Here is a 138,694-nt window from a genome sequence, read left to right on the forward strand (position 1 = left end):
GTAGATGAAGCACTAACAGGAGGCTTTAAAATTTTCATTCTAGTGTCTTTCGTTTGGGAGAAAAATGCAAAGGTACAATACAGCATTTCCTTGCCGATATCTCTCTTTTGCAAAGAGATAGGCATTGGAAAATTCAGGACTATTACGTGTAGATGAAGCACTAAAAGGAGGCTTTAAAATTTTCATTCTAGTGTCTTTCGTTTGGGAGAAAAATGCAAAAGTACAATGCAGCTTTTCCTTGCCGATATCTCTCTTTTGCAAAGAGATAGGCATTGGAAAATTCAGGGCTATAACGTGTAGATGAAGCACTAACAGGAGGCTTTACAATTTTCATTCTAGTGTCTTTCGTTTGGGAGAAAAATGCAAAGGTACAATGCAGCTTTTCCTTGCCGATATCTCTCTTTTGCAAAGAGATAGGCATTGAAAATTCAGGGCTATAACGTGTAGATGAAGCACTAACAGGAGGCTTTACAATTTTCATTCTAGTGTCTTTCGTTTGGGAGAAAAATGCAAAGGTACAATACAGCTTTTCCTTGCCGATATCTCTCTTTTGCAAAGAGATAGGCATTGGAAAATTCAGGGCTATAACGTGTAGATGAAGCACTAACAGGAGGCTTTAAAATTTTCATTCTAGTGTCCTTCGTTTGGGAGAAAAATGCAAAGGTACAATACAGCTTTTCCTTGCCGATATCTCTCTTTTGCAAAGAGATAGGCATTGGAAAATTCAGGGCTATAACGTGTAGATGAAGCACTAATAGGAGGCTTTAAAATTTTCAATCTAGTGTCCTTCGTTTGGGAGAAAAATGCAAAGGTACAATACAGCTTTTCCTTGCCAATATCTCTCTTTTGCAAAGAGCTAGGCATTGGAAAATTCAGGGCTATAACGTGTAGATGAAGCACTAACAGGAGGCTTTAAAATTTTCATTCTAGTGTCTTTCGTTTGGGAGAAAAATGCAAAGGTACAATACAGCATTTCCTTGCCGATATCTCTCTTTTGCAAAGAGATAGGCATTGGAAAATTCAGGACTATTACGTGTAGATGAAGCACTAAAAGGAGGCTTTAAAATTTTCATTCTAGTGTCTTTCGTTTGGGAGAAAAATGCAAAAGTACAATGCAGCTTTTCCTTGCCGATATCTCTCTTTTGCAAAGAGATAGGCATTGGAAAATTCAGGGCTATAACGTGTAGATGAAGCACTAACAGGAGGCTTTACAATTTTCATTCTAGTGTCTTTCGTTTGGGAGAAAAATGCAAAGGTACAATGCAGCTTTTCCTTGCCAATATCTCTCTTTTGCAAAGAGCTAGGCATTGGAAAATGCAGGGCTATAACGTGTAGATGAAGCACTAACAGGAGGCTTTACAATTTTCATTCTAGTGTCTTTCGTTTGGGAGAAAAATGCAAAGGTACAATGCAGCTTTTCCTTGCCGATATCTCTCTTTTGCAAAGAGATAGGCATTGGAAAATGCAGGGCTATAACGTGTAGATGAAGCACTAACAGGAGGCTTTAAAATTTTCATTCTAGTGTCTTTCGTTTGGGAGAAAAATGCAAAGGTACAATACAGCATTTCCTTGCCGATATCTCTCTTTTGCACAGAGATAGGCATTGGAAAATTCAGGGCTATAACGTGTAGATGAAGCACTAACAGGAGGCTTTAAAATTTTCATTCTAGTGTCTTTCGTTTGGGAGAAAAATGCAAAGGTACAATACAGCTTTTCCTTGCCGATATCTCTCTTTTGCAAAGAGATAGGCATTGGAAAATTCAGGGCTATATCGTGTAGATGAAGCACTAACAGGAGGCTTTAAAATTTTCATTCTAGTGTCCTTCGTTTGGGAGAAAAATGCAAAGGTACAATACAGCTTTTCCTTGCCGATATCTCTCTTTTGCAAAGAGATAGGCATTGGAAAATTCAGGGCTATAACGTGTAGATGAAGCACTAATAGGAGGCTTTAAAATTTTCAATCTAGTGTCCTTCGTTTGGGAGAAAAATGCAAAGGTACAATACAGCTTTTCCTTGCCAATATCTCTCTTTTGCAAAGAGCTAGGCATTGGAAAATTCAGGCCTATAACGTGTAGATGAAGCACTAACAGGAGGCTTTAAAATTTTCATTCTAGTGTCTTTCGTTTGGGAGAAAAATGCAAAGGTACAATACAGTTTTTCCTTGCCGATATCTCTCTTTTGCAAAGAGATAGGCATTGGAAAATTCAGGGCTATAACGTGTAGATGAAGCACTAACAGGAGGCTTTACAATTTTCATTCTAGTGTCTTTCGTTTGGGAGAAAAATGCAAAGGTACAATACAGCTTTTCCTTGCCGATATCTCTCTTTTGCAAAGAGATAGGCATTGGAAAATGCAGGGCTATAACGTGTAGATGAAGCACTAACAGGAGGCTTTAAAATTTTCATTCTAGTGTCTTTCGTTTGGGAGAAAAATGCAAAGGTACAATACAGCTTTTCCTTGCCGATATCTCTCTTTTGCAAAGAGATAGGCATTGGAAAATTCAGGGCTATAACGTGTAGATGAAGCACTAATAGGAGGCTTTAAAATTTTCAATCTAGTGTCCTTCGTTTGGGAGAAAAATGCAAAGGTACAATACAGCTTTTCCTTGCCAATATCTCTCTTTTGCAAAGAGCTAGGCATTGGAAAATTCAGGGCTATAACGTGTAGATGAAGCACTAACAGGAGGCTTTAAAATTTTCATTCTAGTGTCTTTCGTTTGGGAGAAAAATGCAAAGGTACAATACAGTTTTTCCTTGCCGATATCTCTCTTTTGCAAAGAGATAGGCATTGGAAAATTCAGGGCTATAACGTGTAGATGAAGCACTAATAGGAGGCTTTAAAATTTTCAATCTAGTGTCCTTCGTTTGGGAGAAAAATGCAAAGGTACAATACAGCTTTTCCTTGCCAATATCTCTCTTTTGCAAAGAGCTAGGCATTGGAAAATTCAGGGCTATAACGTGTAGATGAAGCACTAACAGGAGGCTTTAAAATTTTCATTCTAGTGTCTTTCGTTTGGGAGAAAAATGCAAAGGTACAATACAGTTTTTCCTTGCCGATATCTCTCTTTTGCAAAGAGATAGGCATTGGAAAATTCAGGGCTATAACGTGTAGATGAAGCACTAACAGGAGGCTTTACAATTTTTATTCTAGTGTCTTTCGTTTGGGAGAAAAATGCAAAGGTACAATACAGCTTTTCCTTGCCGATATCTCTCTTTTGCAAAGAGATAGGCATTGGAAAATTCAGGGCTATAACGTGTAGATGAAGCACTAACAGGAGGCTTTAAAATTTTCATTCTAGTGTCCTTCGTTTGGGAGAAAAATGCAAAGGTACAATACAGCTTTTCCTTGCCGATATCTCTCTTTTGCAAAGAGATAGGCATTGGAAAATTCAGGGCTATAACGTGTAGATGAAGCACTAATAGGAGGCTTTAAAATTTTCATTCTAGTGTCCTTCGTTTGGGAGAAAAATGCAAAGGTACAATACAGCTTTTCCTTGCCGATATCTCTCTTTTGCAAAGAGATAGGCATTGGAAAATTCAGGGCTATAACGTGTAGATGAATCACTAACAGGAGGCTTTAAAATTTTCATTCTAGTGTCTTTCGTTTGGGAGAAAAATGCAAAGGTACAATACAGCTTTTCCTTGCCGATATCTCTCTTTTGCAAAGAGCTAGGCATTGGAAAATTCAGGGCATTAACGTGTAGATGAAGCACTAACAGTAGGCTTTAAAATTTTCATTCTAGTGTCTTTCGTTTGGGAGAAAAATGCAAAGGTACAATACAGCTTTTCCTTGCCAATATCTCTCTTTTGCAAAGAGCTAGGCATTGGAAAATTCAGGGCTATAACGTGTAGATGAAGCACTAACAGGAGGCTTTAAAATTTTCATTCTAGTGTCCTTCGTTTGGGAGAAAAATGCAAAGGTACAATACAGCTTTTCCTTGCCAATATCTCTCTTTTGCAAAGAGCTAGGCATTGGAAAATTCAGGGCTATACCGTGTAGATGAAGCACTAACAGCAGGCTTTTAAATTTTCATTCTAGTGTCCTTCGTTTGGGAGAAAAATGCAAAGGTACAATACAGCTTTTCCTTGCCGATATCTCTCTTTTGCAAAGAGATAGGCATTGGAAAATTCAGGGCTATAACGTGTAGATGAAGCACTAACAGGAGGCTTTAAAATTTTCATTCTAGTGTCTTTCGTTTGGGAGAAAAATGCAAAGGTACAATACAGCTTTTCCTTGCCGATATCTCTCTTTTGCAAAGAGATAGGCATTGGAAAATTCAGGGCTATAACGTGTAGATGAAGCACTAACAGGAGGCTTTAAAATTTTCATTCTAGTGTCCTTCGTTTGGGAGAAAAATGCAAAGGTACAATACAGCTTTTCCTTGCCGATATCTCTCGTTTGCAAAGAGATAGGCATTGGAAAATTCAGGGCTATAACGTGTAGATGAAGCACTAACAGGAGGCTTTACAATTTTCATTCTAGTGTATTTCGTTTGGGAGAAAAATGCAAAGGTACAATACCGCTTTTCCTTGCCGATATCTCTCTTTTGCAAAGAGCTAGGCATTGGAAAATTCAGGGCTATAACGTGTAGATGAAGCACTAATAGGAGGCTTTAAAATTTTCAATCTAGTGTCCTTCGTTTGGGAGAAAAATGCAAAGGTACAATACAGCTTTTCCTTGCCAATATCTCTCTTTTGCAAAGAGCTAGGCATTGGAAAATTCAGGGCTATAACGTGTAGATGAAGCACTAACAGGAGGCTTTAAAATTTTCATTCTAGTGTCTTTCGTTTGGGAGAAAAATGCAAAGGTACAATACAGCATTTCCTTGCCGATATCTCTCTTTTGCAAAGAGATAGGCATTGGAAAATTCAGGACTATTACGTGTAGATGAAGCACTAAAAGGAGGCTTTAAAATTTTCATTCTAGTGTCTTTCGTTTGGGAGAAAAATGCAAAAGTACAATGCAGCTTTTCCTTGCCGATATCTCTCTTTTGCAAAGAGATAGGCATTGGAAAATTCAGGGCTATAACGTGTAGATGAAGCACTAACAGGAGGCTTTACAATTTTCATTCTAGTGTCTTTCGTTTGGGAGAAAAATGCAAAGGTACAATGCAGCTTTTCCTTGCCAATATCTCTCTTTTGCAAAGAGCTAGGCATTGGAAAATGCAGGGCTATAACGTGTAGATGAAGCACTAACAGGAGGCTTTACAATTTTCATTCTAGTGTCTTTCGTTTGGGAGAAAAATGCAAAGGTACAATGCAGCTTTTCCTTGCCGATATCTCTCTTTTGCAAAGAGATAGGCATTGGAAAATGCAGGGCTATAACGTGTAGATGAAGCACTAACAGGAGGCTTTAAAATTTTCATTCTAGTGTCTTTCGTTTGGGAGAAAAATGCAAAGGTACAATACAGCATTTCCTTGCCGATATCTCTCTTTTGCACAGAGATAGGCATTGGAAAATTCAGGGCTATAACGTGTAGATGAAGCACTAACAGGAGGCTTTAAAATTTTCATTCTAGTGTCTTTCGTTTGGGAGAAAAATGCAAAGGTACAATACAGCTTTTCCTTGCCGATATCTCTCTTTTGCAAAGAGATAGGCATTGGAAAATTCAGGGCTATATCGTGTAGATGAAGCACTAACAGGAGGCTTTAAAATTTTCATTCTAGTGTCCTTCGTTTGGGAGAAAAATGCAAAGGTACAATACAGCTTTTCCTTGCCGATATCTCTCTTTTGCAAAGAGATAGGCATTGGAAAATTCAGGGCTATAACGTGTAGATGAAGCACTAATAGGAGGCTTTAAAATTTTCAATCTAGTGTCCTTCGTTTGGGAGAAAAATGCAAAGGTACAATACAGCTTTTCCTTGCCAATATCTCTCTTTTGCAAAGAGCTAGGCATTGGAAAATTCAGGCCTATAACGTGTAGATGAAGCACTAACAGGAGGCTTTAAAATTTTCATTCTAGTGTCTTTCGTTTGGGAGAAAAATGCAAAGGTACAATACAGTTTTTCCTTGCCGATATCTCTCTTTTGCAAAGAGATAGGCATTGGAAAATTCAGGGCTATAACGTGTAGATGAAGCACTAACAGGAGGCTTTACAATTTTCATTCTAGTGTCTTTCGTTTGGGAGAAAAATGCAAAGGTACAATACAGCTTTTCCTTGCCGATATCTCTCTTTTGCAAAGAGATAGGCATTGGAAAATGCAGGGCTATAACGTGTAGATGAAGCACTAACAGGAGGCTTTAAAATTTTCATTCTAGTGTCTTTCGTTTGGGAGAAAAATGCAAAGGTACAATACAGCATTTCCTTGCCGATATCTCTCTTTTGCACAGAGATAGGCATTGGAAAATTCAGGGCTATAACGTGTAGATGAAGCACTAACAGGAGGCTTTACAATTTTCATTCTAGTGTCTTTCGTTTGGGAGAAAAATGCAAAGGTACAATACAGCTTTTCCTTGCCGATATCTCTCTTTTGCAAAGAGATAGGCATTGGAAAATTCAGGGCTATAACTTGTAGATGAAGCACTAACAGGAGGCTTTAAAATTTTCATTCTAGTGTCCTTCGTTTGGGAGAAAAATGCAAAGGTACAATACAGCTTTTCCTTGCCGATATCTCTCTTTTGCAAAGAGATAGGCATTGGAAAATTCAGGGCTATAACGTGTAGATGAAGCACTAATAGAAGGCTTTAAAATTTTCAATCTAGTGTCCTTCGTTTGGGAGAAAAATGCAAAGGTACAATACAGCTTTTCCTTGCCGATATCTCTCTTTTGCAAAGAGATAGGCATTGGAAAATTCAGGGCTATAACGTGTAGATGAAGCACTAATAGGAGGCTTTAAAATTTTCAATCTAGTGTCCTTCGTTTGGGAGAAAAATGCAAAGGTACAATACAGCTTTTCCTTGCCAATATCTCTCTTTTGCAAAGAGCTAGGCATTGGAAAATTCAGGGCTATAACGTGTAGATGAAGCACTAACAGGAGGCTTTAAAATTTTCATTCTAGTGTCTTTCGTTTGGGAGAAAAATGCAAAGGTACAATACAGTTTTTCCTTGCCGATATCTCTCTTTTGCAAAGAGATAGGCATTGGAAAATTCAGGGCTATAACGTGTAGATGAAGCACTAATAGGAGGCTTTAAAATTTTCAATCTAGTGTCCTTCGTTTGGGAGAAAAATGCAAAGGTACAATACAGCTTTTCCTTGCCAATATCTCTCTTTTGCAAAGAGCTAGGCATTGGAAAATTCAGGGCTATAACGTGTAGATGAAGCACTAACAGGAGGCTTTACAATTTTCATTCTAGTGTATTTCGTTTGGGAGAAAAATGCAAAGGTACAATACCGCTTTTCCTTGCCGATATCTCTCTTTTGCAAAGAGCTAGGCATTGGAAAATTCAGGGCTATAACGTGTAGATGAAGCACTAATAGGAGGCTTTAAAATTTTCAATCTAGTGTCCTTCGTTTGGGAGAAAAATGCAAAGGTACAATACAGCTTTTCCTTGCCAATATCTCTCTTTTGCAAAGAGCTAGGCATTGGAAAATTCAGGGCTATAACGTGTAGATGAAGCACTAACAGGAGGCTTTAAAATTTTCATTCTAGTGTCTTTCGTTTGGGAGAAAAATGCAAAGGTACAATACAGCATTTCCTTGCCGATATCTCTCTTTTGCAAAGAGATAGGCATTGGAAAATTCAGGACTATTACGTGTAGATGAAGCACTAAAAGGAGGCTTTAAAATTTTCATTCTAGTGTCTTTCGTTTGGGAGAAAAATGCAAAAGTACAATGCAGCTTTTCCTTGCCGATATCTCTCTTTTGCAAAGAGATAGGCATTGGAAAATTCAGGGCTATAACGTGTAGATGAAGCACTAACAGGAGGCTTTACAATTTTCATTCTAGTGTCTTTCGTTTGGGAGAAAAATGCAAAGGTACAATGCAGCTTTTCCTTGCCAATATCTCTCTTTTGCAAAGAGCTAGGCATTGGAAAATGCAGGGCTATAACGTGTAGATGAAGCACTAACAGGAGGCTTTACAATTTTCATTCTAGTGTCTTTCGTTTGGGAGAAAAATGCAAAGGTACAATGCAGCTTTTCCTTGCCGATATCTCTCTTTTGCAAAGAGATAGGCATTGGAAAATGCAGGGCTATAACGTGTAGATGAAGCACTAACAGGAGGCTTTAAAATTTTCATTCTAGTGTCTTTCGTTTGGGAGAAAAATGCAAAGGTACAATACAGCATTTCCTTGCCGATATCTCTCTTTTGCACAGAGATAGGCATTGGAAAATTCAGGGCTATAACGTGTAGATGAAGCACTAACAGGAGGCTTTAAAATTTTCATTCTAGTGTCTTTCGTTTGGGAGAAAAATGCAAAGGTACAATACAGCTTTTCCTTGCCGATATCTCTCTTTTGCAAAGAGATAGGCATTGGAAAATTCAGGGCTATATCGTGTAGATGAAGCACTAACAGGAGGCTTTAAAATTTTCATTCTAGTGTCCTTCGTTTGGGAGAAAAATGCAAAGGTACAATACAGCTTTTCCTTGCCGATATCTCTCTTTTGCAAAGAGATAGGCATTGGAAAATTCAGGGCTATAACGTGTAGATGAAGCACTAATAGGAGGCTTTAAAATTTTCAATCTAGTGTCCTTCGTTTGGGAGAAAAATGCAAAGGTACAATACAGCTTTTCCTTGCCAATATCTCTCTTTTGCAAAGAGCTAGGCATTGGAAAATTCAGGCCTATAACGTGTAGATGAAGCACTAACAGGAGGCTTTAAAATTTTCATTCTAGTGTCTTTCGTTTGGGAGAAAAATGCAAAGGTACAATACAGTTTTTCCTTGCCGATATCTCTCTTTTGCAAAGAGATAGGCATTGGAAAATTCAGGGCTATAACGTGTAGATGAAGCACTAACAGGAGGCTTTACAATTTTCATTCTAGTGTCTTTCGTTTGGGAGAAAAATGCAAAGGTACAATACAGCTTTTCCTTGCCGATATCTCTCTTTTGCAAAGAGATAGGCATTGGAAAATGCAGGGCTATAACGTGTAGATGAAGCACTAACAGGAGGCTTTAAAATTTTCATTCTAGTGTCTTTCGTTTGGGAGAAAAATGCAAAGGTACAATACAGCATTTCCTTGCCGATATCTCTCTTTTGCACAGAGATAGGCATTGGAAAATTCAGGGCTATAACGTGTAGATGAAGCACTAACAGGAGGCTTTACAATTTTCATTCTAGTGTCTTTCGTTTGGGAGAAAAATGCAAAGGTACAATACAGCTTTTCCTTGCCGATATCTCTCTTTTGCAAAGAGATAGGCATTGGAAAATTCAGGGCTATAACTTGTAGATGAAGCACTAACAGGAGGCTTTAAAATTTTCATTCTAGTGTCCTTCGTTTGGGAGAAAAATGCAAAGGTACAATACAGCTTTTCCTTGCCGATATCTCTCTTTTGCAAAGAGATAGGCATTGGAAAATTCAGGGCTATAACGTGTAGATGAAGCACTAATAGAAGGCTTTAAAATTTTCAATCTAGTGTCCTTCGTTTGGGAGAAAAATGCAAAGGTACAATACAGCTTTTCCTTGCCGATATCTCTCTTTTGCAAAGAGATAGGCATTGGAAAATTCAGGGCTATAACGTGTAGATGAAGCACTAATAGGAGGCTTTAAAATTTTCAATCTAGTGTCCTTCGTTTGGGAGAAAAATGCAAAGGTACAATACAGCTTTTCCTTGCCAATATCTCTCTTTTGCAAAGAGCTAGGCATTGGAAAATTCAGGGCTATAACGTGTAGATGAAGCACTAACAGGAGGCTTTAAAATTTTCATTCTAGTGTCTTTCGTTTGGGAGAAAAATGCAAAGGTACAATACAGTTTTTCCTTGCCGATATCTCTCTTTTGCAAAGAGATAGGCATTGGAAAATTCAGGGCTATAACGTGTAGATGAAGCACTAATAGGAGGCTTTAAAATTTTCAATCTAGTGTCCTTCGTTTGGGAGAAAAATGCAAAGGTACAATACAGCTTTTCCTTGCCAATATCTCTCTTTTGCAAAGAGCTAGGCATTGGAAAATTCAGGGCTATAACGTGTAGATGAAGCACTAACAGGAGGCTTTAAAATTTTCATTCTAGTGTCTTTCGTTTGGGAGAAAAATGCAAAGGTACAATACAGTTTTTCCTTGCCGATATCTCTCTTTTGCAAAGAGATAGGCATTGGAAAATTCAGGGCTATAACGTGTAGATGAAGCACTAACAGGAGGCTTTACAATTTTTATTCTAGTGTCTTTCGTTTGGGAGAAAAATGCAAAGGTACAATACAGCTTTTCCTTGCCGATATCTCTCTTTTGCAAAGAGATAGGCATTGGAAAATTCAGGGCTATAACGTGTAGATGAAGCACTAACAGGAGGCTTTAAAATTTTCATTCTAGTGTCCTTCGTTTGGGAGAAAAATGCAAAGGTACAATACAGCTTTTCCTTGCCGATATCTCTCTTTTGCAAAGAGATAGGCATTGGAAAATTCAGGGCTATAACGTGTAGATGAAGCACTAATAGGAGGCTTTAAAATTTTCATTCTAGTGTCCTTCGTTTGGGAGAAAAATGCAAAGGTACAATACAGCTTTTCCTTGCCGATATCTCTCTTTTGCAAAGAGATAGGCATTGGAAAATTCAGGGCTATAACGTGTAGATGAATCACTAACAGGAGGCTTTAAAATTTTCATTCTAGTGTCTTTCGTTTGGGAGAAAAATGCAAAGGTACAATACAGCTTTTCCTTGCCGATATCTCTCTTTTGCAAAGAGCTAGGCATTGGAAAATTCAGGGCTATAACGTGTAGATGAAGCACTAACAGGAGGCTTTAAAATTTTCATTCTAGTGTCCTTCGTTTGGGAGAAAAATGCAAAGGTACAATACAGCTTTTCCTTGCCAATATCTCTCTTTTGCAAAGAGCTAGGCATTGGAAAATTCAGGGCTATACCGTGTAGATGAAGCACTAACAGCAGGCTTTTAAATTTTCATTCTAGTGTCCTTCGTTTGGGAGAAAAATGCAAAGGTACAATACAGCTTTTCCTTGCCGATATCTCTCTTTTGCAAAGAGATAGGCATTGGAAAATTCAGGGCTATAACGTGTAGATGAAGCACTAACAGGAGGCTTTAAAATTTTCATTCTAGTGTCTTTCGTTTGGGAGAAAAATGCAAAGGTACAATACAGCTTTTCCTTGCCGATATCTCTCTTTTGCAAAGAGATAGGCATTGGAAAATTCAGGGCTATAACGTGTAGATGAAGCACTAATAGGAGGCTTTAAAATTTTCATTCTAGTGTCCTTCGTTTGGGAGAAAAATGCAAAGGTACAATACAGCTTTTCCTTGCCGATATCTCTCGTTTGCAAAGAGATAGGCATTGGAAAATTCAGGGCTATAACGTGTAGATGAAGCACTAACAGGAGGCTTTAAAATTTTCATTCTAGTGTATTTCGTTTGGGAGAAAAATGCAAAGGTACAATACCGCTTTTCCTTGCCGATATCTCTCTTTTGCAAAGAGCTAGGCATTGGAAAATTCAGGGCTATAACGTGTAGATGAAGCACTAATAGGAGGCTTTAAAATTTTCAATCTAGTGTCCTTCGTTTGGGAGAAAAATGCAAAGGTACAATACAGCTTTTCCTTGCCAATATCTCTCTTTTGCAAAGAGCTAGGCATTGGAAAATTCAGGGCTATAACGTGTAGATGAAGCACTAACAGGAGGCTTTAAAATTTTCATTCTAGTGTCTTTCGTTTGGGAGAAAAATGCAAAAGTACAATGTTGCTTTTTACTTGCCGATATCTCTCTTTTACAAAGAGATAAGCATTGGAAAATTCAGGGCTATAACGTGTAGATGAAGCACTAACAGGAGGCTTTAAAATTTTCATTCTAGTGTCTTTCGTTTGGGAGAAAAATGCAAAGGTACAATACAGCTTTTCCTTGCCAATATCTCTCTTTTGCAAAGAGCTAGGCATTGGAAAATGCAGGGCTATAACGTGTAGATGAAGCACTAACAGGAGGCTTTACAATTTTCATTCTAGTGTCTTTCGTTTGGGAGAAAAATGCAAAGGTACAATGCTGCTTTTCCTTGCCGATATCTCTCTTTTGCAAAGAGATAGGCATTGGAAAATGCAGGGCTATAACGTGTAGATGAAGCACTAACAGGAGGCTTTAAAATTTTCATTCTAGTGTCTTTCGTTTGGGAGAAAAATGCAAAGGTACAATACAGCTTTTCCTTGCCGATATCTCTCTTTTGCAAAGAGATAGGCATTGGAAAATTCAGGGCTATAACGTGTAGATGAAGCACTAACAGGAGGCTTAAAAAATTTCATTCTAGTGTCCTTCGTTTGGGAGAAAAATGCAAAGGTACAATACAGCTTTTCCTTGCCAATATCTCTCTTTTGCAAAGAGATAGGCATTGGAAAATTCAGGGCTATAACGTGTAGATGAAGCACTAACAGGAGGCTTTACAATTTTCATTCTAGTGTCTTTCGTTTGGGAGAAAAATGCAAAGGTACAATACAGTTTTTCCTTGCCGATATCTCTCTTTTGCAAAGAGATAGGCATTGGAAAATTCAGGGCTATAACGTGTAGATGAAGCACTAACAGGAGGCTTTAAAAGCACTCTGGTTGTGCTGCTCCTACGATTTCCCCAAATGTGGGACACTTGATTACATAATTTGTGTTTCCTCTGGTCGGCTCTCGTATAATTCAGATCTCTTTGTCTCAGGTCTCTCTCCAGCCTAGTTTGCTGTCTGTTTCCACTTCTCTTTTCTTGAGCCGCTCCCTTCTATGCCCTTGTGCACTATCCTGACTTCCCCGTCTGCTTACTTTGTGCCTTCCAACGCACAATGCAAACTACAGGTAGTGCTGCAGGGCCCACACCCTTTTACTTGCTTTACAGAGCAGCTCTGGAGCTGTTACAGTGCCCAGCTGCTGCAAGAAATCAGCTTGAATGCTTCAGGGGCTGGGGCATAGCCAACATGAGCCCCACACCGAAGGAGGGTGGAGGTGTTTAATGCGAACTAGGGGTCATCCAAGCGCCGCAAAAGGCCGCCATGCCCTGCACACCCCTTTTTTATTTTCATATGCAGACGAGGGTTGAAGCCAACTTTGACCCACTGCTTGGATGACATCACCATATGAAAATCCATCTGTGGCAGGCCTTCCCCCAGGAATGCTTGCACTAGTTGTTGCATTTGGTTTGTTGTTTGGGGGTGCTTCAGTATTAGGCAGCCTTCTGCCCTCCCATGTGCATCTGAAAATATATGTTCTCCCTGCAGTTGTTGTCCCAAGATGAGAGTTCCCTTGTGCTGCCTCAGTTGAATCTCCTTTACTTGACAGAGATGTGCATGAGCAGCGGCCCTCCCCAGCCCTATTCCAAATCATACTTATTTTGCATAGGAGATACCATGGTCATGAAGATTTTTCTCCCAGGGTTACTCTAGGGGTTACATTTGGGGAAATCACAGGGGTCAGCATACCCAGAATGCAATGAATGAACCTCACCCTGGGAGAATAATCTTCATGACCATGGTATCTCCTATGCAAAATAAGTATGATTTGGGATAGAGCTGGGGAGGGCCACTGCTCAGGCACATCTCTGTCAAGTTAAGGAGATTCAACTGAGGCAGCACAAGGGAACTCTCATCTTGGGACAACAACTGCAGGGAGAACATATATTTTCAGATGAACATGGGAGGGCAGAAGGCTGCCTAATACTGAAGCACCCCCCAAACAACAAACCAAATGCAACAACTAGTGCAAGCATTCCTGGGGGAAGGCCTGCCACAGATGGATTTGATGGATTTGATTATGAAAAGAGAAAAGGGGCATGCAGGGCATGGCGGCCTTTTGCGGCGCTTGGCTGACCCCTAGTTTGCATTAAACACCTCCACCCTCCGTCGGTGTGGGGCTCTTGTTGGCTATGCCCCAGCACCTGAAGCATTCAAGCTGATTTCTTGCTGCAGCTGGGCACTGTAACAGCTCCAGAGCTGCTCTGTAAGGCAAGTAAAAGGGTGTGGGCCCTGCAGCACTACCTGTAGTTTGCATTGTGCGTTGGAAGGCACAAAGTAAGCAGACAGGAGAAGTCAGGAGAGTGCACAAGGGCATAGAAGGCAGCGGCTCAAGAAAAGAGAAGTGGAAACAGACAGCAAACTAGGCTGGAGAGAGACCTGAGACAAAGAGATCTGAATTATATGAGAGCCGACCAGGGGAAACACAAATTATGCAGTCAAGTTTCCCACAGGAGTATATAGGATACGACCCAGTGGTACCTGACGACATAGATACTAACAGCTATTTAATAACATTACGCTAGAAAGTGATTATTAGCAACATATATATCTATATAAACAACCCCGCCAGGGTTGTGCCTTCAAAAATAATCACACACGGACACGCTTTTTAAACCTTTTTTTCACATCTCTTTATTCTTCTTATGCACATGTATGTTAGTTCTGTGATTTTAACCTTTATGTTTCACTGCAGTTTGGGATAATAATATTAATATTTATCCAATTTTAATACATACTTAAAAAAGGTTATATTTTATGATTCATTCATTCTGTCCAGTGCGTCAACAGTGCAGATTTCTTCTTGTTTTTTCTCCCAAATTCTATAACAATGACAGTAAATGTTGTTTCTTTTCAAACAGAACTTTCTTGACCATGCTTCTTTTTTGAAAGATCTGGGAGCACATGGAAAACAGTACAAACCATGCAGTATCACAAGAGCCTTTATTTGATCTTTCATGAAGATAGAGCAGAATTGAGGACACGTCAACAATTTCTGCCGAAGGTGGTTCATCTTTCCACATGGTGCCTTTGGCCACTGACACCTTCGTTGAGTCAAAGTCTCTGGCTGTGGTCAGAACTTTGAAAATTTATGTCACCAGAACGGTTCAGATTAGGAAAACAGAGGCTCTGTTTGTCCTGTATGCTCCCAACAGGATTGGGTGTCCTGCTTCCATGTAGACCATTATGCGCTGGATCTGTGGTAAGATTCAGCATGCTCATTCCACGGCAGGATTGCCGTTACTGAATTAGGTGAAGACCCATTCTACTAGAAAGGTGGGTTCATCCTGGGCAGCTGGTCGGGGAGTCTCGGCATTGCAACTTTGCCGAGCAGCTATTTAGTAAACACTTTTGCTAAGTTTTAAAAGTTTTAGAGTAAAGGAGATTCAACTGAGGCAGCACAAGGGAACTCCCATCTGGGGACAACAACTGCAGTGAGAACACATATTTTCAGATGAACATGGGAGGGCAGAAGGCTGCCTAATACTGAAGCACCCCCAAACAACAAACCAAATGCAACAACTAGTACAAGCATTCCTGGGGGAAGGTCTGCAGAAGACGGATTTGCATACAGTGATGTCATCCAAGCAGTGGGCCAAAGTTGGCTGGAATCCTCATCTGCATATGAAAAGAGAAAAGGGGTATGCAGGGCATGGCGGCCTTTTGCGGCGCTTGGATGACCCTTAGTTCGCATTAAACACCCCCACCCTCCTTTGGTGTGGGGCTCATGTTGGCCATGCCCCAGCCCCTGAAGCATTCAAGCTGATTTCTTGCAGCAGCTTGGCACTGTAACAGCTCCAGAGCTGCTCTGTAAGGCAAGTAAAAGGGTGTGGGCCCTGCAGCACTACCTGTAGTTTGCATTGTGCATTGGAAGGCACAAAGTAAGCAGACAGGAGGAGAAGTCAGGATAGTCCACAAGGGTATAGAAGGGAGGGGCTCAAGAAAAAAGAAGTGGAAACAGACAGCAAACTAGGCTGGAGAGAGACCTGAGACAAAGAGATCTGAATTATATGAGAGCCGACCAGGGGAAACACAAATTATGCAGTCAAGTTTCCCACATTTGGGGAAATCGCAGGGGCAGCACACCCAGGTGAGATACTATAATCAGGACGGTGCTTCTCCCAGGGCAAGGCTCACCCATTGCACTCTGGGTGTGCTGCTCCTACGATTTCCCCAAATGTGGGACACTTGACTGCATAATTTGTGTTTCCTCTGGTCGGCTCTCGTATAATTCAGATCTCTTTGTCTCAGGTCTCTCTCCAGCCTAGTTTGCTGTCTGTTTCCACTTCTTTTTTTCTTGAGCCGCTCCCTTCTATGCCCTTGCGCACTATCCTGACTTCTCCCGTCTGCTTACTTTGTGCCTTCCAACGCACAATGCAAACTACAGGTAGTGCTGCAGGGCCCACACCCTTTTACTTGCCTTACAGAGCAGCTCTGGAGCTGTTACAGTGCCCAGCTGCTGCAAGAAATCAGCTTGAATGCTTCATGGGATGGGGCATGGCCAACATGAGCCCCACACCAAAGGAGGGTGGGGGTGTTTAATGCGATCTAGGGGTCATCCAAGCACCGCAAAAGGCTGCCATGCCCTGCATAACCCTTTTCTCTTTTCATATGCAGATGAGGGTTCCAGCCAACTTTGGCCCACTGCTTGGATGACATCACCGTATGCAAATTCGTCTCCTGCAGACCTTCCCCCAGGAATGCTTGTACTAGTTATTGCATATGGTTTGATATTTGATGGTGCTTCAGTATTAGGCAGCCTTCCGCCCTCCCATGTTCATCTGAAAAGATGTGGTCTCCCTGCAGTTGTTGTCCCCAGACGAGAGTTCCCTTGTGCTTCCTCAGTTGAATCTCCTTAACTTGACGGGGGAGGGGCTTGCCCGAGCAGCCACCCTCCCCAGCCCTATCCCAACTCATACTTATTTTGCATATGAGATCTCTATATCATGAAGATTGTTCTCACAGGGTGAGGTTCATCCATTATATTTTAAAATAGGAAGGTTCAAATTACATATTTGAATTGCATCTATGTGCTGGATTCAAATGCCCCCCCCCCTTCCTTTCTCAATTGTGCCCGTCAGCAGCTATTCTAAGGTTGCTGCCAATGGGTGTGACACATTAATTTCTTCTGTGGGGTACACTGGACTCCACAAGGATTCACATTGGGGTGTAGAGTAGGATCTTGATCTGAGGCACCAACCGGCTCAAAGCTTTTGACTGTTCCCAAGATGCTCAGCGCATCCTCCTCTATAACCCCGCTTCCATGAACAGGGAGCTCAGTTTGTAGTTGGTGCCTTCAGTAGCAGGCCACTTAACAGGGGCCTGCCTCAGGCAGCCTATTCTGAGCTATTAATTTTGACAAGAAAAGAAGAACTTGTTTTATGAGAATCTACAAGGGCTGCAGCAGGCTAGGTCTAATAGACATCTTTACTGCAGCTTCATCACTCCCAGCGGCGCTGTATACTCCCGTGCCCTGGTTGCTGGGTCACTGCAGCGGAGGCTCCGGTTTCTTCCTAAGGTCAGTCACACACACACCGCCCTTCCGGATCACGAGGCCGCTGATTAAGGGGAGCGTGGCCGTAGGGGGTGGGCCGTGTGCGCACTGGGGTGGACACTGATTACTGGGCAGCCGCTCCACAAGCCACCAGGTACAGTTAAGGAGCACAGGTCTGGGGGTTTTTCTCCTATATTAACCCAATTTTGTACTGCCCGCAGCGCATTGTGATAGGTAATAGGGCCTGATTCAGGTTGGATTGCAATCACAATAAGCGATCCAACTGCAAAAATTGCTAAGAGCATACGCATGTGCCTGCATGCGATCGCCTCTGCCTGTCAATCGGGGCAGGGGGGGAGAGTGGGGTCAGCAACACTCCATTTCCAAGTCAGGGATGGAGCAGTGCGGGGGCAAGGCTTCAAAATGGGGTCTGCAATGGAGGAGACACAGGGGGCGTGGTCACAGCGGCTGTATGACATCACATTCAGCCGCTGTGATCACAAAAATGGTGGCGGCTTCCTGCGGGCACATACAGTCTGCACCAGCAGGAGGCTACACCATTGTTTATGATCACGCTGAACTGCAGTGCGACTGCAATTACAGCATGGTCAAGAAGGGAGGTGTCATACTGGGTGGCCATGCCCTGTCACTGTGCAGGAGCCAGCACCGCTTACACACTAGTCCCCGGGTGCAGCCCCCAACCCCCGGGACACCCGGAGCAACAAAATGTAGATTCAGGCCACCAGGCCACGCCCCTACCTATGAAATCATGCCTCCTTTTTACCATTGCGCTGCTTATTTGCACGCACTGCATTACAATCTCCCTCGCCACCTCTCTGGGTGTCACCAGTGATAGTGACACCTCTGCCATGCTTGTAGCAGCTGGTCCAAAGATCTATGCCTCAAGCCCTGAGTGTTTGCCCTTGTGACTTGTTGATCATCATAGCGAAGCAGATGCTTACAGAAAACTGCAGGGGCTTAGATTGAAAATAAAAAAAATTGATGGGTATAAGGTAGAGAGGAGCGGGTTCGGTTCTCCGAGAACCGAATTCCCCACGAACTCCACGTTGTTTACACTGGTCTGAGGCAGGCTCGGTTGTTCCCGCCTGACTCGGAAAACCTGAACAAGGGAAAATGTCATCATCCCGCTGTCGGATTCTCGCGAGATTCGGATATTATATATAGAGCTGCGCGTTGCCGCCATTTTTACTCGTGCATTGAAGAGAGAGCGGAGAGGACGTGGCTATGTTCTCTCAGTGGAAATCTCAATATCAGTGCTCAGTATCAGTGGTTACTTATTGCTGCTCAGTAATACTAGTAGTGTGTCTCTCCTGCTCAGTGTCAGTTCTCAGTAGTATCCTCATCAGTGCTCAGTATCACTGCTCATTGTCTTGTGCTGCATTGTGGTGCTCAGCATACTACAGTACATTACTAATAGTCCAGTGCTGCATCTTGCTGCTCAGTGTCAGTTCTAGTATCCTCATCAGTGCTCACTATCACTGCTCATTGCATTGTGGTGTTCTGTATACTACAGTAATATAGTAACATATAGTAACATAGTTTTTGAGGTTGAATAGAGGCAAATTGCCCATCGTGTTCAACCTGTTTTAAGTTGTGATGATTCTACATACTTGCTGAATAATGTTTTATGACTAGTTAGCTACTATAACTCATGTTACCCCCGGATTAACCATGTTGATATTTTAAGTATTATAACCTTGGATAGCTTTTTCATTCAGAAATGTATCCATTCCTTTTTTAAATCCAATTACAGAGTCTGCCATTACCACCTTCCCTGGCAGGGAATTCCACATCCTGATTGCCCTAACAGTGAAGAACCCTTTCCTCCATTGCATTCTGAATTTCCTCCAGTTGCAGCGAGTGACCACGTGTTCTTTTAATAAATAATTCCTCTGATAACTCTTTGTTATGTATCTTTACATATTTGAAGATATTAATAATATCTCCTCTTAGGCACCTCTTTTCTAGTGTATACATATTCAGCCTAGTAAGTCTTGGGTATGGGTGAAGATGTTTCTCACAAAATTGTTGCACCAAAGCATCATTGAAATTCAAGCTGGAAAGATGATTTTAATATATCACTTGTACATTTTGTACTGCTCTTCTGGTGACAATGTAGTTTGTTTTTGTCAATTACCATTTTAATAATAGGGTAAAGAAAATTAAGTGGATTTTTGAAAGAAAACAATACTGTCAATATACTATTAAAACAAATTAAAATGGTAAAAGTTATTGTACTTTAAGTAAAAATAAAAGAGCCAAAATATCAATCCCAGTTTTGGATTACTTTAATTAACAAAAAACAATGCATATAGCAGAGGATAGTTTCAATCTGCCTACCTCTGGGTTATGGGCCCAGCATGCTTCCGTTGCAGTACTCTGCTGCTCATGTAAGTGCAAGAGATCCTGAAGCACTCACTCATCATGGGAAAGTACCAATGTGTTTCTTACAAAAACTCTCCAGATTATTGACTTTTTAAAGTTTTTCTAGGAAACGTTCTAGATGAATGCTTATTAGCCTTTGTCAGTATATACTTTTACGAGGTGTCTCTGTGGTGCAATCGGTTAGCATGTTTGGCTATTAACCAAAAGGTTGGTGGTTCAATCCCACCCATGGATGTAATTGACCTTGTGATTAGATTTTGGTAATCTTTAAGTAGACAAGTCAAAATGTCAAACTCCCTCTTATGGTGTAGGGTACCTGGCCTTCTCTGATGTAATCAGAGTTAGATTTGATTAAGTGATTTTATAAAAAACAGCTAGGAAGCACAATTTAGCAGTGGGTTGCAGAGAAAAAAAACTATGCTGGCAGAAAAGTCCAATTGAGTGATTAAACAGCTCTTCATTTTCTGATTTTATGTTTATGCTAACAAATTTGCTCTCTGAAAAATGTCCACAAAGTAAAGTCTCTGATTAACACCTTTGTAGGAATGGTTTTTCACCTATTACTGAATTAAACTTGCTTCATTGGAAAGGCAGCAAGATGCATCCTCATTTCAATGTCTACTGAAATAATACAGGTTGACACCAGGAAACATAAACGTCACTGCATCCTTGCTGCTTCCTCATGGGGAAGTCTGTTTAATGTGAAAACAAGGTGATATCTAATCAGCACACAGGTAAGGAATTAAGAAAATCTTTCTTTATGGGTGAAGATGTTTCTCACAAAATTGTTGCACCAAAGCATCATTGAAATTCAAGCTGGAATGATGATTTTAATATATCACTTGTACATTTTGTGCTGCTCTTCTGGTGACAATGTAGTTTGTTTTTGTCAATTACCATTTTAATAATAGGGTAAAGAAAATTAAGTGGATTTTTGAAAGAAAACAATACTGTCAATATACTATTAAAACAAATTAAAATGGTAAAAGTTATTGTACTTTAAGTAAAAATAAAAGAGCCAAAATATCAATCCCAGTTTTGGATTACTTTAATTAACAAAAAACAATGCATATAGCAGAAGATAGTTTCAATCTGCCTACCTCTGGGTTATGGGCCCAGCATGCTTCCGTTGCAGTACTCTGCTGCTCATGTAAGTGCAAGAGATCCTGAAGCACTCACTCATCATGGGAAAGTAGCAATGTGTTTCTTACAAAAACTCTCCAGATTATTGACTTTTTAAAGTTTTTCTAGGAAACGTTCTAGATGAATGCTTATTAGCCTTTGTCTGAATGGACTTTTACGAGGTGTCTCTGTGGTGCAATCGGTTAGCATGTTTGGCTATTAACCAAAAGGTTGGTGGTTCAATCCCACCCAGGGATGTAATTGACCTTGTGATCAGATTTTGGTGATCTTTAAGTAGACAAGTCAAATTTTCAAACCCCCTCTTATGGTGTAGGGTACCTGGCCTTCTCTGATGTAATCAAAGTTAGATTTGATTAAGTGATTTTATAAAAAACAGCTAGGAAGCACAATTTAGCAGTGGGTTGCAGAGAAAAAAAAATTATGCTGGCAGAAAAGTCCAATTGAGTGATTAAACAGCTCTTCATTTTCTGACTTTATTTTTATGCTAACAAATTTGCTCTCTGAAAAGTGTCCACAAAGCCAAGTCTCTGATTAACACCTTTGTAGGAATGTTTTTTCACCTATTACTGAATTAAACTTGCTACATTGGAAAGGCAGCAAGATGCATCCTCATTTCAATGTCTACTGAAATAATACAGGTTGACACCAGGAAACATAAACGTTACTGCATCCTTGCTGCTTTCTCATGTGGAAGTCTGTTTAATGTGAAAACAAGGTAATATCTAATCAGCACACAGATAAGGAATTAAGAAAATCTTTCTTTATGGGTGAAGATGTTTCTCACAAAATTGTTGTCCCAATGCATCATTGAAATTCAAGATGGAAGATGATTTTAATATATCACTTGTACATTTTGCATTGCTCTTCTGGTGACCATGTAGTTTGTTTTTGTCAATTACCATTTCAGTAATAGGGTAAAGAAAATTAAGTGGATTTTTTAAAGAAAACAATGCTGTCAATATACTATTAAAACAAATTAAAATGATAAAAGTTATTGTACTTTAAGTAAAAATAAAAGAGCCAAAATATCAATCCCAGTTTTTGATTACTTTAATTATAAAAAAAAAATGCACATAGCAGAGGATAGTTTCGATTAATCGACCTCTGGGTTATGGGCCCAGCATCCTTCCATTGCACTACTCTGCTGCTCATGGAAGTCCGAGAGATCCTGAAGACTAAATTGATTAAAGGCCTAAAAGTACTGGACTATAAGGAAAGACTTACTAGGCTGAATATGTATACACTAGAAAAGAGGTGCCTAAGAGGAGATATTATTAATATCTTCAAATATGTAAAGATACATAACAAAGAGTTATCAGAGGAATTATTTATTAAAAGAACACGTGGTCACTCGCTGCGACTGGAGGAAAGTTCAGAATGCAATGGAGGAAAGGGTTCTTCACTGTTAGGGCAATCAGGATGTGGAATTCCCTGCCAGGGAAGGTGGTAATGGCGGACTCTGTAATTGGATTTAAAAAAGGAATGGATACATTTCTGAATGAAAAAGCTATCCAAGGTTATAATACTTAAAATATCAACATGGTTAATCCGGGGGTAACATGAGTTATAGTAGCTAACTAGTCATAAAACATTATTCAGCAAGTATGTAGAATCATCACAACTTAAAACAGGTTGAACACGATGGGCAATTTGCCTCTATTCAACCTCAAAAACTATGTTACTATATGTTACTATATTACTGTAGTATACAGAACACCACAATGCAATGAGCAGTGATAGTGAGCACTGATGAGGATACTAGAACTGACACTGAGCAGCAAGATGCAGCACTGGACTATTAGTAATGTACTGTAGTATGCTGAGCACCACAATGCAGCACAAGACAATGAGCAGTGATACTGAGCACTGATGAGGATACTACTGAGAACTGACACTGAGCAGGAGAGACACACTACTAGTATTACTGAGCAGCAATAAGTAACCACTGATACTGAGCACTGATATTGAGATTTCCACTGAGAGAACATAGCCACGTCCTCTCCGCTCTCTCTTCAATGCACGAGTAAAAATGGCGGCAACGCGCAGCTCTATATATAATATCCGAATCTCGCGAGAATCCGACAGCGGGATGATGACATTTTCCCTTGTTCAGGTTTTCCGAGTCAGGCGGGAACAACCGAGCCTGCCTCAGACCAGTGTAAACCACGTGGAGTTCGTGGGGAATTCGGTTCTCGGAGAACCGAACCCGCTCCTCTCTACCTTATACCCATCAATTTTTTTTATTTTCAATCTAAGCCCCTGCAGTTTTCTGTAAGCATCTGCTTCGCTATGATGATCAACAAGTCACAAGGGCAAACACTCAGGGCTTGAGGCATAGATCTTTGGACCAGCTGCTACAAGCATGGCAGAGGTGTCACTATCACTGGTGACACCCAGAGAGGTGGCGAGGGAGATTGTAATGCAGTGCATGCAAATAAGCAGCGCAATGGTAAAAAGGAGGCATGATTTCATAGGTAGGGGCGTGTCCTGGTGGCCTGAATCTACATTTTGTTGCTCCGGGTGTCCCGGGGGTTGGGGGCTGCACCCGGGGACTAGTGTGTAAGCGGTGCTGGCTCCTGCACAGTGACAGGGCATGGCCACCCAGTATGACACCTCCCTTCTTGACCATGCTGTAATTGCAGTCGCACTGCAGTTCAGCGTGATCATAAACAATGGTGTAGCCTCCTGCTGGTGCAGACTGTATGTGCGCGCAGGAAGCCGCCACCATTTTTGTGATCACAGCGGCTGAATGTGATGTCATACAGCCGCTGTGACCACGCCCCCTGTGTCTCCTCCATTGCAGACCCCATTTTGAAGCCTTGCCCCCGCACTGCTCCATCCCTGACTTGGAAATGGAGTGTTGCTGACCCCACTCTCCCCCCCTGCCCCGATTGACAGGCAGAGGCGATCGCATGCAGGCACATGCGTATGCTCTTAGCAATTTTTGCAGTTGGATCGCTTATTGTGATTGCAATCCAACCTGAATCAGGCCCTATTACCTATCACAATGCGCTGCGGGCAGTACAAAATTGGGTTAATATAGGAGAAAAACCCCCAGACCTGTGCTCCTTAACTGTACCTGGTGGCTAGTGGAGCGGCTGCCCAGTAATCAGTGTCCACCCCAGTGCGCACACGGCCCACCCCCTACGGCCACGCTCCCCTTAATCAGCGGCCTCGTGATCCGGAAGGGCGGTGTGTGTGTGACTGACCTTAGGAAGAAACCGGAGCCTCCGCTGCAGTGACCCAGCAACCAGGGCACGGGAGTATACAGCGCCGCTGGGAGTGATGAAGCTGCAGTAAAGATGTCTATTAGACCTAGCCTGCTGCAGCCCTTGTATATTCTCATAAAACAAGTTCTTCTTTTCTTGTCAAAATTAATAGCTAAGAATAGGCTGCCTGAGGCAGGCCCCTGTTAAGTGGCCTGCTACTGAAGGCACCAACTACAAACTGAGCTCCCTGTTCATGGAAGCGGGGTTATAGAGGAGGATGCGCTGAGCATCTTGGGAACAGTCAAAAGCTTTGAGCCGGTTGGTGCCTCAGATCAAGATCCTACTCTACACCCCAATGTGAATCCTTGTGGAGTCCAGTGTACCCCACAGAAGAAATTAATGTGTCACACCCATTGGCAGCAACCTTAGAATAGCTGCTGACTGGCACAATTGAGAAAGGAAGGGGGGGGGGGGGCATTTGAATCCAGCACATAGATGCAATTCAAATATGTAATTTGTACCTTCCTATTTTAAAATATAATGGATGAACCTCACCCTTTGAGAACAATCTTCATGATCAAGAGATCTAATATGTAAAATAAGTATGAGTTGGGATAGGGCTGGGGAGGGTGGCAGCTCGGGCAGCCCCTCCCCCGTCAAGTTAAGGAGATTCAACTGAGGAAGCACAAGGGAACTCTCGTCTGGGGACAACAACTGCAGGGAGACCACATCTTTTCAGATGAACATGGGAGGGCGGAAGGCTGCCTAATACTGAAGCACCATCAAATATCAAACCATATCCAACAACTAGTAAAAGCATTCCTGGGGGAAGGTCTGCAGCAGACTGATTTGCATACGGTGATGTCATCCAAGCAGTGGGCCAAAGTTGGCTGGAACCCTCATCTGCATATAAAAAGAGAAAAGGGGCATGCAGTGCATGGCGGCCTTTTGCAGTGCTTGGATGACCCCTAGTTCGCATTAAACACCCCCACCCTCCTTTGGTGTGGGGCTCATGTTGGCCATGCCCCATCCCCTGAAGCATTCATGCTGATTTCTTGCAGCAGCTGGGCACTGTAACAGCTCCAGAGCTGCTCTGTAAGGCAAGTAAAAGGGTGTGGGCCCTGCAGCACCACCTGTAGTTCGCATTGTGCGTTGGAAGGCACAAAGTAAGCAGACGGGAGGAGAAGTCAGGATAGTACACAAGGGCATCCTTTTCTCTTAGTCCGTAAAGGATGCTGGGGTCACATTAAGAACCATGGGGTATAGACGGGATCCGCAAGAGACATGGGCACTTTAAGACTTTCAAAGGGTGTGAACTGGCTCCTCCCTCTATGCCCCTCCTCCAGACTCCAGTTATAGGTACTGTGCCCAGGGAGACGGACATTTCGAGGAAAGGATTTATTGTTAAACTAAGGTGAGCATCTTACCAGCTCACACCTTAAGCATGCCGCAGAACGTGGCAGAACGTGGCATTCAACAGAACACAAGCCAACGGCATGAACAATTGCAGCAAGAAGGCCAGGTACCCTACACCATAACAGGGGTTTTCGAAATTTTGACTTGTCTACTTAAAGATCACCAAAATCTGATAACAAGGTCAACTACATCCCTGGGTGGGATTGAACCACAAACCTTTTGGTTAATAGCCGTACACACTAACTGATTGCGCCACAGCGACACTTTGCAAAAGTACATACTGACAAAGGCTAATAAGCATTCTCATGCTGCTTTCTCATGTGGAAGTCTGTTTAATGTGAAAACAAGGTGATATCTAATTAGCACACAGGTAAGGAATTAAGAAAATCTTTATTTAAGGGTGAAGATGTTTCTCACAAAATTGTTGCCCCAATGCATCATTGAAATTCAAGCTGGAAAGATGATTTTAATATATCACTTGTACATTTTGTATTGCTCTTCTGGTGACAATGTAGTTTGTTTTTGTCAATTACCATTTTAATAATAGGGTAAAGAAAATTAAGTGGATTTTTGAATGAAAATAATACTGTCAATATACTATTAAAACAAATTAAAATGGTAAAAGTTATTGTACTTTAAGTAAAAATAAAAGCTAAAATATCAATCCCAGTTTTGGATTACTTTAAATGGACTGCAGATCTCTCTTGGCCTGGACCTATGGGGGTCAAATGCAGGACATTGCATGTCAGCCATGTTGTCACATCTCGGCTGAAAGAATACAAAATTATATATATACAGTCACTTGAAAACATTATTGGTGATTATTCCTGCAGGTAATCACCACACCTTAGATCACATATAATTTGTGATCCTACTTTCTCTATTCAAACGTGACAGCAAGGCTCACCCATTGCACTCTGGGTGTGCTGCTCCTGCGATTTCCCCAAATGTGGGAAACTTGACTGCATAATTTGTGTTTCCCCTGGTCGGCTCTCGTATAATTCAGATCTCTTTGTCTCAGGTCTCTCTCCAGCCTAGTTTGCTGTCTGTTTCCACTTCTCTTTTCTTGAGCTGCTCCCTTCTATGCCCTTGCGCACTATCCTGACTTCTCCCGTCTGCTTACTTTGTGCCTTCCAATGCACAATGCAAACTACAGGTAGTGCTGCAGGGCCCACACCCTTTTACTTGCCGTACAGAGCAGCTCTGGAGCTGTGACAGAGCCCAGCTACTGCAAGAAATCAGCTTGAATGCTTCAGGGGCTGAGGCATAGCCAACATGAGCCCCACACCGAAGGAGGGTGGAGGTGTTTAATGCGAACTAGGGGTCATCCAAGCGCCGCAAAAGGCCGCCATGCCCTGCACGCCCCTTTTCTCTTTTCACATGCAGACGAGGGTTGAAGCCAACTTTGACCCACTGCTTGGATGACATCACCATATGCAAATCCATCTGCTGCAGGCCTTCCCCCAGGAATGCTTGCACTAGTTGTTGCATTTGGTTTGTTGTTTGGGGTTGCTTCAGTATTAGGCAGCCTTCTGCCCTCCCATATTCATCTGAAAATATGTGTTCTCCCTGCAGTTGTTGTCCCCAGATGAGAGTTCCCTTGTGCTGCCTCAGTTGAATCTCCTTTACTTGACAGAGATGTGCCTGAGCAGCGGCCCTCCCCAGCCCTATCCCAAATCATACTTATTTTGCATAGGCGATACCATGGTCATGAAGATTGTTTTCCCAGGGTGAGGTTCATTCATTGCATTCTGGGTATGCTGACCCCTGTGATTTCCCCAAATGTGGGAAACTCGACTGCATTATTTGTGGTAGTGGGGGACTGTGTTTGTGCTTTCCTCTGGTCAGCTCTGGTAAAAGTCAGATTTCTTTGTCTCAGATCTTCCTCTAGCCTTGTTCTTCTTTCGAGAGTTCCCTTGTGCTGCCTCAGTTGGATCTCCTTCACTTGACAGGGGGGTACCCGAGCAGCGACCCTCCCCAGCTCTAGCCCAAATCCTACTTACCTGCAAGGTGAGATACTATGATCATGAAGGTGCTTCTCCCAGGGCAAGGCTCACCCATTGCACTCTGGGTGTGCTGCTCCTGCGATTTCCCCAAATGTGGGAAACTTGACTGCATAATTTGTGTTTCCCCTGGTCGGCTCTCGTATAATTCAGATCTCTTTGTCTCAGGTCTCTCTCCAGCCTAGTTTGCTGTCTGTTTCCACTTCTCTTTTCTTGAGCTGCTCCCTTCTATGCCCTTGCGCACTCTCCTGACTTCTCCCGTCTGCTTACTTTGTGCCTTCCCATGCACAATGCAAACTACAGGTAGTGCTGCAGGGCCCACACCCTTTTACTTGCCGTACAGAGCAGCTCTAGAGCTGTTACAGTGCCCAGCTGCTGCAAGAAATCAGCTTGTATGCTTCAGGGGCTGGGGCATAGCCAACATGAGCCCCACACCGAAGGAGGGTGGAGGTGTTTAATGCGAACTAGGGGTCATCCAAGCGCCGCAAAAGGCCGCCATGCCCTGCACGCCCCTTTTCTCTTTTCATATGCAGACGAGGGTTGAAGCCAACTTTGACCCACTGCTTGGATGACATCACCATATGGAAATCCATCTGCTGCAGGCCTTCCCCCAGGAATGCTTGCACTAGTTGTTGCATTTGGTTTGTTGTTTGGGGGTGCTTCAGTATTAGGCAGCCTTCTTCCCTCCCATGTTCATCTGAAAATATGTGTTCTCCCTGCAGTTGTTGTCCCCAGATGAGAGTTCCCTTGTGCTGCCTCAGTTGAATCTCCTTTACTTGACAGAGATGTGCCTGAGCAGCGGCCCTCCCCAGCCCTATCCCAAATCATACTTATTTTGCATAGGAGATACCATGGTCATGAAGATTGTTCTCCCAGGGTGAGGTTCATTCATTGCATTCTGGGTATGCTGACCCCTGTGATTTCCCCAAATGTGGGTAACTCGACTGCATTATTTGTGGTAGTGGGGGACTGTGTTTGTGTTTTCCTCTGGTCAGCTCTGGTAAAAGTCAGATTTCTTTGTCTCAGATCTTCCTCTAGCCTTGTTCTTCTTTCGAGAGTTCCCTTGTGCTGCCTCAGTTGGATCTCCTTCACTTGACAGGGGGGTGCCCGAGCAGCGACCCTCCCCAGCTCTAGCCCAACTCCTACTTACCTGCCAGGTGAGATACTATGATCATGAAGGTGCTTCTCCCAGGGCAAGGCTCACCCATTGCACTCTGGGTGTGCTGCCCCTGCGATTTCCCCAAATGTGGGAAACTTGACTGCAGAATTTGTGTTTCCCCTGGTCGGCTCTCGTATAATTCAGATCTCTTTGTCTCAGGTCTCTCTACAGCCTAGTTTGCTGTCTGTTTCCACTTCTTTTTTATTGAGCCCCTCCCTTTTATACCCTTGTGCACTATCCTGACTTCTCCTCCTGTCTGCTTACTTTGTGCCTTCCAATGCACAATGCAAACTACAGGTAGTGCTGCAGGGCCCACACCCTTTTACTTGCCTTACAGAGCAGCTCTGGAGCTGTTACAGTGCCAAGCTGCTGCAAGAAATCAGCTTGAATGCTTCAGGGGCTGGGGCATGGCCAACATGAGACCCACACCGAAGGAGGGTGGGGGTGTTTAATGCAAACTAAGGGTCATCCAAGCACCGCAAAAGGCCGCCATGCCCTGCACGCCCCTTTTCTCTTTTCATATGCAGACGAAGGTTGAAGCCAACTTTGACCCACTGCTTGGATGACATCACCATATGCAAATCCATCTGCGGCAGGCCTTCCCCCAGGAATGCTTGCATTAGTTGTTGCATTTGGTTTGTTGTTTGGGGGTGCTTCAGTATTAGGCAGCCTTCTGCCCTCCCATGTTCATCTGAAAATATGTGTTCTCCCTGCAGTTGTTGTCCCCAGATGAGAGTTCCCTTGTGCTGCCTCAGTTGAATCTCCTTTACTTGACAGAGATGTGCCTGAGCAGCGGCCCTCCCCAGCCCTATCCCAAATCATACTTATTTTGCATAGGAGATACCATGGTCATGAAGATTATTCTCCCAGGGTGAGGTTCATTCATTGCATTCTGGGTATGCTGACCCCTGTGATTTCCCCAAATGTGGGTAACTCGACTGCATTATTTGTGGTAGTGGGGGACTGTGTTTGTGTTTTCCTCTGGTCAGCTCTGGTAAAAGTCAGATTTCTTTGTTTCAGATCTTCCTCTAGCCTTGTTCTTCTTTCGAGAGTTCCCTTGTGCTGCCTCAGTTGGATCTCCTCCACTTGACAGGGGGGTGCCCGAGCAGCGACCCTCCCCAGCTCAAGCCCAACTCCTACTTACCTACCAGGTGAGATACTATGATCATGAAGGTGCTTCTCCCAGGGCAAGGCTCACCCATTGCACTCTGGGTGTGCTGCCCCTGCGATTTCCCCAAATGTGGGAAACTTGACTGCATAATTTGTGTTTCCCCTGGTCGGCTCTTGTATAATTCAGATCTTTTTGTCTCAGGTCTCTCTCCAGCCTAGTTTGCTGTCTGTTTCCACTTCTTTTTTCTTGAGCCCCTCCCTTTTATACCCTTGTGCACTATCCTGACTTCTCCTCCTGTCTGCTTACTTTGTGCCTTCCAATGCACAATGCAAACTACACACCCTTTTACTTGCCTTACAGAGCAGCTCTGGAGCTGTTACAGTGCCAAGCTGCTGTAAGAAATCAGCTTGAATGCTTCAGGGGCTGGGGCATTGTCAACATGAGCCCCACACCGAAGGAGGGTGGGGGTGTTTAATGCGAACTAAGGGTCATCCAAGCGCCGCAAAAGGCCGCCATGCCCTGCATACCCCTTTTCTCTTTTCATATGCAGATGAGGGTTCCAGCCAACTTTGGCCCACTGCTTGGATGACATCACCGTATGCAAATCCGTCTTCTGCAGAACTTCCCCCAGGAATGCTTGTACTAGTTGTTGCATTTGGTTTGTTGTTTGGGGGTGCTTCAGTATTAGGCAGCCTTCTGCCCTCCCATGTTCATCTGAAAATATGTGTTCTCCCTGCAGTTGTTGTCCCCAGATGAGAGTTCCCTTGTGCTGCCTCAGTTGAATCTCCTTTACTTGACAGAGATGTGCCTGAGCAGCGGCCCTCCCCAGCCCTATCCCAAATCATACTTATTTTGCATAGGCGATACCATGGTCATGAAGATTGTTCTCCCAGGGTGAGGTTCATTCATTGCATTCTGGGTATGCTGACCCCTGTGATTTCCCCAAATGTGGGAAACTCGACTGCATTATTTGTGGTAGTGGGGGACTGTGTTTGTGCTTTCCTCTGGTCAGCTCTGGTAAAAGTCAGATTTCTTTGTCTCAGATCTTCCTCTAGCCTTGTTCTTCTTTCGAGAGTTCCCTTGTGCTGCCTCAGTTGGATCTCCTTCACTTGACAGGGGGTGCCCGAGCAGCAATCCTCCACAGCTCTGGCCCAACTCCTACTTACCTGCCAGGTGAGATACTATGATCTTCACTGTTAGGGCAATCAGGATGTGGAATTCCCTGCCAGGGAAGGTGGTAATGGCGGACTCTGTAATTGGATTTAAAAAAGGAATGGATACATTTCTGAATGAAAAAGCTATCCAAGGTTATAATACTTAAAATATCAACATGGTTAATCCGGGGGTAACATGAGTTGTAGTAGCTAACTAGTCATAAAACATTATTCAGCAAGTATGTAGAATCATCACAACTTAAAACAGGTTGAACACGATGGGCAATTTGCCTCTATTCAACCTCAAAAACTATGTTACTATATGTTACTATATTACTATGTTACTGTAGTATACAGAACACCACAATGCAATGAGCAGTGATAGTGAGCACTGATGAGGATACTAGAACTGACACTGAGCAGCAAGATGCAGCACTGGACTATTAGTAATGTACTGTAGTATGCTGAGCACAACAATGCAGCACAAGACAATGAGCAGTGATACTGAGCACTGATGAGGATACTACTGAGAACTGACACTGAGCAGGAGAGACACACTACTAGTATTACTGAGCAGCAATAAGTATCCACTGATACTGAGCACTGATATTGAGATTTCCACTGAGAGAACATAGCCACGTCCTCTCCGCTCTCTCTTCAATGCACGAGTAAAAATGGCGGCAACGCGCAGCTCTTTATATGGAATCCGAATCTCGCGAGAATCCGACAGCGGGATGATGACATTTTCCCTTGTTCAAGTTTTCCGAGTCAGGCGGGAACAACCGAGCCTGCCTCGTACCAGTGTAAACCACGTGGAGTTCGTGGGGAATTCGGTTCTCGGAGAACCGAACCCGCTCCTCTCTACCTTATACCCATCAATTTTTTTTATTTTCAATCTAAGCCCCTGCAGTTTTCTGTAAGCATCTGCTTTGCTATGATGATCAACAAGTCACAAGGGCAAACACTCAGGGCTTGAGGCGTAGATCTTAGGACCAGCTGCTACAAGCATGGCAGAGGTGTCACTATCACTGGTGACACCCAGAGAGGTGGCGAGGGAGATTGTAATGCAGTGCGCGCAGATAAGCAGCGCAATGGTAAAAAGGAGGCATGGTTTCATAGGTAGGGGCGTGGCCTGGTGGCCTGAATCTACATTTTGTTGCTCCGGGTGTCCCGGGGGTTGGGGGCTGCACCGGGGACTAGTGTGTGAGCGGTGCTGGCTCCTGCACAGTGACATGGCATGGCCACTAGAGATGTGCACCGGAAATTTTTCGGGTTTTGTGTTTTGGTTTTGGGTTCGGTTCCGCGGCCGTGTTTTGGGTTCGAACGCGTTTTGGCTAAACCTCACCGAATTTTTTTTGTCGGATTCGGGTGTGTTTTGGATTCGGGTGTTTTTTTCAAAAAACCCTAAAAAACAGCTTAAATCATAGAATTTGGGAGTCATTTTGATCCCAGAGTATTATTAACCTCAATAACCATAATTTCCACTCATTTTCAGTGTATTCTTAACACCTCACACCTCACAATATTATTTTTAGTCCTAAAATTTGCACAGAGGTCGCTGGATGACTAAGCTCAGTGACCCAAGTGGCCGACACAAACACCTGGCCCATCTAGGAGTGGCACTGCAGTGTCACGCATGATGGCCCTTCCAAAAAACACTCCCCAAACAGCACATGACGCAAAGAAAAAAAGAGGCGCAATGAGGTAGCTGTGTGACTAAGCTCAGCGACCCAAGTGGCCGACACAAACACCTGGCCCATCTAGGAGTGGCACTGCAGTGTCACGCAGGATGGCCCTTCCAAAAAACACTCCCCAAACAGCACATGACGCAAAGAAAAAAAGAGGCGCAATGAGGTAGCTGTGTGACTAAGCTCAGCGACCCAAGTGGCCGACACAAACACCTGGCCCATCTAGGAGTGGCACTGCAGTGTCACGCAGGATGGCCCTTCCAAAAACACTCCCCAAACAGCACATGACGCAAAGAAAAAAAGAGGCGCAATGAGGTAGCTGTGTGACTAAGCTCAGCGACCCAAGTGGCCGACACAAACACCTGGCCCATCTAGGAGTGGCACTGCAGTGTCACGCAGGATGGCCCTTCCAAAAAACACTCCCCAAACAGCACATGACGCAAAGAAAAAAAGAGGCGCAATGAGGTAGCTGTGTGACTAAGCTCAGCGACCCAAGTGGACGACACAAACACCTGGCCCATCTAGGAGTGTCACTGCAGTGTCACGCAGGATGGCCCTTCCAAAAAACACTCCCCAAACAGCACATGACGCAAAGAAAAATAAAAGAAAAAAGAGGTGCAAGGTGGAATTGCCTTGGGCCCTCCCACCCACCCTTATGTTGTATAAACAGGACATGCACACTTTAACCAACCCATCATTTCAGTGACAGGGTCTGCCACACGACTGTGACTGAAATGACGGGTTGGTTTGGACCCCCACCAAAAAAGAAGCAATTAATCTCTCCTTGCACAAACTGGCTCTATAGAGGCAAGATGTCCACCTCATCATCATCCTCCGATTCATCACCGTGTACATCCCCCTCCTCACAGATTATCAATTCGTCCCCACTGGAATCCACCATCTCAGCTCCCTGTGTACTTTGTGGAGGCAATTGCTGCTGGTCAATTGATTATAATTCATTTTAATGAACATCATCTTCTCCACATTTTCTGGAAGTAACCTCGTACGCCGATTGCTGACAAGGTGAGCGGCGGCACTAAACACTCTTTCGGAGTACACACTTGTGGGAGGGCAACTTAGGTAGAATAAAGCCAGTTTGTGCAAGGGCCTCCAAATTGCCTCTTTTTCCTGCCAGTATACGTACGGACTGTCTGACGTGCCTACTTGGATGCGGTCACTCATATAATCCTCCACCATTCTTTCAATGGTGAGAGAATCATATGCAGTGACAGTAGACGACATGTCCGTAATCGTTGGCAGGTCCTTCAGTCCGGACCAGATGTCAGCATCAGCAGTCGCTCCAGACTGCCCTGCATCACCGCCAGCGGGTGGGCTCGGAATTCTGAGCCTTTTCCTCGCACCCCCAATTGCGGGAGCATGTGAAGGAGGAGCTGTTGACCGATCAAGTTCCGCTTGACTTGATAATTTTCTCACCAGCAGGTCTTTGAACCCCTGCAGACTTGTGTCTGCCGGAAAGAGAGATACAACGTAGGTTTTAAATCTAGGATCGAGCACGGTGGCCAAAATGTAGTGCTCTGATTTCAACAGATTGACCACCCGTGAATCCTGGTTAAGCGAATGAAGGGCTCCATCCACAAGTCCCACATGCCTAGCGGAATCGCTCTGTCTTAGCTCCTCCTTCAATGTCTCCAGCTTCTTCTGCAAAAGCCTGATGACGGGAATGACCTGACTCAGGCTGGCAGTGTCTGAACTGACTTCACGTGTGGCAAGTTCAAAAGGTTGCAGAACCTTGCACAACGTTGAAATCATTCTCCACTGCGCTTGAGACAGGTGCATTCCACCTCCTATATCGTGGTCAGATGTATAGGCTTGAATGGCCTTTTGCTGCTCCTCCATCCTCTGAAGCATATAGAGGGTTGAATTCCACCTCGTTACCACTTCTTGCTTCAGATGATGGCAGGGCAGGTTCAGGCGTTTTTGGTGTTGCTCCAGTCTTCTGTACGTGGTGCCTGTACGCCGAAAGTGTCCCGCAATTCTTGTGGCCACCGACAGCATCTCTTGCACGCCCCTGTCGTTTTTTAAATAATTCTGCACCACCAAATTCAAGGTATGTGCAAAACATGGGACGTGCTGGAATTTGCCCAGATATAATGCACGCACAATATTGCTGGCGTTGTCCGATGCCACAAATCCACAGGAGAGTCCAATTGGGGTAAGCCATTCTGTGATGATCTTCCTTAGTTGCCGTAAGAGGTTTTCAGCTGTGTGCGTATTCTGGAAAGCGGTGATACAAAGCGTAGCCTGCCTAGGAAAGAGTTGGCGTTTGCGAGATGCTGCTACTGGTGCCGCCGCTGCTGTTCTTGCGGCGGGAGTCAATACATCTACCCAGTGGGCTGTCACAGTCATATAGTCCTGAGTCTGCCCTGCTCCACTTGTCCACATGTCCGTGGTTAAGTGGACATTGGGTACAACTGCATTTTTTAGGACACTGGTGAGTCTTTTTCTGAGGTCTGTGTACATTTTCGGTATCGCCTGCCTAGAGAAATGGAACCTAGATGGTATTTGGTACCGGGGACACAGTACCTCAATCAAGTCTATAGTTGGCTCTGAAGTAATGATGGATACCGGAACCACGTTTCTCACTGCCCAGGATGCCAAGGCCTCAGTTATCCGCTTTGCAGCAGGATGACTGCTGTGATATTTCATCTTCCTTGCAAAGGACTGTTGGACAGTCAATTGCTTGGTGGAAGTAGTAAAAGTGGTCTTACGACTTCCCCTCTGGGATGACCATCGACTCCCAGCAGCAACAACAGCAGCGCCAGCAGCAGTAGGCGTTACACTCAAGGATGCATCGGAGGAATCCCAGGCAGGAGAGAACTCGTCAGAATTGCCAGTGACATGGCCTGCAGGACTATTGGCATTCCTGGGGAAGGAGGAAATTGACACTGAGGGAGTTGGTGGGGTGGTTTGCGTGAGCTTGGTTACAAGAGGAAGGGATTTACTGGTCAGTGGACTGCTTCCGCTGTCGCCCAAAGTTTTTGAACTTGTCACTGACTTATGATGAATGCGCTGCAGGTGACGTATAAGGGAGGATGTTCCGAGGTGGTTAACGTCCTTACCCCTACTTATTACAGCTTGACAAAGGCAACACACGGCTTGACACCTGTTGTCCGCATTTCTGTTGAAATACTTCCACACCGAAGAGCTGATTTTTTTGGTATTTTCGCCAGGCATGTCAATGGCCATATTCCTCCCACGGACAACAGGTGTCTCGCCGGGTGCCTGACTTAAACAAACCACCTCACCATCAGAATCCTCCTTGTCAATTTCCTCCCCAGCGCCAGCAACACCCATATCCTCCTCATCCTGGTGTACTTCAACACTGACATCTTCAATCTGACTATCAGGAACTGGACTGCGGGTGCTCCTTCCAGCACTTGCAGGGGGCGTGCAAATGGTGGAAGGTGCATGCTCTTCACGTCCAGTGTTGGGAAGGTCAGGCATCGCAACCGACACAATTGGACTCTCCTTGTGGATTTGTGATTTTGAAGAACGCACAGTTCTTTGCTGTGCTTTTGCCAGCTTAAGTCTTTTCATTTTTCTAGCGAGAGGCTGAGTGCTTCCATCCTCATGTGAAGCTGAACCACTAGCCATGAACATAGGCCAGGGCCTCAGCCGTTCCTTGCCACTCCGTGTGGTAAATGGCATATTGGCAAGTTTACGCTTCTCCTCCGATGATTTTTATTTAGATTTTTGAGTCCTTTTTTTACTGATCTTTTGTGTTTTGGATTTTACATGCTCTGTACTATGACATTGGGCATCGGCCTTGGCAGACGACGTTGATGGAATTTCATCGTCTCGGCCATGACTAGTGGCAGCAGCTTCAGCACGAGGTGGAAGTGGATCTTGATCTTTCCCTATTTTTGGAACCTCAACATTTTTGTTCTCCATATTTTAATAGGCACAACTAAAAGGCACCTCAGGTAAACAATGGAGATGGATGGATACTAGTATACTTATGGATGACGAGTGACTGACGACACAGAGGTAGCTACAGCCGTGGACTACCGTACTGCGTCTGCTAGTATAGAGATGATAATTAATGATATAAAAAAAATATATATATAACTACTGTAGGTATATATAATATAATGACGGACCTGGTGGACACTGTCAGCAGACTGCTAAACTACTAGTATGAAGAAGATAGAAAAAAACTTCCACCACAGGTAGGTAGGTATACAATTATGGACGAGCACTGACAACACAGAGATAGCCACAGCCGTGGCCTACCGTACTGCGTCTGCTAGTATAGAGATGATAATTAATGATATAAAAAAAAATATATATAACTACTGTAGGTATATATAATATAATGACGGACCTGGTGGACACTGTCAGCAGACTGCTAAACTACTAGTATGAAGAAGATAGAAAAAAAAAACCACCACAGTTAGGTATACAATTATGGACGAGTGACGACACAGAGGTAGGTACAGCCGTGAACTACCGTACTGCGTCTGCTAGTATAGATAATATACTAAATATATTACTACTGTAGGTATATAATATAATGACGGACCTGGTGGACACTGTCAGCAGACTCCTAAACTACTAGTATGAAGAAGATAGAAAAAAAAACCCCACCACAGGTAGGTATACAATTATGGACGAGCACTGACGACACAGAGGTAGGTACAGCCGTGGACTACCGTACTGCGTCTGCTAGTATAGATAATATAATAAATATATTACTACTGTAGGTATATAATATAATGACGGACCTGGTGGACACTGTCAGCAGACTGCTAAACTACTAGTATGAAGAAGATAAAAAAAAAACCCCACCACAGGTAGGTAGGTATACAATTATGGACGAGCACTGACGACACAGAGATAGCCACAGCCGTGGACTACCGTACTGCGTCTGCTAGTATAGATAATATAATAAATATATTACTACTGTAGGTATATAATATAATGATGGACCTGGTGGACACTGTCAGTAGACTCCTAAACTACTAGTATGAAGAAGATAGAAAAAAAAAAACCACCACAGGTAGGTAGGTATACAATTATGGACGAGCACTGACGACACAGAGATAGCCACAGCCGTGGACTACCGTACTGCGTCTGCTAATATAGAGATGATAAAGATGAAAAAAAAAAATATAACACTACTGCAGATAAATATTTATATAATATATGTATGACGGACCTGCTGGACACTGTCAGCAGAATGCGTTTATAGAATAAAAAAAAAAACACCACAGGAGTGTTTAACTTTTTCAGGCAGACAATATACTGGTGGTCACACTGGCAGCAAAAGTGTGCACTGTACTCCTGCTATAACTGCTCCCCAGTCTCCCCCACAATTAAGCTGTGTGAGCAGTGAGCACTCAGCACAGTCAGATATACATAGATGATATATCATGCAGCACACTGAGGCTGAGCACAGATATGGTATGTGTATCGTTTTTTTTCAGGCAGAGAACGGATTATAAATAATAAAACTGGTGGTCACTATCAGCAAAACTCTGCACTACTGAGTACTCCTGACAAGTTCAACTGCTCCCCAAATTAGTAGTAAATCAAATGTCACTCGTCTCTATCTTCTAATCTAAACGGAGAGGACGCCAGCCACGTCCTCTCCCTATCAATCTCAATGCACGTGTGTATACTCCCGTGCCCTGGTTGCTGGGTCACTGCAGCGGAGGCTCCGGTTTCTTCCTAAGGTCAGTCACACACACACCGCCCTTCCGGATCACGAGGCCGCTGATGAAGGGGAGCGTGGCCGTAGGGGGTGGACCGTGTGCGCACTGGCGTGGACACTGATTACTGGGCAGCCGCTCCACTAGCCACCAGGTACAGTTAAGGAGCACAGGTCTGGGGGTTTTTCTCCTATATTAAACCAATTTTGTACTGCCCGCAGCGCATTGTGATAGGTAATAGGGCCTGATTCAGGTTGGATTGCAATCACAATAAGTGATCCAACTGCAAAAATTGCTAAGAGCATACGCATGTGCCTGCATTTTCTGCGGCCTGGGGGAAGGCCTGCAGCAGATGGATTTGCATATGGTGATGTCATCCAAGCAGTGGGTCAAAGTTGGCTTCAACCCTCGTCTGCATATGAAAAGAAAAAAGGGGTGTGCAGGGCATGGCGGCCTTTTGCGGCGCTTGGATGACCCCTAGTTCGCATTAAACACCTCCACCCTCCTTCGGTGTGGGGCTCATGTTGGCTATGCCCCAGCCCCTGAAGCATTCAAGCTGATTTCTTGCAGCAGCTGGGCACTGTAACAGCTCCAGAGCTGCTCTGTAAAGCAAGTAAAAGGGTGTGGGCCCTGCAGCACTACCTGTAGTTTGCATTGTGCGTTGGAAGGCACAAAGTAAGCAGACGGGAGAAGTCAGGATAGTGCACAAGGGTATAGAAGGGAGGGGCTCAAGAAAAAAGAAGTGGAAACAGACAGCAAACTAGGCTGGAGAGAGACCTGAGACAAAGAGATCTGAATTATATGAGAGCCGACCAGGGGAAACACAAATTATGCAGTCAAGTTTCCCACATTTGGGGAAATCGCAGGGGCAGCACACCCAGAGTGCAATGGGTGAGCCTTGCCCTGGGAGAAGCATCTTCATGATCATAGTATCTCACCTGGCAGGTAAGTAGGAGTTGGGCTAGAGCTGGGGAGGGTCGCTGCTCGGGCACCCCCCTGTCAAGTGAAGGAGATCCAACTGAGGCAGCACAAGGGAACTCTCGAAAGAAGAACAAGGCTAGAGGAAGATCTGAGACAAAGAAATCTGACTTTTACCAGAGCTGACCAGAGGAAAGCACAAACACAGTCCCCCACTACCACAAATAATGCAGTTGAGTTTCCCACATTTGGGGAAATCACAGGGGTCAGCATACCCAGAATGCAATGAATGAACCTAACCCTGGGAGAACAATCTTCATGACCATGGTATCTCCTATGCAAAATAAGTATGATTTGGGATAGGGCTGGGGAGGGCTGCTGCTCAGGCACATCTCTGTCAAGTAAAGGAGATTCAACTGAGGCAGCACAAGGGAACTCTCATCTGGGGACAACAACTGCAGGGAGAACACATATTTTCAGATGAACATGGGAGGGCAGAAGGCTGCCTAATACTGAAGCACCCCCAAACAACAAACCAAATGCAACAACTAGTTCAAGCATTCCTGGGGGAAGGCCTGCCGCAGATGGATTTGCATATGGTGATGTCATCCAAGCAGTGGGTCAAAGTTGGTTCAAACACCTTTGCAAAGTTCTATAAGTTTGATACCCTGGCTGAGGAGGACCTCCTGTTTGCTCAATCGGTGCTGCAGAGTCATCCGCACTCTCCTGCCCGTTTGGGAGCTTTGGTATAATCCCCATGGTCCTTACGGAGTCCCCAGCATCCTCTAGGACGTAAGAGAAAATAAGATTTTAAACCTACCGGTAAATCTTTTTCTCGTAGTCCGTAGAGGATGCTGGGTGCCCGTCCCAAGTGCGGTCTACTTCTGCAAGACTTGTATATAGTTATTGCTTACATAAGGGTTATATGTTAGTTTTCATCGGTCTTGGACTGATGCTATGTTGTTTTCATACTGTTAACTGGGTAGTATATCACAAGTTATACGGTGTGATTGGTGTGGCTGGTATGAATCTTGACCTTGGATTAACAAAAATCCTTTCCTCGTACTGTCCGTCTCCTCTGGGCACAGTTTCTCTAACTGAGGTATGGAGGAGGGGCATAGAGGGAGGAGCCAGTGCACACCCGATCAAAAGTCTTTCTTAAAGTGCCCATGTCTGCTGCGGAGCCCGTCTATCCCCCATGGTCCTTACGGAGTCCCCATCATCCTCTACGGACTACGAGAAAAAAAAATTACCGGTAGGTTTAAAATGTTATTTTTTTCTCTGCAACCCACTGCTAAATTGTGCTTCCTAGCTGTTTTTTATAAAATCACTTAATTAAATCTAACTCTGATTACGTCAGAGAAGGCCAGGTACCCTACACCATAAGAGGGGGTATGAAATTTTGACTTGTCTACTTAAAGATCACCAAAATCTGTTGACAAGGTCAATTACATCCCTGGGTGGGATTGAACCACCAACCTTTTGGTTAATAGCCCATGTAAGTGCAAGAAATCCTGAAGCACTCACTCATCATGGGAAAGTACCAATGTGTTTCTTACAAAAATTCTCCAGATTATTGACTTTTTAAAGTTTTTCTAGGAAACGTTCTAGATGAATGCTTATTAGCCTTTGTCAGTATTGACTTTTGCAAGGTGTATCTGTGGCGCAATCGGTTAGCATGTTTGGCTATTAACCAAAAGGTTGGTGGTTCAATCCCACCCAGGGATGTAATTGACCTTGTAATCAGATCTTGGTGATCTTTAAGTAGACAAGTCAAAATTTCAAAAAACCCCCTTATGGTGTAGGGTACCTGGCCTTCTCTGATGTAATCAGAGTTAGATTTGATTACGTGATTTTATAAAAAAACAGCTAGGAAGCACAATTTAGCAGTGGGTTGCAGAGAAAAAAAATTATGCTGGCAGAAAAGTCCAATTGAGTGATTAAACAGCTCTTCATTTTCTGATTTTATGTTTATGCTAACAAATTTGCTCTCTGAAAAGTGTCCACAAAGCCAAGTCTCTGATTAACACCTTTGTAGGAATGGTTTTTCACCTATTACTGAATTAAACTTGCTTCATTGGAAAGGCATCAAAGATGCATCCTCATTTCAATGTCTACTGAAATAATACAGGTTGACACCAGGAAACGTCACTGCATCATTGCTGCTTCCTCATGGGGAAGTCTGTTTAATGTGAAAACAAGGTGATATCTAATCAGCACACAGGTAAGGAATTAAGAAAATCTTTCTTTATGGGTGAAGATGTTTCTCACAAATTGTTGTCCCAATGCATCATTGAAATTCAAGATGGAAGATGATTTTCATATATCACTTGTACATTTTGCATTGCTCTTCTGGTGACAATGTAGTTTGTTTTTGTCAATTACCATTTCAGTAATAGGGTGAAGAAAATTAAGTGGATTTTTTAAAGAAAACAATGCTGTCAATATACTATTAAAACAAATTAAAATGATAAAAGTTATTGTACTTTAAGTAAAAATAAAAGAGCCAAAATATCAATCCCAGTTTTTGATTACTTTAATTATAAAAAATTATATATTTTTGTATTATTTTAATCACACCACTCACATAGCACTTCTGTGCTTCTTATTAACCCTATTAACTCTCACCTGTGTGCTGACCTGGGGTAGCCGACCTGTGCCGACATTATGGGGTCCTGCACCCCGGACCCATACCTAATATTAGGGACCCCCAGTGACGGAGAGGCCTTGTCGATCGGCCTGGGGGCTTAACCCTATATCTGCAGATATACGCAACCAAGATCTCCGTATTATCTGACTATTATGTAGGAATATTATTCACTCAGTGTGCATTAGGGAACCATTGTTTTTTCCTTCACAGAATTACCCCTCCCTTTTAGCACCTGAGTGACATCACTATCTGATTGAGCAGTTCACCATTTTTTTGCATTGTATTGAGAGGCATGAACGGGTCAGCATTAGGAGGGATTGCTGACTCTAGACTGCCATAGGGGGAAGTCAGGGGTATCCCCAGGTAAGCTGGCTCTCAGATGCTGTAGGAGCCATTACCATGTGGCCTTACACTGGGAATTCAACCCAGACATATTTGGAATTATTTATGGGGTGGGTGTGGGGTGTGGTGGCCCCTGTGTCGGTATCGCTGGGCTGCTTCAGGTCGGCACACCCTAACACTTTATTAACACTTATGAGTTTCCCTATCACTTTGTATATATTTTTGTATTATTTTAATCACACCACTCACATAGCACTTCTGTGCTTCTTATTAACCCTATTAACTCTCACCTGTGTGCTGACCTGGGGTAGCCGACCTGTGCCGACATTATGGGGTCCTGCACCCCGGACCCATACCTAATATTAGGGACCCCCAGTGACGGAGAGGCCTTGTCGATCGGCCTGGGGGCTTAACCCTATATCTGCAGATATACGCAACCAAGATCTCCGTATTATCTGACTATTATGTAGGAATATTATTCACTCAGTGTGCATTAGGGAACCATTGTTTTTTCCTTCACAGAATTACCCCTCCCTTTTAGCACCTGAGTGACATCACTATCTGATTGAGCAGTTCACCATTTTTTTGCATTGTATTGAGAGGCATGAACGGGTCAGCATTAGGAGGGATTGCTGACTCTAGACTGCCATAGGGGGAAGTCAGGGGTATCCCCAGGTAAGCTGGCTCTCAGATGCTGTAGGAGCCATTACCATGTGGCCTTACACTGGGAATTCAACCCAGACATATTTGGAATTATTTATGGGGTGGGTGTGGGGTGTGGTGGCCCCTGTGTCGGTATCGCTGGGCTGCTTCAGGTCGGCACACCCTAACACTTTATTAACACTTATGAGTTTCCCTATCACTTTGTATATATTTTTGTATTATTTTAATCACACCACTCACATAGCACTTCTGTGCTTCTTATTAACCCTATTAACTCTCACCTGTGTGCTGACCTGGGGTAGCCGACCTGTGCCGACATTATGGGGTCCTGCACCCCGGACCCATACCTAATATTAGGGACCCCCAGTGACGGAGAGGCCTTGTCGATCGGCCTGGGGGCTTAACCCTATATCTGCAGATATACGCAACCAAGATCTCCGTATTATCTGACTATTATGTAGGAATATTATTCACTCAGTGTGCATTAGGGAACCATTGTTTTTTAATTAAATCTAACTCTGATTACGTCAGAGAAGGCCAGGTACCCTACACCATAAGAGGGGGTATGAAATTTTGACTTGTCTACTTAAAGATCACCAAAATCTGTTGACAAGGTCAATTACATCCCTGGGTGGGATTGAACCACCAACCTTTTGGTTAATAGCCCATGTAAGTGCAAGAAATCCTGAAGCACTCACTCATCATGGGAAAGTACCAATGTGTTTCTTACAAAAATTCTCCAGATTATTGACTTTTTAAAGTTTTTCTAGGAAACGTTCTAGATGAATGCTTATTAGCCTTTGTCAGTATTGACTTTTGCAAGGTGTATCTGTGGCGCAATCGGTTAGCATGTTTGGCTATTAACCAAAAGGTTGGTGGTTCAATCCCACCCAGGGATGTAATTGACCTTGTAATCAGATCTTGGTGATCTTTAAGTAGACAAGTCAAAATTTCAAAAAACCCCCTTATGGTGTAGGGTACCTGGCCTTCTCTGATGTAATCAGAGTTAGATTTGATTACGTGATTTTATAAAAAAACAGCTAGGAAGCACAATTTAGCAGTGGGTTGCAGAGAAAAAAAATTATGCTGGCAGAAAAGTCCAATTGAGTGATTAAACAGCTCTTCATTTTCTGATTTTATGTTTATGCTAACAAATTTGCTCTCTGAAAAGTGTCCACAAAGCCAAGTCTCTGATTAACACCTTTGTAGGAATGGTTTTTCACCTATTACTGAATTAAACTTGCTTCATTGGAAAGGCATCAAAGATGCATCCTCATTTCAATGTCTACTGAAATAATACAGGTTGACACCAGGAAACGTCACTGCATCATTGCTGCTTCCTCATGGGGAAGTCTGTTTAATGTGAAAACAAGGTGATATCTAATCAGCACACAGGTAAGGAATTAAGAAAATCTTTCTTTATGGGTGAAGATGTTTCTCACAAATTGTTGTCCCAATGCATCATTGAAATTCAAGATGGAAGATGATTTTCATATATCACTTGTACATTTTGCATTGCTCTTCTGGTGACAATGTAGTTTGTTTTTGTCAATTACCATTTCAGTAATAGGGTGAAGAAAATTAAGTGGATTTTTTAAAGAAAACAATGCTGTCAATATACTATTAAAACAAATTAAAATGATAAAAGTTATTGTACTTTAAGTAAAAATAAAAGAGCCAAAATATCAATCCCAGTTTTTGATTACTTTAATTATAAAAAAAAAAATGCACATAGCAGAGGATAGTTTCGATCAATCGACCTCTGGGTTATGGGCCCAGCATGCTTCCATTGCACTACTCTGCTGCTCATGGAAGTGTAAGAGATCCTGAAGACTAAATTGATTAAAGGCCTAAAAGTACTGGACTATAAGGAAAGACTTACTAGGCTGAATATTTATACACTAGAAAAGAGGTGCCTAAGAGGAGATATTATTAATATCTTCAAATATGTAAAGATACATAACAAAGAGTTATCAGAGGAATTATTTATTAAAAGAACACGTGATCACTCGCTGCGACTGGAGGAAAGTTCAGAACGCAATGGAGGAAAGGTTTCTTCACTGTTAGGGCAATCAGGATGTGGAATTCCCTGCCAGGGAAGGTGGTAATGGCGGACTCTGTAATTGGATTTAAAAAAGGAATGGATACATTTCTGAATGAAAAAGCTATCCAAGGTTATAATACTTAAAATATCAACATGGTTAATCCGGGGGTAACATGAGTTATAGTAGCTAACTAGTCATAAAACATTATTCAGCAAGTATGTAGAATCATCACAACTTAAAACAGGTTGAACACGATGGGCAATTTGCCTCTATTCAACCTCAAAAACTATGTTACTATATTACTATGTCATTGTAGTATACAGAACACCACAATGCAATGAGCAGTGATAGTGAGCACTGATGAGGATACTAGAACTGACACTGAGCAGCAAGATGCAGCACCGGACTATTAGTAATGTACTGTAGTATGCTGAGCACCACAATGCAGCACAAGACAATGAGCAGTGATACTGAGCACTGATGAGGATACTACTGAGAACTGACACTGAGCAGGAGAGACACACTACTAGTATTACTGAGCAGCAATAAGTAACCACTGATACTGAGCACTGATATTGAGATTTCCACTGAGAGAACATAGCCACGTCCTCTCCGCTCTCTCTTCAATGCACGAGTAATAATGGCAGCAACGCGCAGCTCTTTATATGGAATCCGAATCTCGCGAGAATCCGACAGCGGGATGATGACATTTTCCCTTGTTCAGGTTTTCCGAGTCAGGCGGGAACAACCGAGCCTGCCTTGGACCAGTGTAAACCACGTGGAGTTCGTGGGGAATTCGGTTCTCGGAGAACCGAACCCGCTCCTCTCTACCTTATACCCATCAATTTTTTTATTTTCAATCTAAGCCCCTGCAGTTTTCTGTAAGCATCTGCTTCGCTATGATGATCAACAAGTCACAAGGGCAAACACTCAGGGTTTGAGGCGTAGATCTTAGGACCAGCTGCTACAAGCATGGCAGAGGTGTCACTATCACTGGTGACACCCAGAGAGGTGGCGAGGGAGATTGTAATGCAGTGCGCGCAGATAAGCAGCGCAATGGTAAAAAGGAGGCATGGTTTCATAGGTAGGGGCGTGGCCTGGTGGCCTGAATCTACATTTTGTTGCTCCGGGTGTCCCGGGGGTTGGGGGCTGCACCCGGGGACTAGTGTGTGAGCGGTGCTGGCTCCTGCACAGTGACAGGGCATGGCCACCCAGCATGACGCCTCCCTTCTTGACCATGCTATAATTGCAGTCGCACTGCAGTTCAGCGTGATCATAAAAAATGGTGTAGGCTCCTGCTGGTGCAGACTGTATGTGCGCGCAGGAAGCCGCCACCATTTTTGTGATCACAGCGGCTGAATGTGATGTCATACAGCCGCTGTGACCACGCCCCCTGTGTCTCCTCCATTGCAGACCCCATTTTGAAGCCTTGCCCCCGCACCGCTCCATCCCTGACTTGGAAATGGAGTGTTGCTGACCCACCTCTCCCCCCCTTCCCCGCCCCGATTGACAGGCAGAGGCGATCACATTCTCTGCGGGGTGCCGCAGAAAATGCAGGCACATGCGTATGCTCTTAGCAATTTTTGCAGTTGGATCGCTTATTGTGATTGCAATCCAACCTGAATCAGGCCCTATCACAATGCGCTGCGGGCAGTACAAAATTGGGTTAATATAGGAGAAAAAACCCCAGACCTGTGCTCCTTAACTGTACCTGGTGGCTAGTGGAGCGGCTGCCCAGTAATCAGTGTCCACCGCAGTGCGCACACGGCCCACCCCCTACGGCCTCGCTCCCCTTCATCAGCGGCCTCGTGATCCGGAAGGGTGGTGTGTGTGTGACTGACCTTAGGATGAAACCGGAGCCTCCGCTGCAGTGACCCAGCAACCAGGGCACGGGAGTATACAGCGCCGCTGGGAGTGATGAAGCTGCAGTAAAGATGTCTATTAGACCTAGCCTGCTGCAGCCCTTGTAGATTCTCATAAAACAAGTTCTTCTTTTCTTGTTAAAATTAATAGCTAAGAATAGGCTGCCTGAGGCAGGCCCCTGTTAATTGGCCTGCTACTGAAGGCACCAACTACAAACTGAGCTCCCTGTTCATGGAAGCGGGGTTATAGAGGAGAATGCACTGAGCTTCTTGGGAACAGTCAAAAGCTTTGAGCCGGTTGGTGCCTCAGATCAAGATCCTACTCTACACCCCAATGTGAATCCTTGTGGAGTCCAGTGTACCCCACAGAAGAAATTAATGTGTCACACCCATTGGCAGCAACCTTAGAATAGCTGCTGACGGGCACAATTGAGAAAGGAAGGGGGGGGGGACATTTGAATCCAGCACATAGATGCAATTCAAATATGTAATTTGTACCTTCCTATTTTAAAATATAATGGATGAACCTCACCCTGTGAGAACAATCTTCATGATCAAGAGATCTCATATGCAAAATAAGGATGAGTTGGGATAGGGCTGGGGAGGGTGGCTGCTCGGGCAGCCCCTCCCCCGTCAAGTTAAGGAGATTCAACTGAGGAAGCACAAGGGAACTCTCGTCTGGGGACAACAACTGCAGGGAGACCACATCTTTTCAGATGAACATGGGAGGGCGGAAGGCTGCCTAATACTGAAGCACCATATGCAACAACTAGTACAAGCATTCCTGGGGGAAGGTCTGCAGCAGACGGATTTGCATACGGTGATGTTATCCAAGCAGTGGGCCAAAGTTGACTGGAACCCTCATCTGCATATGAAAAGAGAAAAGGGGCATGCAGGGCATGGCGGCCTTTTGCAGTGCTTGGATGACCCCTAGTTCACATTAAACACCCCCACCCTCCTTTGGTGTGGGGCTCATGTTGGCCATGCCCCATCCCCTGAAGCATTCAAGCTGATTTCTTGCAGCAGCTGGGCACTGTAACAGCTCCAGAGCTGTTCTGTAAGGCAAGTAAAAGGGTGTGGGCCCTGCAGCACCACCTGTAGTTCGCATTGTGCGTTGGAAGGCACAAAGTAAGCAGACGGGAGGAGAAGTCAGGATAGTGCGCAAGGGCATTCTTTTCTCTTAGTCCGTAGAGGATGCTGGGGTCACATTAAGAACCATGGGGTATAGACGGGATCCGCAAGAGACATGGGCACTTTAAGACTTTCAAAGGGTGTGAACTGGCTCCTCCCTCTATGCCCCTCCTCCAGACTCCAGTTATAGGAACTGTGCCCAGGGAGACGGACATTTCGAGGAAAGGATTTATTGTTAAACTAAGGTGAGCATCTTACCAGCTCACACCTTAAGCATGCCGCAGAAAGTGGCATTCAACAGAACACAAGCCAACGGCATGAGCAATTGCAGAAAAAAGCTGACCAGAACCATAACACAACATGTGTATAACCACAAGTAATAACTGCAGACACAGTATGGACTGGGACGGGTGCCCAGCATCCTCTACAGACTAAGAGAAAAGGATTTACCGGTAGGTATTAAAATCCTATTTTCTCATACGACCTAGAGGATGCTGGGGTCACATTAAGAACCATGGGGTTATACCAAAGCTCTTGAACGGGTGGGAGAGTGCGTACGACTCTGCAGCACCGAATGACCCAACTTAAGGTTATCATCAGCCAAGGTATCAAACTTGTAAAACTTAGCAAAAGTGTTTACTAAATAGCTGCTCGGCAAAGTTGCAATGCCGAGACTCCCCGACCAGCTGCCAAGGATGAACCCACCTTTCTAGTAGAATGGGTCTTCACCTACTTCAGTAACGGCAATCCTGCCGTGGAACGAGCATGCTGAATCTTACCACAGATCCAGCGCATAATGGTCTGCATGGAAGCAGGACACCAAATCCTGTTGGGAGCATACAGGACAAACAGAGCCTCTGTTTTCCTAATCTGAACCGTTCTGGTGACATACATTTTCAAAGTTCTGACCACAGCCAGAGACTTTGACTCAACGAAGGTGTCAGTGGCCAAAGGCACCATGTGGAAAGATGAACCACCTTCGGCAGAAATTGTTGACGTGTCCTCAATTCTGCTCTATCTTCATGAAAGATCAAATAAAGGCTCTTGTGATACTGCATGGTTTGTACTGTTTTCCATGTGCTCCCAGATCTTTCAAGCAAGTAGCATGGTCAAGAAAGTTCTGTTTGAAAAGAAACAAACATTTACTGTCATTGTTATGCAAATAAACTTACATTAAAGCTAACAAGAAAGCACACTCGTTCTGTCTTTAAACTGATAAAAGAAACCCCAATAATATGGGGCATGCAAAAATTGAGATAAAACTCAGTTTTGCTCCTCTCCACGGAAATCTTTAATAAAAGGCGAAATATTTGTTAGTTCTGAAGAGAAACCAGAGCATGACCAAGATTCCACCTGTCGCCTGAGTGCCATGCCAGCAGTTCTCATTCAGATCAAAGTGAGCACCCAATTTGAATGAAAGAAAGCAGATTTCTCACCAGGCTTCCCCTTGCTATAAACATGGTTTGTACTCTTTTCCATGTGCTCCCAGATCTTTCAAGCAATTAGTATGGTCAAGAAAGTTCTGCTTGAAAAGAAACAGACATTTATAGTCATTGTTATGCAAATAAACTTACATTAAAGCTAACAAGAAAGCACACTCGTTCTGTCTTTAAACTGATAAAAGAAACCCCAATAATATGGGGCATGCAAAAATTGAGATAAAACTCAGTTTTGCTCCTCTCCACAGAAATCTTTAATAAAAGGCGAAAGATTTGTTCGTTCTGAAGAGAAACCAGAGCATGACCAAGATTCCACCTGTCGCCTAAATGCTGTGCCAGCAGTCCTCATCCAGATCAAAGTGAGCGCCCAACTTGAAAGAAAGCAGATTTCTCACCTGGCTTCTCCTTGCTACAAGCATGGTTTGTACTGTATTCCATGTGCTCCCAGATCTTTCAAGCAAGTAGCATGGTCAAGAAAGTTCTGTTTGAAAAGAAACAAACATTTACTGTCATTTCTATGCAAATGAGCTTACATTAAAGCACACTCATTCTATCTTTAAACCGATAAAAGAAACCCCAAAAAGATGGGGCATGCAAAAATTGAGATAAAACTCGGTTTTGCTCCTCTCCACGGAAATCTTTAGTAAAAGGCGAAAGATTTGTTCGTTCTGAAGAGAAACCAGAGCATGACCAAGATTTTCATCTGAAAATATGTGTTCTCCCTGCAGTTGTTGTCCCCAGATGAGAGTTCCCTTGTGCTGCCTCAGTTGAATCTCCTTTACTTGACAGAGATGTGCCTGAGCAGCGGCCCTCCCCAGCCCTATCCCAAATCATACTTATTTTGCATAGGAGATACCATGGTCATGAAGATTGTTCTCCCAGGGTGAGGTTCATTCATTGCATTCTGGGTATGCTGACCCCTGTGATTTTCCCAAATGTGGGAAACTCGCTTTTATACCCTTGTGCACTATCCTGACTTCTCCTCCTGTCTGCTTACTTTGTGCCTTCCAATGCACAATACAAACTACAGGTAGTGCTGCAGGGCCCACACCCTTTTACTTGCCTTACAGAGCAGCTCTGGAGCTGTTACAGTGCCAAGCTGCTGCAAGAAATCAGCTTGAATGCTTCAGGGGATGGGGCATGGCCAACATGAGCCCCACACCGAAGGAGGGTGGGGGTGTTTAATGCGAACTAAGGGTCATCCAAGCGCCGCAAAAGGCCGCCATGCCCTGCATACCCCTTTTCTCTTTTCATATGCAGATGAGGGTTCCAGCCAACTTTGGCCCACTGCTTGGATGACATCACCGTATGCAAATCCGTCTTCTGCAGAACTTCCCCCAGGAATGCTTGTACTAGTTGTTGCATTTGGTTTGTTGTTTGGGGGTGCTTCAGTATTAGGCAGCCTTCTGCCCTCCCATGTTCATCTGAAAAAATGTGTTCTCCCTGCAGTTGTTGTCCCCAGATGAGAGTTCCCTTGTGCTGCCTCAGTTGAATCTCCTTTACTTGACAGAGATGTGCATGAGCAGCGGCCCTCCCCAGCCCTATCCCAAATCATACTTATTTTGCATAGGAGATACCATGGTCATGAAGATTGTTCTCCCAGGGTGAGGTTCATTTATTGCATTTTGGGTATGCTGACCCCTGTGATTTACCCAAATGTGGGAAACTCGACTGCATTATTTGTGGTAGTGGGGGACTGTGTTTGTGCTTTCCTCTGGTCAGCTCTGGTAAAACTCAGATTTCTTTGTCTCAGATTTTCCTCTAGCCTTGTTCTTCTTTCGAGAGTTCCCTTGTGCTGCCTCAGTTGGATATCCTTCACTTTACAGGGAAGTACCCGAGCAGCGACCCTCCCCAGCTCTCGCCCAACTCCTACTTACCTGCCAGGTGAGATACTATGATCATGAAGGTGCTTCTCCCAGGGCAAGGCTCACCCATTGCACTCTGGGTGTGCTGCTCCTGCGATTTCCCCAAATGTGGGAAACTTGACTGCATAATTTGTGTTTCCCCTGGTCGGCTCTCGTATAATTCAGATCTCTTTGTCTCAGGTCTCTCTCCAGCCTAGTTTGCTGTCTGTTTCCACTTCTCTTTTCTTGAGCCGCTCCCTTCTATGCCCTTGCGCACTATCCTGACTTCTCCTCCTTTCTGCTTACTTTGTGCCTTCCAACGCACAATGCGAACTATAGGTAGTGCTGCAGGGCCCACACCCTTTTACTTGCCTAACAGAGCAGCTCTGGAGCTGTTACAGTGCCCAGCTGCTGCAAGAAATCAGCTTGAATGCTTCAGGGGCTGGGGCATAGCCAACATGAGCCCCACACCGAAGGAGGGTGGGGGTGTTTAATGCAAACTAGGGGTCATCCAAGCGCCGCAAAAGGCCGCCATGCCCTGCATAACCCTTTTCTCTTTTTATATGCAGATGAGGGTTCCAGCCAACTTTGGCCCACTGCTTGGATGACATCACCGTATGCAAATCCGTCTTCTGCAGACCTTCACCCTGGAATGCTTTTACTAGTTGTTGCATTTGGTTTGTTGTTTGGGGATGCTTCAGTATTAGGCAGCCTTCTGCCCTCCCATGTTCATCTGAAAATATGTGTTCTCCCTGCAGTTGTTGTACCCAGATGAGAGTTCCCTTGTGCTGCCTCAGTTGAATCTCCTTTACTTGACAGAGATGTGCCTGAGCAGCGGCCCTCCCCAGCCCTATCCCAAATCATACTTATTTTGCATAGGAGTTACCATGGTCATGAAGATTGTTCTCCCAGGGTGAGGTTCATTCATTGCATTCTGGGTATGCTGACCCCTGTGATTTCCCCAAATGTGGGAAACTCGACTGCATTATTTGTGGTAGTGGGGGGCTGTGTTTGTGCTTTCCTCTGGTCAGCTCTGGTAAAAGTCAGATTTCTTTGTCTCAGATCTTCCTCTAGCCTTGTTCTTCTTTCGAGAGTTTCTTTGTGCTGCCTCAGTTGGATCTCCTTCACTTGACAGGGGGGTGCCCGAGCAGCGACCCTCCCCAGCTCTAGCCCAACTCCTACTTACCTGCCAGGTGAGATACTATGATCAGGAAGTTGCTTCTCCCAGGGCAAGGCTCACCCATTGCACTCTGGGTGTGCTGCTCCTACGATTTCCCCAAATGTGGGACACTTGACTGCATAATTTGTGTTTCCTCTGGTCGGCTCTCGTATAATTCAGATCTCTTTGTCTCAGGTCTTTCTCCAGCCTAGTTTGCTGTCTGTTTCCACTTCTTTTATCTTGAGCCCCTCCCTTCTATACCCTTGTGCACTATCCTGACTTCTCCTCCCGTCTGCTTACTTTGTGCCTTCCAATGCACAATGCAAACTACAGGTAGTGCTGCAGGGCCCACACAATCTTTTACTTGCCTTACAGAGCAGCTCTGGAGCTGTTACAGTGCCCAGCTGCTGCAAGAAATCAGCTTGAATGCTTTAGGGGATGGGGCATGGCCAACATGAGCCCCACACCAAAGGTGGGTGGGGGTGTTTAATGCGAACTAGGGGTCATCCAAGCACCGCAAAAGGCAGCCATGCCCTGCACGCCCCTTTTCTCTTTTCATATGCAGATGAGGGTTGAAGCCAACTTTGACCCACTGCTTGGATGACATCACCATATGCAAATCCATCTGCGGCAGGCCTTCCCCCAGGAATGCTTGCACTAGTTGTTGCATTTGGTTTGTTGTTTGGGGGTGCTTCAGTTTTAGGCAGCCTTCTGCCCTCCCATGTTCATCTGAAAATATGTGTTCTCCCTGCAGTTGTTGTCCCCAGATGAGAGTTCCCTTGTGCTGCCTCAGTTGAATCTCCTTTACTTGACAGAGATGTGCCTGAGCAGCGGCCCTCCCCAGCCCTATCCCAAATCATACTTATTTTGCATAGGAGTTACCATGGTCATGAAGATTGTTCTCCCAGGGTGAGGTTCATTCATTGCATTCTGGGTATGCTGACCCCTGTGATTTCCCCAAATGTGGGAAACTCGACTGCATTATTTGTGGTAGTGGGGGGCTGTGTTTGTGCTTTCCTCTGGTCAGCTCTGGTAAAAGTCAGATTTCTTTGTCTCAGATCTTCCTCTAGCCTTGTTCTTCTTTCGAGAGTTTCTTTGTGCTGCCTCAGTTGGATCTCCTTCACTTGACAGGGGGGTGCCCGAGCAGCGACCCTCCCCAGCTCTAGCCCAACTCCTACTTACCTGCCAGGTGAGATACTATGATCAGGAAGTTGCTTCTCCCAGGGCAAGGCTCACCCATTGCACTCTGGGTGTGCTGCTCCTACGATTTCCCCAAATGTGGGACACTTGACTGCATAATTTGTGTTTCCTCTGGTCGGCTCTCGTATAATTCAGATCTCTTTGTCTCAGGTCTTTCTCCAGCCTAGTTTGCTGTCTGTTTCCACTTCTTTTATCTTGAGCCCCTCCCTTCTATACCCTTGTGCACTATCCTGACTTCTCCTCCCGTCTGCTTACTTTGTGCCTTCCAATGCACAATGCAAACTACAGGTAGTGCTGCAGGGCCCACACAATCTTTTACTTGCCTTACAGAGCAGCTCTGGAGCTGTTACAGTGCCCAGCTGCTGCAAGAAATCAGCTTGAATGCTTTAGGGGATGGGGCATGGCCAACATGAGCCCCACACCAAAGGTGGGTGGGGGTGTTTAATGCGAACTAGGGGTCATCCAAGCACCGCAAAAGGCAGCCATGCCCTGCACGCCCCTTTTCTCTTTTCATATGCAGATGAGGGTTGAAGCCAACTTTGACCCACTGCTTGGATGACATCACCATATGCAAATCCATCTGCGGCAGGCCTTCCCCCAGGAATGCTTGCACTAGTTGTTGCATTTGGTTTGTTGTTTGGGGGTGCTTCAGTTTTAGGCAGCCTTCTGCCCTCCCATGTTCATCTGAAAATATGTGTTCTCCCTGCAGTTGTTGTCCCCAGATGAGAGTTCCCTTGTGCTGCCTCAGTTGAATCTCCTTTACTTGACAGAGATGTGCCTGAGCAGCGGCCCTCCAAGCCCTATCCCAAATCATACTTATTTTGCATAGGAGACACCATGGTCATGAAGATTGTTCACCCAGGGTGAGGTTCATTCATTGCATTCTGGGTATGCTGACCCCTGTGATTTCCCCAAATGTGGGAAACTCGCCTGCATTTTTTGTGGTAGTGGGGGACTGTGTTTGTGTTTTCCTCTGGTCAGCTCTGGTAAAAGTCAGATTTCTTTGTTTCAGATCTTCCTCTAGCCTTGTTCTTCTTTCGAGAGTTCCCTTGTGCTGCCTCAGTTGGATCTCCTTCACTTGACAGGGGGGTGCCCGAGCAGTGACCCTCCCCAGCTCTAGCCCAACTCCTACTTACCTGCCAGGTGAGATACTATGATCATGAAGGTGCTTCTCCCAGGGCAAGGCTCACCCATTGCACTCTGGGTGTGCTGCCCCTGCGATTTCCCCAAATGTGGGAAACTTGACTGCAGAATTTGTGTTTCCCCTGGTCGGCTCTCGTATAATTCAGATCTCTTTGTATCAGGTCTCTCTACAGCCTAGTTTGCTGTCTGTTTCCACTTCTTTTTTCTTGAGCCCCTCCCTTTTATACCCTTGTGCACTATCCTGACTTCTCCTCCTGTCTGCTTACTTTGTGCCTTCCAATGCACAATGCAAACTACAGGTAGTGCTGCAGGGCCCACACCCTTTTAGTTGCCTTACAGAGCAGCTCTGGAGCTGTTACAGTGCCCAGCTGCTGCAAGAAATCAGCTTGAATGCTTCAGGGGCTGGGGCATAGCCAACATGAGCCCCACACCAAAGGAGGGTGGGGGTGTTTAATGCGAACTAGGGGTCATCCAAGCACCGCAAAAGGCCGCCATGCCCTGCATGCCCCTTTTCTCTTTTCATATGCAAATGAGGGTTCCAGCCAACTTTGGCCCACTGCTTGGATGACATCACCGTATGCAAATCCGTCTGCTGCAGACCTTCCCCCAGGAATGCTTGTACTAGTTGTTGCATATGGTTTGATATTTGATGGTGCTTCAGTATTAGGCAGCCTTCCACCCTCCCATGTTCATCTGAAAAGATGTGGTCTCCCTGCAGTTGTTGTCCCCAGACGAGAGTTCCCTTGTGCTTCCTCAGTTGAATCTCCTTAACTTGACGGGGGAGGGGCCGAGCAGCCACCCTCCCCAGCCCTATCCCAACTCATACTTATTTTGCATATGAGATCTCTTGATCATGAAGATTGTTCTCACAGGGTGAAGTTCATCCATTATATTTTAAAATAGGAAGGTACAAATTACATATTTGAATTGCATCTATGTGCTGGATTCAAATGTCCCCCCCCCCTTCCTTTCTCAATTGTGCCCATCAACAGCTATTCTAAGGTTGCTGCCAATGGGTGTGACACATTAATTTCTTCTGTTGGGTACACAGGACTCCACAAGGATTCACATTGGGGTGTAGAGTAGGATCTTGATCTGAGGCACCAACCGGCTCTGCCTGTCAATCGGGGCAGGGGGGGAGAGGGGGGTCAGCAACACTCCATTTCCAAGTCAGGGATGGAGCGGTGCGGGGGCAAGGCTTCAAAATGGGGTCTGCAATGGAGGAGACACAGGGGGTGTGGTCACAGCGGCTGTATGACATCACATTCAGCCGCTGTGATCACAAAAATGGTGGCGGCTTCCTGCGCGCACATAGTCTGCACCAGCAGGAGGCTACACCATTTTTTATGATCACGCTGAACTGCAGTGCGACTGCAATTACAGCATGGTCAAGAAGGGAGGCGTCATGCTGGGTGGCCATAAGAGATGAGCGGGTTCGGTTCCTCGGAATCCGAACCCGCCCGAACTTCACCCTTTTTTGCACGGGTCCGAGCAGACTCGGATCCTCCCGCCTTGCTCGGTTAACCCGAGCGCGCCCGAACGTCATCATCCCGCTGTCGGATTCTCACGAGACTTGGATTCTATATAAGGAGCCGCGCGTCGCCGCCATTTTCACATGTGCATTGAGATTGATAGGGAGAGGACGTGGCTGGCGTCCTCTCCGTTTAGATTAGAAGATAGAGACGAGTGACATTTGATTTACTACTAATTTGGGGAGCAGTTGAACTTGTCAGGAGTACTCAGTAGTGCAGAGTTTTGCTGATAGTGACCACCAGTTTTATTATTTATAATCCGTTCTCTGCCTGAAAAAAAACGATACACATACCATATCTGTGCTCAGCCTCAGTGTGCTGCATGATATATCATCTATGTATATCTGACTGTGCTGAGTGCTCACTGCTCACACAGCTTAATTGTGGGGGAGACTGGGGAGCAGTTATAGCAGGAGTACAGTGCACACTTTTGCTGCCAGTGTGACCACCAGTATATTGTCTGCCTGAAAAAGTTAAACACTCCTGTGGTGTTTTTTTTTTATTCTATAAACGCATTCTGCTGACAGTGTCCAGCAGGTCCGTCATACATATATTATATAAATATTTATCTGCAGTAGTGTTATATATTTTTTTTCATCTTTATCATCTCTATATTAGCAGACGCAGTACGGTAGTCCACGGCTGTGGCTATCTCTGTGTCGTCAGTGCTCGTCCATAATTGTATACCTACCTACCTGTGGTGGGTTTTTTTTTTTTTATCTTCTTCATACTAGTAGTTTAGGAGTCTACTGACAGTGTCCACCAGGTCCATCATTATATTATATACCTACAGTAGTAATATATTTATTATATTATCTATACTAGCAGACGCAGTACGGTAGTCCACGGCTGTGGCTATCTCTGTGTCGTCAGTGCTCGTCCATAATTGTATACCTACCTACCTGTGGTGGGGTTTTTTTTTTATCTTCTTCATACTAGTAGTTTAGCAGTCTGCTGACAGTGTCCACCAGGTCCGTCATTATATTATATACCTACAGTAGTAATATATTTATTATATTATCTATACTAGCAGACGCAGTACGGTAGTCCACGGCTGTACCTACCTCTGTGTCGTCAGTGCTCGTCCATAATTGTATACCTACCTGTGGTTGGGTTTTTTTTTCTATCTTCTTCATACTAGTAGTTTAGGAGTCTGCTGACAGTGTCCACCAGGTCCGTCATTATATTATATACCTACAGTAGTAATATATTTAGTATATTATCTATACTAGCAGACGCAGTACGGTAGTTCACGGCTGTACCTACCTCTGTGTCGTCACTCGTCCATAATTGTATACCTAACTGTGGTGGGTTTTTTTTTCTATCTTCTTCATACTAGTAGTTTAGCAGTCTGCTGACAGTGTCCACCAGGTCCGTCATTATATTATATATACCTACAGTAGTTATATATATTTTTTTTTTATATCATTAATTATCATCTCTATACTAGCAGACGCAGTACGGTAGGCCACGGCTGTGGCTATCTCTGTGTCGTCAGTGCTCGTCCATAATTGTATACCTACCTACCTGTGGTGGAAGTTTTTTCTATCTTCTTCATACTAGTAGTTTAGCAGTCTGCTGACAGTGTCCACCAGGTCCGTCATTATATTATATATACCTACAGTAGTTATATATATATTTTTTTTATATCATTAATTATCATCTCTATACTAGCAGACGCAGTACGGTAGTCCACGGCTGTAGCTACCTCTGTGTCGTCAGTCACTCGTCATCCATAAGTATACTAGTATCCATCCATCTCCATTGTTTACCTGAGGTGCCTTTTAGTTGTGCCTATTAAAATATGGAGAACAAAAATGTTGAGGTTCCAAAAATAGGGAAAGATCAAGATCCACTTCCACCTCGTGCTGAAGCTGCTGCCACTAGTCATGGCCGAGACGATGAAATTCCATCAACGTCGTCTGCCAAGGCCGATGCCCAATGTCATAGTACAGAGCATGTAAAATCCAAAACACAAAAGATCAGTAAAAAAAGGACTCAAAAATCTAAATAAAAATCATCGGAGGAGAAGCGTAAACTTGCCAATATGCCATTTACCACACGGAGTGGCAAGGAACGGCTGAGGCCCTGGCCTATGTTCATGGCTAGTGGTTCAGCTTCACATGAGGATGGAAGCACTCAGCCTCTCGCTAGAAAAATGAAAAGACTTAAGCTGGCAAAAGCACAGCAAAGAACTGTGCGTTCTTCAAAATCACAAATCCACAAGGAGAGTCCAATTGTGTCGGTTGCGATGCCTGACCTTCCCAACACTGGACGTGAAGAGCATGCACCTTCCACCATTTGCACGCCCCCTGCAAGTGCTGGAAGGAGCACCCGCAGTCCAGTTCCTGATAGTCAGATTGAAGATGTCAGTGTTGAAGTACACCAGGATGAGGAGGATATGGGTGTTGCTGGCGCTGGGGAGGAAATTGACAAGGAGGATTCTGATGGTGAGGTGGTTTGTTTAAGTCAGGCACCCGGCGAGACACCTGTTGTCCGTGGGAGGAATATGGCCATTGACATGCCTGGTGAAAATACCAAAAAAATCAGCTCTTCGGTGTGGAAGTATTTCAACAGAAATGCGGACAACAGGTGTCAAGCCGTGTGTTGCCTTTGTCAAGCTGTAATAAGTAGGGGTAAGGACGTTAACCACCTCGGAACATCCTCCCTTATACGTCACCTGCAGCGCATTCATCATAAGTCAGTGACAAGTTCAAAAACTTTGGGCGACAGCGGAAGCAGTCCACTGACCAGTAAATCCCTTCCTCTTGTAACCAAGCTCACGCAAACCACCCCACCAACTCCCTCAGTGTCAATTTCCTCCTTCCCCAGGAATGCCAATAGTCCTGCAGGCCATGTCACTGGCAATTCTGACGAGTTCTCTCCTGCCTGGGATTCCTCCGATGCATCCTTGAGTGTAACGCCTACTGCTGCTGGCGCTGCTGTTGTTGCTGCTGGGAGTCGATGGTCATCCCAGAGGGGAAGTCGTAAGACCACTTTTACTACTTCCACCAAGCAATTGACTGTCCAACAGTCCTTTGCAAGGAAGATGAAATATCACAGCAGTCATCCTGCTGCAAAGCGGATAACTGAGGCCTTGGCATCCTGGGCAGTGAGAAACGTGGTTCCGGTATCCATCATTACTTCAGAGCCAACTATAGACTTGATTGAGGTACTGTGTCCCCGGTACCAAATACCACCTAGGTTCCATTTCTCTAGGCAGGCGATACCAAAAATGTACACAGACCTCAGAAAAAGACTCACCAGTGTCCTAAAAAATGCAGTTGTACCCAATGTCCACTTAACCACGGACATGTGGACAAGTGGAGCAGGGCAGACTCAGGACTATATGACTGTGACAGCCCACTGGGTAGATGTATTGACTCCCGCCGCAAGAACAGCAGCGGCGGCACCAGTAGCAGCATCTCGCAAACGCCAACTCTTTCCTAGGCAGGCTATGCTTTGTATCACCGCTTTCCAGAATACGCACACAGCTGAAAACCTCTTACGGCAACTAAGGAAAATCATCACAGAATGGCTTACCCCAATTGGACTCTCCTGTGGATTTGTGGCATCGGACAACGCCAGCAATATTGTGCGTGCATTATATCTGGGCAAATTCCAGCACGTCCCATGTTTTGCACATACCTTGAATTTGGTGGTGCAGAATTATTTAAAAAACGACAGGGGCGTGCAAGAGATGCTGTCGGTGGCCACAAGAATTGCGGGACACTTTCGGCGTACAGGCACCACGTACAGAAGACTGGAGCAACACCAAAAACGCCTGAACCTGCCCTGCCATCATCTGAAGCAAGAAGTGGTAACGAGGTGGAATTCAACCCTCTATATGCTTCAGAGGATGGAGGAGCAGCAAAAGGCCATTCAAGCCTATACATCTGACCACGATATAGGAGGTGGAATGCACCTGTCTCAAGCGCAGTGGAGAATGATTTCAACGTTGTGCAAGGTTCTGCAACCTTTTGAACTTGCCACACGTGAAGTCAGTTCAGACACTGCCAGCCTGAGTCAGGTCATTCCCGTCATCAGGCTTTTGCAGAAGAAGCTGGAGACATTGAAGGAGGAGCTAAGACAGAGCGATTCCGCTAGGCATGTGGGACTTGTGGATGGAGCCCTTCATTCGCTTAACCAGGATTCACGGGTGGTCAATCTGTTGAAATCAGAGCACTACATTTTGGCCACCGTGCTCGATCCTAGATTTAAAACCTACGTTGTATCTCTCTTTCCGGCAGACACAAGTCTGCAGGGGTTCAAAGACCTGCTGGTGAGAAAATTATCAAGTCAAGCGGAACTTGATCGGTCAACAGCTCCTCCTTCACATTCTCCCGCAATTGGGGGTGCGAGGAAAAGGCTCAGAATTCCGAGCCCACCCGCTGGCGGTGATGCAGGGCAGTCTGGAGCGACTGCTGATGCTGACATCTGGTCCGGACTGAAGGACCTGCCAACGATTACGGACATGTCGTCTACTGTCACTGCATATGATTCTATCACCATTGAAAGAATGGTGGAGGATTATATGAGTGACCGCATCCAAGTAGGCACGTCAGACAGTCCGTACGTATACTGGCAGGAAAAAGAGGCAATTTGGAGGCCCTTGCACAAACTGGCTTTATTCTACCTAAGTTGCCCTCCCACAAGTGTGTACTCCGAAAGAGTGTTTAGTGCCGCCGCTCACCTTGTCAGCAATCGGCGTACGAGGTTACTTCCAGAAAATGTGGAGAAGATGATGTTCATTAAAATGAATTATAATCAATTTCTCCGTGGAGACATTGACCAGCAGCAATTGCCTCCACAAAGTACACAGGGAGCTGAGATGGTGGATTCCAGTGGGGACGAATTGATAATCTGTGAGGAGGGGGATGTACACGGTGATGAATCGGAGGATGATGATGAGGTGGACATCTTGCCTCTATAGAGCCAGTTTGTGCAAGGAGAGATTAATTGCTTCTTTTTTGGTGGGGGTCCAAACCAACCCGTCATTTCAGTCACAGTCGTGTGGCAGACCCTGTCACTGAAATGATGGGTTGGTTAAAGTGCGCATGTCCTGTTTATACAACATAAGGGTGGGTGGGAGGGCCCAAGGCAATTCCACCTTGCACCTCTTTTTTCTTTTATTTTTCTTTGCGTCATGTGCTGTTTGGGGAGTGTTTTTTGGAAGGGCCATCCTGCGTGACACTGCAGTGACACTCCTAGATGGGCCAGGTGTTTGTGTCGTCCACTTGGGTCGCTGAGCTTAGTCACACAGCTACCTCATTGCGCCTCTTTTTTTCTTTGCGTCATGTGCTGTTTGGGGAGTGTTTTTTTGAAGGGCCATCCTGCGTGACACTGCAGTGCCACTCCTAGATGGGCCAGGTGTTTGTGTCGGCCACTTGGGTCGCTGAGCTTAGTCACACAGCTACCTCATTGCGCCTCTTTTTTTCTTTGCGTCATGTGCTGTTTGGGGAGTGTTTTTGGAAGGGCCATCCTGCGTGACACTGCAGTGCCACTCCTAGATGGGCCAGGTGTTTGTGTCGGCCACTTGGGTCGCTGAGCTTAGTCACACAGCTACCTCATTGCGCCTCTTTTTTTCTTTGCGTCATGTGCTGTTTGGGGAGTGTTTTTTGGAAGGGCCATCCTGCGTGACACTGCAGTGCCACTCCTAGATGGGCCAGGTGTTTGTGTCGGCCACTTGGGTCGCTGAGCTTAGTCACACAGCTACCTCATTGCGCCTCTTTTTTTCTTTGCGTCATGTGCTGTTTGGGGAGTGTTTTTTGGAAGGGCCATCATGCGTGACACTGCAGTGCCACTCCTAGATGGGCCAGGTGTTTGTGTCGGCCACTTGGGTCGCTGAGCTTAGTCACACAGCTACCTCATTGCGCCTCTTTTTTTCTTTGCGTCATGTGCTGTTTGGGGAGTGTTTTTGGAAGGGCCATCCTGCGTGACACTGCAGTGCCACTCCTAGATGGGCCAGGTGTTTGTGTCGGCCACTTGGGTCGCTGAGCTTAGTCACACAGCTACCTCATTGCGCCTCTTTTTTTCTTTGCGTCATGTGCTGTTTGGGGAGTGTTTTTTGGAAGGGCCATCCTGCGTGACACTGCAGTGCCACTCCTAGATGGGCCAGGTGTTTGTGTCGGCCACTTGGGTCGCTGAGCTTAGTCACACAGCTACCTCATTGCGCCTCTTTTTTTCTTTGCGTCATGTGCTGTTTGGGGAGTGTTTTTTGGAAGGGCCATCATGCGTGACACTGCAGTGCCACTCCTATATGGGCCAGGTGTTTGTGTCGGCCACTTGGGTCACTGAGCTTAGTCATCCAGCGACCTCGGTGCAAATTTTAGGACTAAAAATAATATTGTGAGGTGTGAGGTGTTAAGAATAGACTGAAAATGAGTGGAAATTATGGTTATTGAGGTTAATAATACTTTGGGATCAAAATGACTCCCAAATTCTATGATTTAAGCTGTTTTTTAGGGTTTTTTGAAAAAAACACCCGAATCCAAAACACACCCGAATCCAACAAAAAAAATTCGGTGAGGTTTAGCCAAAACGCGTTCGAACCCAAAACACGGCCGCGGAACCGAACCCAAAACCAAAACACAAAACCCGAAAAATTTCCGGTGCACATCTCTAGTGGCCATGCCATGTCACTGTGCAGGAGCCAGCACCGCTCACACACTAGTCCCCGGTGCAGCCCCCAACCCCCGGGACACCCGGAGCAACAAAATGTAGATTCAGGCCACCAGGCCACGCCCCTACCTATGAAACCATGCCTCCTTTTTACCATTGCGCTGCTTATCTGCGCGCACTGCATTACAATCTCCCTCGCCACCTCTCTGGGTGTCACCATTGATAGTGACACCTCTGCCATACTTGTAGCAGCTGGTCCTAAGATCTACGCCTCAAGCCCTGAGTGTTTGCCCTTGTGACTTGTTGATCATCATAGCAAAGCAGATGCTTACAGAAAACTGCAGGGGCTTAGATTGAAAATAAAAAAAAATGATGGGTATAAGGTAGAGAGGAGCGGGTTCGGTTCTCCGAGAACCGAATTCCCCACGAACTCCACGTGGTTTACACTGGTACGAGGCAGGCTCGGTTGTTCCCGCCTGACTCGGAAAACCTGAACAAGGGAAAATGTCATCATCCCGCTGTCGGATTCTCGCGAGATTCGGATTCCATATAAAGAGCTGCACGTTGCCGCCATTTTTACTCGTGCATTGAAGAGAGAGCGGAGAGGACGTGGCTATGTTCTCTCAGTGGAAATCTCAATATCAGTGCTCAGTATCAGTGGATACTTATTGCTGCTCAGTAATACTAGTAGTGTGTCTCTCCTGCTCAGTGTCAGTTCTCAGTAGTATCCTCATCAGTGCTCAGTATCACTGCTCATTGTCTTGTGCTGCATTGTTGTGCTCAGCATACTACAGTACATTACTAATAGTCCAGTGCTGCATCTTGCTGCTCAGTGTCAGTTCTAGTATCCTCATCAGTGCTCACTATCACTGCTCATTGCATTGTGGTGTTCTGTATACTACAGTAACATAGTAATATAGTAACATATAGTAACATAGTTTTTGAGGTTGAATAGAGGCAAATTGCCCATCGTGTTCAACCTGTTTTATGTTGTGATGATTCTACATACTTGCTGAATAATGTTTTATGACTAGTTAGCTACTACAACTCATGTTACCCCCGGATTAACCATGTTGATATTTTAAGTATTATAACCTTGGATAGCTTTTTCATTCAGAAATGTATCCATTCCTTTTTTAAATCCAATTACAGAGTCCGCCATTACCACCTTCCCTGGCAGGGAATTCCACATCCTGATTGCTCTAACAGTGAAGATCATAGTATCTCACCTGGCAGGTAAGTAGGAGTTGGGCCAGAGCTGTGGAGGATTGCTGCTCGGGCACCCCCTGTCAAGTGAAGGAGATCCAACTGAGGCAGCACAAGGGAACTCTCGAAAGAAGAACAAGGCTAGAGGAAGATCTGAGACAAAGAAATCTGACTTTTACCAGAGCTGACCAGAGGAAAGCACAAACACAGTCCCCCACTACCACAAATAATGCAGTCGAGTTTCCCACATTTGGGGAAATCACAGGGGTCAGCATACCCAGAATGCAATGAATGAACCTCACCCTGGGAGAACAATCTTCATGACCATGGTATCGCCTATGCAAAATAAGTATGATTTGGGATAGGGCTGGGGAGGGCCGCTGCTCAGGCACATCTCTGTCAAGTAAAGGAGATTCAACTGAGGCAGCACAAGGGAACTCTCATCTGGGGACAACAACTGCAGGGAGAACACATATTTTCAGATGAACATGGGAGGGCAGAAGGCTGCCTAATACTGAAGCACCCCCAAACAACAAACCAAATGCAACAACTAGTACAAGCATTCCTGGGGGAAGTTCTGCATAAGACGGATTTGCATACGGTGATGTCATCCAAGCAGTGGGCCAAAGTTGTCTGGAACCCTCATCTGCATATGAAAAGAGAAAAGGGGTATGCAGGGCATGGCGGCCTTTTGCGGCGCTTGGATGACCCTTAGTTCGCATTAAACACCCCCACCCTCCTTCGGTGTGGGGCTCATGTTGACAATGCCCCAGCCCCTGAAGCATTCAAGCTGATTTCTTACAGCAGCTTGGCACTGTAACAGCTCCAGAGCTGCTCTGTAAGGCAAGTAAAAGGGTGTGTAGTTTGCATTGTGCATTGGAAGGCACAAAGTAAGCAGACAGGAGGAGAAGTCAGGATAGTGCACAAGGGTATAAAAGGGAGGGGCTCAAGAAAAAAGAAGTGGAAACAGACAGCAAACTAGGCTGGAGAGAGACCTGAGACAAAGAGATCTGAATTATACGAGAGCCGACCAGGGGAAACACAAATTATGCAGTCAAGTTTCCCACATTTGGGGAAATCGCAGGGGCAGCACACCGAGAGTGCAATGGGTGAGCCTTGCCCTGGGAGAAGCACCTTCATGATCATAGTATCTCACCTGGCAGGTAAGTAGGAGTTGGGCTTGAGCTGGGGAGGGTCGCTGCTCGGGCACCCCCCTGTCAAGTGAAGGAGATCCAACTGAGGCAGCACAAGGGAACTCTCAAAAGAAGAACAAGGCTAGAGGAAGATCTGAAACAAAGAAATCTGACTTTTACCAGAGCTGACCAGAGGAAAACACAAACACAGTCCCCCGCTACCACAAATAATGCAGTCGAGTTACCCACATTTGGGGAAATCACAGGGGTCAGCATACCCAGAATGCAATGAATGAACCTCACCCTGGGAGAATAATCTTCATGACCATGGTATCTCCTATGCAAAATAAGTATGATTTGGGATAGGGCTGGGGAGGGCCGCTGCTCAGGCACATCTCTGTCAAGTAAAGGAGATTCAACTGAGGCAGCACAAGGGAACTCTCATCTGGGGACAACAACTGCAGGGAGAACACATATTTTCAGATGAACATGGGAGGGCAGAAGGCTGCCTAATACTGAAGCACCCCCAAACAACAAACCAAATGCAACAACTAGTGCAAGCATTCCTGGGGGAAGGCCTGCCGCAGATGGATTTGCATATGGTGATGTCATCCAAGCAGTGGGTCAAAGTTGGCTTCAACCTTCGTCTGCATATGAAAAGAGAAAAGGGGCGTGCAGGGCATGGCGGCCTTTTGCGGTGCTTGGATGACCCTTAGTTTTCATTAAACACCCCCACCCTCCTTCGGTGTGGGTCTCATGTTGGCCATGCCCCAGCCCCTGAAGCATTCAAGCTGATTTCTTGCAGCAGCTTGGCACTGTAACAGCTCCAGAGCTGCTCTGTAAGGCAAGTAAAAGGGTGTGGGCCCTGCAGCACTACCTGTAGTTTGCATTGTGCATTGGAAGGCACAAAGTAAGCAGACAGGAGGAGAAGTCAGGATAGTGCACAAGGGTATAAAAGGGAGGGGCTCAAGAAAAAAGAAGTGGAAACAGACAGCAAACTAGGCTGTAGAGAGACCTGATACAAAGAGATCTGAATTATACGAGAGCCGACCAGGGGAAACACAAATTCTGCAGTCAAGTTTCCCACATTTGGGGAAATCGCAGGGGCAGCACACCCAGAGTGCAATGGGTGAGCCTTGCCCTGGGAGAAGCACCTTCATGATCATAGTATCTCACCTGGCAGGTAAGTAGGAGTTGGGCTAGAGCTGGGGAGGGTCGCTGCTCGGGCACCCCCCTGTCAAGTGAAGGAGATCCAACTGAGGCAGCACAAGGGAACTCTCGAAAGAAGAACAAGGCTAGAGGAAGATCTGAGACAAAGAAATCTGACTTTTACCAGAGCTGACCAGAGGAAAACACAAACACAGTCCCCCACTACAACAAATAATGCAGTCGAGTTACCCACATTTGGGGAAATCACAGGGGTCAGCATACCCAGAATGCAATGAATGAACCTCACCCTGGGAGAACAATCTTCATGACCATGGTATCTCCTATGCAAAATAAGTATGATTTGGGATAGGGCTGGGGAGGGCCGCTGCTCAGGCACATCTCTGTCAAGTAAAGGAGATTCAACTGAGGCAGCACAAGGGAACTCTCATCTGGGGACAACAACTGCAGGGAGAACACATATTTTCAGATGAACATGGGAGGGAAGAAGGCTGCCTAATACTGAAGCACCCCCAAACAACAAACCAAATGCAACAACTAGTGCAAGCATTCCTGGGGGAAGGCCTGCAGCAGATGGATTTGCATATGGTGATGTCATCCAAGCAGTGGGTCAAAGTTGGCTTCAACCCTCGTCTGCATATGAAAAGAGAAAATGGGCGTGCAGGGCATGGCGGCCTTTTGCGGCGCTTGGATGACCCCTAGTTCGCATTAAACACCTCCACCCTCCTTCGGTGTGGGGCTCATGTTGGCTATGCCCCAGCCCCTGAAGCATACAAGCTGATTTCTTGCAGCAGCTGGGCACTGTAACAGCTCTAGAGCTGCTCTGTACGGCAAGTAAAAGGGTGTGGGCCCTGCAGCACTACCTGTAGTTTGCATTGTGCATTGGAAGGCACAAAGTAAGCAGACGGGAGAAGTCAGGATAGTGCGCAAGGGCATAGAAGGGAGCAGCTCAAGAAAAGAGAAGTGGAAACAGACAGCAAACTAGGCTGGAGAGAGACCTGAGACAAAGAGATCTGAATTATACGAGAGCCGACCAGGGGAAACACAAATTATGCAGTCAAGTTTCCCACATTTGGGGAAATCGCAGGAGCAGCACACCCAGAGTGCAATGGGTGAGCCTTGCCCTGGGAGAAGCACCTTCATGATCATAGTATCTCACCTGGCAGGTAAGTAGGATTTGGGCTAGAGCTGGGGAGGGTCGCTGCTCGGGTACCCCCCTGTCAAGTGAAGGAGATCCAACTGAGGCAGCACAAGGGAACTCTCGAAAGAAGAACAAGGCTAGAGGAAGATCTGAGACAAAGAAATCTGACTTTTACCAGAGCTGACCAGAGGAAAGCACAAACACAGTCCCCCACTACCACAAATAATGCAGTCGAGTTTCCCACATTTGGGGAAATCACAGGGGTCAGCATACCCAGAATGCAATGAATGAACCTCACCCTGGGAAAACAATGACCATGGTATCGCCTATGCAAAATAAGTATGATTTGGGATAGGGCTGGGGAGGGCCGCTGCTCAGGCACATCTCTGTCAAGTAAAGGAGATTCAACTGAGGCAGCATTTTTCGTTTGGGAGAAAAATGCAAAGGTACAATACAGGTTTTCCTTGCCGATATCTCTCTTTTGCAAAGAGATAGGCATTGGAAAATTCAGGGCTATAACGTGTAGATGAAGCACTAACAGGAGGCTTTAAAATTTTCATTCTAGTGTATTTCGTTTGGGAAAAAATGCAAAGGTACAATACCGCTTTTCCTTGCCGATATCTCTCTTTTGCAAAGAGCTAGGCATTGGAAAATTCAGGGCTATAACGTGTAGATGAAGCACTAATAGGAGGCTTTAAAATTTTCAATCTAGTGTCCTTCGTTTGGGAGAAAAATGCAAAGGTACAATACAGCTTTTCCTTGCCAATATCTCTCTTTTGCAAAGAGCTAGGCAATGGAAAATTCAGGGCTATAACGTGTAGATGAAGCACTAACAGGAGGCTTTAAAATTTTCATTCTAGTGTCTTTCGTTTGGGAGAAAAATGCAAAGGTACAATACAGCTTTTCCTTGCCAATATCTCTCTTTTGCAAAGAGCTAGGCATTGGAAAATGCAGGGCTATAACGTGTAGATGAAGCACTAACAGGAGGCTTTACAATTTTCATTCTAGTGTCTTTCGTTTGGGAGAAAAATGCAAAGGTACAATACAGTTTTTCCTTGCCGATATCTCTCTTTTGCAAAGAGATAGGCATTGGAAAATTCAGGGCTATACCGTGTAGATGAAGCACTAACAGGAGGCTTTAAAATTTTCATTTTAGTGTCTTTCGTTTGGGAGAAAAATGCAAAGGTACAATACAGCTTTTCCTTGACAATGGCCCTCATTCCGAGTTGTTCGCTCGGTATTTTTCATCGCATCGCAGTGAAAATCCGCTTAGTACGCATGCGCAATGTTCGCACTGCGACTGCGCCAAGTAACTTTACTATGAAGAAAGTATTTTTACTCACGGCTTTTTCTTCGCTCCGGCGAACGTAATGTGATTGACAGGAAATGGGTGTTACTGGGCGGAAACACAGCGTTTCAGGGGCGTGTGGCTGAAAACGCTACCGTTTCCGGAAAAAACGCAGGAGTGGCCGGGGAAACGGTGGGAGTGCCTGGGCGAACGCTGGGTGTGTTTGTGACGTCAACCAGGAACGACAAGCACTGAAATGATCGCACAGGCAGAGTAAGTCTGGAGCTACTCTGAAACTGCTAAGTAGTTAGTAATCGCATTATTGCGAATACATCGGTCGCAATTTTATGAAGCTAAGATTCACTCCCAGTAGGCGGCGGCTTAGCGTGTGTAACTCTGCTAAAATCGCCTTGCGACCGATCAACTCGGAATGAGGGCCAATATCTCTCTTTTGCAAAGAGCTAGGCATTGGAAAATTCAGGGCTATAACGTGTAGATGAAGCACTAACAGGAGGCTTTAAAATTTTCATTCTAGTGTCTTTCGTTTGGGAGAAAAATGCAAAAGTACAATGCAGCTTTTCCTTGCCGATATCTCTCTTTTGCAAAGAGATAGGCATTGGAAAATGCAGGGCTATAACGTGTAGATGAAGCACTAACAGGAGGCTTTAAAATTTTCATTCTAGTGTCTTTCGTTTGGGAGAAAAATGTAAAGGTACAATACAGCATTTCCTTGCCGATATCTCTCTTTTGCAAAGAGATAGGCATTGGAAAATTCAGGGCTATTACGTGTAGATGAAGCACTAAAAGGAGGCTTTAAAATTTTCATTCTAGTGTCTTTCGTTTGGGAGAAAAATGCAAAAGTACAATGCAGCTTTTCCTTGCCGATATCTCTCTTTTGCAAAGAGATAGGCATTGAAAAATGCAGGGCTATAACGTGTAGATGAAGCACTAACAGGAGGCTTTAAAATTTTCATTCTAGTGTCTTTCGTTTGGGAGAAAAATGCAAAGGTACAATACAGCATTTCCTTGCCGATATCTCTCTTTTGCAAAGAGATAGGCATTGGAAAATTCAGGGCTATTACGTGTAGATGAAGCACTAAAAGGAGGCTTTAAAATTTTCATTCTAGTGTCTTTCGTTTGGGAGAAAAATGCAAAAGTACAATGCAGCTTTTCCTTGCCGATATCTCTCTTTTGCAAAGAAATAGGCATTGGAAAATGCAGGGCTATAACGTGTAGATGAAGCACTAACAGGAGGCTTTAAAATTTTCATTCTAGTGTCTTTCGTTTGGGAGAAAAATGCAAAGGTACAATACAGCATTTCCTTGCCGATATCTCTCTTTTGCAAAGAGATAGGCATTGGAAAATTCAGGGCTATAACGTGTAGATGAAGCACTAACAGGAGGCTTTAAAATTTTCATTCTAGTGTCTTTCGTTTGGGAGAAAAATTCAAAGGTACAATACAGCTTTTCCTTGCCGATATCTCTCTTTTGCAAAGAGATAGGCATTGGAAAATGCAGGGCTATAACGTGTAGATGAAGCACTAACAGGAGGCTTTAAAATTTTCATTCTAGTGTCCTTCGTTTGGGAGAAAAATGCAAAGGTACAATACAGCTTTTCCTTGCCGATATCTCTCTTTTGCAAAGAGATAGGCATTGGAAAATTCAGGGCTATAACGTGTAGATGAAGCACTAATAGGAGGCTTTAAAATTTTCATTCTAGTGTCCTTCGTTTGGGAGAAAAATGCAAAGGTACAATACAGCTTTTCCTTGCCGATATCTCTCTTTTGCAAAGAGATAGGCATTGGAAAATTCAGGGCTATAACGTGTAGATGAAGCACTAACAGGAGGCTTTAAAATTTTCATTCTAGTGTCTTTCGTTTGGGAGAAAAATGCAAAGGTACAATACAGCTTTTCCTTGCCAATATCTCTCTTTTGCAAAGAGCTAGGCATTGGAAAATTCAGGGCTATAACGTGTAGATGAAGCACTAACAGGAGGCATTAAAATTTTCATTCTAGTGTCTTTCGTTTGGGAGAAAAATGCAAAGGTACAATACAGTTTTTCCTTGCCGATATCTCTCTTTTGCAAAGAGCTAGGCATTGGAAAATTCAGGGCTATACCGTGTAGATGAAGCACTAACAGGAGGCTTTAAAATTTTCATTCTAGTGTCCTTCGTTTGGGAGAAAAATGCAAAGGTACAATACAGCTTTTCCTTGCCGATATCTCTCTTTTGCAAAGAGCTAGGCATTGGAAAATTCAGGGCTATACCGTGTAGATGAAGCACTAACAGGAGGCTTTTAAATTTTCATTCTAGTGTCCTTCGTTTGGGAGAAAAATGCAAAGGTACAATACAGCTTTTCCTTGCCGATATCTCTCTTTTGCAAAGAGATAGGCATTGGAAAATTCAGGGCTATAACGTGTAGATGAAGCACTAACAGGAGGCTTTAAAATTTTCATTCTAGTGTCTTTCGTTTGGGAGAAAAATGCAAAGGTACAATACAGTTTTTCCTTGCCGATATCTCTCTTTTGCAAAGAGATAGGCATTGGAAAATTCAGGGCTATACCGTGTAGATGAAGCACTAACAGGAGGCTTTAAAATTTTCATTTTAGTTTCTTTCGTTTGGGAGAAAAATGCAAAGGTACAATACAGCGTTTCCTTGACAATATCTCTCTTTTGCAAAGAGCTAGGCATTGGAAAATTCAGGGCTATAACGTGTAGATGAAGCACTAACAGGAGGCTTTAAAATTTTCATTCTAGTGTCTTTCGTTTGGGAGAAAAATGCAAAAGTACAATGCAGCTTTTCCTTGCCGATATCTCTCTTTTGCAAAGAGATAGGCATTGGAAAATGCAGGGCTATAACGTGTAGATGAAGCACTAACAGGAGGCTTTAAAATTTTCATTCTAGTGTCTTTCGTTTGGGAGAAAAATGTAAAGGTACAATACAGCATTTCCTTGCCGATATCTCTCTTTTGCAAAGAGATAGGCATTGGAAAATTCAGGGCTATTACGTGTAGATGAAGCACTAAAAGGAGGCTTTAAAATTTTCATTCTAGTGTCTTTCGTTTGGGAGAAAAATGCAAAAGTACAATGCAGCTTTTCCTTGCCGATATCTCTCTTTTGCAAAGAGATAGGCATTGGAAAATGCAGGGCTATAACGTGTAGATGAAGCACTAACAGGAGGCTTTAAAATTTTCATTCTAGTGTCTTTCGTTTGGGAGAAAAATGCAAAGGTACAATACAGCATTTCCTTGCCGATATCTCTCTTTTGCAAAGAGATAGGCATTGGAAAATTCAGGGCTATAACGTGTAGATGAAGCACTAACAGGAGGCTTTAAAATTTTCATTCTAGTGTCCTTCGTTTGGGAGAAAAATGCAAAGGTACAATACAGCTTTTCCTTGCCGATATCTCTCTTTTGCAAAGAGATAGGCATTGGAAAATTCAGGGCTATAACGTGTAGATGAAGCACTAACAGGAGGCTTTAAAATTTTCATTCTAGTGTCTTTCGTTTGGGAGAAAAATGCAAAGGTACAATACAGCTTTTCCTTGCCAATATCTCTCTTTTGCAAAGAGCTAGGCATTGGAAAATTCAGGGCTATAACGTGTAGATGAAGCACTAACAGGAGGCATTAAAATTTTCATTCTAGTGTCTTTCGTTTGGGAGAAAAATGCAAAGGTACAATACAGTTTTTCCTTGCCGATATCTCTCTTTTGCAAAGAGCTAGGCATTGGAAAATTCAGGGCTATACCGTGTAGATGAAGCACTAACAGGAGGCTTTAAAATTTTCATTCTAGTGTCCTTCGTTTGGGAGAAAAATGCAAAGGTACAATACAGCTTTTCCTTGCCGATATCTCTCTTTTGCAAAGAGCTAGGCATTGGAAAATTCAGGGCTATACCGTGTAGATGAAGCACTAACAGGAGGCTTTTAAATTTTCATTCTAGTGTCCTTCGTTTGGGAGAAAAATGCAAAGGTACAATACAGCTTTTCCTTGCCGATATCTCTCTTTTGCAAAGAGATAGGCATTGGAAAATTCAGGGCTATAACGTGTAGATGAAGCACTAACAGGAGGCTTTAAAATTTTCATTCTAGTGTCTTTCGTTTGGGAGAAAAATGCAAAGGTACAATACAGTTTTTCCTTGCCGATATCTCTCTTTTGCAAAGAGATAGGCATTGGAAAATTCAGGGCTATACCGTGTAGATGAAGCACTAACAGGAGGCTTTAAAATTTTCATTTTAGTTTCTTTCGTTTGGGAGAAAAATGCAAAGGTACAATACAGCGTTTCCTTGACAATATCTCTCTTTTGCAAAGAGCTAGGCATTGGAAAATTCAGGGCTATAACGTGTAGATGAAGCACTAACAGGAGGCTTTAAAATTTTCATTCTAGTGTCTTTCGTTTGGGAGAAAAATGCAAAAGTACAATGCAGCTTTTCCTTGCCGATATCTCTCTTTTGCAAAGAGATAGGCATTGGAAAATGCAGGGCTATAACGTGTAGATGAAGCACTAACAGGAGGCTTTAAAATTTTCATTCTAGTGTCTTTCGTTTGGGAGAAAAATGTAAAGGTACAATACAGCATTTCCTTGCCGATATCTCTCTTTTGCAAAGAGATAGGCATTGGAAAATTCAGGGCTATTACGTGTAGATGAAGCACTAAAAGGAGGCTTTAAAATTTTCATTCTAGTGTCTTTCGTTTGGGAGAAAAATGCAAAAGTACAATGCAGCTTTTCCTTGCCGATATCTCTCTTTTGCAAAGAGATAGGCATTGGAAAATGCAGGGCTATAACGTGTAGATGAAGCACTAACAGGAGGCTTTAAAATTTTCATTCTAGTGTCTTTCGTTTGGGAGAAAAATGCAAAGGTACAATACAGCATTTCCTTGCCGATATCTCTCTTTTGCAAAGAGATAGGCATTGGAAAATTCAGGGCTATAACGTGTAGATGAAGCACTAACAGGAGGCTTTAAAATTTTCATTCTAGTGTCTTTCGTTTGGGAGAAAAATTCAAAGGTACAATACAGCTTTTCCTTGCCGATATCTCTCTTTTGCAAAGAGATAGGCATTGGAAAATGCAGGGCTATAACGTGTAGATGAAGCACTAACAGGAGGCTTTAAAATTTTCATTCTAGTGTCCTTCGTTTGGGAGAAAAATGCAAAGGTACAATACAGCTTTTCCTTGCCGATATCTCTCTTTTGCAAAGAGATAGGCATTGGAAAATTCAGGGCTATAACGTGTAGATGAAGCACTAATAGGAGGCTTTAAAATTTTCATTCTAGTGTCCTTCGTTTGGGAGAAAAATGCAAAGGTACAATACAGCTTTTCCTTGCCGATATCTCTCTTTTGCAAAGAGATAGGCATTGGAAAATTCAGGGCTATAACGTGTAGATGAAGCACTAACAGGAGGCTTTAAAATTTTCATTCTAGTGTCTTTCGTTTGGGAGAAAAATGCAAAGGTACAATACAGCTTTTCCTTGCCAATATCTCTCTTTTGCAAAGAGCTAGGCATTGGAAAATTCAGGGCTATAACGTGTAGATGAAGCACTAACAGGAGGCTTTAAAATTTTCATTCTAGTGTCTTTCGTTTGGGAGAAAAATGCAAAGGTACAATACAGTTTTTCCTTGCCGATATCTCTCTTTTGCAAAGAGCTAGGCATTGGAAAATTCAGGGCTATACCGTGTAGATGAAGCACTAACAGGAGGCTTTAAAATTTTCATTCTAGTGTCCTTCGTTTGGGAGAAAAATGCAAAGGTACAATACAGCTTTTCCTTGCCGATATCTCTCTTTTGCAAAGAGCTAGGCATTGGAAAATTCAGGGCTATACCGTGTAGATGAAGCACTAACAGGAGGCTTTTAAATTTTCATTCTAGTGTCCTTCGTTTGGGAGAAAAATGCAAAGGTACAATACAGCTTTTCCTTGCCGATATCTCTCTTTTGCAAAGAGATAGGCATTGGAAAATTCAGGGCTATAACGTGTAGATGAAGCACTAACAGGAGGCTTTAAAATTTTCATTCTAGTGTCTTTCGTTTGGGAGAAAAATGCAAAGGTACAATAAAGTTTTTCCTTGCCGATATCTCTCTTTTGCAAAGAGATAGGCATTGGAAAATTCAGGGCTATACCGTGTAGATGAAGGACTAACAGGAGGCTTTAAAATTTTCATTTTAGTGTCTTTCGTTTGGGAGAAAAATGCAAAGGTACAATACAGCTTTTCCTTGACAATATCTCTCTTTTGCAAAGAGCTAGGCATTGGAAAATTCAGGGCTATAACGTGTAGATGAAGCACTAACAGGAGGCTTTAAAATTTTCATTCTAGTGTCTTTCGTTTGGGAGAAAAATGTAAAGGTACAATACAGCATTTCCTTGCCGATATCTCTCTTTTGCAAAGAGATAGGCATTGGAAAATTCAGGGCTATTACGTGTAGATGAAGCACTAAAAGGAGGCTTTAAAATTTTCATTCTAGTGTCTTTCGTTTGGGAGAAAAATGCAAAAGTACAATGCAGCTTTTCCTTGCCGATATCTCTCTTTTGCAAAGAGATAGGTATTGGAAAATGCAGGGCTATAACGTGTAGATGAAGCACTAACAGGAGGCTTTAAAATTTTCATTCTAGTGTCTTTCGTTTGGGAGAAAAATGCAAAGGTACAATACAGCATTTCCTTGCCGATATCTCTCTTTTGCAAAGAGATAGGCATTGGAAAATTCAGGGCTATTACGTGTAGATGAAGCACTAAAAGGAGGCTTTAAAATTTTCATTCTAGTGTCTTTCGTTTGGGAGAAAAATGCAAAAGTACAATGCAGCTTTTCCTTGCCGATATCTCTCTTTTGCAAAGAGATAGGCATTGGAAAATGCAGGGCTATAACGTGTAGATGAAGCACTAACAGGAGGCTTTAAAATTTTCATTCTAGTGTCTTTCGTTTGGGAGAAAAATGCAAAGGTACAATACAGCATTTCCTTGCCGATATCTCTCTTTTGCAAAGAGATAGGCATTGGAAAATTCAGGGCTATTACGTGTAGATGAAGCAGTAACAGGAGGCTTTAAAATTTTCATTCTAGTGTCTTTCGTTTGGGAGAAAAATTCAAAGGTACAATACAGCTTTTCCTTGCCGATATCTCTCTTTTGCAAAGAGATAGGCATTGGAAAATGCAGGGCTATAACGTGTAGATGAAGCACTAACAGGAGGCTTTAAAATTTTCATTCTAGTGTCCTTCGTTTGGGAGAAAAATGCAAAGGTACAATACAGCTTTTCCTTGCCGATATCTCTCTTTTGCAAAGAGATAGGCATTGGAAAATTCAGGGCTATAACGTGTAGATGAAGCACTAATAGGAGGCTTTAAAATTTTCATTCTAGTGTCCTTCGTTTGGGAGAAAAATGCAAAGGTACAATACAGCTTTTCCTTGCCGATATCTCTCTTTTGCAAAGAGATAGGCATTGGAAAATTCAGGGCTATAACGTGTAGATGAAGCACTAACAGGAGGCTTTAAAATTTTCATTCTAGTGTCTTTCGTTTGGGAGAAAAATGCAAAGGTACAATACAGCTTTTCCTTGCCAATATCTCTCTTTTGCAAAGAGCTAGGCATTGGAAAATTCAGGGCTATAACGTCTAGATGAAGCACTAACAGGAGGCTTTACAATTTTCATTCTAGTGTCTTTCGTTTGGGAGAAAAATGCAAAGGTACAATACAGTTTTTCCTTGCCGATATCTCTCTTTTGCAAAGAGATAGGCATTGGAAAATTCAGGGCTATACCGTGTAGATGAAGCACTAACAGGAGGCTTTAAAATTTTCATTTTAGTGTCTTTCGTTTGGGAGAAAAATGCAAAGGTACAATACAGCTTTTCCTTGACAATGGCCCTCATTCCGAGTTGTTCGCTCGGTATTTTTCATCGCATCGCAGTGAAAATCCGCTTAGTACGCATGCGCAATGTTCGCACTGCGACTGCGCCAAGTAACTTTACTATGAAGAAAGTATTTTTACTCACGGCTTTTTCTTCGCTCCGGCGAACGTAATGTGATTGACAGGAAATGGGTGTTACTGGGCGGAAACACAGCGTTTCAGGGGCGTGTGGCTGAAAACGCTACCGTTTCCGGAAAAAACGCAGGAGTGGCCGGGGAAACGGTGGGAGTGCCTGGGCGAACGCTGGGTGTGTTTGTGACGTCAACCAGGAACGACAAGCACTGAAATGATCGCACAGGCAGAGTAAGTCTGGAGCTACTCTGAAACTGCTAAGTAGTTAGTAATCGCATTATTGCGAATACATCGGTCGCAATTTTATGAAGCTAAGATTCACTCCCAGTAGGCGGCGGCTTAGCGTGTGTAACTCTGCTAAAATCGCCTTGCGACCGATCAACTCGGAATGAGGGCCAATATCTCTCTTTTGCAAAGAGCTAGGCATTGGAAAATTCAGGGCTATAACGTGTAGATGAAGCACTAACAGGAGGCTTTAAAATTTTCATTCTAGTGTCTTTCGTTTGGGAGAAAAATGCAAAAGTACAATGCAGCTTTTCCTTGCCGATATCTCTCTTTTGCAAAGAGATAGGCATTGGAAAATGCAGGGCTATAACGTGTAGATGAAGCACTAACAGGAGGCTTTAAAATTTTCATTCTAGTGTCTTTCGTTTGGGAGAAAAATGTAAAGGTACAATACAGCATTTCCTTGCCGATATCTCTCTTTTGCAAAGAGATAGGCATTGGAAAATTCAGGGCTATTACGTGTAGATGAAGCACTAAAAGGAGGCTTTAAAATTTTCATTCTAGTGTCTTTCGTTTGGGAGAAAAATGCAAAAGTACAATGCAGCTTTTCCTTGCCGATATCTCTCTTTTGCAAAGAGATAGGCATTGAAAAATGCAGGGCTATAACGTGTAGATGAAGCACTAACAGGAGGCTTTAAAATTTTCATTCTAGTGTCTTTCGTTTGGGAGAAAAATGCAAAGGTACAATACAGCATTTCCTTGCCGATATCTCTCTTTTGCAAAGAGATAGGCATTGGAAAATTCAGGGCTATTACGTGTAGATGAAGCACTAAAAGGAGGCTTTAAAATTTTCATTCTAGTGTCTTTCGTTTGGGAGAAAAATGCAAAAGTACAATGCAGCTTTTCCTTGCCGATATCTCTCTTTTGCAAAGAGATAGGCATTGGAAAATGCAGGGCTATAACGTGTAGATGAAGCACTAACAGGAGGCTTTAAAATTTTCATTCTAGTGTCTTTCGTTTGGGAGAAAAATGCAAAGGTACAATACAGCATTTCCTTGCCGATATCTCTCTTTTGCAAAGAGATAGGCATTGGAAAATTCAGGGCTATAACGTGTAGATGAAGCACTAACAGGAGGCTTTAAAATTTTCATTCTAGTGTCTTTCGTTTGGGAGAAAAATTCAAAGGTACAATACAGCTTTTCCTTGCCGATATCTCTCTTTTGCAAAGAGATAGGCATTGGAAAATGCAGGGCTATAACGTGTAGATGAAGCACTAACAGGAGGCTTTAAAATTTTCATTCTAGTGTCCTTCGTTTGGGAGAAAAATGCAAAGGTACAATACAGCTTTTCCTTGCCGATATCTCTCTTTTGCAAAGAGATAGGCATTGGAAAATTCAGGGCTATAACGTGTAGATGAAGCACTAATAGGAGGCTTTAAAATTTTCATTCTAGTGTCCTTCGTTTGGGAGAAAAATGCAAAGGTACAATACAGCTTTTCCTTGCCGATATCTCTCTTTTGCAAAGAGATAGGCATTGGAAAATTCAGGGCTATAACGTGTAGATGAAGCACTAACAGGAGGCTTTAACATTTTCATTCTAGTGTCTTTCGTTTGGGAGAAAAATGCAAAGGTACAATACAGCTTTTCCTTGCCAATATCTCTCTTTTGCAAAGAGCTAGGCATTGGAAAATTCAGGGCTATAACGTGTAGATGAAGCACTAACAGGAGGCATTAAAATTTTCATTCTAGTGTCTTTCGTTTGGGAGAAAAATGCAAAGGTACAATACAGTTTTTCCTTGCCGATATCTCTCTTTTGCAAAGAGCTAGGCATTGGAAAATTCAGGGCTATACCGTGTAGATGAAGCACTAACAGGAGGCTTTAAAATTTTCATTCTAGTGTCCTTCGTTTGGGAGAAAAATGCAAAGGTACAATACAGCTTTTCCTTGCCGATATCTCTCTTTTGCAAAGAGCTAGGCATTGGAAAATTCAGGGCTATACCGTGTAGATGAAGCACTAACAGGAGGCTTTTAAATTTTCATTCTAGTGTCCTTCGTTTGGGAGAAAAATGCAAAGGTACAATACAGCTTTTCCTTGCCGATATCTCTCTTTTGCAAAGAGATAGGCATTGGAAAATTCAGGGCTATAACGTGTAGATGAAGCACTAACAGGAGGCTTTAAAATTTTCATTCTAGTGTCTTTCGTTTGGGAGAAAAATGCAAAGGTACAATACAGTTTTTCCTTGCCGATATCTCTCTTTTGCAAAGAGATAGGCATTGGAAAATTCAGGGCTATACCGTGTAGATGAAGCACTAACAGGAGGCTTTAAAATTTTCATTTTAGTTTCTTTCGTTTGGGAGAAAAATGCAAAGGTACAATACAGCGTTTCCTTGACAATATCTCTCTTTTGCAAAGAGCTAGGCATTGGAAAATTCAGGGCTATAACGTGTAGATGAAGCACTAACAGGAGGCTTTAAAATTTTCATTCTAGTGTCTTTCGTTTGGGAGAAAAATGCAAAAGTACAATGCAGCTTTTCCTTGCCGATATCTCTCTTTTGCAAAGAGATAGGCATTGGAAAATGCAGGGCTATAACGTGTAGATGAAGCACTAACAGGAGGCTTTAAAATTTTCATTCTAGTGTCTTTCGTTTGGGAGAAAAATGTAAAGGTACAATACAGCATTTCCTTGCCGATATCTCTCTTTTGCAAAGAGATAGGCATTGGAAAATTCAGGGCTATTACGTGTAGATGAAGCACTAAAAGGAGGCTTTAAAATTTTCATTCTAGTGTCTTTCGTTTGGGAGAAAAATGCAAAAGTACAATGCAGCTTTTCCTTGCCGATATCTCTCTTTTGCAAAGAGATAGGCATTGGAAAATGCAGGGCTATAACGTGTAGATGAAGCAATAACAGGAGGCTTTAAAATTTTCATTCTAGTGTCTTTCGTTTGGGAGAAAAATGCAAAGGTACAATACAGCATTTCCTTGCCGATATCTCTCTTTTGCAAAGAGATAGGCATTGGAAAATTCAGGGCTATTACGTGTAGATGAAGCACTAAAAGGAGGCTTTAAAATTTTCATTCTAGTGTCTTTCGTTTGGGAGAAAAATGCAAAAGTACAATGCAGCTTTTCCTTGCCGATATCTCTCTTTTGCAAAGAGATAGGCATTGGAAAATGCAGGGCTATAACGTGTAGATGAAGCACTAACAGGAGGCTTTAAAATTTTCATTCTAGTGTCTTTCGTTTGGGAGAAAAATGCAAAGGTACAATACAGCATTTCCTTGCCGATATCTCTCTTTTGCAAAGAGATAGGCATTGGAAAATTCAGGGCTATAACGTGTAGATGAAGCACTAACAGGAGGCTTTAAAATTTTCATTCTAGTGTCTTTCGTTTGGGAGAAAAATTCAAAGGTACAATACAGCTTTTCCTTGCCGATATCTCTCTTTTGCAAAGAGATAGGCATTGGAAAATGCAGGGCTATAACGTGTAGATGAAGCACTAACAGGAGGCTTTAAAATTTTCATTCTAGTGTCCTTCGTTTGGGAGAAAAATGCAAAGGTACAATACAGCTTTTCCTTGCCGATATCTCTCTTTTGCAAAGAGATAGGCATTGGAAAATTCAGGGCTATAACGTGTAGATGAAGCACTAATAGGAGGCTTTAAAATTTTCATTCTAGTGTCCTTCGTTTGGGAGAAAAATGCAAAGGTACAATACAGCTTTTCCTTGCCGATATCTCTCTTTTGCAAAGAGATAGGCATTGGAAAATTCAGGGCTATAACGTGTAGATGAAGCACTAACAGGAGGCTTTAAAATTTTCATTCTAGTGTCTTTCGTTTGGGAGAAAAATGCAAAGGTACAATACAGCTTTTCCTTGCCAATATCTCTCTTTTGCAAAGAGCTAGGCATTGGAAAATTCAGGGCTATAACGTGTAGATGAAGCACTAACAGGAGGCTTTAAAATTTTCATTCTAGTGTCTTTCGTTTGGGAGAAAAATGCAAAGGTACAATACAGTTTTTCCTTGCCGATATCTCTCTTTTGCAAAGAGCTAGGCATTGGAAAATTCAGGGCTATACCGTGTAGATGAAGCACTAACAGGAGGCTTTAAAATTTTCATTCTAGTGTCCTTCGTTTGGGAGAAAAATGCAAAGGTACAATACAGCTTTTCCTTGCCGATATCTCTCTTTTGCAAAGAGCTAGGCATTGGAAAATTCAGGGCTATACCGTGTAGATGAAGCACTAACAGGAGGCTTTTAAATTTTCATTCTAGTGTCCTTCGTTTGGGAGAAAAATGCAAAGGTACAATACAGCTTTTCCTTGCCGATATCTCTCTTTTGCAAAGAGATAGGCATTGGAAAATTCAGGGCTATAACGTGTAGATGAAGCACTAACAGGAGGCTTTAAAATTTTCATTCTAGTGTCTTTCGTTTGGGAGAAAAATGCAAAGGTACAATAGAGTTTTTCCTTGCCGATATCTCTCTTTTGCAAAGAGATAGGCATTGGAAAATTCAGGGCTATACCGTGTAGATGAAGCACTAACAGGAGGCTTTAAAATTTTCATTTTAGTGTCTTTCGTTTGGGAGAAAAATGCAAAGGTACAATACAGCTTTTCCTTGACAATATCTCTCTTTTGCAAAGAGCTAGGCATTGGAAAATTCAGGGCTATAACGTGTAGATGAAGCACTAACAGGAGGCTTTAAAATTTTCATTCTAGTGTCTTTCGTTTGGGAGAAAAATGTAAAGGTACAATACAGCATTTCCTTGCCGATATCTCTCTTTTGCAAAGAGATAGGCATTGGAAAATTCAGGGCTATTACGTGTAGATGAAGCACTAAAAGGAGGCTTTAAAATTTTCATTCTAGTCTCTTTCGTTTGGGAGAAAAATGCAAAAGTACAATGCAGCTTTTCCTTGCCGATATCTCTCTTTTGCAAAGAGATAGGTATTGGAAAATGCAGGGCTATAACGTGTAGATGAAGCACTAACAGGAGGCTTTAAAATTTTCATTCTAGTGTCTTTCGTTTGGGAGAAAAATGCAAAGGTACAATACAGCATTTCCTTGCCGATATCTCTCTTTTGCAAAGAGATAGGCATTGGAAAATTCAGGGCTATTACGTGTAGATGAAGCACTAAAAGGAGGCTTTAAAATTTTCATTCTAGTGTCTTTCGTTTGGGAGAAAAATGCAAAAGTACAATGCAGCTTTTCCTTGCCGATATCTCTCTTTTGCAAAGAGATAGGCATTGGAAAATGCAGGGCTATAACGTGTAGATGAAGCACTAACAGGAGGCTTTAAAATTTTCATTCTAGTGTCTTTCGTTTGGGAGAAAAATGCAAAGGTACAATACAGCATTTCCTTGCCGATATCTCTCTTTTGCAAAGAGATAGGCATTGGAAAATTCAGGGCTATAACGTGTAGATGAAGCAGTAACAGGAGGCTTTAAAATTTTCATTCTAGTGTCTTTCGTTTGGGAGAAAAATTCAAAGGTACAATACAGCTTTTCCTTGCCGATATCTCTCTTTTGCAAAGAGATAGGCATTGGAAAATGCAGGGCTATAACGTGTAGATGAAGCACTAACAGGAGGCTTTAAAATTTTCATTCTAGTGTCCTTCGTTTGGGAGAAAAATGCAAAGGTACAATACAGCTTTTCCTTGCCGATATCTCTCTTTTGCAAAGAGATAGGCATTGGAAAATTCAGGGCTATAACGTGTAGATGAAGCACTAATAGGAGGCTTTAAAATTTTCATTCTAGTGTCCTTCGTTTGGGAGAAAAATGCAAAGGTACAATACAGCTTTTCCTTGCCGATATCTCTCTTTTGCAAAGAGATAGGCATTGGAAAATTCAGGGCTATAACGTGTAGATGAAGCACTAACAGGAGGCTTTAAAATTTTCATTCTAGTGTCTTTCGTTTGGGAGAAAAATGCAAAGGTACAATACAGCTTTTCCTTGCCAATATCTCTCTTTTGCAAAGAGCTAGGCATTGGAAAATTCAGGGCTATAACGTGTAGATGAAGCACTAACAGGAGGCTTTAAAATTTTCATTCTAGTGTTTTCGTTTGGGAGAAAAATGCAAAGGTACAATACAGTTTTTCCTTGCCGATATCTCTCTTTTGCAAAGAGCTAGGCATTGGAAAATTCAGGGCTATACCGTGTAGATGAAGCACTAACAGGAGGCTTTAAAATTTTCATTCTAGTGTCCTTCGTTTGGGAGAAAAATGCAAAGGTACAATACAGCTTTTCCTTGCCGATATCTCTCTTTTGCAAAGAGCTAGGCATTGGAAAATTCAGGGCTATACCGTGTAGATGAAGCACTAACAGAAGGCTTTTAAATTTTCATTCTAGTGTCCTTCGTTTGGGAGAAAAATGCAAAGGTACAATACAGCTTTTCCTTGCCGATATCTCTCTTTTGCAAAGAGATAGGCATTGGAAAATTCAGGGCTATAACGTGTAGATGAAGCACTAACAGGAGGCTTTAAAATTTTCATTCTAGTGTCTTTCGTTTGGGAGAAAAATGCAAAGGTACAATACAGTTTTTCCTTGCCGATATCTCTCTTTTGCAAAGAGATAGGCATTGGAAAATTCAGGGCTATACCGTGTAGATGAAGCACTAACAGGAGGCTTTAAAATTTTCATTTTAGTGTCTTTCGTTTGGGAGAAAAATGCAAAGGTACAATACAGCTTTTCCTTAACAATATCTCTCTTTTGCAAAGAGCTAGGCATTGGAAAATTCAGGGCTATAACGTGTAGATGAAGCACTAACAGGAGGCTTTAAAATTTTCATTCTAGTGTCTTTCGTTTGGGAGAAAAATGCAAAAGTACAATGCAGCTTTTCCTTGCCGATATCTCTCTTTTGCAAAGAGATAGGCATTGGAAAATGCAGGGCTATAACGTGTAGATGAAGCACTAACAGGAGGCTTTAAAATTTTCATTCTAGTGTCTTTCGTTTGGGAGAAAAATGCAAAGGTACAATACAGCATTTCCTTGCCGATATCTCTCTTTTGCAAAGAGATAGGCATTGGAAAATTCAGGGCTATTACGTGTAGATGAAGCACTAAAAGGAGGCTTTAAAATTTTCATTCTAGTGTCTTTCGTTTGGGAGAAAAATGCAAAAGTACAATGCAGCTTTTCCTTGCCGATATCTCTCTTTTGCAAAGAGATAGGCATTGGAAAATGCAGGGCTATAACGTGTAGATGAAGCACTAACAGGAGGCTTTAAAATTTTCATTCTAGTGTCTTTCGTTTGGGAGAAAAATGCAAAGGTACAATACAGCATTTCCTTGCCGATATCTCTCTTTTGCAAAGAGATAGGCATTGGAAAATTCAGGGCTATAACGTGTAGATGAAGCAGTAACAGGAGGCTTTAAAATTTTCATTCTAGTGTCTTTCGTTTGGGAGAAAAATTCAAAGGTACAATACAGCTTTTCCTTGCCGATATCTCTCTTTTGCAAAGAGATAGGCATTGGAAAATGCAGGGCTATAACGTGTAGATGAAGCACTAACAGGAGGCTTTAAAATTTTCATTCTAGTGTCCTTCGTTTGGGAGAAAAATGCAAAGGTACAATACAGCTTTTCCTTGCCGATATCTCTCTTTTGCAAAGAGATAGGCATTGGAAAATTCAGGGCTATAACGTGTAGATGAAGCACTAATAGGAGGCTTTAAAATTTTCATTCTAGTGTCCTTCGTTTGGGAGAAAAATGCAAAGGTACAATACAGCTTTTCCTTGCCGATATCTCTCTTTTGCAAAGAGATAGGCATTGGAAAATTCAGGGCTATAAACGTGTAGATGAAGCACTAACAGAAGGCTTTAAAATTTTCATTCTAGTGTCTTTCGTTTGGGAGAAAAATGCAAAGGTACAATACAGCTTTTCCTTGCCAATATCTCTCTTTTGCAAAGAGCTAGGCATTGGAAAATTCAGGGCTATAACGTGTAGATGAAGCACTAACAGGAGGCTTTAAAATTTTCATTCTAGTGTTTTCGTTTGGGAGAAAAATGCAAAGGTACAATACAGTTTTTCCTTGCCGATATCTCTCTTTTGCAAAGAGCTAGGCATTGGAAAATTCAGGGCTATACCGTGTAGATGAAGCACTAACAGGAGGCTTTTAAATTTTCATTCTAGTTTCCTTCGTTTGGGAGAAAAATGCAAAGGTACAATACAGCTTTTCCTTGCCGATATCTCTCTTTTGCAAAGAGATAGGCATTGGAAAATTCAGGGCTATAACGTGTAGATGAAGCACTAACAGGAGGCTTTAAAATTTTCATTTTAGTGTCTTTCGTTTGGGAGAAAAATGCAAAGGTACAATACAGCTTTTCCTTGCCGATATCTCTCTTTTGCAAAGAGATAGGCATTGGAAAATTCAGGGCTACAACGTGTAGATGAAGCACTAACAGGAGGCTTTAAAATTTTCATTCTAGTGTCCTTCGTTTGGGAGAAAAATGCAAAGGTACAATACAGCTTTTCCTTGACGATATCTCTCTTTTGCAAAGAGATAGGCATTGGAAAATGCAGGGCTATAACGTGTAGATGAAGCACTAACAGGAGGCTTTAAAATTTTCATTCTAGTGTCTTTCGTTTGGGAGAAAAATGTAAAGGTACAATACAGCATTTCCTTGCCGATATCTCTCTTTTGCAAAGAGATAGGCATTGGAAAATTCAGGGCTATTACGTGTAGATGAAGCACTAAAAGGAGGCTTTAAAATTTTCATTCTAGTGTCTTTCGTTTGGGAGAAAAATGCAAAAGTACAATGCAGCTTTTCCTTGCCGATATCTCTCTTTTGCAAAGAGATAGGTATTGGAAAATGCAGGGCTATAACGTGTAGATGAAGCACTAACAGGAGGCTTTAAAATTTTCATTCTAGTGTCTTTCGTTTGGGAGAAAAATGCAAAGGTACAATACAGCATTTCCTTGCCGATATCTCTTTTTTGCAAAGAGATAGGCATTGGAAAATTCAGGGCTATTACGTGTAGATGAAGCACTAAAAGGAGGCTTTAAAATTTTCATTCTAGTGTCTTTCGTTTGGGAGAAAAATGCAAAAGTACAATGCAGCTTTTCCTTGCCGATATCTCTCTTTTGCAAAGAGATAGGCATTGGAAAATGCAGGGCTATAACGTGTAGATGAAGCACTAACAGGAGGCTTTAAAATTTTCATTCTAGTGTCTTTCGTTTGGGAGAAAAATGCAAAGGTACAATACAGCATTTCCTTGCCGATATCTCTCTTTTGCAAAGAGATAGGCATTGGAAAATTCAGGGCTATAACGTGTAGATGAAGCAGTAACAGGAGGCTTTAAAATTTTCATTCTAGTGTCTTTCGTTTGGGAGAAAAATTCAAAGGTACAATACAGCTTTTCCTTGCCGATATCTCTCTTTTGCAAAGAGATAGGCATTGGAAAATGCAGGGCTATAACGTGTAGATGAAGCACTAACAGGAGGCTTTAAAATTTTCATTCTAGTGTCCTTCGTTTGGGAGAAAAATGCAAAGGTACAATACAGCTTTTCCTTGCCGATATCTCTCTTTTGCAAAGAGATAGGCATTGGAAAATTCAGGGCTATAACGTGTAGATGAAGCACTAATAGGAGGCTTTAAAATTTTCATTCTAGTGTCCTTCGTTTGGGAGAAAAATGCAAAGGTACAATACAGCTTTTCCTTGCCGATATCTCTCTTTTGCAAAGAGATAGGCATTGGAAAATTAAGGGCTATAACGTGTAGATGAAGCACTAACAGAAGGCTTTAAAATTTTCATTCTAGTGTCTTTCGTTTGGGAGAAAAATGCAAAGGTACAATACAGCTTTTCCTTGCCAATATCTCTCTTTTGCAAAGAGCTAGGCATTGGAAAATTCAGGGCTATAACGTGTAGATGAAGCACTAACAGGAGGCTTTAAAATGTTCATTCTAGTGTTTTCGTTTGGGAGAAAAATGCAAAGGTACAATACAGTTTTTCCTTGCCGATATCTCTCTTTTGCAAAGAGCTAGGCATTGGAAAATTCAGGGCTATACCGTGTAGATGAAGCACTAACAGGAGGCTTTTAAATTTTCATTCTAGTTTCCTTCGTTTGGGAGAAAAATGCAAAGGTACAATACAGCTTTTCCTTGCCGATATCTCTCTTTTGCAAAGAGATAGGCATTGGAAAATTCAGGGCTATAACGTGTAGATGAAGCACTAACAGGAGGCTTTAAAATTTTCATTTTAGTGTCTTTCGTTTGGGAGAAAAATGCAAAGGTACAATACAGCTTTTCCTTGCCGATATCTCTCTTTTGCAAAGAGATAGGCATTGGAAAATTCAGGGCTACAACGTGTAGATGAAGCACTAACAGGAGGCTTTAAAATTTTCATTCTAGTGTCCTTCGTTTGGGAGAAAAATGCAAAGGTACAATACAGCTTTTCCTTGACGATATCTCTCTTTTGCAAAGAGATAGGCATTGGAAAATGCAGGGCTATAACGTGTAGATGAAGCACTAACAGGAGGCTTTAAAATTTTCATTCTAGTGTCTTTCGTTTGGGAGAAAAATGTAAAGGTACAATACAGCATTTCCTTGCAGATATCTCTCTTTTGCAAAGAGATAGGCATTGGAAAATTCAGGGCTATTACGTGTAGATGAAGCACTAAAAGGAGGCTTTAAAATTTTCATTCTAGTGTCTTTCGTTTGGGAGAAAAATGCAAAAGTACAATGCAGCTTTTCCTTGCCGATATCTCTCTTTTGCAAAGAGATAGGTATTGGAAAATGCAGGGCTATAACGTGTAGATGAAGCACTAACAGGAGGCTTTAAAATTTTCATTCTAGTGTCTTTCGTTTGGGAGAAAAATGCAAAGGTACAATACAGCATTTCCTTGCCGATATCTCTCTTTTGCAAAGAGATAGGCATTGGAAAATTCAGGGCTATTACGTGTAGATGAAGCACTAAAAGGAGGCTTTAAAATTTTCATTCTAGTGTCTTTCGTTTGGGAGAAAAATGCAAAAGTACAATGCAGCTTTTCCTTGCCGATATCTCTCTTTTGCAAAGAGATAGGCATTGGAAAATGCAGGGCTATAACGTGTAGATGAAGCACTAACAGGAGGCTTTAAAATTTTCATTCTAGTGTCTTTCGTTTGGGAGAAAAATGCAAAGGTACAATACAGCATTTCCTTGCCGATATCTCTCTTTTGCAAAGAGATAGGCATTGGAAAGTTCAGGGCTATAACGTGTAGATGAAGCAGTAACAGGAGGCTTTAAAATTTTCATTCTAGTGTCTTTCGTTTGGGAGAAAAATTCAAAGGTACAATACAGCTTTTCCTTGCCGATATCTCTCTTTTGCAAAGAGATAGGCATTGGAAAATGCAGGGCTATAACGTGTAGATGAAGCACTAACAGGAGGCTTTAAAATTTTCATTCTAGTGTCCTTCGTTTGGGAGAAAAATGCAAAGGTACAATACAGCTTTTCCTTGCCGATATCTCTCTTTTGCAAAGAGATAGGCATTGGAAAATTCAGGGCTATAACGTGTAGATGAAGCACTAATAGGAGGCTTTAAAATTTTCATTCTAGTGTCCTTCGTTTGGGAGAAAAATGCAAAGGTACAATACAGCTTTTCCTTGCCGATATCTCTCTTTTGCAAAGAGATAGGCATTGGAAAATTCAGGGCTATAACGTGTAGATGAAGCACTAACAGGAGGCTTTAAAATTTTCATTCTAGTGTCTTTCGTTTGGGAGAAAAATGCAAAGGTACAATACAGCTTTTCCTTGCCAATATCTCTCTTTTGCAAAGAGCTAGGCATTGGAAAATTCAGGGCTATAACGTGTAGATGAAGCACTAACAGGAGGCTTTAAAATTTTCATTCTAGTGTTTTCGTTTGGGAGAAAAATGCAAAGGTACAATACAGTTTTTCCTTGCCGATATCTCTCTTTTGCAAAGAGCTAGGCATTGGAAAATTCAGGGCTATACCGTGTAGATGAAGCACTAACAGGAGGCTTTTAAATTTTCATTCTAGTGTCCTTCGTTTGGGAGAAAAATGCAAAGGTACAATACAGCTTTTCCTTGCCGATATCTCTCTTTTGCAAAGAGATAGGCATTGGAAAATTCAGGGCTATAACGTGTAGATGAAGCACTAACAGGAGGCTTTAAAATTTTCATTTTAGTGTCTTTCGTTTGGGAGAAAAATGCAAAGGTACAATACAGCTTTTCCTTGCCGATATCTCTCTTTTGCAAAGAGATAGGCATTGGAAAATTCAGGGCTACAACGTGTAGATGAAGCACTAACAGGAGGCTTTAAAATTTTCATTCTAGTGTCCTTCGTTTGGGAGAAAAATGCAAAGGTACAATACAGCTTTTCCTTGACGATATCTCTCTTTTGCAAAGAGATAGGCATTGGAAAATTCAGGGCTATAACGTGTAGATGAAGCACTAATAGGAGGCTTTAAAATTTTCATTCTAGTGTCCTTCGTTTGGGAGAAAAATGCAAAGGTACAATAAAGCTTTTCCTTGCCGATATCTCTCTTTTGCAAAGAGATAGGCATTGGAAAATTCAGGGCTATAACGTGTAGATGAAGCACTAACAGGAGGCTTTAAAATTTTCATTCTAGTGTCTTTCGTTTGGGAGAAAAATGCAAAGGTACAATACAGCTTTTCCTTGCCGATATCTCTCTTTTGCAAAGAGCTAGGCATTGGAAAATTCAGGGCTATAACGTGTAGATGAAGCACTAATAGGAGGCTTTAAAATTTTCAATCTAGTGTCCTTCGTTTGGGAGAAAAATGCAAAGGTACAATACAGCTTTTCCTTGCCAATATCTCTCTTTTGCAAAGAGCTAGGCATTGGAAAATTCAGGGCTATAACGTGTAGATGAAGCACTAACAGGAGGCTTTAAAATTTTCATTCTAGTGTCTTTCGTTTGGGAGAAAAATGCAAAAGTACAATGCTGCTTTTCCTTGCCGATATCTCTCTTTTGCAAAGAGATAGGCATTGGAAAATTCAGGGCTATAACGTGTAGATGAAGCACTAACAGGAGGCTTTAAAATTTTCATTCTAGTGTCTTTCGTTTGGGAGAAAAATGCAAAGGTACAATACAGCTTTTCCTTGCCAATATCTCTCTTTTGCAAAGAGCTAGGCATTGGAAAATGCAGGGCTATAACGTGTAGATGAAGCACTAACAGGAGGCTTTACAATTTTCATTCTAGTGTCTTTCGTTTGGGAGAAAAATGCAAAGGTACAATGCAGCTTTTCCTTGCCGATATCTCTCTTTTGCAAAGAGATAGGCATTGGAAAATGCAGGGCTATAACGTGTAGATGAAGCACTAACAGGAGGCTTTAAAATTTTCATTCTAGTGTCTTTCGTTTGGGAGAAAAATGCAAAGGTACAATACAGCATTTCCTTGCCGATATCTCTCTTTTGCAAAGAGATAGGCATTGGAAAGTTCAGGGCTATAACGTGTAGATGAAGCACTAACAGGAGGCTTTAAAATTTTCATTCTAGTGTCTTTCGTTTGGGAGAAAAATGCAAAGGTACAATACAGCATTTCCTTGCCGATATCTCTCTTTTGCAAAGAGATAGGCATTGGAAAATTCAGGGCTATTACGTGTAGATGAAGCACTAAAAGGAGGCTTTAAAATTTTCATTCTAGTGTCTTTCGTTTGGGAGAAAAATGCAAAAGTACAATGCAGCTTTTCCTTGCCGATATCTCTCTTTTGCAAAGAGATAGGCATTGGAAAATGCAGGGCTATAACGTGTAGATGAAGCACTAACAGGAGGCTTTAAAATTTTCATTCTAGTGTCTTTCGTTTGGGAGAAAAATGCAAAGGTACAATACAGCATTTCCTTGCCGATATCTCTCTTTTGCAAAGAGATAGGCATTGGAAAATTCAGGGCTATTACGTGTAGATGAAGCACTAAAAGGAGGCTTTAAAATTTTCATTCTAGTGTCTTTCGTTTGGGAGAAAAATGCAAAAGTACAATGCAGCTTTTCCTTGCCGATATCTCTCTTTTGCAAAGAGATAGGCATTGGAAAATGCAGGGCTATAACGTGTAGATGAAGCACTAACAGGAGGCTTTAAAATTTTCATTCTAGTGTCTTTCGTTTGGGAGAAAAATGCAAAGGTACAATACAGCTTTTCCTTGCCGATATCTCTCTTTTGCAAAGAGATAGGCATTGGAAAATTCAGGGCTATAACGTGTAGATGAAGCACTAATAGGAGGCTTTAAAATTTTCATTCTAGTGTCGTTCGTTTGGGAGAAAAATGCAAAGGTACAATACAGCTTTTCCTTGCCGATATCTCTCTTTTGCAAAGAGCTAGGCATTGGAAAATTCAGGGCTATAACGTGTAGATGAAGCACTAACAGGAGGCTTTAAAATTTTCATTCTAGTGTCTTTCGTTTGGGAGAAAAATGCAAAGGTACAATACAGTTTTTCCTTGCCGATATCTCTCTTTTGCAAAGAGATAGGCATTGGAAAATTCAGGGCTATAACGTGTAGATGAAGCACTAACAGGAGGCTTTACAATTTTCATTCTAGTGTCCTTCGTTTGGGAGAAAAATGCAAAGGTACAATACAGCTTTTCCTTGCCGATATCTCTCTTTTGCAAAGAGATAGGCATTGGAAAATTCAGGGCTATAACGTGTAGATGAAGCACTAATAGGAGGCTTTAAAATTTTCATTCTAGTGTCGTTCGTTTGGGAGAAAAATGCAAAGGTACAATACAGCTTTTCCTTGCCGATATCTCTCTTTTGCAAAGAGATAGGCATTGGAAAATTCAGGGCTATAACGTGTAGATGAAGCACTAACAGGAGGCTTTAAAATTTTCATTCTAGTGTCCTTCGTTTGGGAGAAAACTGCAAAGGTACAATACAGCTTTTCCTTGCCGATATCTCTCTTTTGCAAAGAGCTAGGCATTGGAAAATTCAGGGCTATAACGTGTAGATGAAGCACTAACAGGAGGCTTTACAATTTTCATTCTAGTGTCCTTCGTTTGGGAGAAAAATGCAAAGGTACAATACAGCTTTTCCTTGCCGATATCTCTTTTTTGCAAAGAGATAGGCATTGGAAAATTCAGGGCTATAACGTGTAGATGAAGCACTAACAGGAGGCTTTAAAATTTTCATTCTAGTGTCCTTCGTTTGGGAGAAAACTGCAAAGGTACAATACAGCTTTTCCTTGCCGATATCTCTCTTTTGCAAAGAGATAGGCATTGGAAAATTCAGGGCTATAACGTGTAGATGAAGCACTAATAGGAGGCTTTAAAATTTTCATTCTAGTGTCCTTCGTTTGGGAGAAAAATGCAAAGGTACAATACAGGTTTTCCTTGCCGATATCTCTCTTTTGCAAAGAGATAGGCATTGGAAAATTCAGGGCTATAACGTGTAGATGAAGCACTAACAGGAGGCTTTAAAATTTTCATTCTAGTGTATTTCGTTTGGGAAAAAATGCAAAGGTACAATACCGCTTTTCCTTGCCGATATCTCTCTTTTGCAAAGAGCTAGGCATTGGAAAATTCAGGGCTATAACGTGTAGATGAAGCACTAATAGGAGGCTTTAAAATTTTCAATCTAGTGTCCTTCGTTTGGGAGAAAAATGCAAAGGTACAATACAGCTTTTCCTTGCCAATATCTCTCTTTTGCAAAGAGCTAGGCAATGGAAAATTCAGGGCTATAACGTGTAGATGAAGCACTAACAGGAGGCTTTAAAATTTTCTTTCTAGTGTCTTTCGTTTGGGAGAAAAATGCAAAAGTACAATGCTGCTTTTCCTTGCCGATATCTCTCTTTTGCAAAGAGATAAGCATTGGAAAATTCAGGGCTATAACGTGTAGATGAAGCACTAACAGGAGGCTTTAAAATTTTCATTCTAGTGTCTTTCGTTTGGGAGAAAAATGCAAAGGTACAATACAGCTTTTCCTTGCCAATATCTCTCTTTTGCAAAGAGCTAGGCATTGGAAAATGCAGGGCTATAACGTGTAGATGAAGCACTAACAGGAGGCTTTACAATTTTCATTCTAGTGTCTTTCGTTTGGGAGAAAAATGCAAAGGTACAATACAGTTTTTCCTTGCCGATATCTCTCTTTTGCAAAGAGATAGGCATTGGAAAATTCAGGGCTATAACGTGTATATGAAGCACTAACAGGAGGCTTTAAAATTTTCATTCTAGTGTCCTTCGTTTGGGAGAAAAATGCAAAGGTACAATACAGCTTTTCCTTGCCAATATCTCTCTTTTGCAAAGAGCTAGGCATTGGAAAATTCAGGGCTATACCGTGTAGATGACGCACTAACAGGAGGCTTTTAAATTTTCATTCTAGTGTCCTTCGTTTGGTAGAAAAATGCAAAGGTACAATACAGCTTTTCCTTGCCGATATCTCTCTTTTGCAAAGAGATAGGCATTGGAAAATTCAGGGCTATAACGTGTAGATGAAGCACTAACAGGAGGCTTTAAAATTTTCATTCTAGTGTCTTTCGTTTGGGAGAAAAATGCAAAGGTACAATACAGCTTTTCCTTGCCGATATCTCTCTTTTGCAAAGAGATAGGCATTGGAAAATTCAGTGCTATAACGTGTAGATGAAGCACTAATAGGAGGCTTTAAAATTTTCATTCTAGTGTCCTTCGTTTGGGAGAAAAATGCAAAGGTACAATAAAGCTTTTCCTTGCCGATATCTCTCTTTTGCAAAGAGATAGGCATTGGAAAATTCAGGGCTATTACGTGTAGATGAAGCACTAAAAGGAGGCTTTAAAATTTTCATTCTAGTGTCTTTCGTTTGGGAGAAAAATGCAAAAGTACAATGCAGCTTTTCCTTGCCGATATCTCTCTTTTGCAAAGAGATAGGCATTGGAAAATGCAGGGCTATAACGTGTAGATGAAGCACTAACAGGAGGCTTTAAAATTTTCATTCTAGTGTCTTTCGTTTGGGAGAAAAATGCAAAGGTACAATACAGCTTTTCCTTGCCGATATCTCTCTTTTGCAAAGAGATAGGCATTGGAAAATTCAGGGCTATTACGTGTATATGAAGCACTAAAAGGAGGCTTTAAAATTTTCATTCTAGTGTCTTTCGTTTGGGAGAAAAATGCAAAAGTACAATGCAGCATTTCCTTGCCGATATCTCTCTTTTGCAAAGAGATAGGCATTGGAAAATTCAGGGCTATAACGTGTAGATGAAGCACTAACAGTAGGCTTTAAAATTTTCATTCTAGTGTCTTTCGTTTGGGAGAAAAATGCAAAGGTACAATACAGCTTTTCCTTGCCGATATCTCTCTTTTGCAAAGAGCTAGGCATTGGAAAATTCAAGGCTATAACGTGTAGATGAAGCACTAACAGGAGGCTTTAAAATTTTCATTCTAGTGTCTTTCGTTTGGGAGAAAAATGCAAAGGTACATTGCAGTTTTTCCTTGCCGATATCTCTCTTTTGCAAAGAGATAGGCATTGGAAAATGCAGGGCTATAACGTGTAGATGAAGCACTAACAGTAGACTTTAAAATTTTCATTCTAGTGTCTTTCGTTTGGGAGAAAAATGCAAAGGTACAATACAGCTTTTCCTTGCCAATATCTCTCTTTTGCAAAGAGCTAAGCATTGGAAAATTCAGGGCTATAACGTGTAGATGAAGCACTAATAGGAGGCTTTAAAATTTTCATTCTAGTGTCCTTCGTTTGGGAGAAAAATGCAAAGGTACAATACAGCATTTCCTTGCCGATATCTCTCTTTTGCAAAGAGATAGGCATTGGAAAATTCAGGGCTATTACGTGTAGATGAAGCACTAAAAGGAGGCTTTAAAATTTTCATTCTAGTGTCTTTCGTTTGGGAGAAAAATGCAAAAGTACAATGCAGCTTTTCCTTGCCAATATCTCTCTTTTGCAAAGAGCTAAGCATTGGAAAATTCAGGGCTATAACGTGTAGATGAAGCACTAATAGGAGGCTTTAAAATTTTCATTCTAGTGTCCTTCGTTTGGGAGAAAAATGCAAAGGTACAATACAGCATTTCCTTGCCGATATCTCTCTTTTGCAAAGAGCTAGGCATTGGAAAATTCAGGGCTATAACGTGTAGATGAAGCACTAACAGGAGTCTTTAAAATTTTCATTTTAGTGTCTTTCGTTTGGGAGAAAAATGCAAAGGTACAATACAGCTTTTCCTTGCCGATATCTCTCTTTTGCAAAGAGATAGGCATTGGAAAATTCAGGGCTACAACGTGTAGATGAAGCACTAACAGGAGGCTTTAAAATTTTCATTCTAGTGTCCTTCGTTTGGGAGAAAAATGCAAAGGTACAATACAGCTTTTCCTTGACGATATCTCTCTTTTGCAAAGAGATAGGCATTGGAAAATTCAGGGCTATAACGTGTAGATGAAGCACTAATAGGAGGCTTTAAAATTTTCATTCTAGTGTCCTTCGTTTGGGAGAAAAATGCAAAGGTACAATAAAGCTTTTCCTTGCCGATATCTCTCTTTTGCAAAGAGATAGGCATTGGAAAATTCAGGGCTATAACGTGTAGATGAAGCACTAACAGGAGGCTTTAAAATTTTCATTCTAGTGTCTTTCGTTTGGGAGAAAAATGCAAAGGTACAATACAGCTTTTCCTTGCCGATATCTCTCTTTTGCAAAGAGCTAGGCATTGGAAAATTCAGGGCTATAACGTGTAGATGAAGCACTAATAGGAGGCTTTAAAATTTACAATCTAGTGTCCTTCGTTTGGGAGAAAAATGCAAAGGTACAATACAGCTTTTCCTTGCCAATATCTCTCTTTTGCAAAGAGCTAGGCATTGGAAAATTCAGGGCTATAACGTGTAGATGAAGCACTAACAGGAGGCTTTAAAATTTTCATTCTAGTGTCTTTCGTTTGGGAGAAAAATGCAAAAGTACAATGCTGCTTTTCCTTGCCGATATCTCTCTTTTGCAAAGAGATAGGCATTGGAAAATTCAGGGCTATAACGTGTAGATGAAGCACTAACAGGAGGCTTTAAAATTTTCATTCTAGTGTCTTTCGTTTGGGAGAAAAATGCAAAGGTACAATACAGCTTTTCCTTGCCAATATCTCTCTTTTGCAAAGAGCTAGGCATTGGAAAATGCAGGGCTATAACGTGTAGATGAAGCACTAACAGGAGGCTTTACAATTTTCATTCTAGTGTCTTTCGTTTGGGAGAAAAATGCAAAGGTACAATGCAGCTTTTCCTTGCCGATATCTCTCTTTTGCAAAGAGATAGGCATTGGAAAATGCAGGGCTATAACGTGTAGATGAAGCACTAACAGGAGGCTTTAAAATTTTCATTCTAGTGTCTTTCGTTTGGGAGAAAAATGCAAAGGTACAATACAGCATTTCCTTGCCGATATCTCTCTTTTGCAAAGAGATAGGCATTGGAAAGTTCAGGGCTATAACGTGTAGATGAAGCACTAACAGGAGGCTTTAAAATTTTCATTCTAGTGTCTTTCGTTTGGGAGAAAAATGCAAAGGTACAATACAGCATTTCCTTGCCGATATCTCTCTTTTGCAAAGAGATAGGCATTGGAAAATTCAGGGCTATAACGTGTAGATGAAGCACTAACAGTAGGCTTTAAAATTTTCATTCTAGTGTCTTTCGTTTGGGAGAAAAATGCAAAGGTACAATACAGCTTTTCCTTGCCAATATCTCTCTTTTGCAAAGAGCTAGGCATTGGAAAATTCAAGGCTATAACGTGTAGATGAAGCACTAACAGGAGGCTTTAAAATTTTCATTCTAGTGTCTTTCGTTTGGGAGAAAAATGCAAAGGTACATTGCAGTTTTTCCTTGCCGATATCTCTCTTTTGCAAAGAGATAGGCATTGGAAAATGCAGGGCTATAACGTGTAGATGAAGCACTAACAGTAGACTTTAAAATTTTCATTCTAGTGTCTTTCGTTTGGGAGAAAAATGCAAAGGTACAATACAGCTTTTCCTTGCCAATATCTCTCTTTTGCAAAGAGCTAAGCATTGGAAAATTCAGGGCTATAACGTGTAGATGAAGCACTAATAGGAGGCTTTAAAATTTTCATTCTAGTGTCCTTCGTTTGGGAGAAAAATGCAAAGGTACAATACAGCATTTCCTTGCCGATATCTCTCTTTTGCAAAGAGATAGGCATTGGAAAATTCAGGGCTATTACGTGTAGATGAAGCACTAAAAGGAGGCTTTAAAATTTTCATTCTAGTGTCTTTCGTTTGGGAGAAAAATGCAAAAGTACAATGCAGCTTTTCCTTGCCAATATCTCTCTTTTGCAAAGAGCTAAGCATTGGAAAATTCAGGGCTATAACGTGTAGATGAAGCACTAATAGGAGGCTTTAAAATTTTCATTCTAGTGTCCTTCGTTTGGGAGAAAAATGCAAAGGTACAATACAGCATTTCCTTGCCGATATCTCTCTTTTGCAAAGAGCTAGGCATTGGAAAATTCAGGGCTATAACGTGTAGATGAAGCACTAACAGGAGGCTTTAAAATTTTCATTTTAGTGTCTTTCGTTTGGGAGAAAAATGCAAAGGTACAATACAGCTTTTCCTTGACAATATCTCTCTTTTGCAAAGAGCTAGGCATTGGAAAATTCAGGGCTATAACGTGTAGATGAAGCACTAACAGGAGGCTTTAACATTTTCATTCTAGTGTCTTTCGTTTGGGAGAAAAATGCAAAAGTACAATGCAGCTTTTCCTTGCCGATATCTCTCTTTTGCAAAGAGATAGGCATTGGAAAATGCAGGGCTATAACGTGTAGATGAAGCACTAACAGGAGGCTTTAAAATTTTCATTCTAGTGTCTTTCGTTTGGGAGAAAAATGTAAAGGTACAATACAGCATTTCCTTGCCGATATCTCTCTTTTGCAAAGAGATAGGCATTGGAAAATTCAGGGCTATTACGTGTAGATGAAGCACTAAAAGGAGGCTTTAAAATTTTCATTCTAGTGTCTTTCGTTTGGGAGAAAAATGCAAAAGTACAATGCAGCTTTTCCTTGCCGATATCTCTCTTTTGCAAAGAGATAGGCATTGGAAAATGCAGGGCTATAACGTGTAGATGAAGCACTAACAGGAGGCTTTAAAATTTTCATTCTAGTGTCTTTCGTTTGGGAGAAAAATGCAAAGGTACAATACAGCATTTCCTTGCCGATATCTCTCTTTTGCAAAGAGATAGGCATTGGAAAATTCAGGGCTATTACGTGTAGATGAAGCACTAAAAGGAGGCTTTAAAATTTTCATTCTAGTGTCTTTCGTTTGGGAGAAAAATGCAAAAGTACAATGCAGCTTTTCCTTGCCGATATCTCTCTTTTGCAAAGAGATAGGCATTGGAAAATTCAGGGCTATAACGTGTAGATGAAGCACTAACAGGAGGCTTTAAAATTTTCATTCTAGTGTCTTTCGTTTGGGAGAAAAATGCAAAGGTACAATACAGCATTTCCTTGCCGATATCTCTCTTTTGCAAAGAGATAGGCATTGGAAAATTCAGGGCTATAACGTGTAGATGAAGCAGTAACAGGAGGCTTTAAAATTTTCATTCTAGTGTCTTTCGTTTGGGAGAAAAATTCAAAGGTACAATACAGCTTTTCCTTGCCGATATCTCTCTTTTGCAAAGAGATAGGCATTGGAAAATGCAGGGCTATAACGTGTAGATGAAGCACTAACAGGAGGCTTTAAAATTTTCATTCTAGTGTCCTTCGTTTGGGAGAAAAATGCAAAGGTACAATACAGCTTTTCCTTGCCGATATCTCTCTTTTGCAAAGAGATAGGCATTGGAAAATTCAGGGCTATAACGTGTAGATGAAGCACTAATAGGAGGCTTTAAAATTTTCATTCTAGTGTCCTTCGTTTGGGAGAAAAATGCAAAGGTACAATACAGCTTTTCCTTGCCGATATCTCTCTTTTGCAAAGAGATAGGCATTGGAAAATTCAGGGCTATAACGTGTAGATGAAGCACTAACAGGAGGCTTTAAAATTTTCATTCTAGTGTCTTTCGTTTGGGAGAAAAATGCAAAGGTACAATACAGCTTTTCCTTGCCAATATCTCTCTTTTGCAAAGAGCTAGGCATTGGAAAATTCAGGGCTATAACGTGTAGATGAAGCACTAACAGGAGGCTTTAAAATGTTCATTCTAGTGTCCTTCGTTTGGGAGAAAAATGCAAAGGTACAATACAGCTTTTCCTTGCCGATATCTCTCTTTTGCAAAGAGATAGGCATTGGAAAATTCAGGGCTATAACGTGTAGATGAAGCACTAACAGGAGGCTTTAAAATTTTCATTTTAGTGTCTTTCGTTTGGGAGAAAAATGCAAAGGTACAATACAGCTTTTCCTTGCCGATATCTCTCTTTTGCAAAGAGATAGGCATTGGAAAATTCAGGGCTACAACGTGTAGATGAAGCACTAACAGGAGGCTTTAAAATTTTCATTCTAGTGTCCTTCGTTTGGGAGAAAAATGCAAAGGTACAATACAGCTTTTCCTTGACGATATCTCTCTTTTGCAAAGAGATAGGCATTGGAAAATTCAGGGCTATAACGTGTAGATGAAGCACTAATAGGAGGCTTTAAAATTTTCATTCTAGTGTCCTTCGTTTGGGAGAAAAATGCAAAGGTACAATAAAGCTTTTCCTTGCCGATATCTCTCTTTTGCAAAGAGATAGGCATTGGAAAATTCAGGGCTATAACGTGTAGATGAAGCACTAACAGGAGGCTTTAAAATTTTCATTCTAGTGTCTTTCGTTTGGGAGAAAAATGCAAAGGTACAATACAGCTTTTCCTTGCCGATATCTCTCTTTTGCAAAGAGCTAGGCATTGGAAAATTCAGGGCTATAACGTGTAGATGAAGCACTAATAGGAGTCTTTAAAATTTTCAATCTAGTGTCCTTCGTTTGGGAGAAAAATGCAAAGGTACAATACAGCTTTTCCTTGCCAATATCTCTCTTTTGCAAAGAGCTAGGCATTGGAAAATTCAGGGCTATAACGTGTAGATGAAGCACTAACAGGAGGCTTTAAAATTTTCATTCTAGTGTCTTTCGTTTGGGAGAAAAATGCAAAAGTACAATGCTGCTTTTCCTTGCCGATATCTCTCTTTTGCAAAGAGATAGGCATTGGAAAATTCAGGGCTATAACGTGTAGATGAAGCACTAACAGGAGGCTTTAAAATTTTCATTCTAGTGTCTTTCGTTTGGGAGAAAAATGCAAAGGTACAATACAGCTTTTCCTTGCCAATATCTCTCTTTTGCAAAGAGCTAGGCATTGGAAAATGCAGGGCTATAACGTGTAGATGAAGCACTAACAGGAGGCTTTACAATTTTCATTCTAGTGTCTTTCGTTTGGGAGAAAAATGCAAAGGTACAATGCAGCTTTTCCTTGCCGATATCTCTCTTTTGCAAAGAGATAGGCATTGGAAAATGCAGGGCTATAACGTGTAGATGAAGCACTAACAGGAGGCTTTAAAATTTTCATTCTAGTGTCTTTCGTTTGGGAGAAAAATGCAAAGGTACAATACAGCATTTCCTTGCCGATATCTCTCTTTTGCAAAGAGATAGGCATTGGAAAGTTCAGGGCTATAACGTGTAGATGAAGCACTAACAGGAGGCTTTAAAATTTTCATTCTAGTGTCTTTCGTTTGGGAGAAAAATGCAAAGGTACAATACAGCATTTCCTTGCCGATATCTCTCTTTTGCAAAGAGATAGGCATTGGAAAATTCAGGGCTATTACGTGTAGATGAAGCACTAAAAGGAGGCTTTAAAATTTTCATTCTAGTGTCTTTCGTTTGGGAGAAAAATGCAAAAGTACAATGCAGCTTTTCCTTGCCGATATCTCTCTTTTGCAAAGAGATAGGCATTGGAAAATGCAGGGCTATAACGTGTAGATGAAGCACTAACAGGAGGCTTTAAAATTTTCATTCTAGTGTCTTTCGTTTGGGAGAAAAATGCAAAGGTACAATACAGCATTTCCTTGCCGATATCTCTCTTTTGCAAAGAGATAGGCATTGGAAAATTCAGGGCTATTACGTGTAGATGAAGCACTAAAAGGAGGCTTTAAAATTTTCATTCTAGTGTCTTTCGTTTGGGAGAAAAATGCAAAAGTACAATGCAGCTTTTCCTTGCCGATATCTCTCTTTTGCAAAGAGATAGGCATTGGAAAATGCAGGGCTATAACGTGTAGATGAAGCACTAACAGGAGGCTTTAAAATTTTCATTCTAGTGTCTTTCGTTTGGGAGAAAAATGCAAAGGTACAATACAGCTTTTCCTTGCCGATATCTCTCTTTTGCAAAGAGATAGGCATTGGAAAATTCAGGGCTATAACGTGTAGATGAAGCACTAATAGGAGGCTTTAAAATTTTCATTCTAGTGTCGTTCGTTTGGGAGAAAAATGCAAAGGTACAATACAGCTTTTCCTTGCCGATATCTCTCTTTTGCAAAGAGCTAGGCATTGGAAAATTCAGGGCTATAACGTGTAGATGAAGCACTAACAGGAGGCTTTAAAATTTTCATTCTAGTGTCTTTCGTTTGGGAGAAAAATGCAAAGGTACAATACAGTTTTTCCTTGCCGATATCTCTCTTTTGCAAAGAGATAGGCATTGGAAAATTCAGGGCTAGAACGTGTAGATGAAGCACTAACAGGAGGCTTTACAATTTTCATTCTAGTGTCCTTCGTTTGGGAGAAAAATGCAAAGGTACAATACAGCTTTTCCTTGCCGATATCTCTCTTTTGCAAAGAGATAGGCATTGGAAAATTCAGGGCTATAACGTGTAGATGAAGCACTAATAGGAGGCTTTAAAATTTTCATTCTAGTGTCCTTCGTTTGGGAGAAAAATGCAAAGGTACAATACAGCTTTTCCTTGCCGATATCTCTCTTTTGCAAAGAGATAGGCATTGGAAAATTCAGGGCTATAACGTGTAGATGAAGCACTAACAGGAGGCTTTAAAATTTTCATTCTAGTGTCTTTCGTTTGGGAGAAAAATGCAAAGGTACAATACAGCTTTTCCTTGCCAATATCTCTCTTTTGCAAAGAGCTAGGCATTGGAAAATTCAGGGCTATAACGTGTAGATGAAGCACTAACAGGAGGCTTTAAAATGTTCATTCTAGTGTCCTTCGTTTGGGAGAAAAATGCAAAGGTACAATACAGCTTTTCCTTGCCGATATCTCTCTTTTGCAAAGAGATAGGCATTGGAAAATTCAGGGCTATAACGTGTAGATGAAGCACTAACAGGAGGCTTTAAAATTTTCATTTTAGTGTCTTTCGTTTGGGAGAAAAATGCAAAGGTACAATACAGCTTTTCCTTGCCGATATCTCTCTTTTGCAAAGAGATAGGCATTGGAAAATTCAGGGCTACAACGTGTAGATGAAGCACTAACAGGAGGCTTTAAAATTTTCATTCTAGTGTCCTTCGTTTGGGAGAAAAATGCAAAGGTACAATACAGCTTTTCCTTGACGATATCTCTCTTTTGCAAAGAGATAGGCATTGGAAAATTCAGGGCTATAACGTGTAGATGAAGCACTAATAGGAGGCTTTAAAATTTTCATTCTAGTGTCCTTCGTTTGGGAGAAAAATGCAAAGGTACAATAAAGCTTTTCCTTGCCGATATCTCTCTTTTGCAAAGAGATAGGCATTGGAAAATTCAGGGCTATAACGTGTAGATGAAGCACTAACAGGAGGCTTTAAAATTTTCATTCTAGTGTCTTTCGTTTGGGAGAAAAATGCAAAGGTACAATACAGCTTTTCCTTGCCGATATCTCTCTTTTGCAAAGAGCTAGGCATTGGAAAATTCAGGGCTATAACGTGTAGATGAAGCACTAATAGGAGTCTTTAAAATTTTCAATCTAGTGTCCTTCGTTTGGGAGAAAAATGCAAAGGTACAATACAGCTTTTCCTTGCCAATATCTCTCTTTTGCAAAGAGCTAGGCATTGGAAAATTCAGGGCTATAACGTGTAGATGAAGCACTAACAGGAGGCTTTAAAATTTTCATTCTAGTGTCTTTCGTTTGGGAGAAAAATGCAAAAGTACAATGCTGCTTTTCCTTGCCGATATCTCTCTTTTGCAAAGAGATAGGCATTGGAAAATTCAGGGCTATAACGTGTAGATGAAGCACTAACAGGAGGCTTTAAAATTTTCATTCTAGTGTCTTTCGTTTGGGAGAAAAATGCAAAGGTACAATACAGCTTTTCCTTGCCAATATCTCTCTTTTGCAAAGAGCTAGGCATTGGAAAATGCAGGGCTATAACGTGTAGATGAAGCACTAACAGGAGGCTTTACAATTTTCATTCTAGTGTCTTTCGTTTGGGAGAAAAATGCAAAGGTACAATGCAGCTTTTCCTTGCCGATATCTCTCTTTTGCAAAGAGATAGGCATTGGAAAATGCAGGGCTATAACGTGTAGATGAAGCACTAACAGGAGGCTTTAAAATTTTCATTCTAGTGTCTTTCGTTTGGGAGAAAAATGCAAAGGTACAATACAGCATTTCCTTGCCGATATCTCTCTTTTGCAAAGAGATAGGCATTGGAAAGTTCAGGGCTATAACGTGTAGATGAAGCACTAACAGGAGGCTTTAAAATTTTCATTCTAGTGTCTTTCGTTTGGGAGAAAAATGCAAAGGTACAATACAGCATTTCCTTGCCGATATCTCTCTTTTGCAAAGAGATAGGCATTGGAAAATTCAGGGCTATTACGTGTAGATGAAGCACTAAAAGGAGGCTTTAAAATTTTCATTCTAGTGTCTTTCGTTTGGGAGAAAAATGCAAAAGTACAATGCAGCTTTTCCTTGCCGATATCTCTCTTTTGCAAAGAGATAGGCATTGGAAAATGCAGGGCTATAACGTGTAGATGAAGCACTAACAGGAGGCTTTAAAATTTTCATTCTAGTGTCTTTCGTTTGGGAGAAAAATGCAAAGGTACAATACAGCATTTCCTTGCCGATATCTCTCTTTTGCAAAGAGATAGGCATTGGAAAATTCAGGGCTATTACGTGTAGATGAAGCACTAAAAGGAGGCTTTAAAATTTTCATTCTAGTGTCTTTCGTTTGGGAGAAAAATGCAAAAGTACAATGCAGCTTTTCCTTGCCGATATCTCTCTTTTGCAAAGAGATAGGCATTGGAAAATGCAGGGCTATAACGTGTAGATGAAGCACTAACAGGAGGCTTTAAAATTTTCATTCTAGTGTCTTTCGTTTGGGAGAAAAATGCAAAGGTACAATACAGCTTTTCCTTGCCGATATCTCTCTTTTGCAAAGAGATAGGCATTGGAAAATTCAGGGCTATAACGTGTAGATGAAGCACTAATAGGAGGCTTTAAAATTTTCATTCTAGTGTCGTTCGTTTGGGAGAAAAATGCAAAGGTACAATACAGCTTTTCCTTGCCGATATCTCTCTTTTGCAAAGAGCTAGGCATTGGAAAATTCAGGGCTATAACGTGTAGATGAAGCACTAACAGGAGGCTTTAAAATTTTCATTCTAGTGTCTTTCGTTTGGGAGAAAAATGCAAAGGTACAATACAGTTTTTCCTTGCCGATATCTCTCTTTTGCAAAGAGATAGGCATTGGAAAATTCAGGGCTAGAACGTGTAGATGAAGCACTAACAGGAGGCTTTACAATTTTCATTCTAGTGTCCTTCGTTTGGGAGAAAAATGCAAAGGTACAATACAGCTTTTCCTTGCCGATATCTCTCTTTTGCAAAGAGATAGGCATTGGAAAATTCAGGGCTATAACGTGTAGATGAAGCACTAACAGGAGGCTTTAAAATTTTCATTCTAGTGTATTTCGTTTGGGAAAAAATGCAAAGGTACAATACCGCTTTTCCTTGCCGATATCTCTCTTTTGCAAAGAGCTAGGCATTGGAAAATTCAGGGCTATAACGTGTAGATGAAGCACTAATAGGAGGCTTTAAAATTTTCAATCTAGTGTCCTTCGTTTGGGAGAAAAATGCAAAGGTACAATACAGCTTTTCCTTGCCAATATCTCTCTTTTGCAAAGAGCTAGGCAATGGAAAATTCAGGGCTATAACGTGTAGATGAAGCACTAACAGGAGGCTTTAAAATTTTCATTCTAGTGTCTTTCGTTTGGGAGAAAAATGCAAAAGTACAATGCTGCTTTTCCTTGCCGATATCTCTCTTTTGCAAAGAGATAAGCATTGGAAAATTCAGGGCTATAACGTGTAGATGAAGCACTAACAGGAGGCTTTAAAATTTTCATTCTAGTGTCTTTCGTTTGGGAGAAAAATGCAAAGGTACAATACAGCTTTTCCTTGCCAATATCTCTCTTTTGCAAAGAGCTAGGCATTGGAAAATGCAGGGCTATAACGTGTAGATGAAGCACTAACAGGAGGCTTTACAATTTTCATTCTAGTGTCTTTCGTTTGGGAGAAAAATGCAAAGGTACAATACAGTTTTTCCTTGCCGATATCTCTCTTTTGCAAAGAGATAGGCATTGGAAAATTCAGGGCTATAACGTGTATATGAAGCACTAACAGGAGGCTTTAAAATTTTCATTCTAGTGTCCTTCGTTTGGGAGAAAAATGCAAAGGTACAATACAGCTTTTCCTTGCCAATATCTCTCTTTTGCAAAGAGCTAGGCATTGGAAAATTCAGGGCTATACCGTGTAGATGACGCACTAACAGGAGGCTTTAAAATTTTCATTCGAGTGTCCTTCGTTTGGTAGAAAAATGCAAAGGTACAATACAGCTTTTCCTTGCCGATATCTCTCTTTTGCAAAGAGATAGGCATTGGAAAATTCAGGGCTATAACGTGTAGATGAAGCACTAACAGGAGGCTTTAAAATTTTCATTCTAGTGTCTTTCGTTTGGGAGAAAAATGCAAAGGTACAATACAGCTTTTCCGTGCCGATATCTCTCTTTTGCAAAGAGATAGGCATTGGAAAATTCTGGGCTATAACACGTAGATGAAGCACTAACAGGAGGCTTTAAAATTTTCATTCTAGTGTCCTTCGTTTGGGAGAAAAATGCAAAGGTACAATACAGCTTTTCCTTGCCGATATCTCTCTTTTGCAAAGAGATAGGCATTGGAAAATTCAGTGCTATAACGTGTAGATGAAGCACTAATAGGAGGCTTTAAAATTTTCATTCTAGTGTCATTCGTTTGGGAGAAAAATGCAAAGGTACAATAAAGCTTTTCCTTGCCGATATCTCTCTTTTGCAAAGAGATAGGCATTGGAAAATTCAGGGCTATAACGTGTAGATGAAGCACTAACAGGAGGCTTTAAAATTTTCATTCTAGTGTCTTTCGTTTGGGAGAAAAATGCAAAGGTACAATACAGCTTTTCCTTGCCGATATCTCTCTTTTGCAAAGAGCTAGGCATTGGAAAATTCAGGGCTATAACGTGTAGATGAAGCACTAACAGTAGGCTTTAAAATTTTCATTCTAGTGTCTTTAGTTTGGGAGAAAAATGCAAAGGTACAATACAGCTTTTCCTTGCCAATATCTCTCTTTTGCAAAGAGCTAGGCATTGGAAAATTCAGGGCTATAACGTGTAGATGAAGCACTAACAGGAGGCTTTAAAATTTTCATTCTAGTGTCTTTCGTTTGGGAGAAAAATGCAAAGGTACAATACAGTTTTTCCTTGCCGATATCTCTCTTTTACAAAGAGATAGGCATTGGAAAATTCAGGGCTATAACGTGTAGATGAAGCACTAACAGGAGGCTTTAAAATTTTCATTCTAGTGTCTTTCGTTTGGGAGAAAAATGCAAAGGTACAATACAGCTTTTCCTTGCCAATATCTCTCTTTTGCAAAGAGCTAGGCATTGGAAAATTCAGGGCTATAACGTGTAGATGAAGCACTAACAGGAGGCTTTAAAATTTTCATTCTAGTGTCTTTCGTTTGGGAGAAAAATGCAAAAGTACAATGCAGCTTTTCCTTGCCGATATCTCTCTTTTGCAAAGAGATAGGCATTGGAAAATGCAGGGCTATAACGTGTAGATGAAGCTCTAACAGTAGGCTTTAAAATTTTCATTCTAGTGTCTTTCGTTTGGGAGAAAAATGCAAAGGTACAATACAGCATTTCCTTGCCGATATCTCTCTTTTGCAAAGAGATAGGCATTGGAAAATGCAGGGCTATAACGTGTAGATGAAGCACTAACAGGAGGCTTTAAAATTTTCATTCTAGTGTCTTTCGTTTGGATGAAAAATGCAAAAGTACAATGCAGCTTTTCCTTGCCGATATCTCTCTTTTGCAAAGAGATAGGCATTGGAAAATGCAGGGCTATAACGTGTAGATGAAGCACTAACAGTAGGCTTTAAAATTTTCATTCTAGTGTCTTTCGTTTGGGAGAAAAATGCAAAGGTACAATACAGCATTTCCTTGCCGATATCTCTCTTTTGCAAAGAGATAGGCATTGGAAAATTCAGGGCTATTACGTGTAGATGAAGCACTAAAAGGAGGCTTTAAAATTTTCATTCTAGTGTCCTTCGTTTGGGAGAAAAATGCAAAAGTACAATGCAGCTTTTCCTTGCCGATATCTCTCTTTTGCAAAGAGATAGGCATTGGAAAATGCAGGGCTATAACGTGTAGATGAAGCACTAACAGGAGGCTTTAAAATTTTCATTCTAGTGTCCTTCGTTTGGGAGAAAAATGCAAAGGTACAATACAGCTTTTCCTTGCCGATATCTCTCTTTTGCAAAGAGATAGGCATTGGAAAATTCAGGGCTATAACGTGTAGATGAAGCACTAACAGGAGGCTTTACAATTTTCATTCTAGTGTCCTTCGTTTGGGAGAAAAAAGCAAAGGTACAATACAGCTTTTCCTTGCCAATATCTCTCTTTTGCAAAGAGCTAGGCATTGGAAAATTCAGGGCTATACCGTGTAGATGAAGCACTAACAGGAGGCTTTTAAATTTTCATTCTAGTGTCCTTCGTTTGGGAGAAAAATGCAAAGGTACAATACAGCTTTTCCATGCCGATATCTCTCTTTTGCAAAGAGATAGGCATTGGAAAATTCAGGGCTATAACGTGTAGATGAAGCACTAACAGGAGGCTTTAAAATTTTCATTCTAGTGTCTTTCGTTTGGGAGAAAAATGCAAAGGTACAATACAGCTTTTCCTTGCCGATATCTCTCTTTTGCAAAGAGATAGGCATTGGAAAATTCAGGGCTATAACGTGTAGATGAAGCACTAACAGGAGGCTTTAAAATTTTCATTCTAGTGTCCTTCGTTTGGGAGAAAACTGCAAAGGTACAATACAGCTTTTCCTTGCCGATATCTCTCTTTTGCAAAGAGATAGGCATTGGAAAATTAAGGGCTATAACGTGTAGATGAAGCACTAATAGGAGGCTTTAAAATTTTCATTCTAGTGTCCTTCGTTTGGGAGAAAAATGCAAAGGTACAATACAGCTTTTCCTTGCCGATATCTCTCTTTTGCAAAGAGATAGGCATTGGAAAATTCAGGGCTATAACGTGTAGATGAAGCACTAACAGGAGGCTTTAAAATTTTCATTCTAGTGTCTTTCGTTTGGGAGAAAAATGCAAAGGTACAATACCGCTTTTCCTTGCCGATATCTCTCTTTTGCAAAGAGCTAGGCATTGGAAAATTCAGGGCTATAACGTGTAGATGAAGCACTAATAGGAGGCTTTAAAATTTTCAATCTAGTGTCCTTCGTTTAGGAGAAAAATGCAAAGGTACAATACAGCTTTTCCTTGCCAATATCTCTCTTTTGCAAAGAGCTAGGCATTGGAAAATTCAGGGCTATAACGTGTAGATGAAGCACTAACAGGAGGCTTTACAATTTTCATTCTAGTGTCTTTCGTTTGGGAGAAAAATGCAAAAGTACAATGCTGCTTTTCCTTGCCGATATCTCTCTTTTGCAAAGAGATAAGCATTGGAAAATTCAGGGCTATAACGTGTAGATGAAGCACTAACAGGAGGCTTTAAAATTTTCATTCTAGTGTCTTTCGTTTGGGAGAAAAATGCAAAGGTACAATACAGCTTTTCCTTGCCGATATCTCTCTTTTGCAAAGAGCTAGGCATTGGAAAATTCAGGGCTATAACGTGTAGATGAAGCACTAACAGGAAGCTTTACAATTTTCATTCTAGTGTCTTTCGTTTGGGAGAAAAATGCAAAGGTACAATGCTGCTTTTCCTTGCCGATATCTCTCTTTTGCAAAGAGATAGGCATTGGAAAATGCAGGGCTATAACGTGTAGATGAAGCACTAACAGGAGGCTTTAAAATTTTCATTCTAGTGTCTTTCGTTTGGGAGAAAAATGCAAAGGTACAATACAGCTTTTCCTTGCCGATATCTCTCTTTTGCAAAGAGATAGGCATTGGAAAATTCAGGGCTATAACGTGTAGATGAAGCACTAATAGGAGGCTTTAAAATTTTCAATCTAGTGTCTTTCGTTTGGGAGAAAAATGCAAAGGTACAATACAGCATTTCCTTGCCGATATCTCTCTTTTGCAAAGAGATAGGCATTGGAAAATTCAGGGCTATAACGTGTAGATGAAGCACTAACAGGAGGCTTTAAAATTTTCATTCTAGTGTCCTTCGTTTGGGAGAAAAATGCAAAGGTACAATACAGCATTTCCTTGCCGATATCTCTCTTTTGCAAAGAGATAGGCATTGGAAAATTCAGGGCTATTACGTGTAGATGAAGCACTAAAAGGAGGCTTTAAAATTTTCATTCTAGTGTCTTTCGTTTGGGAGAAAAATGCAAAAGTACAATGCAGCTTTTCCTTGCCGATATCTCTCTTTTGCAAAGAGATAGGCATTGGAAAATTCAGGGCTATAACGTGTAGATGAAGCACTAATAGGAGGCTTTAAAATTTTCAATCTAGTGTCCTTCGTTTGGGAGAAAAATGCAATGGTACAATACAGCTTTTCCTTGCCAATATCTCTCTTTTGCAAAGAGCTAGGCATTGGAAAATGCAGGGCTATAACGTGTAGATGAAGCACTAACAGGAGGCTTTAAAATTTTCATTCTAGTGTCTTTCGTTTGGGAGAAAAATGCAAAAGTACAATGCAGCTTTTCCTTGCCGATATCTCTCTTTTGCAAAGAGATAGGCATTGGAAAATTCAGGGCTATAACGTGTAGATGAAGCACTAATAGGAGGCTTTAAAATTTTCAATCTAGTGTCCTTCGTTTGGGAGAAAAATGCAAAGGTACAATACAGCTTTTCCTTGCCAATATCTCTCTTTTGCAAAGAGCTAGGCATTGGAAAATGCAGGGCTATAACGTGTAGATGAAGCACTAACAGGAGGCTTTACAATTTTCATTCTAGTGTATTTCGTTTGGGAAAAAATGCAAAGGTACAATACCGCTTTTCCTTGCCGATATCTCTCTTTTGCAAAGAGCTAGGCATTGGAAAATTCAGGGCTATAACGTGTAGATGAAGCACTAATAGGAGGCTTTAAAATTTTCAATCTAGTGTCCTTCGTTTGGGAGAAAAATGCAAAGGTACAATACAGCTTTTCCTTGCCAATATCTCTCTTTTGCAAAGAGCTAGGCAATGGAAAATTCAGGGCTATAACGTGTAGATGAAGCACTAACAGGAGGCTTTAAAATTTTCATTCTAGTGTCTTTCGTTTGGGAGAAAAATGCAAAAGTACAATGCTGCTTTTCCTTGCCGATATCTCTCTTTTGCAAAGAGATAAGCATTGGAAAATTCAGGGCTATAACGTGTAGATGAAGCACTAACAGGAGGCTTTAAAATTTTCATTCTAGTGTCTTTCGTTTGGGAGAAAAATGCAAAGGTACAATACAGTTTTTCCTTGCCGATATCTCTCTTTTGCAAAGAGATAGGCATTGGAAAATTCAGGGCTATAACGTGTATATGAAGCACTAACAGGAGGCTTTAAAATTTTCATTCTAGTGTCCTTCGTTTGGGAGAAAAATGCAAAGGTACAATACAGCTTTTCCTTGCCAATATCTCTCTTTTGCAAAGAGCTAGGCATTGGAAAATTCAGGGCTATACCGTGTAGATGACGCACTAACAGGAGGCTTTAAAATTTTCATTCTAGTGTCCTTCGTTTGGTAGAAAAATGCAAAGGTACAATACAGCTTTTCCTTGCCGATATCTCTCTTTTGCAAAGAGATAGGCATTGGAAAATTCAGGGCTATAACGTGTAGATGAAGCACTAACAGGAGGCTTTAAAATTTTCATTCTAGTGTCTTTCGTTTGGGAGAAAAATGCAAAGGTACAATACAGCTTTTCCGTGCCGATATCTCTCTTTTGCAAAGAGATAGGCATTGGAAAATTCTGGGCTATAACACGTAGATGAAGCACTAACAGGAGGCTTTAAAATTTTCATTCTAGTGTCCTTCGTTTGGGAGAAAAATGCAAAGGTACAATACAGCTTTTCCTTGCCGATATCTCTCTTTTGCAAAGAGATAGGCATTGGAAAATTCAGTGCTATAACGTGTAGATGAAGCACTAATAGGAGGCTTTAAAATTTTCATTCTAGTGTCCTTCGTTTGGGAGAAAAATGCAAAGGTACAATAAAGCTTTTCCTTGCCGATATCTCTCTTTTGCAAAGAGATAGGCATTGGAAAATTCAGGGCTATAACGTGTAGATGAAGCACTAACAGGAGGCTTTAAAATTTTCATTCTAGTGTCTTTCGTTTGGGAGAAAAATGCAAAGGTACAATACAGCTTTTCCTTGCCGATATCTCTCTTTTGCAAAGAGCTAGGCATTGGAAAATTCAGGGCTATAACGTGTAGATGAAGCACTAACAGTAGGCTTTAAAATTTTCATTCTAGTGTCTTTAGTTTGGGAGAAAAATGCAAAGGTACAATACAGCTTTTCCTTGCCAATATCTCTCTTTTGCAAAGAGCTAGGCATTGGAAAATTCAGGGCTATAACGTGTAGATGAAGCACTAACAGGAGGCTTTAAAATTTTCATTCTAGTGTCTTTCGTTTGGGAGAAAAATGCAAAGGTACAATACAGTTTTTCCTTGCCGATATCTCTCTTTTACAAAGAGATAGGCATTGGAAAATTCAGGGCTATAACGTGTAGATGAAGCACTAACAGGAGGCTTTAAAATTTTCATTCTAGTGTCTTTCGTTTGGGAGAAAAATGCAAAGGTACAATACAGCTTTTCCTTGCCAATATCTCTCTTTTGCAAAGAGCTAGGCATTGGAAAATTCAGGGCTATAACGTGTAGATGAAGCACTAACAGGAGGCTTTAAAATTTTCATTCTAGTGTCTTTCGTTTGGGAGAAAAATGCAAAAGTACAATGCAGCTTTTCCTTGCCGATATCTCTCTTTTGCAAAGAGATAGGCATTGGAAAATGCAGGGCTATAACGTGTAGATGAAGCTCTAACAGTAGGCTTTAAAATTTTCATTCTAGTGTCTTTCGTTTGGGAGAAAAATGCAAAGGTACAATACAGCATTTCCTTGCCGATATCTCTCTTTTGCAAAGAGATAGGCATTGGAAAATGCAGGGCTATAACGTGTAGATGAAGCACTAACAGGAGGCTTTAAAATTTTCATTCTAGTGTCTTTCGTTTGGATGAAAAATGCAAAAGTACAATGCAGCTTTTCCTTGCCGATATCTCTCTTTTGCAAAGAGATAGGCATTGGAAAATGCAGGGCTATAACGTGTAGATGAAGCACTAACAGTAGGCTTTAAAATTTTCATTCTAGTGTCTTTCGTTTGGGAGAAAAATGCAAAGGTACAATACAGCATTTCCTTGCCGATATCTCTCTTTTGCAAAGAGATAGGCATTGGAAAATTCAGGGCTATTACGTGTAGATGAAGCACTAAAAGGAGGCTTTAAAATTTTCATTCTAGTGTCCTTCGTTTGGGAGAAAAATGCAAAAGTACAATGCAGCTTTTCCTTGCCGATATCTCTCTTTTGCAAAGAGATAGGCATTGGAAAATGCAGGGCTATAACGTGTAGATGAAGCACTAACAGGAGGCTTTAAAATTTTCATTCTAGTGTCCTTCGTTTGGGAGAAAAATGCAAAGGTACAATACAGCTTTTCCTTGCCGATATCTCTCTTTTGCAAAGAGATAGGCATTGGAAAATTCAGGGCTATAACGTGTAGATGAAGCACTAACAGGAGGCTTTACAATTTTCATTCTAGTGTCCTTCGTTTGGGAGAAAAAAGCAAAGGTACAATACAGCTTTTCCTTGCCAATATCTCTCTTTTGCAAAGAGCTAGGCATTGGAAAATTCAGGGCTATACCGTGTAGATGAAGCACTAACAGGAGGCTTTTAAATTTTCATTCTAGTGTCCTTCGTTTGGGAGAAAAATGCAAAGGTACAATACAGCTTTTCCATGCCGATATCTCTCTTTTGCAAAGAGATAGGCATTGGAAAATTCAGGGCTATAACGTGTAGATGAAGCACTAACAGGAGGCTTTAAAATTTTCATTCTAGTGTCTTTCGTTTGGGAGAAAAATGCAAAGGTACAATACAGCTTTTCCTTGCCGATATCTCTCTTTTGCAAAGAGATAGGCATTGGAAAATTCAGGGCTATAACGTGTAGATGAAGCACTAACAGGAGGCTTTAAAATTTTCATTCTAGTGTCCTTCGTTTGGGAGAAAACTGCAAAGGTACAATACAGCTTTTCCTTGCCGATATCTCTCTTTTGCAAAGAGATAGGCATTGGAAAATTAAGGGCTATAACGTGTAGATGAAGCACTAATAGGAGGCTTTAAAATTTTCATTCTAGTGTCCTTCGTTTGGGAGAAAAATGCAAAGGTACAATACAGCTTTTCCTTGCCGATATCTCTCTTTTGCAAAGAGATAGGCATTGGAAAATTCAGGGCTATAACGTGTAGATGAAGCACTAACAGGAGGCTTTAAAATTTTCATTCTAGTGTCTTTCGTTTGGGAGAAAAATGCAAAGGTACAATACCGCTTTTCCTTGCCGATATCTCTCTTTTGCAAAGAGCTAGGCATTGGAAAATTCAGGGCTATAACGTGTAGATGAAGCACTAATAGGAGGCTTTAAAATTTTCAATCTAGTGTCCTTCGTTTAGGAGAAAAATGCAAAGGTACAATACAGCTTTTCATTGCCAATATCTCTCTTTTGCAAAGAGCTAGGCATTGGAAAATTCAGGGCTATAACGTGTAGATGAAGCACTAACAGGAGGCTTTACAATTTTCATTCTAGTGTCTTTCGTTTGGGAGAAAAATGCAAAAGTACAATGCCGCTTTTCCTTGCCGATATCTCTCTTTTGCAAAGAGATAAGCATTGGAAAATTCAGGGCTATAACGTGTAGATGAAGCACTAACAGGAGGCTTTAAAATTTTCATTCTAGTGTCTTTCGTTTGGGAGAAAAATGCAAAGGTACAATACAGCTTTTCCTTGCCGATATCTCTCTTTTGCAAAGAGCTAGGCATTGGAAAATTCAGGGCTATAACGTGTAGATGAAGCACTAACAGGAAGCTTTACAATTTTCATTCTAGTGTCTTTCGTTTGGGAGAAAAATGCAAAGGTACAATGCTGCTTTTCCTTGCCGATATCTCTCTTTTGCAAAGAGATAGGCATTGGAAAATGCAGGGCTATAACGTGTAGATGAAGCACTAACAGGAGGCTTTAAAATTTTCATTCTAGTGTCTTTCGTTTGGGAGAAAAATGCAAAGGTACAATACAGCTTTTCCTTGCCGATATCTCTCTTTTGCAAAGAGATAGGCATTGGAAAATTCAGGGCTATAACGTGTAGATGAAGCACTAATAGGAGGCTTTAAAATTTTCAATCTAGTGTCTTTCGTTTGGGAGAAAAATGCAAAGGTACAATACAGCATTTCCTTGCCGATATCTCTCTTTTGCAAAGAGATAGGCATTGGAAAATTCAGGGCTATAACGTGTAGATGAAGCACTAACAGGAGGCTTTAAAATTTTCATTCTAGTGTCCTTCGTTTGGGAGAAAAATGCAAAGGTACAATACAGCATTTCCTTGCCGATATCTCTCTTTTGCAAAGAGATAGGCATTGGAAAATTCAGGGCTATTACGTGTAGATGAAGCACTAAAAGGAGGCTTTAAAATTTTCATTCTAGTGTCTTTCGTTTGGGAGAAAAATGCAAAAGTACAATGCAGCTTTTCCTTGCCGATATCTCTCTTTTGCAAAGAGATAGGCATTGGAAAATTCAGGGCTATAACGTGTAGATGAAGCACTAATAGGAGGCTTTAAAATTTTCAATCTAGTGTCCTTCGTTTGGGAGAAAAATGCAAAGGTACAATACAGCTTTTCCTTGCCAATATCTCTCTTTTGCAAAGAGCTAGGCATTGGAAAATGCAGGGCTATAACGTGTAGATGAAGCACTAACAGGAGGCTTTAAAATTTTCATTCTAGTGTCTTTCGTTTGGGAGAAAAATGCAAAAGTACAATGCAGCTTTTCCTTGCCGATATCTCTCTTTTGCAAAGAGATAGGCATTGGAAAATTCAGGGCTATAACGTGTAGATGAAGCACTAATAGGAGGCTTTAAAATTTTCAATCTAGTGTCCTTCGTTTGGGAGAAAAATGCAAAGGTACAATACAGCTTTTCCTTGCCAATATCTCTCTTTTGCAAAGAGCTAGGCATTGGAAAATGCAGGGCTATAACGTGTAGATGAAGCACTAACAGGAGGCTTTACAATTTTCATTCTAGTGTCTTTTGTTTGTGAGAAAAATGCAAAGGTACAATGCAGCTTTTCCTTGCCGATATCTCTCTTTTGCAAAGAGATAGGCATTGGAAAATGCAGGGCTATAACGTGTAGATGAAGCACTAACAGGAGGCTTTAAAATTTTCATTCTAGTGTCCTTCGTTTGGGAGAAAAATGCAAAGGTACAATACAGCTTTTCCTTGCCGATATCTCTCTTTTGCAAAGAGATAGGCATTGGAAAATTCAGGGCTATAACGTGTAGATGAAGCACTAACAGGAGGCTTTAAAATTTTCATTCTAGTGTCTTTCGTTTGGGAGAAAAATGCAAAGGTACAATACCGCTTTTCCTTGCCGATATCTCTCTTTTGCAAAGAGATAGGCATTGGAAAATTCAGGGCTATAACGTGTAGATGAAGCACTAACAGGAGGCTTTCAAATTTTCATTCTAGTGTCTTTCGTTTGGGAGAAAAATGCAAAGGTACAATACAGCTTTTCCTTGCCGATATCTCTCTTTTGCAAAGAGATAGGCATTGGAAAATTCAGGGCTATAACGTGTAGATGAAGCACTAACAGGAGGCTTTCAAATTTTCATTCTAGTGTCCTTCGTTTGGGAGAAAAATGCAAAGGTACAATACAGCTTCTCCTTGCCGATATCTCTCTTTTGCAAAGAGATAGGCATTGGAAAATTCAGGGCTATAACGTGTAGATGAAGCACTAATAGGAGGCTTTAAAATTTTTATTCTAGTGTCCTTCGTTTGGGAGAAAAATGCAAAGGTACAATACAGCTTTTCCTTGCCGATATCTCTCTTTTGTAAAGAGATAGGCATTGGAAAATTCAGGGCTATAACGTGTAGATGAAGCACTAACAGGAGGCTTTAAAATTTTCATTCTAGTGTCTTTCGTTTGGGAGAAAAATGCAAAGGTACAATACAGCTTTTCCTTGCCGATATCTCTCTTTTGCAAAGAGATAGGCATTGGAAAATTCAGGGCTATAACGTGTAGATGAAGCACTAACAGGAGGCTTTAAAATTTTCATTCTAGTGTCCTTCGTTTGGGAGAAAACTGCAAAGGTACAATACAGCTTTTCCTTGCCGATATCTCTCTTTTGCAAAGAGATAGGCATTGGAAAATTCAGGCCTATAACGTGTAGATGAAGCACTAATAGGAGGCTTTAAAATTTTCATTCTAGTGTCCTTCGTTTGGGAGAAAAATGCAAAGGTACAATACAGCTTTTCCTTGCCGATATCTCTCTTTTGCAAAGAGATAGGCATTGGAAAATTCAGGGCTATAACGTGTAGATGAAGCACTAACAGGAGGCTTTAAAATTTTTATTCTAGTGTATTTCGTTTGGGAGAAAAATGCAAAGGTACAATACCGCTTTTCCTTGCCGATATCTCTCTTTTGCAAAGAGCTAGGCATTGGAAAATTCAGGGCTATAACGTGTAGATGAAGCACTAATAGGAGGCTTTAAAATTTTCAATCTAGTGTCCTTCGTTTGGGAGAAAAATGCAAAGGTACAATACAGCTTTTCCTTGCCAATATCTCTCTTTTGCAAAGAGCTAGGCATTGGAAAATTCAGGGCTATAACGTGTAGATGAAGCACTAACAGGAGGCTTTAAAATTTTCATTCTAGTGTCTTTCGTTTGGGAGAAAAATGCAAAAGTACAATGCTGCTTTTCCTTGCCGATATCTCTCTTTTGCAAAGAGATAAGCATTGGAAAATTCAGGGCTATAACGTGTAGATGAAGCACTAACAGGAGGCTTTAAAATTTTCATTCTAGTGTCTTTCGTTTGGGAGAAAAATGCAAAGGTACAATACAGCTTTTCCTTGCCAATATCTCTCTTTTGCAAAGAGCTAGGCATTGGAAAATGCAGGGCTATAACGTGTAGATGAAGCACTAACAGGAGGCTTTACAATTTTCATTCTAGTGTCTTTCGTTTGGGAGAAAAATGCAAAGGTACAATACAGCATTTCCTTGCCGATATCTCTCTTTTGCACAGAGATAGGCATTGGAAAATTCAGGGCTATAACGTGTAGATGAAGCACTAACAGGAGGCTTTAAAATTTTCATTCTAGTGTCTTTCGTTTGGGAGAAAAATGCAAAGGTACAATACAGCTTTTCCTTGCCGATATCTCTCTTTTGCAAAGAGATAGGCATTGGAAAATTCAGGGCTATAACGTGTAGATGAAGCACTAATAGTAGGCTTTAAAATTTTCATTCTAGTGTCCTTCGTTTGGGAGAAAAATGCAAAGGTACAATACAGCTTTTCCTTGCCGATATCTCTCTTTTGCAAAGAGATAGGCATTGGAAAATTCAGGGCTATAACGTGTAGATGAAGCACTAACAGGAGGCTTTAAAATTTTCATTCTAGTGTCTTTCGTTTGGGAGAAAAATGCAAAGGTACAATACCGCTTTTCCTTGCCGATATCTCTCTTTTGCAAAGAGATAGGCATTGGAAAATTCAGGGCTATAACGTGTAGATGAAGCACTAACAGGAGGCTTTCAAATTTTCATTCTAGTGTCTTTCGTTTGGGAGAAAAATGCAAAGGTACAATACAGCTTTTCCTTGCCGATATCTCTCTTTTGCAAAGAGATAGGCATTGGAAAATTCAGGGCTATAACGTGTAGATGAAGCACTAACAGGAGGCTTTCAAATTTTCATTCTAGTGTCCTTCGTTTGGGAGAAAAATGCAAAGGTACAATACAGCTTCTCCTTGCCGATATCTCTCTTTTGCAAAGAGATAGGCATTGGAAAATTCAGGGCTATAACGTGTAGATGAAGCACTAATAGGAGGCTTTAAAATTTTTATTCTAGTGTCCTTCGTTTGGGAGAAAAATGCAAAGGTACAATACAGCTTTTCCTTGCCGATATCTCTCTTTTGTAAAGAGATAGGCATTGGAAAATTCAGGGCTATAACGTGTAGATGAAGCACTAACAGGAGGCTTTAAAATTTTCATTCTAGTGTCTTTCGTTTGGGAGAAAAATGCAAAGGTACAATACAGCTTTTCCTTGCCGATATCTCTCTTTTGCAAAGAGATAGGCATTGGAAAATTCAGGGCTATAACGTGTAGATGAAGCACTAACAGGAGGCTTTAAAATTTTCATTCTAGTGTCCTTCGTTTGGGAGAAAACTGCAAAGGTACAATACAGCTTTTCCTTGCCGATATCTCTCTTTTGCAAAGAGATAGGCATTGGAAAATTCAGGCCTATAACGTGTAGATGAAGCACTAATAGGAGGCTTTAAAATTTTCATTCTAGTGTCCTTCGTTTGGGAGAAAAATGCAAAGGTACAATACAGCTTTTCCTTGCCGATATCTCTCTTTTGCAAAGAGATAGGCATTGGAAAATTCAGGGCTATAACGTGTAGATGAAGCACTAACAGGAGGCTTTAAAATTTTTATTCTAGTGTATTTCGTTTGGGAGAAAAATGCAAAGGTACAATACCGCTTTTCCTTGCCGATATCTCTCTTTTGCAAAGAGCTAGGCATTGGAAAATTCAGGGCTATAACGTGTAGATGAAGCACTAATAGGAGGCTTTAAAATTTTCAATCTAGTGTCCTTCGTTTGGGAGAAAAATGCAAAGGTACAATACAGCTTTTCCTTGCCAATATCTCTCTTTTGCAAAGAGCTAGGCATTGGAAAATTCAGGGCTATAACGTGTAGATGAAGCACTAACAGGAGGCTTTAAAATTTTCATTCTAGTGTCTTTCGTTTGGGAGAAAAATGCAAAAGTACAATGCTGCTTTTCCTTGCCGATATCTCTCTTTTGCAAAGAGATAAGCATTGGAAAATTCAGGGCTATAACGTGTAGATGAAGCACTAACAGGAGGCTTTAAAATTTTCATTCTAGTGTCTTTCGTTTGGGAGAAAAATGCAAAGGTACAATACAGCTTTTCCTTGCCAATATCTCTATTTTGCAAAGAGCTAGGCATTGGAAAATGCAGGGCTATAACGTGTAGATGAAGCACTAACAGGAGGCTTTACAATTTTCATTCTAGTGTCTTTCGTTTGGGAGAAAAATGCAAAGGTACAATGCTGCTTTTCCTTGCCGATATCTCTCTTTTGCAAAGAGATAGGCATTGGAAAATGCAGGGCTATAACGTGTAGATGAAGCACTAACAGGAGGCTTTAAAACTTTCATTCTAGTGTCTTTCGTTTGGGAGAAAAATGCAAAGGTACAATACAGCTTTTCCTTGCCGATATCTCTCTTTTGCAAAGAGATAGGCATTGGAAAATTCAGGGCTATAACGTGTAGATGAAGCACTAACAGGAGGCTTAAAAAATTTCATTCTAGTGTCCTTCGTTTGGGAGAAAAATGCAAAGGTACAATACAGCTTTTCCTTGCCAATATCTCTCTTTTGCAAAGAGATAGGCATTGGAAAATTCAGGGCTATAACGTGTAGATGAAGCACTAACAGGAGGCTTTAAAATTTTCATTCTAGTGTCTTTCGTTTGGGAGAAAAATGCAAAGGTACAATACAGTTTTTCCTTGCCGATATCTCTCTTTTGCAAAGAGATAGGCATTGGAAAATTCAGGGCTATAACGTGTAGATGAAGCACTAACAGGAGGCTTTAAAAGCACTCTGGGTGTGCTGCTCCTACGATTTCCCCAAATGTGGGACACTTGATTACATAATTTGTGTTTCCTCTGGTCGGCTCTCGTATAATTCAGATCTCTTTGTCTCAGGTCTCTCTCCAGCCTAGTTTGCTGTCTGTTTCCACTTCTCTTTTCTTGAGCCGCTCCCTTCTATGCCCTTGTGCACTATCCTGACTTCCCCGTCTGCTTACTTTGTGCCTTCCAACGCACAATGCACACTACAGGTAGTGCTGCAGGGCCCACACCCTTTTACTTGCTTTACAGAGCAGCTCTGGAGCTGTTACAGTGCCCAGCTGCTGCAAGAAATCAGCTTGAATGCTTCAGGGGCTGGGGCATAGCCAACATGAGCCCCACACCGAAGGAGGGTGGAGGTGTTTAATGCGAACTAGGGGTCATCCAAGCGCCGCAAAAGGCTGCCATGCCCTGCACACCCCTTTTTTATTTTCATATGCAGACGAGGGTTGAAGCCAACTTTGACCCACTGCTTGGATGACATCACCATATGCAAATCCATCTGTGGCAGGCCTTCCCCCAGGAATGCTTGCACTAGTTGTTGCATTTGGTTTGTTGTTTGGGGGTGCTTCAGTATTAGGCAGCCTTCTGCCCTCCCATGTTCATCTGAAAATATATGTTCTCCCTGCAGTTGTTGTCCCAAGATGAGAGTTCCCTTGTGCTGCCTCAGTTGAATCTCCTTTACTTGACAGAGATGTGCATGAGCAGCGGCCCTCCCCAGCCCTATTCCAAATCATACTTATTTTGCATAGGAGATACCATGGTCATGAAGATTTTTCTCCCAGGGTTACTCTAGGGGTTACATTTGGGGAAATCACAGGGGTCAGCATACCCAGAATGCAGTGAATGAACCTCACCCTGGGAGAATAATCTTCATGACCATGGTATCTCCTATGCAAAATAAGTATGATTTGGGATAGAGCTGGGGAGGGCCACTGCTCAGGCACATCTCTGTCAAGTTAAGGAGATTCAACTGAGGCAGCACAAGGGAACTCTCATCTTGGGACAACAACTGCAGGGAGAACATATATTTTCAGATGAACATGGGAGGGCAGAAGGCTGCCTAATACTGAAGCACCCCCAAACAACAAACCAAATGCAACAACTAGTGCAAGCATTCCTGGGGGAAGGCCTGCCACAGATGGATTTGATGGATTTGATTATGAAAAGAGAAAAGGGGCATGCAGGGCATGGCGGCCTTTTGCGGCGCTTGGCTGACCCCTAGTTTGCATTAAACACCTCCACCCTCCGTCGGTGTGGGGCTCTTGTTGGCTATGCCCCAGCACCTGAAGCATTCAAGCTGATTTCTTGCTGCAGCTGGGCACTGTAACAGCTCCAGAGCTGCTCTGTAAGGCAAGTAAAAGGGTGTGGGCCGTGCAGCACTAACTGTAGTTTGCATTGTGCGTTGGAAGGCACAAAGTAAGCAGACAGGAGAAGTCAGGAGAGTGCACAAGGGCATAGAAGGCAGCGGCTCAAGAAAAGAGAAGTGGAAACAAACAGCAAACTAGGCTGGAGAGAGACCTGAGACAAAGAGATCTGAATTATACGAGAGCCGACCAGGGGAAACACAAATTATGCAGTCAAGTTTCCCACAGGAGTATATAGGATACGACCCAGTGGTACCTGACGACATAGATACTAACAGCTATTTAATAACATTATGCTAGAAAGTGATTATTAGCAACATATATATCTATATAAACAACCCCGCCAGGGTTGTGCCTTCAAAAATAATCACACACGGACACGCTTTTTAAACCTTTTTTTCACATCTCTTTATTCTTCTTATGCACATGTATGTTAGTTCTGTGATTTTAACCTTTATGTTTCACTGCAGTTTGGGATAATAATATTAATATTTATCCAATTCTAATACATACTTAATAAAGGTTATATTTTATGTTTCATTCATTCTGTCCAGTGCGTCAACAGTGCAGATTTCTTCTTGTTTTTTCTCCCAAATTCTATAACAATGACAGTAAATGTTGTTTCTTTTCAAACAGAACTTTCTTGACCATGCTTCTTTTTTGAAAGATCTGGGAGCACATGGAAAACAGTACAAACCATGCAGTATCACAAGAGCCTTTATTTGATCTTTCATGAAGATAGAGCAGAATTGAGGACACGTCAACAATTTCTGCCGAAGGTGGTTCATCTTTCCACATGGCGCCTTTGGCCACTGACACCTTCGTTGAGTCAAAGTCTCTGGCTGTGGTCAGAACTTTGAAAATTTATGTCACCAGAACGGTTCAGATTAGGAAAACAGAGGCTCTGTTTGTCCTGTATGCTCCCAACAGGATTGGGTGTCCTGCTTCCATGTAGACCATTATGCGCTGGATCTGTGGTAAGATTCAGCATGCTCATTCCACGGCAGGATTGCCGTTACTGAATTAGGTGAAGACCCATTCTACTAGAAAGGTGGGTTCATCCTGGGCAGCTGGTCGGGGAGTCTCGGCATTGCAACTTTGCCGAGCAGCTATTTAGTAAACACTTTTGCTAAGTTTTAAAAGTTTTAGAGTAAAGGAGATTCAACTGAGGCAGCACAAGGGAACTCCCATCTGGGGACAACAACTGCAGTGAGAACACATATTTTCAGATGAACATGGGAGGGCAGAAGGCTGCCTAATACTGAAGCACCCCAAACAACAAACCAAATGCAACAACTAGTACAAGCATTCCTGGGGGAAGGTCTGCAGAAGACGGATTTGCATACAGTGATGTCATCCAAGCAGTGGGCCAAAGTTGGCTGGAACCCTCATCTGCATATGAAAAGAGAAAAGGGGTATGCAGGGCGCCGCCATGGCCTTTTGCGGCGCTTGGATGACCCTTAGTTCGCATTAAACACCCCCACCCTCCTTTGGTGTGGGGCTCATGTTGGCCATGCCCCAGCCCCTGAAGCATTCAAGCTGATTTCTTGCAGCAGCTTGGCACTGTAACAGCTCCAGAGCTGCTCTGTAAGGCAAGTAAAAGGGTGTGGGCCCTGCAGCACTACCTGTAGTTTGCATTGTGCATTGGAAGGCACAAAGTAAGCAGACAGGAGGAGAAGTCAGGATAGTTCACAAGGGTATAGAAGGGAGGGGCTCAAGAAAAAAGAAGTGGAAACAGACAGCAAACTAGGCTGGAGAGAGACCTGAGACAAAGAGATCTGAATTATATGAGAGCCGACCAGGGGAAACACAAATTATGCAGTCAAGTTTCCCACATTTGGGGAAATCGCAGGGGCAGCACACCCAGGTGAGATACTATAATCAGGACGGTGCTTCTCCCAGGGCAAGGCTCACCCATTGCACTCTGGGTGTGCTGCTCCTACGATTTCCCCAAATGTGGGACACTTGACTGCATAATTTGTGTTTCCTCTGGTCAGCTCTCGTATAATTCAGATCTCTTTGTCTCAGGTCTCTCTCCAGCCTAGTTTGCTGTCTGTTTCCACTTCTTTTTTTCTTGAGCCCCTCCCTTCTATACCCTTGTGCACTATCCTGACTTCTCCTCCCGTCTGCTTACTTTGTGCCTTCCAATGCACAATGCAAACTACAGGTAGTGCTGCAGGGCCCACACCCTTTTACTTGCCTTACAGAGCAGCTCTGGAGCTGTTACAGTGCCCAGCTGCTGCAAGAAATCAGCTTGAATGCTTCATGGGATGGGGCATGGCCAACATGAGCCCCACACCAAAGGAGGGTGGGGGTGTTTAATGCGATCTAGGGGTCATCCAAGCACCGCAAAAGGCTGCCATGCCCTGCACGCCCCTTTTCTCTTTTAATATGCAGATGAGGGTTGAAGCCAACTTTGACCCACTGCTTGGATAACATCACCATATGCAAATCCATCTGCTGCAGGCCTTCCCCCAGGAATGCTTGCACTAGTTGTTGCATTTGGTTTGTTGTTTGGGGGTGCTTCAGTATTAGGCAGCCTTCTGCCCTCCCATGTTCATCTGAAAATATGTGTTCTCCCTGCAGTTGTTGTCCCCAGATGAGAGTTCCCTTGTGCTGCCTCAGTTGAATCTCCTTTACTTGACAGAGATGTGCCTGAGCAGCGGCCCTCCCCAGCCCTATCCCAAATCATACTTATTTTGCATAGGAGACACCATGGTCATGAAAATTGTTCACCCAGGGTTAGGTTCATTCATTGCATTCTGGGTATGCTGACCCCTGTGATTTCCCCAAATGTGGGAAACTCGCCTGCATTATTTGTTGTAGTGGGGGACTGTGTATGTGTTTTCCGCTGGTCAGCTCTGGTAAAAGTCAGATTTCTTTGTCTCAGATCTTCCTCTAGCCTTGTTCTTCTTTCGAGAGTTCCATTGTGCTGCCTCAGTTGGATCTCCTTCACTTGACAGGGGGGTGCCCGAGCAGCGACCCTCCCCAGCTCTAGCCCAACTCCTACTTACCTGCCAGGTGAGATACTATGATCTTGAAGGTGCTTCTCCCAGGGCAAGGCTCACCCATTGCACTCTGGATGTGCTGCCCCTGCGATTTCCCCAAATGTGGGAAACTTGACTGCATAATTTGTGTTTCCCCTGGTCGGCTCTCGTATAATTCAGATCTCTTTGTCTCAGGTCTCTCTCCAGCCTAGTTTGCTGTCTGTTTCCACTTCTCTTTTCTTGAGCCGCTCCCTTCTATGCCCTTGCGCACTATCCTGACTTCTCCCGTCTGCTTACTTTGTGCCTTCCAACGCACAATGCGAACTACAGGTAGTGCTGCAGGGCCCACACCCTTTTATTTACCTTACAGAGCAGCTCTGGAGCTGTTACAGTGCCCAGCTGCTGCAAGAAATCAGCTTGAATGCTTCAGGGGCTGGGGCATAGCCAACATGAGCCCCACACCGAAGGAGGGTGGAGGTGTTTAATGCGAACTAGGGGTCATCCAAGCGCCGCAAAAGGCCGCCATGCCCTGCATAACCCTTTTCTCTTTTCATATGCAGATGAGGGTTCCAGCCAACTTTGGCCCACTGCTTGGATGACATCACCGTATGCAAATTCGTCTCCTGCAGACCTTCCCCCAGGAATGCTTGTACTAGTTATTGCATATGGTTTGATATTTGATGGTGCTTCAGTATTAGGCAGCCTTCCGCCCTCCCATGTTCATCTGAAAAGATGTGGTCTCCCTGCAAATCCGTCTTCTGCAGACCTTCACCCTGGAATGCTTTTACTAGTTGTTGCATTTGGTTTGTTGTTTGGGGATGCTTCAGTATTAGGCAGCCTTCTGCCCTCCCATGTTCATCTGAAAATATGTGTTCTCCCTGCAGTTGTTGTCCCCAGACGAGAGTTCCCTTGTGCTTCCTCAGTTGAATCTCCTTAACTTGACGGGGGAGGGGCTTGCCCGAGCAGCCACCCTCCCCAGCCCTATCCCAACTCATACTTATTTTGCATATGAGATCTCTATATCATGAAGATTGTTCTCACAGGGTGAGGTTCATCCATTATATTTTAAAATAGGAAGGTTCAAATTACATATTTGAATTGCATCTATGTGCTGGATTCAAATGTCCCCCCCCCTTCCTTTCTCAATTGTGCCCATCAGCAGCTATTCTAAGGTTGCTGCCAATGGGTGTGACACATTAATTTCTTCTGTGGGGTACACTGGACTCCACAAGGATTCACATTGGGGTGTAGAGTAGGATCTTGATCTGAGGCACCAACCGGCTCAAAGCTTTTGACTGTTCCCAAGATGCTCAGCGCATTCTCCTCTATAACCCCGCTTCCATGAACAGGGAGCTCAGTTTGTAGTTGGTGCCTTCAGTAGCAGGCCACTTAACAGGGGCCTGCCTCAGGCAGCCTATTCTTAGCTATTAATTTTGACAAGAAAATAAGAACTTTTTTTATGAGAATCTACAAGGGCTGCAGCAGGCTAGGTCTAATAGACATCTTTACTGCAGCTTCATCACTCCCAGCGGCGCTGTATACTCCCGTGCCCTGGTTGCTGGGTCACTGCAGCGGAGGCTCCGGTTTCTTCCTAAGGTCAGTCACACACACACCGCCCTTCCGGATCACGAGGCCGCTGATGAAGGGGAGCGTGGCCGTAGGGGGTGGACCGTGTGTGCACTGGCGTGGACACTGATTACTGGGCAGCCGCTCCACAAGCCACCAGGTACAGTTAAGGAGCACAGGTCTGGGGGTTTTTCTCCCATATTAAACCAATTTTGTACTGCCCGCAGCGCATTGCGATAGGTAATAGGGCCTGATTCAGGTTGGATTGCAATCACAATAAGAGATCCAAATGCAAAAATTGCTAAGAGCATACGCAAGTGCCTGCATTTTCTGCGGCACCCCGCAGAGAATGCGATCGCCTCTGCCTGTCAATCAGGCAGGGGGGGAGAGGGGTGTCAGCAAAACTCCATTTCCAAGTCAGGGATAGAGCGGTGCGGGGGCAAGGCTTCAAAATGGGGTCTGCAACGGAGGAGACACAGGGGGCGTGGTCACAGCGGCTGTATGACATCACATTCAGCCGCTGTGATCACAAAAATGGTGGCGGCTTCCTGCGCGCACATACAGTCTGCACCCGCAGAAGGCTACACCATTTTTTATGATCACGCTGAACTGCAGTGCGACTGCAATTACAGCATGGTCAAGAAGGGAGGCGTCATGCTGGGTGGCCATGTCCTGTCACTGTGCAGGAGCCAGCACCGCTCACACACTAGTCCCCGGGTGCAGCCCCCAACCCCCGGGACACCCGGAGCAACAAAATGTAGATTCAGGCCACCAGGCCACGCCCCTACCTATGAAACCATGCCTCCTTTTTACCATTGCGCTGCTTATCTGCGCGCACTGCATTACAATCTCCTTCGCCACCTCTCTGGGTGTCACCAGTGATAGTGACACCTCTGCCATGCTTGTAGCAGCTGGTCCTAAGATCTACGCCTCAAGCCCTGAGTGTTTGCCCTTGTGACTTGTTGATCATCATAGCGAAGCAGATGCTTACAGAAAACTGCAGGGGCTTAGATTGAAAAAAAAAAAAATTATGGGTATAAGGTAGAGAGGAGCGGGTTCGGTTCTCCGAGAACCGAATTCCCCACGAACTCCACGTGGTTTACACTGGTCCAAGGCAGGCTCGGTTGTTCCCGCCTGACTCGGAAAACCTGAACAAGGGAAAATGTCATCATCCCGCTGTCGGATTCTCGCGAGATTCGGATTTCATATAAAGAGCTGCGCGTTGCCTCCATTTTTACTCGTGCATTGAAGAGAGAGCGGAGAGGACGTGGCTATGTTCTCTCAGTGGAAATCTCAATATCAGTGCTCATTATCAGTGGTTACTTATTGCTGCTCAGTAATACTAGTAGTGTGTCTCTCCTGCTCAGTGTCAGTTCTCAGTAGTATCCTCATCAGTGCTCAGTATCACTGCTCATAGTCTTGTGCTGCATTGTGGTGCTCAGCATACTACAGTACATTACTAATAGTCCAGTGCTGCATCTTGCTGCTCAGTGTCAGTTCTAGTATCCTCATCAGTGCTCACTATCACTGCTCATTACATTGTGGTGTTCTGTATACTACAGTAACATAGTAATATAGTAACATATAGTAATATAGTTTTTGAGGTTGAAAAGAGGCAAATTGCCCATCGTGTTCAACCTGTTTTAAGTTGTGATGATTCTACATACTTGCTGAATAATGTTTTATGACTAGTTAACTACTACAACTCATGTTACCCCCGGATTAACCATGTTGATATTTTAAGTATTATAACCTTGGATAGCTTTTTCATTCAGAAATGTATCCATTCCTTTTTTAAATCCAATTACAGAGTCCACCATTACCACCTTCCCTGGCAGGGAATTCCACATCCTGATAGCCCTAACAGTGAAGATCATAGTATCTCACCTGGCAGGTAAGTAGGAGTTAAGCTAGAGCTGTGGAGGATTGCTGCTTGGGCACCCCCTGTCAAGTGAAGGAGATCCAACTGAGGCAGCACAAGGGAACTCTCGAAAGAAGAACAAGGCTAGAGGAAGATCTGAGACAAAGAAATCTGACTTTTACCAGAGCTGACCAGAGGAAAGCACAAACACAGTCCCCCACTACCACAAATAATGCAGTCGAGTTTCCCACATTTGGGGAAATCACAGGGGTCAGCATACCCAGAATGCAATGAATGAACCTCACCCTGGGAGAACAATCTTCATGACCATGGTATCTCCTATGCAAAATAAGTATGATTTGGGATAGGGCTGGGGAGGGCCGCTGCTCAGGCACATCTCTGTCAAGTAAAGGAGATTCAACTGAGGCAGCACAAGGGAACTCTCATCTGGGGACAACAACTGCAGGGAGAACACATATTTTCAGATGAACATGGGAGGGCAGAAGGCTGCCTAAAACTGAAGCACCCCCAAACAACAAACCAAATGCAACTACTAGTGCAAGCATTCCTGGGGGAAGGCCTGCAGCAGATGGATTTGCATATGGTGATGTCATCCAAGCAGTGGGTCAAAGTTGGCTTCAACCCTCGTCTGCATATGAAAAGAAAAAAGGGGTGTGCAGGGCATGGCGGCCTTTTGCGGCGCTTGGATGACCCCTAGTTCGCATTAAACACCTCTACCCTCCTTCGGTGTGGGGCTCATGTTGGCTATGCCCCAGCCCCTGAAGCATTTAAGCTGATTTCTTGCAGCAGCTGGGCACTGTAACAGCTCCAGAGCTGCTCTGTAAAGCAAGTAAAAGGGTGTGGGCCCTGCAGCACTACCTGTAGTTTGCATTGTGCGTTGGAAGGCACAAAGTAAGCAGACGGGAGAAGTCAGGATAGTGCACAAGGGTATAGAAGGGAGGGGCTCAAGAAAAAAGAAGTGGAAACAGACAGCAAACTAGGCTGGAGAGAGACCTGAGACAAAGAGATCTGAATTATATGAGAGCCGACCAGGGGAAACACAAATTATGCAGTCAAGTTTCCCACATTTGGGGAAATCGCAGGGGCAGCACACCCAGAGTGCAATGGGTGAGCCTTGCCCTGGGAGAAGCATCTTCATGATCATAGTATCTCACCTGGCAGGTAAGTAGGAGTTGGGCTAGAGCTGGGGAGGGTCGCTGCTCGGGCACCCCCCTGTCAAGTGAAGGAGATCCAACTGAGGCAGCACAAGGGAACTCTCGAAAGAAGAACAAGGCTAGAGGAAGATCTGAGACAAAGAAATCTGACTTTTACCAGAGCTGACCAGAGGAAAGCACAAACACAGTCCCCCACTACCACAAATAATGCAGTTGAGTTTCCCACATTTGGGGAAATCACAGGGGTCAGCATACCCAGAATGCAATGAATGAACCTAACCCTGGGAGAACAATCTTCATGACCATGGTATCTCCTATGCAAAATAAGTATGATTTGGGATAGGGCTGGGGAGGGCCGCTGCTCAGGCACATCTCTGTCAAGTAAAGGAGATTCAACTGAGGCAGCACAAGGGAACTCTCATCTGGGGACAACAACTGCAGGGAGAACACATATTTTCAGATGAACATGGGAGGGCAGAAGGCTGCCTAATACTGAAGCACCCCCAAAACAACAAACCAAATGCAACAACTAGTGCAAGCATTCCTGGGGGAAGGCCTGCCGCAGATGGATTTGCATATGGTGATGTCATCCAAGCAGTGGGTCAAAGTTGGTTCAAACACCTTTGCAAAGTTCTATAAGTTTGATACCCTGGCTGAGGAGGACCTCCTGTTTGCTCAATCGGTGCTGCAGAGTCATCCGCACTCTCCTGCCCGTTTGGGAGCTTTGGTATAATCCCCATGGTCCTTACGGAGTCCCCAGCATCCTCTAGGACGTAAGAGAAAATAAGATTTTAAACCTACCGGTAAATCTTTTTCTCGTAGTCCGTAGAGGATGCTGGGTGCCCGTCCCAAGTGCGGTCTACTTCTGCAAGACTTGTATATAGTTATTGCTTACATAAGGGTTATATGTTAGTTTTCATCGGTCTTGGACTGATGCTATGTTGTTTTCATACTGTTAACTGGGTAGTATATCACAAGTTATACGGTGTGATTGGTGTGGCTGGTATGAATCTTGACCTTGGATTAACAAAAATCCTTTCCTCGTACTGTCCGTCTCCTCTGGGCACAGTTTCTCTAACTGAGGTGTGGAGGAGGGGCATAGAGGGAGGAGCCAGTGCACACCCAGATCAAAAGTCTTTCTTAAAGTGCCCATGTCTGCTGCGGAGCCCGTCTATCCCCCATGGTCCTTACGGAGTCCCCATCATCCTCTACGGACTACGAGAAAAAAAAATTACCGGTAGGTTTAAAATGTTATTTTTTTCTCTGCAACCCACTGCTAAATTGTGCTTCCTAGCTGTTTTTTATAAAATCACTTAATTAAATCTAACTCTGATTACGTCAGAGAAGGCCAGGTACCCTACACCATAAGAGGGGGTATGAAATTTTGACTTGTCTACTTAAAGATCACCAAAATCTGTTGACAAGGTCAGTTACATCCCTGGGTGCGATTGAACCACCAACCTTTTGGTTAATAGCCCATGTAAGTGCAAGAAATCCTGAAGCACTCACTCATCATGGGAAAGTACCAATGTGTTTCTTACAAAAATTCTCCAGATTATTGATTTTTTAAAGTTTTTCTAGGAAACGTTCTAGATGAATGCTTATTAGCCTTTGTCAGTATTGACTTTTGCAAGGTGTCTCTGTGGCACAATCGGTTAGCATGTTTGGCTATTAACCAAAAGGTTGGTGGTTCAATCCCACCCATGGATGTAATTGACCTTGTAATCAGATTTTGGTGATCTTTAAGTAGACAAGTCAAAATTTCAAAAACCCCCCTTATGGTGTAGGGTACCTGGCCTTCTCTGATGTAATCAGAGTTAGATTTGATTAAGTGATTTTATAAAAAAACAGCTAGGAAGCACAATTTAGCAGTGGGTTGCAGAGAAAAAAAATTATGCTGGCAGAAAAGTCCAATTGAGTGATTAAACAGCTCTTCATTTTCTGATTTTATGTTTATGCTAACAAATTTGCTCTCTGAAAAGTGTCCACAAAGCCAAGTCTCTGATTAACACCTTTGTATGAATGGTTTTTCACCTATTACTGAATTAAACTTGCTTCATTGGAAAGGCATCAAAGATGCATTCTCATTTCAATGTCTACTGAAATAATACAGGTTGACACCAGGAAACGTCACTGCATCATTGCTGCTTCCTCATGGGGAAGTCTGTTTAATGTGAAAACAAGGTGATATCTAATCAGCACACAGGTAAGGAATTAAGAAAATCTTTCTTTATGGGTGAAGATGTTTCTCACAAATTGTTGTCCCAATGCATCATTGAAATTCAAGATGGAAGATGATTTTCATATATCACTTGTACATTTTGCATTGCTCTTCTGGTGACAATGTAGTTTGTTTTTGTCAATTACCATTTCAGTAATAGGGTAAAGAAAATTAAGTGGATTTTTTAAAGAAAACAATGCTGTCAATATACTATTAAAACAAATTAAAATGATAAAAGTTATTGTACTTTAAGTAAAAATAAAAGAGCCAAAATATCAATCCCAGTTTTTGATTACTTTAATTATAAAAAAAAAAATGCACATAGCAGAGGATAGTTTCGATCAATCGACCTCTGGGTTATGGGCCCAGCATGCTTCCATTGCACTACTCTGCTGCTCATGGAAGTGTAAGAGATCCTGAAGACTAAATTGATTAAAGGCCTAAAAGTACTGGACTATAAGGAAAGACTTACTAGGCTGAATATTTATACACTAGAAAAGAGGTGCCTAAGAGGAGATATTATTAATATCTTCAAATATGTAAAGATACATAACAAAGAGTTATCAGAGGAATTATTTATTAAAAGAACACGTGGTCACTCGCTGCGACTGGAGGAAAGTTCAGAACGCAATGGAGGAAAGGTTTCTTCACTGTTAGGGCAATCAGGATGTGGAATTCCCTGCCAGGGAAGGTGGTAATGGCGGACTCTGTAATTGGATTTAAAAAAGGAATGGATACATTTCTGAATGAAAAAGCTATCCAAGGTTATAATACTTAAAATATCAACATGGTTAATCCGGGGGTAACATGAGTTATAGTAGCTAACTAGTCATAAAACATTATTCAGCAAGTATGTAGAATCATCACAACTTAAAACAGGTTGAACACGATGGGCAATTTGCCTCTATTCAACCTCAAAAACTATGTTACTATATTACTATGTTATTGTAGTATACAGAACACCACAATGCAATGAGCAGTGATAGTGAGCACTGATGAGGATACTAGAACTGACACTGAGCAGCAAGATGCAGCACTGGACTATTAGTAATGTACTGTAGTATGCTGAGCACCACAATGCAGCACAAGACAATGAGCAGTGATACTGAGCACTGATGAGGATACTACTGAGAACTGACACTGAGCAGGAGAGACACACTACTAGTATTACTGAGCAGCAATAAGTAACCACTGATACTGAGCACTGATATTGAGATTTCCACTGAGAGAACATAGCCACGTCCTCTCCGCTCTCTCTTCAATGCACGAGTAAAAATGGCAGCAACGCGCAGCTCTTTATATGGAATCCGAATCTCGCGAGAATCCGACAGCGGGATGATGACATTTTCCCTTGTTCAGGTTTTCCGAGTCAGGCGGGAACAACCGAGCCTGCCTTGGACCAGTGTAAACCACGTGGAGTTCGTGGGGAATTCGGTTCTCGGAGAACCGAACCCGCTCCTCTCTACCTTATACCCATCAATTTTTTTATTTTCAATCTAAGCCCCTGCAGTTTTCTGTAAGCATCTGCTTCGCTATGATGATCAACAAGTCACAAGGGCAAACACTCAGGGTTTGAGGCGTAGATCTTAGGACCAGCTGCTACAAGCATGGCAGAGGTGTCACTATCACTGGTGACACCCAGAGAGGTGGCGAGGGAGATTGTAATGCAGTGCGCGCAGATAAGCAGCGCAATGGTAAAAAGGAGGCATGGTTTCATAGGTAGGGGCGTGGCCTGGTGGCCTGAATCTACATTTTGTTGCTCCGGGTGTCCCGGGGGTTGGGGGCTGCACCCGGGGACTAGTGTGTGAGCGGTGCTGGCTCCTGCACAGTGACAGGGCATGGCCACCCAGCATGACGCCTCCCTTCTTCACCATGCTGTAATTGCAGTCGCACTGCAGTTCAGCGTGATCATAAAAAATGGTGTAGGCTCCTGCTGGTGCAGACTGTATGTGCGCGCAGGAAGCCGCCACCATTTTTGTGATCACAGCGGCTGAATGTGATGTCATACAGCCGCTGTGACCACGCCCCCTGTGTCTCCTCCGTTGCAGACCCCATTTTGAAGCCTTGCCCCCGCACCGCTCCATCCCTGACTTGGAAATGGAGTGTTGCTGACCCACCTCTCCCCCCCTTCCCCGCCCCGATTGACAGGCAGAGGCGATCACATTCTCTGCGGGGTGCCGCAGAAAATGCAGGCACATGCGTATGCTCTTAGCAATTTTTGCAGTTGGATCGCTTATTGTGATTGCAATCCAACCTGAATCAGGCCCTATTACCTATCACAATGCGCTGCGGGCAGTACAAAATTGGGTTAATATAGGAGAAAAACCCCCAGACCTGTGCTCCTTAACTGTACCTGGTGGCTAGTGGAGCGGCTACCCAGTAATCAGTGTCCACCGCAGTGCGCACACGGCCCACCCCCTACGGCCTCGCTCCCCTTCATCAGCGGCCTCGTGATCCGGAAGGGTGGTGTGTGTGTGACTGACCTTAGGATGAAACCGGAGCCTCCGCTGCAGTGACCCAGCAACCAGGGCACGGGAGTATACAGCGCCGCTGGGAGTGATGAAGCTGCAGTAAAGATGTCTATTAGACCTAGCCTGCTGCAGCCCTTGTAGATTCTCATAAAACAAGTTCTTCTTTTCTTGTCAAAATTAATAGCTAAGAATAGGCTGCCTGAGGCAGGCCCCTGTTAATTGGCCTGCTACTGAAGGCACCAACTACAAACTGAGCTCCCTGTTCATGGAAGCGGGGTTATAGAGGAGAATGCACTGAGCTTCTTGGGAACAGTCAAAAGCTTTGAGCCGGTTGGTGCCTCAGATCAAGATCCTACTCTACACCCCAATGTGAATCCTTGTGGAGTCCAGTGTACCCCACAGAAGAAATTAATGTGTCACACCCATTGGCAGCAACCTTAGAATAGCTGCTGACGGGCACAATTGAGAAAGGAAGGGGGGGGGACATTTGAATCCAGCACATAGATGCAATTCAAATATGTAATTTGTACCTTCCTATTTTAAAATATAATGGATGAACCTCACCCTGTGAGAACAATCTTCATGATCAAGAGATCTCATATGCAAAATAAGGATGAGTTGGGATAGGGCTGGGGAGGGTGGCTGCTCGGGCAGCCCCTCCCCCGTCAAGTTAAGGAGATTCAACTGAGGAAGCACAAGGGAACTCTCGTCTGGGGACAACAACTGCAGGGAGACCACATCTTTTCAGATGAACATGGGAGGGCGGAAGGCTGCCTAATACTGAAGCACCATATGCAACAACTAGTACAAGCATTCCTGGGGGAAGGTCTGCAGCAGACGGATTTGCATACGGTGATGTTATCCAAGCAGTGGGCCAAAGTTGACTGGAACCCTCTTCTGCATATGAAAAGAGAAAAGGGGCATGCAGGGCATGGCGGCCTTTTGCAGTGCTTGGATGACCCCTAGTTCACATTAAACACCCCCACCCTCCTTTGGTGTGGGGCTCATGTTGGCCATGCCCCATCCCCTGAAGCATTCAAGCTGATTTCTTGCAGCAGCTGGGCACTGTAACAGCTCCAGAGCTGTTCTGTAAGGCAAGTAAAAGGGTGTGGGCCCTGCAGCACCACCTGTAGTTCGCATTGTGCGTTGGAAGGCACAAAGTAAGCAGACGGGAGGAGAAGTCAGGATAGTGCGCAAGGGCATTCTTTTCTCTTAGTCCGTAGAGGATGCTGGGGTCACATTAAGAACCATGGGGTATTGACGGGATCCGCAAGAGACATGGGCACTTTAAGACTTTCAAAGGGTGTGAACTGGCTCCTCCCTCTATGCCCCTCCTCCAGACTCCAGTTATAGGAACTGTGCCCAGGGAGACGGACATTTCGAGGAAAGGATTTATTGTTAAACTAAGGTGAGCATCTTACCAGCTCACACCTTAAGCATGCCGCAGAAAGTGGCATTCAACAGAACACAAGCCAATGGCATGAACAATTGCAGCAAAAAGCTGACCAGAACCATAACACAACATGTGTATAACCACAAGTAATAACTGCAGACACAGTATGGACTGGGACGGGTGCCCAGCATCCTCTACAGACTAAGAGAAAAGGATTTACCGGTAGGTATTAAAATCCTATTTTCTCATACGACCTAGAGGATGCTGGGGTCACATTAAGAACCATGGGGTTATACCAAAGCTCTTGAACGGGTGGGAGAGTGCGTACGACTCTGCAGCACCGAATGATCCAACTTAAGGTTATCATCAGCCAAGGTATCAAACTTGTAAAACTTAGCAAAAGTGTTTACTAAATAGCTGCTCGGCAAAGTTGCAATGCCGAGACTCCCCGACCAGCTGCCAAGGATGAACCCACCTTTCTAGTAGAATGGGTCTTCACCTACTTCAGTAACGGCAATCCTGCCGTGGAACGAGCATGCTGAATCTTACCACAGATCCAGCGCATAATGGTCTGCATGGAAGCAGGACACCAAATCCTGTTGGGAGCATACAGGACAAACAGAGCCTCTGTTTTCCTAATCTGAACCGTTCTGGTGACATACATTTTCAAAGTTCTGACCACAGCCAGAGACTTTGACTCAACGAAGGTGTCAGTGGCCAAAGGCACCATGTGGAAAGATGAACCACCTTCGGCAGAAATTGTTGACGTGTCCTCAATTCTGCTCTATCTTCATGAAAGATCAAATAAAGGCTCTTGTGATACTGTTTGGTTTGTACTGTTTTCCATGTGCTCCCAGATCTTTCAAGCAAGTAGCATGGTCAAGAAAGTTCTGTTTGAAAAGAAACAAACATTTACTGTCATTGTTATGCAAATAAACTTACATTAAAGCTAACAAGAAAGCACACTCGTTCTGTCTTTAAACTGATAAAAGAAACCTCAATAATATGGGGCATGCAAAAATTGAGATAAAACTCAGTTTTGCTCCTCTCCACGGAAATCTTTAATAAAAGGCGAAATATTTGTTAGTTCTGAAGAGAAACCAGAGCATGACCAAGATTCCACCTGTCGCCTGAGTGCCATGCCAGCAGTTCTCATTCAGATCAAAGTGAGCACCCAATTTGAATGAAAGAAAGCAGATTTCTCACCAGGCTTCCCCTTGCTATAAACATGGTTTGTACTCTTTTCCATGTGCTCCCAGATCTTTCAAGCAATTAGTATGGTCAAGAAAGTTCTGCTTGAAAAGAAACAGACATTTATAGTCATTGTTATGCAAATAAACTTACATTAAAGCTAACAAGAAAGCACACTCGTTCTGTCTTTAAACTGATAAAAGAAACCCCAATAATATGGGGCATGCAAAAATTGAGATAAAACTCAGTTTTGCTCCTCTCCACAGAAATCTTTAATAAAAGGCGAAAGATTTGTTCGTTCTGAAGAGAAACCAGAGCATGACCAAGATTCCACCTGTCGCCTAAATGCTGTGCCAGCAGTCCTCATTCAGATCAAAGTGAGCGCCCAACTTGAAAGAAAGCAGATTTCTCACCTGGCTTCTCCTTGCTATAAGCATGGTTTGTACTGCATTCCATGTGCTCCCAGATCTTTCAAGCAAGTAGCATGGTCAAGAAAGTTCTGTTTGAAAAGAAACAAACATTTACTGTCATTTCTATGCAAATGAACTTACATTAAAGCACACTCATTCTATCTTTAAACCGATAAAAGAAACCCCAAAAAGATGGGGCATGCAAAAATTGAGATAAAACTCGGTTTTGCTCCTCTCCACGGAAATCTTTAGTAAAAGGCGAAAGATTTGTTCGTTCTGAAGAGAAACCAGAGCATGACCAAGATTTTCATCTGAAAATATGTGTTCTCCCTGCAGTTGTTGTCCCCAGATGAGAGTTCCCTTGTGCTGCCTCAGTTGAATCTCCTTTACTTGACAGAGATGTGCCTGAGCAGCGGCCCTCCCCAGCCCTATCCCAAATCATACTTATTTTGCATAGGAGATACCATGGTCATGAAGATTGTTCTCCCAGGGTGAGGTTCATTCATTGCATTCTGGGTATGCTGACCCCTGTGATTTTCCCAAATGTGGGAAACTCGCTTTTATACCCTTGTGCACTATCCTGACTTCTACTCCTGTCTGCTTACTTTGTGCCTTCCAATGCACAATGCAAACTACAGGTAGTGCTGCAGGGCCCACACCCTTTTACTTGCCTTACAGAGCAGCTCTGGAGCTGTTACAGTGCCAAGCTGCTGCAAGAAATCAGCTTGAATGCTTCAGGGGATGGGGCATGGACAACATGAGCCCCACACCGAAGGAGGGTGGGGGTGTTTAATGCGAACTAAGGGTCATCCAAGCACCGCAAAAGGCCGCCATGCCCTGCATACCCCTTTTCTCTTTTCATATGCAGATGAGGGTTCCAGCCAACTATGGCCCACTGCTTGGATGACATCACCGTATGCAAATCCGTCTTCTGCAGAACTTCCCCCAGGAATGCTTGTACTAGTTGTTGCATTTGGTTTGTTGTTTGGGGGTGCTTCAGTTTTAGGCAGCCTTCTGCCCTCCCATGTTCATCTGAAAAAATGTGTTCCCCCTGCAGTTGTTGTCCCCAGATGAGAGTTCCCTTGTGCTGCCTCAGTTGAATCTCCTTTACTTGACAGAGATGTGCATGAGCAGCGGCCCTCCCCAGCTCTATCCCAAATCATTCTTATTTTGCATAGGAGATACCATGGTCATGAAGATTGTTCTCCCAGGGTGAGGTTCATTCATTGCATTTTGGGTATGCTGACCCCTGTGATTTACCCAAATGTGGGAAACTCGCCTGCATTATTTGTGGTAGTGGGGGACTGTGTTTGTGCTTTCCTCTGGTCAGCTCTGGTAAAACTCAGATTTCTTTGTCTCAGATTTTCCTCTAGCCTTGTTCTTCTTTCGAGAGTTCCCTTGTGCTGCCTCAGTTGGATCTCCTTCACTTTACAGGGAAGTACCCGAGCAGCGACCCTCCCCAGCTCTCGCCCAACTCCTACTTACCTGCCAGGTGAGATACTATGATCATGAAGGTGCTTCTCCCAGGGCAAGGCTCACCCATTGCACTCTGGGTGTGCTGCTCCTGCGATTTCCCCAAATGTGGGAAACTTGACTGCATAATTTGTGTTTCCCCTGGTCGGCTCTCGTATAATTCAGATCTCTTTGTCTCAGGTCTCTCTCCAGCCTAGTTTGCTGTCTGTTTCCACTTCTCTTTTCTTGAGCCGCTCCCTTCTATGCCCTTGCGCACTATCCTGACTTCTCCTCCTTTCTGCTTACTTTGTGCCTTCCAACGCACAATGCGAACTATAGGTAGTGCTGCAGGGCCCACACCCTTTTACTTGCCTTACAGAGCAGCTCTGGAGCTGTTACAGTGCCCAGCTGCTGCAAGAAATCAGCTTGAATGCTTCAGGGGCTGGGGCATAGCCAACATGAGCCCCACACCGAAGGAGGGTGGGGGTGTTTAATGCGAACTAAGGGTCATCCAAGCACCGCAAAAGGCCGCCATGCCCTGCATACCCCTTTTCTCTTTTCATATGCAGATGAGGGTTCCAGCCAACTATGGCCCACTGCTTGGATGACATCACCGTATGCAAATCCGTCTTCTGCA

The 138,694-nt window shown here is 42.7% G+C and overlaps 38 non-coding genes and 4 pseudogenes across 38 annotated transcripts; 24 read left to right on the plus strand and 18 right to left on the minus strand.

The window, feature by feature from the left end:
- Positions 1-15,867: 15,867 nt before the first annotated feature.
- LOC135032711 (U1 spliceosomal RNA) lies at positions 15,868-16,023 on the plus strand. The gene has a single exon (XR_010228191.1). It is a non-coding gene; the product is annotated as a U1 spliceosomal RNA (small nuclear RNA).
- A 4,968-nt stretch (positions 16,024-20,991) lies between these two features.
- On the plus strand, positions 20,992-21,065 carry TRNAN-AUU (transfer RNA asparagine (anticodon AUU)). Its single transcript has one exon. It is a non-coding gene; the product is annotated as a tRNA-Asn (tRNA).
- A 6,067-nt stretch (positions 21,066-27,132) lies between these two features.
- Positions 27,133-27,296, plus strand: LOC135032740 (U1 spliceosomal RNA). The gene has a single exon (XR_010228220.1). It is a non-coding gene; the product is annotated as a U1 spliceosomal RNA (small nuclear RNA).
- Positions 27,297-27,448: 152 nt separating this feature from the next.
- On the plus strand, positions 27,449-27,611 carry LOC135032699 (U1 spliceosomal RNA). The gene has a single exon (XR_010228183.1). It is a non-coding gene; the product is annotated as a U1 spliceosomal RNA (small nuclear RNA).
- A 671-nt stretch (positions 27,612-28,282) lies between these two features.
- On the plus strand, positions 28,283-28,446 carry LOC135032741 (U1 spliceosomal RNA). The gene has a single exon (XR_010228221.1). It is a non-coding gene; the product is annotated as a U1 spliceosomal RNA (small nuclear RNA).
- Positions 28,447-28,598: 152 nt separating this feature from the next.
- Positions 28,599-28,761, plus strand: LOC135032682 (U1 spliceosomal RNA). The gene has a single exon (XR_010228167.1). It is a non-coding gene; the product is annotated as a U1 spliceosomal RNA (small nuclear RNA).
- Positions 28,762-29,435: 674 nt separating this feature from the next.
- LOC135032750 (U1 spliceosomal RNA) lies at positions 29,436-29,599 on the plus strand. Its single transcript, XR_010228230.1, has one exon. It is a non-coding gene; the product is annotated as a U1 spliceosomal RNA (small nuclear RNA).
- Positions 29,600-29,751: 152 nt separating this feature from the next.
- LOC135032689 (U1 spliceosomal RNA) lies at positions 29,752-29,914 on the plus strand. Its single transcript, XR_010228174.1, has one exon. It is a non-coding gene; the product is annotated as a U1 spliceosomal RNA (small nuclear RNA).
- A 655-nt stretch (positions 29,915-30,569) lies between these two features.
- Positions 30,570-30,733, plus strand: LOC135032734 (U1 spliceosomal RNA). The gene has a single exon (XR_010228214.1). It is a non-coding gene; the product is annotated as a U1 spliceosomal RNA (small nuclear RNA).
- Positions 30,734-39,051: 8,318 nt separating this feature from the next.
- LOC135032675 (U1 spliceosomal RNA) lies at positions 39,052-39,193 on the minus strand (annotated as a pseudogene).
- Positions 39,194-39,345: 152 nt separating this feature from the next.
- On the minus strand, positions 39,346-39,509 carry LOC135032760 (U1 spliceosomal RNA). Its single transcript, XR_010228240.1, has one exon. It is a non-coding gene; the product is annotated as a U1 spliceosomal RNA (small nuclear RNA).
- Positions 39,510-49,074: 9,565 nt separating this feature from the next.
- On the minus strand, positions 49,075-49,190 carry LOC135032719 (U5 spliceosomal RNA). The gene has a single exon (XR_010228199.1). It is a non-coding gene; the product is annotated as a U5 spliceosomal RNA (small nuclear RNA).
- Positions 49,191-49,476: 286 nt separating this feature from the next.
- Positions 49,477-49,592, minus strand: LOC135032716 (U5 spliceosomal RNA). Its single transcript, XR_010228196.1, has one exon. It is a non-coding gene; the product is annotated as a U5 spliceosomal RNA (small nuclear RNA).
- Positions 49,593-49,862: 270 nt separating this feature from the next.
- LOC135032713 (U5 spliceosomal RNA) lies at positions 49,863-49,978 on the minus strand. Its single transcript, XR_010228193.1, has one exon. It is a non-coding gene; the product is annotated as a U5 spliceosomal RNA (small nuclear RNA).
- Positions 49,979-50,122: 144 nt separating this feature from the next.
- Positions 50,123-50,250, plus strand: LOC135032706 (U1 spliceosomal RNA; annotated as a pseudogene).
- A 593-nt stretch (positions 50,251-50,843) lies between these two features.
- On the plus strand, positions 50,844-51,007 carry LOC135032729 (U1 spliceosomal RNA). The gene has a single exon (XR_010228209.1). It is a non-coding gene; the product is annotated as a U1 spliceosomal RNA (small nuclear RNA).
- A 152-nt stretch (positions 51,008-51,159) lies between these two features.
- On the plus strand, positions 51,160-51,322 carry LOC135032663 (U1 spliceosomal RNA). The gene has a single exon (XR_010228153.1). It is a non-coding gene; the product is annotated as a U1 spliceosomal RNA (small nuclear RNA).
- Positions 51,323-51,996: 674 nt separating this feature from the next.
- Positions 51,997-52,160, plus strand: LOC135032731 (U1 spliceosomal RNA). Its single transcript, XR_010228211.1, has one exon. It is a non-coding gene; the product is annotated as a U1 spliceosomal RNA (small nuclear RNA).
- Positions 52,161-52,312: 152 nt separating this feature from the next.
- On the plus strand, positions 52,313-52,475 carry LOC135032692 (U1 spliceosomal RNA). The gene has a single exon (XR_010228176.1). It is a non-coding gene; the product is annotated as a U1 spliceosomal RNA (small nuclear RNA).
- A 676-nt stretch (positions 52,476-53,151) lies between these two features.
- Positions 53,152-53,315, plus strand: LOC135032732 (U1 spliceosomal RNA). Its single transcript, XR_010228212.1, has one exon. It is a non-coding gene; the product is annotated as a U1 spliceosomal RNA (small nuclear RNA).
- Positions 53,316-53,467: 152 nt separating this feature from the next.
- LOC135032693 (U1 spliceosomal RNA) lies at positions 53,468-53,630 on the plus strand. The gene has a single exon (XR_010228177.1). It is a non-coding gene; the product is annotated as a U1 spliceosomal RNA (small nuclear RNA).
- Positions 53,631-54,305: 675 nt separating this feature from the next.
- LOC135032757 (U1 spliceosomal RNA) lies at positions 54,306-54,469 on the plus strand. Its single transcript, XR_010228237.1, has one exon. It is a non-coding gene; the product is annotated as a U1 spliceosomal RNA (small nuclear RNA).
- Positions 54,470-54,621: 152 nt separating this feature from the next.
- Positions 54,622-54,784, plus strand: LOC135032683 (U1 spliceosomal RNA). Its single transcript, XR_010228168.1, has one exon. It is a non-coding gene; the product is annotated as a U1 spliceosomal RNA (small nuclear RNA).
- Positions 54,785-64,184: 9,400 nt separating this feature from the next.
- Positions 64,185-64,348, minus strand: LOC135032735 (U1 spliceosomal RNA). Its single transcript, XR_010228215.1, has one exon. It is a non-coding gene; the product is annotated as a U1 spliceosomal RNA (small nuclear RNA).
- A 655-nt stretch (positions 64,349-65,003) lies between these two features.
- LOC135032701 (U1 spliceosomal RNA) lies at positions 65,004-65,166 on the minus strand. Its single transcript, XR_010228185.1, has one exon. It is a non-coding gene; the product is annotated as a U1 spliceosomal RNA (small nuclear RNA).
- Positions 65,167-65,318: 152 nt separating this feature from the next.
- LOC135032752 (U1 spliceosomal RNA) lies at positions 65,319-65,482 on the minus strand. The gene has a single exon (XR_010228232.1). It is a non-coding gene; the product is annotated as a U1 spliceosomal RNA (small nuclear RNA).
- Positions 65,483-66,156: 674 nt separating this feature from the next.
- On the minus strand, positions 66,157-66,319 carry LOC135032684 (U1 spliceosomal RNA). Its single transcript, XR_010228169.1, has one exon. It is a non-coding gene; the product is annotated as a U1 spliceosomal RNA (small nuclear RNA).
- Positions 66,320-66,471: 152 nt separating this feature from the next.
- On the minus strand, positions 66,472-66,635 carry LOC135032745 (U1 spliceosomal RNA). Its single transcript, XR_010228225.1, has one exon. It is a non-coding gene; the product is annotated as a U1 spliceosomal RNA (small nuclear RNA).
- A 671-nt stretch (positions 66,636-67,306) lies between these two features.
- Positions 67,307-67,469, minus strand: LOC135032664 (U1 spliceosomal RNA). Its single transcript, XR_010228154.1, has one exon. It is a non-coding gene; the product is annotated as a U1 spliceosomal RNA (small nuclear RNA).
- Positions 67,470-67,621: 152 nt separating this feature from the next.
- Positions 67,622-67,779, minus strand: LOC135032759 (U1 spliceosomal RNA). The gene has a single exon (XR_010228239.1). It is a non-coding gene; the product is annotated as a U1 spliceosomal RNA (small nuclear RNA).
- A 55,410-nt stretch (positions 67,780-123,189) lies between these two features.
- On the plus strand, positions 123,190-123,345 carry LOC135032710 (U1 spliceosomal RNA). The gene has a single exon (XR_010228190.1). It is a non-coding gene; the product is annotated as a U1 spliceosomal RNA (small nuclear RNA).
- A 675-nt stretch (positions 123,346-124,020) lies between these two features.
- Positions 124,021-124,184, plus strand: LOC135032669 (U1 spliceosomal RNA). Its single transcript, XR_010228159.1, has one exon. It is a non-coding gene; the product is annotated as a U1 spliceosomal RNA (small nuclear RNA).
- Positions 124,185-124,336: 152 nt separating this feature from the next.
- On the plus strand, positions 124,337-124,499 carry LOC135032697 (U1 spliceosomal RNA). Its single transcript, XR_010228181.1, has one exon. It is a non-coding gene; the product is annotated as a U1 spliceosomal RNA (small nuclear RNA).
- A 3,437-nt stretch (positions 124,500-127,936) lies between these two features.
- LOC135032749 (U1 spliceosomal RNA) lies at positions 127,937-128,100 on the minus strand. The gene has a single exon (XR_010228229.1). It is a non-coding gene; the product is annotated as a U1 spliceosomal RNA (small nuclear RNA).
- Positions 128,101-128,792: 692 nt separating this feature from the next.
- LOC135032677 (U1 spliceosomal RNA) lies at positions 128,793-128,934 on the minus strand (annotated as a pseudogene).
- Positions 128,935-129,086: 152 nt separating this feature from the next.
- Positions 129,087-129,250, minus strand: LOC135032665 (U1 spliceosomal RNA). The gene has a single exon (XR_010228155.1). It is a non-coding gene; the product is annotated as a U1 spliceosomal RNA (small nuclear RNA).
- A 6,747-nt stretch (positions 129,251-135,997) lies between these two features.
- On the minus strand, positions 135,998-136,113 carry LOC135032722 (U5 spliceosomal RNA). The gene has a single exon (XR_010228202.1). It is a non-coding gene; the product is annotated as a U5 spliceosomal RNA (small nuclear RNA).
- Positions 136,114-136,399: 286 nt separating this feature from the next.
- Positions 136,400-136,515, minus strand: LOC135032717 (U5 spliceosomal RNA). The gene has a single exon (XR_010228197.1). It is a non-coding gene; the product is annotated as a U5 spliceosomal RNA (small nuclear RNA).
- A 270-nt stretch (positions 136,516-136,785) lies between these two features.
- On the minus strand, positions 136,786-136,901 carry LOC135032714 (U5 spliceosomal RNA). Its single transcript, XR_010228194.1, has one exon. It is a non-coding gene; the product is annotated as a U5 spliceosomal RNA (small nuclear RNA).
- A 144-nt stretch (positions 136,902-137,045) lies between these two features.
- On the plus strand, positions 137,046-137,173 carry LOC135032707 (U1 spliceosomal RNA; annotated as a pseudogene).
- Positions 137,174-137,766: 593 nt separating this feature from the next.
- LOC135032742 (U1 spliceosomal RNA) lies at positions 137,767-137,930 on the plus strand. The gene has a single exon (XR_010228222.1). It is a non-coding gene; the product is annotated as a U1 spliceosomal RNA (small nuclear RNA).
- Positions 137,931-138,082: 152 nt separating this feature from the next.
- LOC135032666 (U1 spliceosomal RNA) lies at positions 138,083-138,245 on the plus strand. Its single transcript, XR_010228156.1, has one exon. It is a non-coding gene; the product is annotated as a U1 spliceosomal RNA (small nuclear RNA).
- Positions 138,246-138,694: the final 449 nt, after the last annotated feature.

This window comes from Pseudophryne corroboree, unplaced genomic scaffold, assembly GCF_028390025.1.
Source record: "Pseudophryne corroboree isolate aPseCor3 unplaced genomic scaffold, aPseCor3.hap2 scaffold_551, whole genome shotgun sequence".
NCBI classification, from domain to species: domain Eukaryota; kingdom Metazoa; phylum Chordata; class Amphibia; order Anura; family Myobatrachidae; genus Pseudophryne; species Pseudophryne corroboree.